General features: G+C 43.8%; 2 protein-coding genes and 1 non-coding gene across 10 annotated transcripts; 1 reads left to right on the forward strand and 2 right to left on the reverse strand.

The window, feature by feature from the left end:
• Positions 1-19,791: 19,791 nt before the first annotated feature.
• On the reverse strand, positions 19,792-19,893 carry trnar-ucu. Its single transcript has 2 exons — positions 19,857-19,893; positions 19,792-19,827 (listed from the first exon to the last, which is right to left on the reverse strand). It is a non-coding gene; the product is annotated as a tRNA-Arg (tRNA).
• Positions 19,894-21,343: 1,450 nt separating this feature from the next.
• LOC118208728 (transcription factor EB-like) lies at positions 21,344-49,771 on the forward strand. Of its 3 annotated transcripts, none has more exons than XM_035383656.1 (9): positions 21,344-21,595; positions 36,783-37,056; positions 41,478-41,768; positions 43,017-43,109; positions 46,035-46,152; positions 46,417-46,473; positions 48,325-48,400; positions 48,527-48,674; positions 49,178-49,771. In XM_035383656.1, the coding sequence occupies exons 2-9, from the start codon at positions 36,853-36,855 to the stop codon at positions 49,673-49,675; spliced, it is 1,485 nt and encodes a 494-aa protein (XP_035239547.1). In that variant the 5' UTR covers positions 21,344-21,595; positions 36,783-36,852; the 3' UTR covers positions 49,676-49,771. The 3 variants fall into 3 exon arrangements, with proteins under 3 accessions (XP_035239547.1, XP_035239549.1, XP_035239548.1); XM_035383658.1 differs by having other exon boundaries at positions 46,423-46,473; positions 49,178-49,770; XM_035383657.1 differs by lacking the exon at positions 21,344-21,595 and adding an exon at positions 30,673-30,967.
• Positions 49,772-53,198: 3,427 nt separating this feature from the next.
• foxp4 (forkhead box P4) lies at positions 53,199-121,695 on the reverse strand. Of its 6 annotated transcripts, none has more exons than XM_035383212.1 (18): positions 121,637-121,695; positions 121,067-121,171; positions 97,740-97,917; positions 86,129-86,203; positions 81,930-82,028; positions 78,934-79,011; positions 75,173-75,287; positions 69,983-70,184; positions 69,223-69,327; positions 64,487-64,574; positions 63,760-63,843; positions 63,233-63,434; positions 62,862-62,938; positions 62,519-62,620; positions 61,117-61,238; positions 60,297-60,360; positions 59,300-59,475; positions 59,030-59,177 (listed from the first exon to the last, which is right to left on the reverse strand). In XM_035383212.1, the coding sequence occupies exons 3-18, from the start codon at positions 97,905-97,907 to the stop codon at positions 59,030-59,032; spliced, it is 1,905 nt and encodes a 634-aa protein (XP_035239103.1). In that variant the 5' UTR covers positions 97,908-97,917; positions 121,067-121,171; positions 121,637-121,695. The 6 variants fall into 6 exon arrangements, with proteins under 6 accessions (XP_035239102.1, XP_035239103.1, XP_035239101.1 ...); XM_035383210.1 differs by lacking the exon at positions 121,637-121,695 and adding an exon at positions 121,363-121,620; XM_035383213.1 differs by lacking the exon at positions 121,637-121,695 and adding an exon at positions 121,542-121,589.
• Positions 121,696-142,321: the final 20,626 nt, after the last annotated feature.

Below are 142,321 nucleotides of genomic sequence, written 5' to 3' on the forward strand. Positions count from 1 at the left end.
TGCTCAGACAGAGATAGAGTGTATGTGTGTGTGTGTGTGAGAGAGAGAAATTGTAACACATTTTGTAACATTACAACCAAGATTAAAAAAGAGCCATCATCCACTTCCAAAAAATCTAATCTCTCATGTGAATGCATATTTCCAGATTTAAAAAAGAAATAAAGATCAAAGCGTGGTTTATCTTTGCATCTGCTCCCTGAGGCAATAGTTAAGCATGAAGCCATGCACAAATGATTGCCCTGATTCCGGCACGCACTTTCAAGGGAAGCAAACACAGTGGGTCGGCCTACTGTGTCTCACCACTAACAACACAGCATTCTCTGTGCTGATGTTACACATGCTATCACCCAGAAAGCAAAGACTACAATATAGATTATATTATTTCAGTCCTTTGGGTAGTTTTCTCTGTCAGTTGCAGAGAAACAGAACTCAGGGAATGTGACCAATGCACAATGATGTCAGTGATTTTCCTGCTGCAGTTTTCAGGGAAATTACCTGTTGGGAGAGATGAGATCCACCTCTCCTCCAATACCATCCACCATCACTGTAACACCAACCATCTCCACAGTAATATCGCCCACCTCTACTGTCAAATCATCAATTTCTACTGTAATGCAATCCATCTCTACTCTAATACTATACACCTCTACTGCAATACCATCCACTTCTACTCCAGTACCATCTACTTCTGCTGTAATACTGTCCACCTTTGTAATACCATCAAGTTGTACTATAATACCACCTACTGTACCTCCACTGTAATACTATCCACCTAGACTGTAATACCATCAACCTCTTCTGTAATACCATCTACCTCTACTGTAATACCACCACCCCCCCCCCCCCCAATTTAGCACCATCTAACCTCTACTCTAGCCTCATGCCCCTCTATTCCAGCACCGTCTGAAGACAGGAGGAATGTTAGATGCAGCCCTGCCGTTGGAGGAGATCGTTCCGGTAGAAAGCGGCTAGGCGTGGTAAAAGTCTCCCAGTAAGCAGGTCAGACCTTTCAGGAGGTCATTAAAAAATACATCTGGAGGCTAAACGCACCTCCTCGGGAGCGCTGGGGCGGGGCTGTGGAGCGATGTGGAGCTGGAGCTGCAGCGTGCGGGGGAACCGCTGTGGAGGAGCGCGTTCCGCACCCGAGAGACCTGTCCTGAATGGTCGGCTCGTGCTTCGCTTTTGGGCGGATTCCCCGGCCCCTGGGCAGTTGGCCGTGCGGGTCACGTGGGTGGCGGGGGGGGCATGCATCGCAGTGCTGGACGGCCCCCCAGGATGCCAGCGGAACGTAGCAACTGCACTCACCCTTCTGCATACCAATCACGGCTATCGGTTGCCTCGGCAACAGAGCTCCTCTCAGATGTAGTGAGCAGCCTAGCTGATCCATTTTCTTCTCTTTTTTTATCACATTCCTTTTCTCTTTTAAACATATGCACGCCTTTCTTTGCTTCTATGCTTCTACTTATCCTGTCATTTTTCCTTCTCTCCTTTCCTCTCCTCACTACCTTGCCTCCTAGACCTTTCCTTTCTCTTTTCACTCACTTCCTTTCCTCTCTCCTCCTCTGTCCTCTCCATTCAGGTTTGTCCTTTCCCGTCGATCCTTTTTCATTCTCTTTCCTTTGTTCCCTTCCCTTCTCTTCTCCTGCAGGATCAAAGCATCATGGCGGTTCAATCACTACCACATACACTATTAGCCACATTTTACATGCAGAAAATAAATGAGATGCCTTACAACGAAATCCTGTTAGAATAAATTAGATTGCACTGGCTATGAAACCAGTGATAAAAGCATACTGTAGGTTGAGGTTACTCCACATAATGTAATCACATTGGGGCGCCAGTGTAGTATAATGGGTAAGGAGCTGGTCTTGTAACCTAAAGGTCGCATGTTCAACTCCCAGGTTGGACACGGTCGTTGTACCCTTGAGCAAGGTACGTAACCTACTTAGCTTCAGTGTATATCTAGAAGTATAAATGGATGCAATGGAAACACTAGGTTGTGTAAGTCGCTCATAAGAGTGTCTACTAAATACCTATAATGTAATGTAATACATACTCATTTTAATCATTGACTGACATATACCTGCTCTGCCGGTGTTGTGTGTTCTGATTGTATGGTGCTGATGACTGTTTTGTCGAATGCCCCATCTGGCCAGACACCAGTGCTTAGCGCCATTCTCACCTGCGCTCTCATAACAGATTATTGAGTGTCGATGATGAGGCCCGTGGTTCCTTTCCTATTACATCAGCAGTATGAATTCAATATCAATCCTCTCAGCTACTACAGCAGGCCCATGAAATATTAATGCCCAGGATTCATCTGCAAATATGCGTGGGCGCATACACACACACACACGGTTGCTCGCTCGCATGCACGCACACACACACGCATACACGCACGCACACAAGCAAGCATGCACACACGCGTGCACACACACACACATAGGCAAAGCTTTCAAAGATCCAATCGTTTTGGAACCAAGAATAGAATATAATGTCCTCTGCTGGTGACACATATCATTGAACAACAACCCTGCCCTCCAGTGTAAGTAAACTACAAATTCTAAATCTATCTATCTGCAATTTAAACTACATATTCAGAATGAACTGCAAAAATTGCAGGTAAGAAATCCTCAGATTTGAGACTTTAGTCATATGTCTGTCTTATGCAAGTCATAAAGCTTGTCATATGTAACTAATCATGATAGCATATTAGTTTGTGACAAATGTCACAATGTACTGTAGGCTTTGATAGTTTTGAATTCAATTTTGAGTGTAGCGCAATGTATATAATCAAATATTGTTTAGAACGTACACAAGTGAAGATCAAAATATAATCACACGATCCCTGATGTAAAATATAATCACACGATCCAGCCTCCCTTCCCCATCGACATGCCAAGGGCCCCATCAGTCCCCAGAAATAACACAAACTTTGGTACATCACGTACAAGTGAGTAATGCGCAAATTCCACCCTCAGCCTTGCTGCCACCAGCCCCCTCAGAACATCACCTGCCTCCAGAGACCCCGTCCCCAGCCTCTTATGCTTCCTGCTGAGCCAAGTAGCCAGCTTGGCCTGCCCAAAAATAAAACTTCTCGGACACCCTGTACCTTGGCCCACCTATACACACCTGTCAAGAAAACTGAGTTCCCTGCCCTGCACAGCAACCTCTCAGCATTAAACCACATAAATGAAATCATCATAAAAAATAACATGACAAATCTTACTATCACAGCACAACAAAGATAGCACGTCACTGAAAAGGAGATGTTCAGGAAGCTGAAGGAAAAAACATTAATACTGAAATGGTATCCCCAGTTACAATTTTTTTTTATTGTACCAAAGTCAGAGTAGCTGATTTGTTGAAAAAAATTAAATCAATAAAGGACCAACATTTTTAAATCACAAAAAATCAAAATGTTAAAGAAATGTTGATCTAACACCAACCAGAAAACCTTTCATTCTCAAATTCTATGCGTTCTTCATCTCTTGTGATAATGTCATATATGTTCCGTCTTCCAAAAGTCCCACAGTGCCATGCTGCCCTGTGAGTTAGGTGGACAGTGGAAATATTGCATAGGTTTAAATGTCCTGAACAGCGGGAACGCCCAAAACCCTGTCATTGCTCCACCATGTGCACAGAAAACCCAGTTCCCTGCTTGCAACAGCCTGCCGACTGAGCCCTAGCATGAATCCGCCATTATTAACCAGCTGCCCTCTGAGGCCATGCTACATATACATGTGAGGCATATTTATTCATAGACTTGCTAATCGGTGGGCTCGGCTGTCATGTGACTAATGCGATGCGTCCTTCGGCTGTTCCTTTAGAAAAAGGTCGTATCTATCGGAATGATTGATTGACTGACTGGTAGACAGAGGCCATCACGTCGCTGTGCTAACTGCTGAATGCATGGCCCCTTCGTTATTGAAAAGGGCACCTGCCCGAAGATGAGAAATACGGAACAGAGGATGGCGAGGCAAAGCTGAATTTAGTCAGCCTCAGACGAGCTGCTTTTGACTCGAGAATCAGAGCTGCCAGCCAAAGGGTTACATTCTATTCCAGTTGCAGCACGAAATTCCAGAATAATTCATGTTGGACTTTTTTGTCATGACTCAAATTCTTTTTGAAATATGTAATTCCGTGCTACCAATGATCTAACCCTTTGATTGGCAGCTTGAGGCTAGTCAGAGGATATAATGCAAATTGATTGATTGAAAAATACAACAGCTGCATTTCTTTCTGCCATCTCGTTGATGGAATTACATTAATGGCATCAAAGTTAATGCATAGAAAATGACTTGTGTTGCGCAAAGAAAAATATCATTGTATTAATAAATGCCGACTTATTTTGTAGTACACAAACATGAGGACAAAAAACAGCATCATCCTGCATGACATCATTAATTAAACATTAGCCGCATTTAAACAGAGGCTGGTTATTGCTTTACATTCAATTAGGCAGCTTTCCAATGTTAATGGATCTGTGAGTATAATGCGGTTTCATAACTGCATGGCATGTGTGTTTCACTGCAAGAGCCCCTTTATCATTTGTATTGCTATTGTAACCTTGTGCATACGCTATAAAAATATAAAAAATAATAATAGATTTATAAAGTGCCTTTCATTAATCTCAGAGCATTTTTGACCCAAAGTTTCTCCACACATTGGCAGAGAGCATTTGATTGGTCAAAGTATAGTGCAATGAATAATGTACAATACAATTAACTTCATTCAGTGGAAATGTGGCAGACAGCTGACAGGGCGAAGCATGTTTCAGCAACAAACCCTCCCTCATCCCTCCGGTCCGCCTCACACGCCTACGATCACATAATCACTCCGTCACTCTCTCTTTCATTTCATTAATGAAATATGACTGTGATATTGCCATGTGAAACTACACAAGCTGCACAGCCAGAGCTTAAAGTGGGGGGGGGGGGGTGTTGGGGGGGCACGTCGCAAAGAAGCGGAAGAGTCAGCCGGGATGGCAGTGTCCCTGTCCAGCGCCCTCGTGGCCTCACACAACCATGAAATGGAGTGTTAAAATGCTTTCAGACATTACTTATTTAACGTTGCTTCACATGGTTTCATGTAATTACCCGAAGTGATCCAAGCGCTTTTACCGAGTGAGGAGGGAAGCTCTTGCCCAAAGGCATTAAATAAAGGCAGTGTTTTTTTTCTTAGGTGGTTGCAGCAATGCGCTACCAAATGCACAGATATACTGGTGTGCATTAATAAACACTCTGACTTCAGTGTGGGGTGTCACTATGTGTCACACAGTGTCCCCTCGTGCCTTATCAAAGCAAGATTTCCTTCAACAAAATGCATGTGCAGTGAGGAAGAGGGAAAAGAAAGCCACCCTTATACCCAAAATGCAATTACTGTGTGGTAGAGGAACTGCATTGCACCAAAATCCAGAGAGGGAAAGAGAGAGGGAGGGTGGGAGAGAGAGAGAGAGAGTGAGAGACAGAGATAGAGATGGACAAGCAGAGAGACAGAGATGGAGACAGAGTGATATTTTGATTAACACGGACAATCCTGTGATCTATCCCTTGTCATTTGACACATTTGTTCTTCGCAATTCAGCCGTTCTTTTTTTTTTTTTTCCAGGACTACGCATTAGACACCATAAGTTGATTTGCATGGATTTGTGTCGACATTACTCATGCACTCTTAAAAGTTGGCGCGCTAAACGAATGTGTGCGACACAAATACAGCGAAAAGCTGACCAGGACAAGGCTGGGATAAGAAACGGATTACAAAGATGTGCCGTATGCCAACAGGACAGAAGCAAGAGATTACTGACAGCAGCATTAATAATGCTGACCGTGCCGGTAGGGTCCAGGGCAGTTTGCGACATGAAACGTTTTGATGGTTAAAAGGGAGATGGGTCTGCTGGATGCTGAGGGATAACTGTCTGCGACTGTGAGCAGAAAAACAGGGAGAATGGGAGGGGGCCGAGACTGCATCAGGCAGCGAACGGGCCAGGTTCCTGAACGCCAGTTGGCATCATCACAGTCAGCTGGTTGCCTTTTCTTCCAGTCATCTAAAGCCAAGTGTTTTTTTTTTTCTTCCAGTGGGTGCCTAACACTGTGTTACATTACATTAACGGTACATTAAGTTAGCTTAGATTGCATTATATTAGACTGCATTGACTTACATTGCAATCTGTCAACTTTGCTAATAATGCATTACGCATATCCTCCCACCTGCTTTGGCCTAGAGGAGGGAGGGGTGGGTGCACGTCACAAGCGTGTCCCTCCCGAATAGATAGAGAACATTGTTGACATAGTGCAGGCCTGCAAGGGAGTACTGGAAGGACTGGTCCCTCCCTCTCACTTTCACTTTCTGACAGGTAATGAATATATTATTTACCTGGCTTCTTCTCTGTCATACTGCAACTCTTGAAGGGTTCACGGGGGGGGGGGGGGGTTCAAATAAATATTTCTTTGTTCCTGCAATTCTCCCCAGTGTAATTAAGTAATCGATTGCCAGCTTCTCTCAGCAGACTTGATGCAGAAATAGTCAAAATGATTGTGTATGTTTGGTATAATTGTGAAGTGCATTGTGGGAAAGCCAGCATGTGCACTGGACCCTGCCAAACTGGAGACAACCATTGACCACCCAAGCAAGTAGCACAAAAGACAAATAGGTGAAGTAACTGGCTATGACCACATGGAGACAACATAGCCTATTGAACTCATCAGCTATCTGCATGTGGGTGTATGTGTGTGTGCAGGCATGCATGTGTGTGTGTATGTGTGTGTGTGTGTGCGCGTGTGTGCATGCATGTGTGTGTGTGTTTAATCTCTGTTTATGACACTTCTCTTGTGACATCCAACACATGTTAAAATGAATATTGTGAGGACTGGGTGATATTGCCAAGCCTGTAATTGCATTGCTTCCCTCACTAAGAGAATCAGGGGTGTTGGGTGAGATATTGAATGCTCCCATTACTGCAACTTACAGAGCACGGCAAATAACACTGTCCCAGTACAACACAGTTTCAATTACCTGGCTTATAAGGTTTCACTCCGTGCCGCCAGTACGGCTTCATTTCAGTAATTACAATTCGCAAACAATTCAGGTTTCAGCAAAAGCCAGTCGTGTTCCTGGTATACATATAAGCACAGTCACCTGCAATCACCCAGATACCAGCATGTGAGGTTTTCCTCCACAGCACCAGAGTTACATTTCCCCCCCCGCTGATAAAATCTGGTTTCGAATGAACACCGTGTCACAACAGCAGAGGAAAGCAATCTATGAGCCTCGCTCAGCCCGTTGTTCAGAAAGATCTGGAACAGGAGGCTATTTTATGGGCTCCTTTTCTAAGATTGTCGGCAATCTGGTTTTTGATAACAGATGTCACGGCATAATTTTCTTCTATATTGGCAGCGGCACTCTCTCCTCACCTCCGCCTGCATTAGAAATCAGCTCACAGATTGAGATGGCAGCCTCTGCCTCGAACAATTTACAATTACAATTTATAACTTGTAGCTGTACTATAGTCAAACATATGTCAGGAGTGAGACCAGGAGGAGTAAGAGAGAGAGTGTGGCAGGAATTACATTTAGGAAGAGAAGGTGAAAAGAGTGATACTGTTGGGGGAGATGTGTGCAGTGTGATTTTATGAGGTGGTGTGTGCAGTGTGATTTTATGAGGAGGAGTGTGCAGTGTGATTTTATGAGGTGGTGTGTGCAGTGTTATTTTAAGAGGACGTGTGTGCAGTGTGGTTTTATGAGGAGGTGTGTGCAGTGTGATTTTAAGAGGACGTGTGTGCTGTGTGATTTTATGAGGTGGTGTGTGCAGTGTGGTTTTATGAGGAGGCGTGTGCAGTGTGATTTTATGAGGTGGTGTGTACAGTGTTATTTTATGAGGAGGTGTGTGCAGTGTGAGTTTTATGAGGAGGCGTGTGCAGTGTGATTTTTATGAGGAGGCGTGTGCAGTGTGGTTTTATGAGGAGGCGTGTGCATTGTGATTTTTATGAGGAGGTGTGTGCAGTGTGGTTTTATGAGGAGGTGTGTGCAGCGTGGTTTTATGAGGAGGTGTGTGCAGTGTTATTTTAAGAGGACGTGTGTGCTGTGTGATTTTATGAGGAGGCGTGTGCAGTGTGGTTTTATGAGGAGGTGTGTGCAGTGTGGTTTTATGAGGAGGCGTGTGCATTGTGATTTTTATGAGGAGGTGTGTGCAGTGTGGTTTTATGAGGAGGTGTGTGCAGCGTGGTTTTATGAGGAGGTGTGTGCAGTGTGGTTTTATGAGGAGGTGTGTGCAGTGTTATTTTAAGAGGACGTGTGTGCTGTGTGATTTTATGAGGAGGCGTGTGCAGTGTGGTTTTATGAGGAGGTGTGTGCAGTGTGGTTTTATGAGGAGGTGTGTGCAGTGTGATTTTATGAGGTGGTGTGTACAGTGTGATTTTTATGAGGAGGTGTGTGCAGTGTGATTTTATGAGGAGGTGTGTGCAGTGTGGTTTTTATGAGGAGGTGTGTGCAGTGTGGTTTTATGAGGAGGTGTGTGCAGTGTGATTTTTATGAGGAGGTGTGTACAGTGTGATTTTTATGAGGAGGCGTGTGCAGTGTGGTTTTATGAGGAGGTGAGTGCAGTGTGGTTTTATGTGGAGGTGTGTGCAGTGTGGTTTTATGAGGAGGTGTGTGCAGTGTGGTTTTATGAGGAGGTGTGTGCAGTGTGGTTTTATGTGGTGGAGTGGAGTGAAAATGTAGGAGGAGGTGTGAACAGTATCCTCTCCTGGTTTGTATGCATGAATTTTCAGGACTATGAGGAAGAAGAGAGAATGACTTCTGAACCCAAAAATAAAGCAATCTTGGCATACGCCAGTCTCCTCATTTTGTTGAGATTGCTGCAAATGTCAAATTGTTACTTTATTTTAACATAAATGGGTGGAGGCAGGGCGCTAACCATCACAGGGCACACATAAAGCATTCAGTCACACACTCATACATAGGGGCGATGTAGGCTCTCCAATGTACCCAACCTGCATGTCTTTGGACTGTGGGAGAAAAGCGGAGTCCACAATACAAATGTTCTTTTCCTTCAGTCATTTGTTGCCCCTGTTTTATTTAAAAGTGACAGTATCACACTTCCAACAGTAACAAGGCAACATAAAACACGTTAAATCTTTCAATAACCTATTGTACTAAATGGAGATTCCATAAATCTATCAGGACAGCAGTGATAATAGTTAGTTCACATTTAATTAGCAAAGCCAAGAGAAGAGTAAGTGGATCTGTACTGCACTCCGCATCTCAATTTCATATTTTCTTTCAAGGAGATGAAGAGCTAAATGGGACTGCATGCAAGTATTATTCTTCTTATATTTATAAGAGAGAGAGAGAGAGAGAGACCAAAAGTGGCTTCAGTGTTGGGTCTTAAGTGCCGACCTTTTGTCTGCATTCCTCGAAAAGTAGCAAATTCTTCCTCGGTTCACTGACTTGGCTCTCTGTGTCGCAGTTGCAATGACGATAAAAAAACAATGGACAAAATACCCAAGTGCAGCATCAACACTCCAGCTTGTCTAAAAACCTCATTCCTGTCACATTAGCTAGCTACCTATTATTTGACTAGCAATGATGCAAAATTGCTAATAACTAATAACTACAGTAGCAACTGAAGAAAACGTACCTAGAAAACTTGCTGCCACAAGTAAATTCACAACTCTGGTCTGCAGGGCTTTCAAAAACAGTTTGAGCGACTTTGACTAGGTCACTAAACGTACCCCAAATCCAAACGTTAAAATCTGTCATGCTGTCGTGTTTATTTTGTTTGTTTTGGTCTGGGTATCCTTGCATTGTAGGATGTTTTTGTGTTTCTATGTATGTGAGCGACGGTATACCTGTATGTGTGTGTGTGTGTGTGTGTGTGTGTGTGTGAGTGATAGAGGCTGAGTGTCTTTCATGAGTGTCCATCTGTTACAGTGTGTGTTTCTGTGTTTGACATTGTGTCTGTGTACAGTAAGTGTACACATGTGCTAGATGCGTGTAGACCTGTGTGCATGAGATCATGTGTACACTAATTGTGATTTTTCAGTAAATACAATGCAAATAGTAATTACTGAAATGCACATATGTGCAATCACGTATATGAGTGTGCGTATGAGTATGTGCATGCACTTGTGTGCATATGAGAGCGTGTGCATGCACCCATCTGTGTATGAGTGTGTGTGCATGCATGTGTACATGAGAGTGTGTGAGCATGCATACGTGTGCATATGAGAGTGTGCACGCACGCATATGCATATATGCGTATGTGTGTGTGTGTGTGCATGCACGCAGACTTGTGGATTTTTTGCTAATATGCTAATAAACAACGGTCTGCCCCTGACTGCCAGGCTCACTGATGCTGGTATCAGCCAGAGCAACCTGCTTCAGCAGCTAGGTGACCTTGCGCCGGCCGCGTCATCCCTGATCCACGTTAATCTGAGCCGCAGCCCTGATCTCCGCCCTCCGGGAGCACCGGGACCCACTTATCCCTCTGTAGCCCTCGCACAAACACGACCGCAAACAATGGTGGGATTACTGTCCCCTTCGGACGGTCAGGGACGGCACTTACACAACACCCACTCCCCTGGGGATCCCTCCCACCCCCCCCTCCTCCAGCACAAGGGGGGCCAGCTTTTTCTCATCTCAAATATCGACGTCCTCCACCGCTGAACATGCGGCGCGGGAGCGCGAGTCACGGCCTTATCGAAGGAGAGACGCGTGGAGCGCGATGCGAACAAATGTCAGAAAAAACCTTTGGCCTTTTGGAGGAATTAACCAACCTATTTGCTGAATAAAGCCTACAAGCGGAATCTGGGTGACTGGTGCACTCACATTACTGTACATTTGAATCAGACAGTTGGACGGCAACCCAAATATGAATCTGTCACACAGTTTATTTCCAGTCTCAAATGCCTTCCTCTCTAAATTGAGTGTCTAATGCCTTCCAAGCACAAATAGCCAATTTAGGTCGTAAAAATGGCTGCTCAAAACATGGGGAAAAGGGGGGTGGGGGACTAAAATAAAAAAGTAAGGCTGTGTATGCAATTGTGTCTATTATTAATACACCATAACAAATACATTACTATTAATAACCCATTAGTAATGCTATTGCTAATGCACTAATATTAATACACTTGAGACTTTTACTGAGACAGTGAATGCACGGTATAAATGCAGAACAGTTACAAATGCATTATGATGCTGATGCCATAGTGATGGGGGAGTAAATATTTTTCATCAGTTACTGGGCAGAGCATGGTGCTCACTTTCCAACAGCAGAATTTATCAATCATCATCTCTTCCAGAACAACCAAAGCACTCATTTTATGCTTGACTTGGTTGATACAGAATCCACTTATCTCAGTAGTTAAAAAAAAAAAGAAACAAAAAAATTAAAGAGTAAAAATATCGAATAATGTCTGATCTGATTGTGAACGATTGTTACCTTTGTTTACTTGGTATTACATCATTTTAATTATAATTACGCAATGTGCTGCTCACTTTACTTAATTTTTATGATTACAAAAGAGACTTTTTTTCTTTTCTGCTATAATTATTAGGCAGTTAATTTAAATGATTATACTGAAGCGCAGAATGAGAAAGGACAGTCACCTTCGTAAATGCAATTAACCATAAAGGAGTCAGCTGCAGGTAGTTGATCCTTATTTTAAAATGCCAAACCAATCACATAAAGGAATCAACAATATTTGTTTCCCCCATTATAATGTCAAAGCCCCAAATGATGTAATTAGGCTCTCTATGCACTGTTCTATTTATCCCAAAGCACCTTCATAACATGTAGTCATATAGCTATTAAATCTATTCAATATAGAGGACAAGGTTGACATATTTATGAGATCAACACTCGTAATTAAATATATTCTCTGAAATGACCTTGGGGAGCTATGTGGCCGACCTTTCCTTTTCTATTACGGGTGTTCTTCTATGCCTTTAAGCAGCACCTCTCTGCCCTACAGACACGTCTTTGTGTTCACGTGGTATCCAGTATTATCACTAGTGATGTTCTGGAGTAAGACAGTGATGGGGAGGATCATCTGTCTGCCTGTACTCCATATGTCTTCTTTCAAAGTCATTTGCCAGGATCACAGGAAGTGTTAAACCGTGCAGAAAAGGGACTGCCACTGGGGTACAGGTGGTGATTTTTGATTGGAGCTGGAAATAATTAACTGTCTTAATAGAAGCGTCCCCATTTTCTCAGGTAAAAAAACATTAATAAAATCAAAAACGAGTTGATTTGTTGTACCAAGCTGCCTGCATGACTCAAGTATACAGACCTATAGTCATAAAATAGTTCAGGCCTTAATTCTGTACATTTTTCCACAGAGATATACAAAACAAAGCTGTCCTCCTCTAGTGCATGTGGGATTTCGCTGATAATAAAAAATCTTGTCTTCTCAAGATGAGAGTCATGGTCACAAGAACTTAAACCACAATAGAAAATTATTCCCTAAGCCTCGAATTGGGTCTGAAGGTGCCCATTAGTGATTTCTCACTCTTAAAAGCATAAGGTTTACAGATGCCATGGCAGTACCATTTGCACAGCGTGCCAAACCAATTAAAGAACTGTAGCACAGATTCTCTGGGGATGCGCTCAGAATGTGTCTCTATGCTGCAAAAATGTATTTTCTTCTTTTCTGAAGATTTTCAGAATTTTTTAATAATGGTTTGGGGGAGAATCTTGATGTACAAAAGAAGTCCTAGACAAAACAGGAAATTATGTATGAGCGGAAAAGAAAAAAAGTAATATTATGTTTTGTAGCATATATGAGCTGTTTTTTTTTTGGGGGGGGGGGGGGTTGCCACCCTTTGTTTTCCAGAAATCCTGTTACACTCCAGAGTATTTGGAATCTAGACTGTAATTGATTGCCTTTCGGGTCCCTGTTGCATTCAAAGTCAACACCACACTGTACCCCCTCCCCCTCCCCCCTCCCAGGTTGCCCACTCCATCACCTTGACTGGACTGCCACCTCCACTGCACTTCCACCATAAATAGTGAAATCACTTCCTGCAATTCACTGAGAAGTCGGCAAACATCAAAGCACAAAACTGCCCTCTGCTGTTTCAAATGTCAAACTACATGCCCATCTGCACCTGATATGTCCCATAAACGTGGACAGAATAGCTGCAATGTTTCCAGTGAGGAGAGACTAAAATTAATCAGACACAATGTGAACAGTTTTAACTGCAGCTCAAGTGTTGCTCAGTGTGTGCAGGTAGGCAAATGCTGTCCTCACCATGCGTACCAGGTTCAAAGGTCAAAACATATTAATGATCACCCATTAGCTGAGGCAGTTTATACAGGTTTGAAATATTATCTGTTTGTATAAAAGCACATTAATTTAATGAAGAGTAATGAATCCAATGTTGGCTACATCTGTGAAACCTTTTTCCCAAGTTGGAAATCAAAACCCAACAACATTTTGGTAACACAACCCCACCGCCGAAGAAGAGGAGGCTGGGATAGAGTACAACACGGGGACTTCTAAAATAGCCCTGATATCTAAGAACCGGCAGCTGTTGTGTTGCGAGCGGCTAAACTGATGGTGGTAAAAACCCAGTCGACCTTTCTTCTGACACGCCTATCATCCCATTGAAACCTGCCGCAGGTCGCCATGGGACTCTGTCACCTTTCCAAGTCTCTGTGTGGATTACTTTTCCTGTCTGGGCAGAGCAGGTCTCTCCAAGCCCAGAGGTCACATTATCCAGGCGAGGTGGTCTCTATCTCTCAGCTACAATGCCTGTCCTTTACTGGCACCCCCCACTGGTGGAATAAAACCTTTGCGGAGGGGTCAGGACCGCAGAATTGTTGGCCATCTTCCAACAATGACAAAATCAACCGTAGCAGATTTGGGTGCCCTATCTCCAGCCCCCAGCACCCCCGCCTTACTAATTTAGGTTATGTTATTTTATGGCTTAATGCTTTTATTCTTTGGTATGGTTACAGATGTAATCCATATGTTAACAGTATTCTTATTTTGGTTCTTGGTAAGCATAGTTAACCGGCATCAGTGCTTTAGGGATGTTCCATATACACTTGCTGGTCAAGGACTGGTGTTAGCAAGGTCTAGCAAAATGAATGCAACATAATGGGTGTGGTGTATTACAATGCAATGGATGTAATATAAAGCAACATAATGCAATGTTATGGAATGAATGTAATATTGTGTATGTAATGTGCTATAAAATCATCCAATGAATATACTGCAATGTAATGTAATATGCGCAGTGTGAAGGATGGAATGTAATGCAATGCTCTTGAACAACTCCTGTGATTCTTGGCTGCTCTGGAAAGCAAATTCTATTCAGTTCATCCTACTCCTCGCATCAAGGAAGGTCACCAGAGCTGCTCTATGTGCCAGATATAGCACAGGAAGGAAGGCTAAGAGAGAGAAAGGCTGCTTCTGTTCTTCATTTTTATTCCAGACAGGCACGGAGGCAGAGCGGGACCGCATTGTTTTCCTGTATCTGTTTAAACATGAATCTCAATTAGACAAAAAAAAGAAGAAAAAAAATTCAAGGGCATCACAAGAATCACCACTGTTAAAAACAAAAAGGGCGTTTCGTGTTTGGATGCTGCTTCCATAGGCCATAAATCAGGCACATTTCTACAGCACCTGTCTCTGAAAAGCCAAGAAGAGAATAAATGGCACTAAGCAAGAGAGGAAAGTGATGAAGTTAGAGAATTATTCAGCTCATCATGCAGGGCTGGCACCCAGTAAAAGGTGAGGAGGCAGAGAGGAGCGTGGAGACCTTGGAGAAGAGGAGCAGAGGGCTAAACCTCAGAGCTGGAGCAGTGCTAAAGCATATTGCCAGCTCAAACACGTCACAGACTGTGGGCTCCCCAGGCAAAAGAGAATCCGGTCTACTCCGCATGATTTGTTATTGTGTTGCTCCTGTTACCCAACACAGACCTAGAGAGGATGTTCAAGGTAATAAACAAAGAGCTAGAACACCCCCCCCCACACACACACTCCCTGATCCTCAATCCCTACCATCATTTCCCACACTGCCCTCCTCCCTCCCCCAGTTATGAGAAACTTATATTTAACCAGGAGGGTCAACGAAGAATTCAATTCTCTTTTGCAATGACGACCTGGGGAATCAATGCGAGAGGGGAATGCAAGGAATTGTGTAACCAATCCAACGTAGGGGGACGATTGTGTAGCCAGATGTAGAGAACCAGTTTCATGGAAATCTGGCCAGGGTACTCAATAGTCTTTCGAAAAGTGCCACGGGATCTTTTATTACCACACTGAGTCAGAACCTTGGTTAAACATCTCAAGTGTGATGTTGTTTGCCAGTAAGGAGAGACAGCATCAGCCGCCCCTGCCCCAGGCCCGCTCTTCACTGAAGTCCGCTCTCTCAGATTTGATTGCAGGCTGTGGGTTGCTTTGCCTCACTGAGAGTCCCCAGGAGCTCCCTGTATGTGTGCTCTTTAGGCAAAAGCAGCTGCAGAGTGAGTCACTCAGGCTGTGCCATAAACACTTCATTACTATTGATTGTGTACTGCATCTTCTGCTGCAGCCCTAATTATATAAAATAAATAAATGCTGTGATAGGAATTATTCTGTTTGGCCATGTGTTACATAAGCAGCTGGGATTTTTTAAAATCCATTTCCTCTGCTATGACAGGGTGCTCCTCTAATGGGGTTTGACCTTGGTCACTATTGAGAGCAGCTGGTAATCGGACGGTTGGGTGAATAGGTCCTGCACCCTGTGCCCCCTCCCATCCCCTTCCCAGGCTATTAATCTTGCTTATTCCAGTAGAAAGGTTTGCGAGTGCATGTGAGCAGGTGTAGCTATGAACCAGTCAAAGGGTGTGGCTAGCAGAAGGTTAGTGTACGTAGCCAAGAGCAGGAGCTCATCCCAGTCGCTTATTCTATTCGTCCTCGTCTCCTCGGTTCTTGCCTGACCCAGAAATCAATCGACGTCTGGCGTCCTGAAGTACGTTCCAACCCGTTAAATGCCCCTTGAAGCAGCTAGGAGTGAGGAGGTAGGAAGCTTCAACAAGGAAACGCGAGTGAATCCTTAGCAGAAGTATTTTTTGGAACGCGTGACATACAGATGATTGACCTGTGGATCCACCTCTCCCCATCTGCCACGTCTGTAATTAACGGGCCTTCAAACTGACGCTTCACTGACAAAGAACATTCCATTTGCCTATTACGCATTTCCTCGTTTCCTTCATTCTCGAGTCCATTCCTTGCTTGCTTTCCTTGTGTCCTTCGATGGGTGGAGCTATGAGCTAAGAAAGGACACAAGGAAAGTAATCAAGGGGGCAAAAATGAGCAATTGAAATGAGCCCCTAGTTTGGTGATCTGGAGATGACCCCACCCCTCCCCCGCCTTCAGGAATACCAAGAGCCCAGTCACCCAGAGACAGAGCCGGGGCAATGGGCTATTAAATACACAACACTTTTTTTCTTTTACGAATACAATACATTGCATCTTAGATCAGAGGTGACTCCAGATTCCAGTCTGCTAGGTGTTGGTGTGTGTGATATAAGTCCCTGCACCTTGTTTCCAAGGCCTAAACTGGCAGCTCACTGAAAGGGTACAGAAAAAACCTGCAGTCACTACAGCCCTCCAGGATTTGAGTATAACAACCCTGTCCTAGACTGTTTGTTCTTCCTCAAATCTGGAATGTCCCATTGTATTTTTAGAAGCATCTCATCACACTACAACATCCTCCATCAATCCCTCAGGGTGCAGGCCAGTAGTACACACACCCCTCCGAAGCAAGCCGCTGGCTATGGCTTCTTTTCACTCCACAGTCCACCAGCTGAGATGTGTACTCATGTTTTGATGTGCTGGCATAAAAGTAATTTTAAAAAATGTAATTAAAATAATATTTTAATCCACCCCTCATAGAACAGCATGTTGAATGCTTGCTGGTAATACACACAGTCTAAAATCTAGGTTCTAAAAGAGCTTGGCTTCTGATTCTTAACAAAACATAACACATTCTGGGCAAGCCTGGCATGCTTTTCTTTTCCTAATGACTAGTGCTGTCCCCCCCTCCTCCTCCCACTCCCCCACTATCCTGCTACCGTATACAGAAAGAGCGGAGAAGTGAGGACAAAAAAAAATCAAGAATCCAACAGCACCATCCTGTGGCCATAAGTATTAAAGGCCAACGATGACCAGATCTGATCCACCTTGCGTAGCATTTGTAGTGATTAACGGTAGGTAAAGTCCAGTCATCGCCATCACTTCAGAGGGTTGGACTGCACTGTTTATGGCCTGTCTGTGTTTGGGACAGTGGCCATAAAAGCTGAATGGTGGGACTGGGAAATCCACCATGCTAGGATGCCCTTTGGCAAGCAGAGAAATTAATACACTGCAGTGCTGGATGGTCACCCTGCAGAGCATCCTCTACTCAAAGCTGCCTGCTATGGGCATCCTGTGTGAGTATCTTATTTAATTTATTTACTCAGCAAGCAGGCACACCTTATTGTTTATTATTATTATTGTTATTATTATTATTATTATTATTATTATTATTATTATTAGTATTACTACTTTACGCTTACAGACGTATCCACAGAAAATCATACCCTGGGTTTTAGATGAAAACATATTTTTGATATTTTCATTATAGCTGAATATTTACTGACATCATACGGTAAGGTACCTACCTCTCCCATGCAACAGCAGCGCCCAGCCAGGAACATGACGCTCCACAAACCCAGCTCCCGATGCTCTAACCCAGTGGTTCTCAACCTCAGTCCTGGGGAGCTCCTCTGTACACCGTTTTCATTCTGACCACAATTGCAATCCCAGAATTTTAACAAAAACACGAAAAGCACGTAATTGTTTCTTAATTAGGTGCTTTTCGTGTCTATCAGTGATTTTTTACCTTCTTAAGCCCCATTATGTCAGAAATACATATGCAAGCTATGAAGAATAAAAGTCCCATATTCACGTTGTGCTATATTGCAAACAATTACATAAAGACAGGTAAAACTGATCATATTAAAGACTGAGGTGACTCGATGGCCTTCTAATTGGTGAAAGTGTGGACACCTGGACACTAAAACAAAGCATTTGGTAGATAATGAAGAACTCAAAGACACAGCAAATGATAACGAGTCAGACCTGCATTGTGTTAATAAGTTTAAGGTAAAAGAAAATAGAAGGAACTTAAACACGTGTGCAATGACCTAATTAGAAGCTTATTGATTCGTCACAGCATTAACTTTGATGAGTTAAGAAAACTGCTACCTCTTTTTATGTATTTGCTTAGCGCAATAAGCACAAAATGAACATGGGACATTTATTCTTTATGGCATGCATAGCTATTCTGACACAATGTATCTTAAGAGGGTAAATAATCCCTCTAAACATGAAAAGCCCCTAATTAAGAAAAAATAACAGCTTGTTAAAATTCTGGGATTGCAGATGTGGTTGGAACGAAAACAAGCATACACAGGGTTGCCCCAGGACCCAGGAGGTGGAGAGCCACTGCTCTGCCACTTTTAAAACTTAAAGAAAACATTTAGTCCATACTGAAATTAGCTGAGTTGAGTTGACACTGAGTTACTTCATACAGGGGAGGATATTCTACAACATAAATTTAGGTTAAGTGTTTTGCTTAAACCTTTATTTCTTAAACCTTTGAACTAAAGTCACATTCCCCTTGCACACCGGTGCCTTTCACCTCCCAGTCAGCCAAAGTGCGATGGAGGAGCTGCTAAAATCAAAAGTTATATCACAGGAGCCCATGGCTCACAAGCTTTTATTTTCTGGTTGCAAGCCATGACCGTTCCGTCTCAGTTCAACCCTTCACACACAGATGATCATGACTGCAGCAGTGAAGCAGATAGATTAGACTCTACTGTCCACTTCCGTAGAGGACATACTTTCAAGACATAAATATCAATACATAATTCAGTACAGTACATCTTTAAGAGACCAATTCCATTTTTAGCCTTAACTAGCCACCTTACTGTGTGGGAAGCGGTCATAAGGTGTCTCTAAGGAAACCTCCTCTTTCTAGCCTACATCCTGACCTACCTGGTGTTCTTGAAGAGAAATTGCATGCAAACCTTCTACCTGATGACTGTTTCCATGGTCAACACGCTGGTCATCGTTCCCATCGTGGTGTTGGAGCTGACCTTCAGGTACCACATGAAGGAGCCTTACTGGAACCACAAGCCTTGGTGCACCTTAGAGGACATCTTCAACTACGGCACCTTCAGCACCTCCATCTGTCTGGTGGTGGCACTGACGGCCGAGCATTTTGTGGCCTCTCGCTGTGCCCTGTGGGTCATCCCTTCCATCTCTCCTTCCATATTGAACTATGCTTGCATTTTAGTCATCTAAAAATTAATTTTCCTAGAAATTACGATAAGGCAAAAAAAATAAATAAATAAATAAATAAATAAATAAATAAATAAATAAATAAAATTTAAAAAAATATATATATATATATATATACACACACACAGTAAAATAGGAGCGGTAGCATAAGTGATATTTTGATTTTTTTTAAAATAATGCACATGGTCTTACGTAAGCCAAACAAATAGCAGATGTTAACGTTTTAAAACTGCATTTTTAAAAGGTTATGAAGTGTAGTAAATTAATATATCAGAATACAGCAAAGTTACAGGACAATGTGAATATCATGTTTGATTCAGTTCTGTCATTTAGAATTGCATTACTTCTTGCTAATACGTTATACTTTTCTAGTGGATAGTCACAGAAGCAATTGGGGTGAGATGTCTCGCTCAGGGATAACGACACAGTTCTGTGCATTCAGTGTCATAAAATCGCGACTCTGGTGGGACTCGAAACCACAACCTTTGAATCACTACTCCTCACTACACTTGTGTTTAACTAGAAGTCCAATGCGCTATCCATTGCGCCACAGAGCCTGCAGACTTTGCCTCCACAGTGTGACATGTTGTGGGCACCAAGAATAATGCCAGCTGAGATTGCAATGAGGCAGGCGCACATTAAAGCAATTGGAAACGCATTTCACCAATAAGGTTAGACATTGCGTAGTTTGTGTTGCAAATTTCATAGCCAAAATTCAAAAAGAAATTATTAATATAAAATGTAGGATTTAAGATGCCAAATATTTATAAATCAGGAAAGTCTGTAACGCCTTCGGTGGATACTTATGCAATACGATTACGACTTATGCAAACTTAAGTAGGCTATTGTTGGACTACATAGACAACATGAGGTCCGTAGATATACAGTCACTACTTTAGATTTTTTATTATTTTTTAAATATCTCTAACGCGTTGTAACTAACGCAAGCTTTGATCGCTTACAGTACGATGCATAATATTATATAGTTAGCCTTAGTAATATATCTTATTATTTTATGTTAGTTGAAGCTATAGATGGTAGGCGTAGGCTACTGCAGTACACGTATCGGAGTTATCTCGCTTGTTTGTTTGTCCTAACTCGTTTTCATACAGTCAGTTGTTTCTCTGCCGGTGTTAATAATTCCATGATGGAAGGATGAAATCTCCGCCGAAATTTGAAAGAAATGCGCCTCTCTAACAGAGAGCTTGTCAGTCAGTCCTGGAACAGTGATTGGTTTATTTTCTTGTAAAATTCTACACTGGTGCTGATTGGTACCATTCTAGGTAGTGATACAGCCTGTGATTGGATGCAGGATTCCAATTCATGTCCGAAATACGAGCTAAAACTGACCGTACCAAGGATATCTTGTAGTCGGTAGCGGGAAATGATTTGATTTCACTACGAACAGTCACGGAGACTCACGGCTGCCTTGCCGTGGGGCGAGTACGCTCTCTGGCTGCGAGCGAACAGTGCCAATGACACTATTATTTACAGATGCGTGGCGAAAACGTAAATAGTAAGCATTTGCTTTCAAAGTGTTAAAACGGTTATAAGTTCCAATAAATGTCACAAAAATACAGTAGTTTTAGGCTAATGTTTCAAATTCAAATCAGAAATAATATTCAAACAGATTAAAAAGTTACAAATGTGGTAGTTTAATGTGAACCTAATAGTGAACTGAATTTGAATAACTAAAGTACAATGTTATGGCTAATTATAATTGAGCGGATTAATATGAGATTTAGCATCGTGAACACATTTTTTATTGGTTCTTGGAGTTGTGTATTTAATGTTCTATTCAAATAAAGCTTTACCTCATGGTATATGAAATGCACCGATGGTAACGCGTGTAGCTACTCCAGAGCCGTAGATAGGCGATATCTACGGCTCTTGTGTACTCTGCTAGAAAAATACGTTTCCCACAATGCCTCGTTCAATACTGTCATTGGTGGCTGGGTTGTCACAAGTCGATACAGGTGACTGGAGTAGCCTACTGCAAGCGGTAGCCTACTGTAATTAATATCGCGGAGCTCCCTGAAGTACACAAATAGCTACTCGAGCGCGGCTTCGTTTTGAAGAATCCGTGTGGTTGATTAATTGAGTTAAGCGGGGAGCGGAGAGTTCGGTTAGTTCCACAGGTGGATATTAATCGGGAGATTTGCACAGGGATACATTATTACTCTGCCTGATAACTGCAACAAAAATTGAAATTCCCTTAACTTGATCTCGGCTCTACACTCTGACTCTGACCTTCAGCGGGTAGGTGTTCTCAAAGTGAACTAGCCTACTAGCTGAGTGCTCTCCACGGGGGTTTGGGCTGTCCAGGTTTATCTGGCTAATTAGATTATTCTAGGTCTCCGGCGAAATTTCTCTTGTAAATAAGAAGCTGTTGGAGTATATGATTAAACTTTTCTTCTTGTTGGGTCAGTGTTAGTTCACTGCTGCAAGCTAGCTTATATGAGCTCTTACTGTAATAACGTATTGACACCTCTGAGCAAAGTGTGTTAGGGGAGCGGAGGCGAAAGATTGACACTTGATATAGCCTAGCCTACATTTCTTTTTTTGTTTATCGCGGTATTGTATCTTTCTGTATGCTCAGCCGATGACATGAATAGACCTACTGAGTAGGCTATAAGACTATCATTGTGGGATTTCTGTTGCCCGGAAGAAAAGCACACTTTGAGACAAATTCTAATTAATGCAATGTTACTGTGGCAAAATGTGCTTTGTACATGTTCCTGATAATTAAGTCATATAATGTAATGTAATGTAAAGTCAGGAGTAAAGATAGTTTTTTGTGTATTTTCTTCAACGCTACGTAGGCTACTGCATTATACGAGCTTCCGTTCATTGCTTACATTACTTGCAGTATCGAGTGGTTCTGTACAGACAAGTTCCTGCTCACCGTACTAATGCCACCTTCTAGAAACTCACAGAAGACGGACCTCTTACCAAATGGGCAGATCTCTTACATTCACAGTGGGCTATACTCTATTTACATCACTTAAATATAACCCCTCGAATTATTTTTAACATGGGCGGAGTTGGTTTCACGTCCCCGCTGATCTGAATGATTGTATTTACTTGGAAAGCCTATGCTACCTATAGTCGGCCTGTTCTGTACGAAAGCAACAGGCGTTGGAAATGAAGCGTTGTACTACCTTACCTGCAGTCTGTTGGCTTGCGGAGTCATCGGGAGTTCTGTGGCACGTGAACTTGTGCTCCCTGGCAGCATAATAATAATAATAATAATAATAATAATACATCTGTATCTGTTTAGCATTGCTGCAGCAAAATAAATAAGAATCAAAATAAAGGCAAGAGAGTTAAAGCAAGACAAGAACTGACAAGGTCAAACAGAAACGAGATAAGAACAGGTCGATTAAAGTATTTAATTTTTTTTTTTTTTTTTGAAACAGGGCACAGAAGTAGCTGTTTTGAACTCTTTTGGAAGGCTGTTTAGGTGTTTATCATGATGTGATATGTATTTCATTTCACTAAAGCCTTTTCAGGCAGGAGCTGGTTGCAGTATCTGTTGTCCTGTGCATGGAATGTTTCATAGGCAGAGAACAGGACTCAAGTATCTATTAGTTTAATATGGCCGAGTGATATGTCCAAATTGCTGGCCCTAGGAAAGGCTGTGCTTCTTAGAGATACAAAGATAGGCTATTATGTACTCTGATTTGACATGCACCTCCTCCTCCTTCCCTCTAATGAGGCCTATAACAAGGTCCAGCTTGGGGAAAAGTTGAATGGTAAAGGTTACCGGAATGTCTATTTTAAAGAAAAACTGCCATTTTAGGATTCAGAACCTAACCAGTATCCAGTACACGTATCTTTGTTGAAACTTTAAAGAATCAGAATCACTTTGCCGTCAACTTTTTTGAAATTGGTTAGGTACGTGCTGGCTCCATTTGATATAGCCTAGTGTCTGTATTTGTTATAGTAGCTTGTATTTACCCAGAGGTTTAGTGCTTATCTGGAAAATGTGAAATGGATTTCAAGGAAACTGCTGAATATTTTGCAGATAACAACTGTTGGTGACTTTTAAGCTCTTGACCTTAAGCATGTTTGAAATATTGTATGTACGCATTAGATTTGATGTAGGTAGGAGACAGACCTTTTCTTGGTTATGATTATACCAATTTTTATACATTTAATGTGTTCATTTTTTTATATGCTTGAAATTGTGCTTCAACTTAAATTGTTGAAAACGAGGTAGAATCCAAGGTTCTAACTTCTGTATTTAGTCATTTTGTCCACAACAGGTTTCCTTTTTGGAACGTGCACAAAGCTTTCAGTCGTCATAAATCCAGATTGTTGTTTGTGTTATTAAACTTTTTGTCATTAAAATGACATATTATTCATTTGTATAGTCTAAGTGGTCACCTTCAGCTAAGAAGCAATGTGTAGGTGTGAAATTGCCATTATGGGATCCATACAAAATATGTTTGCACTCTCTGTTTTCATTTAGAATTTTTTCTGTTTTCATTATTTCCTCAAAATGGTATCATTTACCGTAAATGTGAAGCCTGAACTGGTTCCAGTCACGTTGTGTGGGGTAATTACATGGCATTACATCACATTATATTACATCACATTGCAACATATTATGCTGGACACTCATGTCCATGGTGAATTGCATGCCTTATGGTTTAACCACAATCGTGGCAATCTTTGGTGAAAATACAACCACGGTAGACAGAGATGGACTCTGCACGCTGCTGTAGAGCTCCTATGGGATTCATTTTGCTTGCATTCTCTCCAGGGATAGCATGACCCCACTCTGCTATCTCTCCGATGGAATACCTGATGTGGCCAAAAACGGGCAGTGGGGAAGCTGATGTATTTATCGCGATGCTGCGGAATGAGGAATTGAGACACTTTCATTTGCACACCCTGGCAAGGGTCTTCTGTAAATACATTGTGCAGGAAACAGTGGTCTTTGTATTTGGCTAGATTAGTACAAGATGTGTGGCCACATTGTCTCTCAAATTTCTATAACAGTCTTATTCTTGTTGGCTGCCAGTCCTTATGTTGCGTGTCAGTGAAGCCAAGCTGGGCTGTCTTGTTTAATAACACACGGTAGTACAGTATCCTGTTTGTGCTGTGATGTGGCAAAGCCTTTAGGCAAGAGCACGCTCATTAGTTTAGGCAAACAAGACATTGTTTGGCTTTGCTTTTGTTGGGAAAAAAAATGACAAGGAGCTCCCAAAGTGGACAGATGTTTGGAGTCTCAGACTGACAGTGCATGTTTGTATTTGGGCATAGGCTGGTGTGAGCATAGCTGTCGAAATGGGGCCATTTGTGAAGCTTTTAAGCTGCACGTCTCCAGGAGATGAACTCGACCAGGAAAGCTTTCATCATCTGCTCACGGATTTGAGGAAAATTTACTCCACTGAAGAGATGAGTGAATCAGGTCCTGAATGACAGAACAGTAATTAGTGTTAGTGTGTGTGGTTAATGTTTAGTTAAAACAATTAGCCTACCGTTTTAATGGGGGTGTCCTCCCTTTAGTATTTCAAAGCACCAGAACATAATCAGTAACAAGGGTAACCTTATAAAAGAAACTTATTTTTTTCTAATTTTTTCCTTTTTTTATGTATTCATTTTTTAATCTGTATATTTGGCACCCAGCATGTGGCTGAGCTTATCCACTTGCCACGCCAGTTTGGAATGGCTAATCATCTACAGCCGCAGCCGCGCGTATCTGCTAACCCCACTGCAGGTTCAGGAGAGCGTCGACACCAACGGTTTTCCTCCAAAATACGTAGTGTCGCCGGATACGTTTTTTCACACTGCAGACTACAGCTAAACTCATATAGAGTGGAGTCAGAGGAAGACCTTTCATATGTCCCTTTTGCATGTAGTCCACGAGCACCAGGGGGGATTTGCTAGAAATCAGTAAACATGGACCGCTAACCGACTAAACCCTCCCATACCCTGGGCGATGCAATCGCCTATTGGGTGTCGCCCTATGGAGCTTCCGGCCAGTTGGTACTGGCACGGTCTGGATTCAGTCTGAAGCCATGACACTCATCCCTGCACCAACTGAATTAGCCAACCAGCAGCCCCTTAAAAAGAAATAATGTTTTATTTATTTATTTATTTTTCCATTTTCCACAATTTGTAGTGGCCGCCTCACCACTGCAACAGCACTCATGCAAGCACACGTGCAAACTGCAGCTAGTTAACATGGTCATCGCATCAGAGGGCTGTGCTTCTGTCAGAGCTGGGGCAGGCACGTTGATTCTACCCTTTCGGCCAGAGGAGGTTCTCCTGTGCGATAACGCTGGTACAAGTCCTTCAGACTGAAATGCTCGCGGTCTCCGCAGGGTTACATTACTTCAGAACGTGTGGTATTTTGCAGGGCTTCTGCCTGCACAAGGTGAGTGCGAGTGCACTGAATACCAGTGGTTTTGCAGGATGTACCACTTATCAGCCCCAGATAGGACTCATATGTGGGCAAGGCATGCTGCTGTTCCTTGGTCATGTGACAGGAGAAGGAGGAGTTTTTCTCGGCCTTCTAATCTTATATTGGTGTTGCAGACCTGCTCTTCCTTTTCCTGTAACCTGGCCTATTTCTTAGAAACAGATACACTACATTTCCAAAAGTATGTGGGCACCTGAACACCGCAGCCATATGTTCGTGTTGAACATCTTGTTCCAAAACCATGGGCATTAATGTGGATTTGGACTCCCCTTTGCTGCTGTAACAGCCGCCACTGTTCTGGGAAGGCTTTCCAGTAGATTTTGGAACATGGCTGTGGGGATTTGCTTCCATTCAGCCACAAGAGCATTAGCGAAGTTGGGCATTGATGTATGTTAGGCCTGGCTCACAGTCAGCTTTCCATTTCATCCAAAAGGTGTTTGATGGGGTAGAGGTCAGGGCTCTGTGCAGACCAGTCAAGTTCTTCCCCACCAAACTCAGAAAACCATTTATTTATGGACCTTGCTTTGTTCTCAGGGGCATTGTCATGCTGAGACAGGATAGGGCCTTCCCCAAACTGTTGTCACAAAGTTGGAAGTGATTTTTTAGAATGTCATTGTATGGTGTAGCATTAAGGTTTCCCTTCACGGGAACTAAGGGTCCTACCCAAACCATGAAAAATAGCCACAAACCATTGTTCCTCCTCCTCCAAACTTTACAGTTGGCACTATTCTGGCCAATACAGTCAGCACTATGCATTCCGCCAAACCCAAATTTGTCTGTCAGACTGCCAGATAGTGAAGTGTGATTCATCACTCCAGAGAACATGTTTCCACTGCTTCAGAGTCCAATGGTAGTGTGCTTTACACCACTCCAGCCAATGCTTGGCATTGGGTATTGTGCTCTTAGGCTTGTGTACGGCTGTTTGGCCATGGAAACCCATTTCATGAAGCTCTTGAGGAACAGTTGTGCTGACGTTGTCCTGACATTGTTTACAGAGGTAGTTCGGAACTCTGTAGTGAGTGTTGCAACCAAGAACAGATGATTTTTACACGCTACATGCTTTGGTGGTCCTGTTCTGTGAGCTTGTGTGGCCTACCGCTTCACAGCAGAGCTGTTGTTTATCGTATATGTTTCCACTTCTCAATAACAGTACTTAGCAGAAATTTGATGAACTGACTTGTTGAAAAGGTGGCATCCTATGACATGAAAGTCACTGAGCTGTTCTGTACGACCCATTCTACTACCAATGTTTGTCAATGGAGATTGCATGGCTGCATGCTTGGTTTTATGCACCTGTCAGCAATGGGTGTGGCTGAAATAGATGGGGTGTCCACACACTTTTGGAAATACAGTATTTGTATTTCGCTACACTTCTCTGACCTCACTTCTAGCAGAAGTGTAGAAGCATGTGTGATTGTGTGTCTGTGTAGATTTCTATGCATGTACTGTACTGTATGTGTGTATATGTGGTCCTGTGTGTGTGTGTGTGTGTGTGTGTATGAGTGTGTGTGCATGTATGTGGCTCTGTGCATGCGTGGTTATGCATTATGAGTATGTTCGGTTCTCTTAGCATGTGTATTTGTGTATGTAGTTTTCTATGTGCATCTGTATGGTTGTTTACATGGTTGTGTATGTGTGTTCCAGTGGTAGGGGCTGTGCTGTTGCCATTTTAATGTAGAGTACACAAATCAACTTCCTCTTTTGTTCTCAGCTCAGTGGCTTATTTGTAAAGCATTTCCTCTTTTGCAGGAAAGAGGCTGATACCTTTGTGTACTGATGGCTCAGGCAGCAGGCCTATTCTTTTAAAAACCCTACTGTGCCGGCCAGCTGAAACCTAACACACAATTCACCTTTAAACTGCCTGGCATGCGGGCACCATATATGGAATTCCAGTGCAGCATTGCACAGATGACCAGCAGCGGACAGTGGACACAGCCTTTTAGGCTGTGTGCCTTTCAGAATAGCTTGCATAATCTTAATGCATTGTGGGTAATGTAGTGTTTTGATTCTCTACTGTTGGTGACAGAGTTACTTCAGATATTGATTTATTTTCTTAGGCAGGAAGTCTGAAAGTCAAAATTTTAAAAATGAATATCTTGAACCATATGAATACATGATTAGTTCTGCCCCTTTACCACCGTACATACCCAATATGTATATGTATGCGTGTGTGCGTGCGGGCATGCGTGTGTGTGTGTGTGTGTGTGCGTGTGTACCCTAGTGTTGTTGTCATGGAACAGCAGGAATGTCACTTCAGGTGCATGCTCTGATGTGCGTTTCGAAGGCAGCAGCATTTTTCTGCTTGTCAGTGTAAAGCATCTTGAGAAAAGTCTTAAATCTCTGAGGTCACCCTGCGCTCAGCCCGGGGGCGCTTCGAGATCCCAGGAATGTGTACAGAATTTTGGCCGGGGCAAAGCCTCAGAGTGCGTTCAGAAGAGGCCGCCATTGGCCTGCACCCACCGGGCACAGTGTGCCCACGTGCCAGCCAGACCGTATTTTAAAACCTTAAACAGCCTCTTTCTGGTCCCAGAGCATGCTCTGATTAGGGGTGACTATCGGAGCACGGCCAGGAATGAAGAGCCTGGGTGGGTGTGGCCCATCAGCTACGGTGGTTTATCTTAGCCACACCCCCACCCCTAGCATTCTCACCTCCACCAATCGCAGTCAGGAATGCTGCCAAGCTTGTTCCCTTCTTAACTCTTCTATGCTACTGCACATTCTGAACATTGTTTTTTAAAACTTTTATTTAAAAGATATTTGTCTTTTTGGCAGAGGTGCTGTGTGTGTGTAAAAATAACGAACTGGTGAACGTCACAGACGTTGTATAAGCGCGGAAGACACACCCCGGTGAAATCAGTGCCAAGTATCACTGTGTACGAGCTTAGCTTCAGTGAACTGACTGCTTGCTTTGGAAAGCGAGATTTTCTGTAAAGTGCTCGTTTGAAGAAAAGAGTGTGACTCAACCTTGGTGTCCCCCTCCAGGGGGCACAGCGTGAGGCTAGAAGCTCCGCTGGGGCATTTTCCTGCTTTCCAAAGGCCTTTGTCCGGCTCTCCGGCAGCTTGGTTATGAAAGTGCCCACCTACAGGCGCTGAAACACTGAAGTGTAGTGAAAGGCCCTGATCAGAATGCAAATGCCGTTTCCTTCAACCCACAAGCTGTGGCCCAAAATATTACTGTGTTATTCTACAGCACTCTCTCACTGCAGCTGCAGCAGAGCACAAGCGATGTCATGGCCTCCTCTGATACTGGATGCCGTGTGTTTCTTCTGCATTTAGTCACCGTGTGACTGTTTATGGTTTCTGGAAAGTTTGAATTATTTTACCAGGTTTTTTGTTGTTGTTGTTGTTTTTTTTTCGCTTTTGCCTGTTCAGAGTGAAAGCTCACGTGCGTTCACGTTGTGTTAAATGTGTGATACGTACAGTGTAGCTGCTTTCAGAATGTCAGCACCAAACCTTTTTTTCAGCCCAGCTCGAAATCCTTGTACTTTCCGTCCGCGATCGTAGCTGTGGAGATAAACGCACAAACACGAAAGTCACGCAAGCTGGAGAGCAAACAGAAACGGCCGCGAGGTTCGCGGGTGACAGCAGCGTTAAGGGCTCCACTGCCGGGGAGCTTTATAATGGCTTCCCGCCGGCAAGCAAATATCAGAAGCAGTACCTCCAGCATCGCGGGTACATAAGCGCCTCTCGATGGCCTGTGAGACTGCAGAGATACAGAGAGACGTTACAGGCAGACATTATGTCCCCCAGAAACTAAAAGAAAAACACACGGTTATATCCCACTATCAGGGTTCCCACAGGGCCTTGGAATGTTTCAAAGTGCTTGATTTCGACTGTGGGAAATTCCATGGTTGTTGGTAGGCTTTCTTTCTTTCTAGGTTTTATTCAAAAAGCCAAACTCATGCCAAATACACATTCTGAGCATGAAAATTGTTTTTTTTTCCCATAGATTTACGTATCAGGAGCTTCCGGCTCCACCCTAACCCCTCCAGCTTTGGAGGAAGGACACATTTCAGCAGAGTTCACCTGGCGACACCAACCTAGTGGGTTGCTTGTTTGCTTTGTGCAAATCATGCTGACTCGTTTTAATTAATATGATCTCAGCTCTTTTCCTGTGTGTGCATTAGTAAAAAGGGAATGGAAGTCTTTTCCTTTTCAGTTGTCTTCTGCTTGTTTTCAGTATAGTGCCGGTCCCAGTGAAAAGCGGGTGGGTCAGAAACTTTTTGCTCACAAATAGTGATACAGTGTATGCCTCTCACAGACCTCAGAGAGAATGCCCCCGCACATGGATGCACACCCATGAATGTGTGCACTCACGCACACAGTGTGTCCTGTGTGCTCGTGTGTGTGTGTGCGCGTGTGCGTGTGTGCGTGTGTGTGTGTGTGTGTTGGGACATTTAAGAGAAATTTTGCTTTGGAGAGACAAAAAGGAGGACAAAGTGAGACAGAGAATTGTCTTGTAAGGTCATGATTTTGTCATGTACAGTAAAAAAAGGTATATTTTCATTTGAAGCAGCTATCGTCTCTGCGTCGGACTTTCCTCCTCTCATTGATTCCCGGCACACATCGCCCGCCTCCGCATCCTAATGAGGGGCAGGGGGCGTGCTTTAGGGGTGGAGGCGGACCCGACGCACTGAGGGCTCCTTGTCCTTGAGACGGAGGCGACGACCTTTGACCTCGTTTAGGAGAAGCGGAGGCTGCGCTGCGTCCCAGAAGCCACGGCGGAGCTGGGAAGCGGCGGTGACTCAGGCTTTCCCTGTGACTTTGTACGAGCCACACCCCCCCCCGCACGCAGCACGATCGCCACGGCAGCCGGCCGGGGAGGGGGTGGAGCCAGCGTAGGAGCGGAGGAGGGAGTGGTGCGCTGATAGGAGCACAGGTGGGGTGGGGACAGTTGAGAGGGAGTTGCCTCCAGCAGGACGCTGTACCGTGGTAAAGAGTCTGAGCTCCATGCTGGGTCCTCCTCATGCTGTCTGTTTTCTGCCCGGTCAGTACTAGGGAACGGGGACTAAGCTGGCTTTAATTCTCCTCGTCTGTTCGGTCCGTTGGATTGGTCCTGTAATTCCTGCGTAGGCCACATTGCTTTGGAGAGAATCTGGAGAAGCGTTATATGTGGTGTGGCCCTTACGCAGCTGGGTTCGTGGTCCAGGGGTTGTGGGTTTGATTCCTCAGCGTGACACAGCTTGTTGCACGTTCAGGTAAGGCAGTCAACCTTAACTGCTTCAGTAGCTACAGTGTCCTGCACTTGAGTAATGTATGTTAATGTAGGCTGGCGCATCAATCATCGAATGGTTTCTTTTTTTTTTTTAAATGGTGAAGTAGATTACATATCACGACACTGTCAATTACAGGATGTTATAATTATGCTGTGACTTCTTGCTCTTTTTCAGTGTTCATGTGGAAATTGTTATCTTGTTCTAACTGTTCGTGAGGGTGGAAATGAGGAAATGGGATTCTTGTTTTGTGAGATTTCAGCACTTTTATGTGTAATCACAGCGCACACATTTTTTTAAATAGAAAATGACGCATGCATGAAGTTTGGGGCCTGGTTCTGTGTTTTACTGCCATGAGCAGTGAACAGTTACATTTTTATTTTACAATAAAGGAATTGGAAGAATTTTGTTTCAATAATATCGCAGACTGTTTAAAGGTTAATACAGAGATTTGGTTGGTGAGCTGATGTTAGGCCTAAGATGTGAATTACGTGCTCTCAAATGAGGAACTTTGAATTCTGTTGTCATCTTAAGATGGTTGTGAAACCCCTAACTCCGCCTGTATGGCACCTCTTTTTTTGGAAGGGTCTGACTATCTGTCTCGGCTTTACCTGATGTGTTGTCAGACTTGAAATAAACTGTTGCACTGCAAGGCCGTGTTTAACCCATTTATAAAATGGACCGTTCATTATGCGTACGTGTGTGCAGGAAGTTGGCGTTACGAGAGTTGTATATATTTTAAAATTAGAACACCATGCCAGTGCCGAACAGTTCGATGAGTTAAAAATAGGTGCCTGATCCGTGTAGAATCAGGGTTTCCTTACCGCATTGCTACTGTTGCTACAACTAACACTGTTTTTACGTCTTTTACTCCTCCTACTCTACTTCTGCTAGTGCTGCTGTGATTGCTGTTCTTACTGCTATCTTAGTTACTATCACTGGTGTCATCACCAGTCTACAGTGATTGCTCATAAGGCCTCTGTTGAGTACGAAGCACAATGTCTCTTGTTTCAGCCAGTCTATGGCGACATGGTAGTGATGGTGATGATGACGATGATGATGATGACGATGATGATGATCTGATATGTTATTATATTCATTGGCCCAACATACAGAGCACAATGTTTTCCAACTAGAACTGATACAGTGACAATAAAGTTTTTAAAGTTTGAATTTAATCAGAAAAATGATGATGGTGATAATGGTGAGGTCTGACAATGAAGAAGAAGAATAAGATGGTGGCGGTGGTGATATCCTTGTGTTTTGTTTTGGGTTCAGTTTGGCATTTCTGCTGTGAGATGTAGAGGCCAGTGATCTGGCACATTCTTATCAGTGCTCTCACATAAATAGGCCTCACACCTCAGCCTTCCTTCCTCATGAGCCGTATAAATAAAGACCGGGCTGGACAGACATCAGCTGTGTCCCACGGTGGACCTCAGCTGTGTCCCACAGTGGACATCAGTCTGCTCACGGCTCACCGCTGACAGACGTTTCTAATTGCATTATTGACATTGAAAAAATGTTAGCGGAACTTGATCATCGACAGCAGGAGCAAAGGCTTGTCGCAAACGGCGTTCCCCTAGAACACACACGGCACCCTCAGACAGGGTATTATGTACGCCGTCTTGCATCTGACGCATCTAGGCTGTCAGCAACACTGAAGGTTATAGCGATACAGCCTGGGCGGATACACAGGGTAAGTTGCAGTTACACAGCAGAACTTTGGCAGCAGGAGAAGGAACATCCCTCAGGGGAGAGTTATCTGTGTAGACGAGCGGCCAGCCTCGGTCCCGCTCACTGAACGCACATTTCAGAGGAATATGGAGGTAATGGGATAGGGGGGCTGGGGGGGCTGGGGGGGGGGGGTGGATGGGTGCGGACTGGACGTCCCGTGGCAGGATCTCTGTGCCCCCCGCCCCCCCGCCCCCGCTGGTGCCCCAGCTTTAGGGCAGCGGCCGGCCAGGGCGCGTTAGATTGTAAATACGTGGCATGCCTGTGGTGTGAGACAGTGCGTCTGAAATACAGCGGCCGTTGGGGGGAAGGTCTGGTGTTGGCTGCAGGGGAGCGCAAGGTGTTAGGCCTGTGCTCTGACATGTCCGCACGCCCCCCGTGTGACACTTCTTTGTGGGGAATATTTTAACTTTTTATTTGTTGCTACTCATATAGTGCTTTCTCTGGGAAACATTCTTCCCTGAAAAAGAGGACGGATGCAAGAATAAAACAGGGATTTTTCATGAGAGGTTAAATTGTATATGCTACTTACAGACGCGTTTCCGCGTTCAGTGCATGCTCTCATCCAGTCATTACAGTTAAAATACAATCCATTCATACAGTTTCGCTAAACATTTTGCTGGAGTAATTCAAGTTAATATCAGCCTTGCATATCAGTAGCACGACAACTGGGAGTCAAACCCACAACCTTGGAGTTACAGGCCCATTTCTTTTACTGGTTATCATTTGTGAAGATTATGTTCCAGTTAAAGAAAGAATGTTAACATTCCTGAAATATTTGGACTGTTTGCCTGTTGAACAGGACCTTTTTTTGACAGTTGTGGGAGTGTGTTACATTAAAATCAGTAGTCATCCCACACAAAACACTTCCCTTTTCTAAATTCCTGTGAAGATCTCTCAGATCGTATTGACAGTGAAGAGCCAATTCCAGTTCCTCTCACACATGTGCTACGTCTTCCCGTAGTTCTGTCACAGGCAGGTCTGTAGTGCAATATCATTTTAGCCAATCAGAGTGGATCCTGAATCCTGTACCTTTCAGAGCATGCAATTTGCAGTTTACAGTTGAGTTATTTGGCAGATGCTTTTAGCCAAAGCAAACCTATAACATGTGGTAAGCACCACAGGAGCTGGAGAAAGGTAGACTTGGAGTCAGTCAGCGGTGGCATCAAGGTGCATGCTTCATGACCTGCATAATAAAGGGAGGGAGGGCTCCTTTTTTAGTAGAAACATGCTTTTTTTTTTCTCTGCTTGACAGATTGCGTTTCCTCAGGCGACGTTTTGCGCGTTAACCATTCATACGGCCGAGAATTTTCTGGATTGTTCACAAGGGCACCGAAGGACACAATAACAGGACCCACCCTAGGGCTGCACCCCGTGACCCCCCCCTCGCGACGTCCCAGTGCCACCGTTATGCCACGCTGCCGTGGCAACCGCGCCAGCGCGGCTGCCTTGCTGGCGGATTTGTTAAGGTTACCGGGAGCGAGGGGGCTGACTCTGATTCACTCAGCTCGCGAGCGAGGGAGTAACGGGAGGAAGCAGATGGATGTAAAATAGAGGAAGAATCATGACTCACGGTTTAGTAACCCTCCTAGTGTTTCTCTGTCTGTGGGGGAGGGTAGCGGTGTGGTTGTGTGATTGTGTATGTTCATCAGTAGCACAAGTCCCTTAAACACGGTATGAATCAGTCACATAACCACTGGCATGTGCTAACGCTGGGGGTTTAGTGCAGATAGACTGAAAATTCCCCAGACTAATTTCATGTGTTGCAGTATTTATACCATATACTGTCAGGCTAATGCTTTCTGTGTTGTCTGATTTAGAGTATCCCTGGGGAATTTGGGTGTCACAGGGGAAATGTGCTGTTAGTGGAACTTTGGGGTGTTGCCACAATTTTGGGGTGTTGTGCTGTTACTGCAGAGTATGAGTGTTCTTACTACTGTAGTTTTGGGGGAGTTGAAGTGCAATGGAGGGGCTGTTTTACTTCAGAGTAGGGGTGATACTGCAGTTAAGGTTAATGGGCAGTTGAACAGTCAGAGTAGCTCATAGTAGCTTTATCTCATGTGGTGTTTGCTTACCATGTAAGATACACTTTGTGTCTTATAAGTCACTTTGGCTAAAAGTGTATGCTAAATGACAAAGTTGTGAGTTTTAAATTGAGTAGGGGTGTTTTGGGGTGGTGTCGATATGCTCAGGACCGTGGAGGACAGACTGCTTCTGAAAGGGGAACAGAAAGTGAAAGGGCTATTTTAAACAACAGGATGTTACTCTGTAGAGCAGAGAGCTTTACCTACACTTACTATCTACTGCAGTGTGGTTGGACCAGACTCTTAGATTAGCTTAGATTCTTTAATGGGAATTCGGTATTCTAATCCACCTGAGGGAATGCTAAACACTTTGAGAACACACACACACACACACACACACACACACACACACACTATGTATGAAACTTTTTGAATAAAGTTTCTTTGTGACTGGTCATCATTTTGATATCAATAACGTTGTTCCTAGAAAGTTTTTAGGAATTAGTCATTTTAGATGTATATCAAGTGTGTCCTTTGACTATGTCACTTGTCTTGTGTTAAAAAAAAGTTTACACTGGGATTCTGAACAAAGACTTCGATACTATGGCTAGCTAATATGGCTGTTGATTGAAAAATAAATAATCTTTAAAATATTGTTAGGCTGACAGAAACATATTATCTTTGAACAAATGCGTGATATAGCCTACATAAATATTGTGCTATGTCAGCCCCATCTCAATGCACTAATACAGAGTTATCTGAAGCCAGGCATTTTCTCATAAACATGTTTGTCTTTGCTGAGATGAGACAGGTTTGGCCCTCTGAGCTCGAATGCCTGCTGCAGGGCGTTTTTCTCTCTGGCGCTTCCCACTGCTGACCACTAGGGGCAGCATGCATTGACAGAAACCTCTGAAACTCTGGACAGACTGTGATCCCTGCCATGTCTCTGAAAAAAAAATAGGCTATATAATTTAAAAACACACACTGAGTCTGCGGTAAACACAGAATACACTGACATACGTTTCGTTTCTACCATTTAACAGACCTACAGAACAAACGCAAGTACAAATACACACATACATACACATGCCTGCATATGCGCATACACACATGTGTATGTACTTAGGCACATAAATACATTCATTCTGTACATACATACACATACATAATGTGTACATACATATGTACATATACACATACACAGATACACATGCATGTGTACACATACGTAAATACATGTTTATGTACTCTGGCAGATACATGCATTCATACTGTATGCATACACATGTATGTATACATACATAAACACACATGCATGCATACATATGCTCGTGGAAATAAGTGCACATGTATTTGTTTCTGTTCTCTGCAGTCAGAAACAGACTGGTCTGCTTGCGGTTTCTGTTTTCGCAGTGTGTGTTTGTCACGGTCAGTTCTGAGGGTGTTTGTGTGTCTGTGCTGCATCTTACCTCCCAAAAAAGGGGAACCCCCTTCTGTGGGACTGTCCAGGGGGGAGGGATCACACGGGGAGGGGAGTAAGTTTGGTGGAAAAGGTCGCCCACGAGATGAAGCAGCACTCCACACATGACCCTCCAGTCAGTTCCTCAGTTTGACCGCGTAGCGTGAAGGATGTACCCTTAAAAAATACCCATATGCTCACATACATGAAAGGAACAACTGATGCAAAACACTGTGGTTTAGCACACACCCTGTGATGTTGACAAATATTTTTAAAAGACACAGACACACACACACACACACACACGCACAGGCCTCGATTCAACAGCATTAGCCGTAATTTAAAAAATAAAATAAATGTGAGTGTCTGTTTTTTTTTTTTCTTTCTACGCTGACACAGTTTTAGTTAACGTTGGTGATACGAATGTCTGCTGTATTTAATTGTCAGTAAGGCAAAGCTGAGTGATTTTAGGCCGTATGGGAGTTAGTGTAGGTATATGGTGCTGCATCTGAGAGACAAACCCCATAATGTATCAGGACCACTGTGACATATTCAACATGCTGAATGCTGTCCTCTCTCTCCTCAGTGAACTCCGCAGTCTGCTCAGGACCCGCCCCCGTGCCCCTCCCGGCCCCGCCCCGCCCCGCCCCCTCGCCATGGCCTCCCGGATTGGCCTGCGCCTGCAGCTCATGCGGGACCAGCAGCAGCAGGAGGAGCAGCGCGAGCGCCAGCAGCAGCAGCAGCAGCAGGCCGCCGCCCGCCAGTATGCCCAGCACCGCATGCCCGCCCCGCCCACGCCCGCCATCAACGCCCCCGCCCACTACCAGGCCCCCATGCAGGTCCCCGTGGAGGTGCTCAGGGTGAGTCAAGGGTGGGGCCCAGAGGAGTGGTTTGAGGGAGGAGTGGGTGTGGCTATGTTTAAAGAGGAGCCTTTGAAACCAGCAGGAAGAGATTCTGTAGACTAACCAGATGGTGATCTTTGTATGGTCAGTGTTGTGTCCAGGAAAACTTGTACACCAAGCGTGGCTGGATTGTTTATCTCATTACTACTCTGGATGTTCTCTGCTTGGGTACATCTCTTCATGGGCATTTCTTACATGTTGCACAGCACCAGAAACTCCTGGTGCCAACTGTCCTCCTCCAGTTCAGAGTAGGGAAGGACTTAAGGAGCTGACCATCTTGGTTACCATAGAGAATCGTGTTTGGAGCGGTTAGTATATGGGGAGGTACAATTCTCTGAAGTCTGACTTAGAGTGCAGCTCACACTTAATCTAATTATCATTGCGTAGGGGTTGGAGAGGGTTTTAGATGGGTTTTAACTGAGTGACTGGCTATCCTCATGACAACCTCAATCTCTGAAAACTCCCCAGCCTGGTTCAGGATTCGTCCCCTCTGTAGGCTTATGTCAGGCCACTGTGGTCTGCGGACCAGTGAAGAAGGGGTGGGGTTAGCTAACCCCCAGTGAAGCTGATTGGCTGAATATTACTCTGGTGTGGGCGGTGCCCTTGCACAGTTTGCACACAGGACAGCAGTCCTCTAGCACTGCAAGGAGAGTTTGGGCCTGCAGGGGCGCTGTTCTCCTGGGGTTCCTGTGGTCTGGTTCGAGCATCGAATGGCAGTCAATCGCAGACAGAGGCAGATGGTAGACATAAAAATGCAGTGGAGCAGCTCACAGGCGCCTCTGTCACAATGTGTGCTAAACAGAAACAGAGATAGCATCCATAGATCGTTAACAGTACTTATTTCCTCATGCAGGGAGATTTAGGTCGAGCTTTTTAAAAAAAATTGTGGCATGTCCAATTGTGTCCCTGATTTACAATATCCAGTAAACGCTTTAAAGCTGAATTCACTCAGCTGTCCCCACTGCCGATTCAGGAGAGTGAAGACATCCACAGTCCTCCTCCAAAACATGCGGTGTGGCCAGCCTGCTCCTGCTCACACAGTAGCCACCAGCCAAGCTCTCGCAGGGTGGAGTCGGAGGAGGACACTTCATGTGAGGCTTTGCCAAGGAGAGATCCCGCGCACCTGATCGGCCAGTGGGGGTCACCAGAGAGCGATGAACCACAGACACCCTAATCGACTGAACCCTTCCATCCGTGGGCGGTGCAATTGCCGATTGCACAGCACCAGCAGCCACACTGGCTGAAATTGGATTGGCTGCTCTGGGCCCTTGAGTTGGTCGCTTTCAATGAACTCACTGAAACACTGCACAGCTGTGCCTGAATGATTCGTTTCAGAGTAGTGTGCCAAAAGACTGCCTTGTTTGAATATGTAGATATGTAGACCATATTTATCTTTGCGTAGTTCCCTTTCAGTTTATGTAGAAAGGACATGAGACAGGAAGTGAAATGAATAATTATGAATAGTTACCCTTGCTGTAATGTTTAGCCTTTTGCTGACATTTTAGCAACCTTTCGGTGGTGTGTTTTCCCCCTTTTGGGTATTCGTGTTCTGTGTAAAAGGGTAGGGCTCGCAACTAAAGTTTGTTTTAGTTTTTATTAAGAACTTTTTTTCATCCTCTTGAAACACAGTGAGCACTGCGTGTTCGTATATGGCCTTTCTCGTGGCCATTACTAATATAAATCTTCTTAAAATTTATGAATTAATTATGCATTAATAAAATGTTTCATGATGGATGCTTATCAACAGTTAAAATTGCCCAAATAAACACAGTGCATTATAGTATAACCGCACATACACACGTATATAGAGTTGCACTGTGTGTTCTTGTTTGACCTCCTGTTCAGACTTTGGGCTCAGTGAAAAGAATGAGCCGACTTCATGTCAGTCATCCCAGTCGTCCCTCTCATATACCCAGAAATGTGGCACACAACACATCCTCTGACATCCTGAGAATTTTACTTTCCATGAAATAGCCCAGGTTTGACACACCCATAATTAGGCCTAGTTGGAGAGAACACTATAGTTTATTACGACTATATATATATATATATATATATATATATATATATATATATATATATGGTAGTTTTAATATTTAAATTGGTCAGGAACTGAAAGGTAATCTAAAATGAGAGCATGGCGATATATTTTATGATTCACACAATGACCCTTGAGATACAGTCATTACTTGACAAGTTGCGCTGATTAGTTTGCTCGCAAACACTGAAAGAAGCGTCTGAAATAGACATCTATGAACAAGTTTAGAAAGAAAAAGTCTTTGAACAGCTTCCAGTGTGGTAGTTGAAGCTCAAAAAGCTCACTCAAAAAACGGAAGTAGTAGGGGGTTTTTTGTATTTACGTCATCTGTTGACAGAGGAGCTGTGGTGATCGGCGGTCAGAGCAGCAAACAAAGTTGTTGAGTCACACCTTGCCCCTGTTGTTGTGACTGGTGCACTTTTGGATTGACTTTATACTCTAGTGGTATTCCCACGGAGGTCTTGTCCTTAGTGTGGCCTGTTGACAGTCATAGTGTCAATCAGGGAGGAAGGGTTCCAGTCAATAGGACCCCCCCCCCCCATCCCCCCACTGCACAACAGTATTTCTTTTTTCTTTTTTTTAGATGCACCTTTATAATTTGCTTACAGAACAGGTAAGACGTAAGGCAAGGAGTGTTTGCAAGTCTCCCTGCTCTCGCAGGCGCTGAGGCGTAAGGAGACACCGCTGATTTCTTTTTGGGGCCCTGTATGTTGATGAAAAGAACAGACGGCACCGACTCAAATCGCTTCAGGTAACCGGACGCCGCCTCGGAGGGCAGCGCTCTCCCCCTTTTTAACGAGGGCGATTGGTCATGTTACCGTGACGATGCCTCAAACTGCGTCTCATGGCGGGAGTCCCATGCACCCTCTCGCCCCGCCCAGAACATGCAGTAGTGTAACACAGCTCCTGAGCGATTTCGGTGCAGCCCGGCCTGGTTAGGGCCACAGCTCCTGGCTGGCCAGCTGCGTATCGAGGCATGGCTGCTTCAGTGCATTCTCCTGACCTCGCACGCTCCCATGGGAATCCAGGAAGGAGTCTCAAGGTCAAGAGTTTGGTTGGTTTTCATAGTGCTGCAGATTAGGACAGGGGAATTCATAGGTGTATAAAGGGATTTGAAACTGACATGTTGGGTTTTTTTGGGTTTATTTTTTTGGCTACCTGCTATAAAAGTGTGAGTGGGTTTTCCCCCTATTTTGCATCCATGCATTACACCAGTGCCTTAACAGGATTTCCAGCCAGCCTTGTGGGTGGCTTCTTTGCAGTCTGAGACACATTTTGCTCGCACTGTTGCAGGTGTACATGCATGCATATACACGCGTATGCATGTGCACATGCATGCATACAAAGGTACAGCATGTACACATTTCTGTGAAAGGGAGAAAATTAGTTACCAACTATTGTAGCACTGTGTTACTTTAGTTTTCAGGGACTGTAGTTTTTTTCCATAGCACTGTGGCAGGAAAAAACTCTACAGTATTGTTATCCCAGCTATCCCATTGCACTCTTGAGCAAGGTTCTTAATCCAAATGACTTCAGTATATATCCAGCTCTGTACATGGATACTGTGTTAAAATTAAAAAAAAAAAAGCTGTGTCAGTTGCTCTGGAAAAGAACACCTTCTTAATGTCTGTAATGTCATGTAAAACTGTTCATTATGAAATCAGATTGTGTGCATCACACGAGTATCACCATTTAAAAATTCATTTAATTTTTACAGCACAGTGTTTGAAATCATGCTTAAGTGTCTTTAACATTACCAGAACGTTTGATTGTGATTGCAAGAGACACTTCCTTCTTGAGTGACTGGTTAATCTTAAGTGATGGTGGATTGTTTCGTATTGTTTGCCAAAGTAACATGGACCTTACTGTTGTTAATCATTGCAGTGGTACGATGTGAGTGGTGCTATTGTATGTCTATGCGATGTGATTAGCATGTTGATGGACGGTCTGAGGTGAACTGGAGTGGAAACACTGAGCTCATTTTGATATGAGCTGATAAGAACATTTGATACTAAATGGCGTAAAACAGACTTATCTTCAGGAAGAAATCCTCGACTGCCTAGAGAGGGAAAATCCTAAATTCAACGTCCTCGGTGTCAAGCTTTTAGTAACCTATTTCTATATTAGCAAACACTGATGAGCTGATTTGAGCTGACCTTTTTTGTTTTCAGACAAATGATGTTTTCGAGCGAACGCGACGGTTCTTGTTAACGAGTAACCAAACACCCGGTAAAAAATTGAAACGGCCTCGCCGAATAGCTGACTCGCTAATGCTATTCTGCGTGCGTGGGCTCCTCCACAGACGGAGCGGTGAAACTGACGGCCTGTCTCCTCTCCGCAGGTGCAGACCCACCTGGAGAATCCCACGGACTACCACATCCGCCAGTCGCAGCGGCAGCAGCTGAAGCAGTTCCTCTCCACCACCTACGCCACCAAGCAGGCCGTGCACGCCGTGACGGGGACTCAGCCGTCCCCGCCCCCGCCCCCGCTCGTCCAGCCCGCCTCCGCCCCCGGCCCCGCCCTCATGCCCTCCCCGTGCATGCGCACCGAGCAGCTCATCACCTCAGCGGGCAACAGCGCCCCCAACAGCCCCATGGCCATGCTGAACATCTGCTCCAGCCAGGAGAAGGAGGTAGTGACCGGCGGTACTGGCCAGCGTCTGGGTCACCTCGGGCCTTTATCACCAGGAAGGAAGCGCTAGTGTCCGTCTCTCCTCTCCCTTCCTTATCTGAGTAGATACTGGCAAGCAGTAGCACACCTCTTAGCATTTCCTTTTCTTCCCCGATAGCGTCCCCTTTGAAAGTCACTGATGGAGGTATTCCCGAGGGCAAACGCACACACAGTGCTGTAAGGAAGTGGAGGGCCCTTCTCTGACAAAAGAAGAGCACCTCAGCATGTCCCTTCCTGTTCTGGAGGCCAGGAGGGTCTTATTGCTCAGCACTTTCACCGGAGCCATTGTTAGGACAGGAAGTGACCTCACCTGACACACACATTTACACGTGTGTGTATATGTGGCTCTGATTGAAATAGGGGAAAGTAAATCTAGTTATTTTATTGCCTCCCTCTGTTTTAAGTTACACTAGGGCTTGAAACTGAAGTTTCACAGTTCTTTAGCAAATTTAGAGCTAAGTGAAGCACAAGGTTGGATGCGTCCATCTGACCAAGACTGGGATTAATTGATGAATGACTCCCTAGTTAATTAAAAATAATTTAATATTTAATCATTTCATATCTGCAGTGAGCAGCCTGAGATGGCCTTGAAAGACAGTGGAGACCGTCCAGAGTGTTAACTCCACTGCCATCACAGTTTAACTGCGCAATTACTGCACGTGGGGTGTAATTATGGTTTTAGGAGTTACTGTGCACCCAGTCATCTTTTAAGAGCCCTTTTTAAATGCTGCAGACTTTGATCCTCTGAATTGCTACACCCGCGGCCAGGAGCCCCCCCCCCCCCCCCCATCCCCACACACCGCTCTCTCTCTCTCTCTCTCTCTCTCTCGCTGTGGCTCTTTCTCTCTCTACCTCTCCCTCTCCAGTCTGAAGTTAGCGTGGCGGTCTGTGGACACGGCAGGCTGCTCTGCTGAGAGTCTGACCTTCGCAGGCAGAGTAGCCATAGCAGAGATCAGAAAGAATGAGTGTGAACATTGCACATAGAGTCAGAGGGCTGTATCCAGGCCCAATCGTAGCGGAGTGTGTTTTTGCTCGCTGTGAAGTAAGGGTTGATTCAGCAAGCACCATGTCAGGTTTTTGATGACTATGATGTGATTACACATTGATCTTTGCTCTTATGAACACCCATCCTGTTGCATACTGTGAGATCTGCCTTCTTGCTGCAGAGTTCTGAACAATACTCATTTTCTTCATTTTTTTTTGGTGACAGATGGATGATGTCATCGATGACATCATCAGCCTGCAGTCCAGTTATGATGACATCTCTGCGTATATTGACCCTGTGGTTCATATGCCAAACACAGTAAGTGCCATTCCCCGCTGCACCCCTCTTAGAGCCGGCTGTCCGGCAGGATTGTGCCAGATTTAGGGGGGCAATGAATGAATGAATGAATGAATTAATGAATGAGGCAGACTGGCAAAGGTATCTGTCTCATTATGCGAAAATTCCTGCTGTTGTGTAAGTGTACGTGTTGTGTTGAGTTTAAAATGTCCAAGTTAGTCCTTTGGCACATGCTTTTAGCCAAAGTGACTTGTGAAAGTGAATTTAACATGGTAACCATAGAGATAGGCAAAGTCTCAGGCGTGTAAGTGTCACCATTTTAAGGTGCATGTCACCCACAAAACAAAGAGATCAGTTTCAGAAACTGCATTTTTTGATGTCTGTTGTTCTTCTCTGAGGTCTCTGATCACTGAATAATTATTTGTGGCTGTACTGTAAGTGCTACAGACTTTTCCCCTGCACTTGGCATTTTGCACTTCTGCAAAAGTAGCTGTAAACATATTGAACTCATGACACTGAGATCAGAAGTAGGTGTGGGATGATCTCTGCTGATCTGTGCTCAGTTGAAACAGACAAACAGCTTGATTTTCTCTAGACACTCGGTGAGAAAGGCTGTGTTTAGTATCTGAGCGTTTTCAAAACAGCGTAACATCACCAGAAAACACTGTTCCTCACGGGGATGTTTACGCCAAGAAACCAGCGTGCGAGAGCCGAGAGGGCCGAACTTCAGCTTTTCTGCCGCTGGGTTATTGCACGGGACTTCTCAAAATTAACAATTAAACTGCAGCCAGTTAGAGTTAAACTTGTTTACTAGACATTTTTGAAGGGGGTGGGGTGTATGCGAGGGGGTGGGGTGTGTGTGTGGGGGGGGGAGGAGGAAAACAGGCTGAAAGTCCAGTGGGAGGAAAGTTCAGTGGATGGGGAGACCTAGGAGAGGCCTGGGTTTTAGGAGCAGCGGGGGGGGGGGGGGGGGGGAGTCAGTCTCTTTGGTGGGATATGATGACGCTGGAGGTGTGCAGCGATAGCCACAAGCGATCAGACTGCCCGCACAGGATGAAAGACGCAGGGAAAAAGTACGCCATCGTGGAGCTGGTCAACGGGGAGCCGTTTCAGCTGGTAAGAAGTCTGAAACATACTTATATTTGCTGGAGATGAAAAAAAAGATGAAAATGGAGATGAGATGAAAAAAAAAAAAAAACGTAAGACCTGCTTTTGTACTTTGAGCAGAAGGATCGATCCTGAGACTTGGATCACTAAGAGACCATCTTTGAGTACAGTTTAGGGCGTGTGATGTTTGGTTCGGCATGTTGTGGCTTATCAGCAGCACAGAAAGGCTATTTTGTGGAGGCTTTTAGCTGCTCTGAGCTGTCCTGACCTGGCTCCTCAGTGTGTGCTCTGATCATTTCTTTAGCCCCTTGGTTGTGTTTAATTACACAACAGTGAGTAACTCATAGATCAAAGGCTTTGATTGATTCCTGCCATCGATCAGCCCTGTGGGCATTGTCCTGTGTCCAGTTTATATATCTCCCCTCTGTCCCCTTGGCTGCCTCGTTGCTCGTGAAGATAACAGTATGAATGGAACAGACATCATTAGGAAGGGGCCTCTAGCAGAGAGCAGTTTAATCCTTCCTGCCCTCCTTTAAATGCACTCAGAGGTAGGAATTAACATTGATGAACTCAAAGCAAAGCAAAAAGCAAAAAATACCAGACGTTTACCCATAACCCTTTTCACTTCATGCAGAAGATGTGATTTTATTTTAAATTGATGACATCCCGCTCTCATTTTTGTTATCTCACTGTTTGCTCTTGGCAGTTATTGTCACTTAAAATTGAGCAAAGCTCTGTAAGGATTTAATTCAATCCAGACGTCTTCGATTGCGCATTGAAGGATTCGAGTAGATGACAACCCAGGAATCTGAACAATGCGTCTCGTGAGAAAGTCTAGGTCTTCATTTAATAAACTTCAGCACTGAGTCACTCAGTACAGTAGCTCACCTCACTGTCCTGCAGAGCTCCCATAGTTTTGCTTTGTCAGGATGGCACAGTCTGCTCGTAAAAAACCCTGAACTCGCTGACGACTCCTTTAATGCGCATATATCAGCAGATTTTTCAGGTCTTATTGACATCACAAACAAGTGTCTCATTTAACCCTAGTCCTTTGATGTTGCATTAACAGAATGGAACATTCCGGCTCGTCTTTCAGAAATTCTGCCCTGGAGCAGGAGAGAAATGTACTTTGGGAGTTTTATTTCCCAAAAAAAACAAAATGTAATTTATCCACAGGCGGTGAGGTTTTTGAACTTTGCCGCACGACATGAAACACTCCACCGGGCATGCGAGCAGTACATTCTTATGACAGGAGAAATGAATTCACTTTTTATTTTTTTCTTGTGTGATTTTAGCTTTAAATAGTGAGTAAACGTTTTATACGATGCATTTCTTTTCGGTGCTGCGGTAGCATTTAGTTTAAAGTCATTAAGAAATAGTTTGACTCGTTTTCCTCCCCCTGGGTCTCGCCGGTAGCTGCTCAGTAGTCAGAACGATAAAGTATTTGTGGTGAGATAGGCAAGCTTATCTTTTCAGGCTCATTAGAAGCTCGAAAGGTCTTTGCACGGTGACATTGACACAGTGAAATACGCCAGGATACGGCAGGGATAAGACCAGAGATAAGAGATCCTCCGATAGTCAATGATTTCTTCTGTACAAGTCCACCCAAACGCAGTCGGAAGGCTATAAGCACTTCTGCTTATCTGTGGGTTATCTGAAGGCTATCGGCACCTTACAGCTCTCCACTAAAGATACGCACCCACTGCGCGTTGAGCCGCTGCTGTTTACCAGTTTTACGCAGAATACCGGAATCAGAGGCGTCATATTCCAGTTTGGATGTAGGGAAATAACTTGTGAATCTGTATATATTCCGGGGGATTTTTTTGTCTTTCCTCTCAGTTGCCCCTGTCCAGCAGTCACATGGATGTGTACACGGGACCCGGGATGTCTGGCCCAGCCATCGCCATGACCAGCAACTCCTGCCCCGCCAACCTGGCCGTCAAGAAGGAGCTATCGGGTAAGAGCCCGTCACTACCCATCACTACCAGAGATGGTACACTACTGTAATACATACATGCACACGCGTATATAAGTGCACTCACGCACACACACACACACACACACTCTCTCACACACTCTCTCCCTCACCCTCACACACACGCACACACACATCAGAGCCTGACATTGAGAAAAGCAGATCATTTATTACCGTACTGAAGTAGGAGGTGTGAAGTCAGGCCGCTCAGACCATGGTTGCCGACTCCATTTTGTTTTTGCCAAGATGCAGAAGCACGTGCCATGGCTAAGGAACGACAGAAGAAGGATAACCACAACCTGAGTGAGTGTGTTTGCCGTCTCCCACCTGAGCAGAAACCCCCAGTCTGCGTGAGCGCGGTCATTTTAAAACCACAACCGGGGAGATTATGTTTACGGTCTTTCCACACCCCGTTTACAGAGTATTTGTCTGGCAGGGGTACCGCCATTTGCCCACATGCCACCGTGGTGAAGTAGCCGAGTGTACTACACTCTTCTGGGTCACAGATCTGGAAGGTTCTGTTGTGTTGGCATCCTGTGCTGATTGGCAGAGGGAGACGGGGTTTATGTTTGTCCCATGCTCCCAGCTGGCACGGGCAATAAAATAGCGATGTGGCACTGGTGCCGTCACTTTCCTCATAATAACCAGAGAGGAGCTCTCCACCAATCAAGTAACTAACTAACAGAAGAAAGTCAGTGATAATTGGTAGATACCTTCTGGCTAGAATGCACCAGAACCTTCGAGAACTTCCACTTATTAACTTACACTGACAGATATGGGGAACTTCACACACCTTTTCCCCAAAATCTACATTAACTACTAATTGAAAAGAGACCAAATCCCAGACACATTGACAATATGTTCTGTGTACCCTCTCTCCCCTGCCCCTAGTTGAGTATTAGTGCTGATATGAGCAATGTGGAAGGGGATTCTGCATGTCCATCCATACAACTCTTAAACCAGGAAGTGTTTGGGCCTTGATGGGGTTTCTGGACTGCTGAGACTGATAGCTAGTTTTCAGATAGGGTTTTGGTTTTGGCTATACTGAAACTGATGGCTGATTTCAGAGGGATTTGGCTATACTGAAACTGATGGCTGATTTCAGAGGGTTTTCGCTATACTGAACCTGATGGCTGATTTCAGAGGGTTTGGGCTATACTGAAACTGATGGCTGATTTCAGGGGGTTTGGCCATGCGGAGACTGGTGGCTGGTTTCAGGGGGTTTTGGCCGTGCGGAGACTGGTGGCTGGTTTCAGGGGGTTTGCCCGTGCAGAGACTGGTGGCTGGTTTCAGGGGGTTTTGCCCGTGCAGAGACTGGTGGCTGGTTTCAGGGGGTTTTACCCGTGCAGAGACTGGTGGCTGGTTTCAGGGGGTTTTACCCGTGCAGAGACTGGTGGCTGGTTTCAGGGGGTTTTGCCCGTGCAGAGACTGGTGGCTGGTTTCAGGGGGTTTTGCCCGTGCAGAGACTGGTGGCTGGTTTCAGGGGGTTTTACCCGTGCAGAGACTGGTGGCTGGTTTCAGGGGGTTTTGCCCGTGCAGAGACTGGTGGCTGGTTTCAGGGGGTTTTGCCCGTGCAGAGACTGGTGGCTGGTTTCAGGGGGTTTTACCCGTGCAGAGACTGGTGGCTGGTTTCAGGGGGTTTTACCCGTGCAGAGACTGGTGGCTGGTTCAGAGGGTTTTACCCGTGCAGAGACTGGTGGCTGGTTTCTGGAAAGACGTTATGCTCACGAGGGGTCCCATGGTTTGTGGTGGCCCCATGTGCTGTTTTGTGGTTTAGGAACAGGCACTTCCGCTCTCTCTGCTGACTAATCACTCCTTCTTTCCATGACAGTAACATTACATTAAGCTTTAAATCTGAATCACTTCTAGCTAACAATGTCCAGCTACATATTGTGTTAAATAACATTGACATTTATGAAGTTTGTTGGGCTCCATTTTTTTATTTGGTGATGGTGTTTTATTTCATGTGTCACTTACTGCTGCTCATAAATTATCAATAATAATACACTTCATCTCCAACGTGTGTTCTTGAGGTATTTTATGTTTTGGGAACTAGTATAGCTTGTTGCTATTGCTAATTGCCTTGGCTGAGTAATTATCTTTTGATTATTTATTAACAGTATTCTGTCATTTGCTTTATATCCTTTTTTTCAGTTGAGAGAAGAAGGAGGTTCAACATCAACGACCGCATTAAGGAGCTCGGAACCATGATCCCAAAAACAAATGACCTGTAAGTCTGAGTGTGCGGGGGCCTCTTTGAAGGTCCTAATCTTGGTCAGAACGACCGCGGCTGAGGTGAAGTGTGAAATTGTGACAGGACGTCAACCATTCCGCCTCCCTGGCTCTGTGTCCACAGGGACTCGCGCTGGAACAAAGGCACCATCCTGAAGGCCTCCGTCGACTACATCAAGCGCATGCAGAGGGACATGCAGAGGACTAAGGAGGTGGAGAACAACTTCAAGAGGATGGAGATGACCAACAAGCAGCTGTGGCTGAGGATCCAGGTACTGGCCCTGTCTTACCACATCCACACTGGCAGGGGGCGCCTGCTCCATGAACCTGTTGTTCAGGTTCCAAAACACATGCATTTATTCTACACTGAACCTTCTGAGGTGCAGGTATGTGTGACTGACATGACAGGCACTGTTCCAAAACTAGAGTATCGAATGTGAATATGAGTGAGTGAGTGAGTGTTTTCCACAGATGCATACTTTGGAGGACAGATATCATAGCATGCAGTGATGCATACTTTATCCATACATTTCTCCCAGAAATCCTTATTGCGTTAAAAAATGTTCTGGATAAATGTTGTTTTTTTCAAGTATTTTGGCCTCTATTCAAACATCATTTGACAAAATTTTACTTGCAAGCAAACACAAGCACTTTCACTTTTTCTGCACAAACTCAGTTTGACGAGTTGGTCTGAACTTGTTGAGCTTGACTGTTGAACTTGACTCACTGCGTGTGGGGGAGCAGACTTTCTGAGTGGCGTTTGTGCTGGTCGCAGGAGCTGGAAATGCAGGCTCGCGTGCACGGCTTCTCCTGCAGCTCCCCGTCCGGACTCAACAGCGACTTCCTGGGGTCCCTGGTGAAGCAGGAGACCAGCCCCGAGGAGGTGCCCCAGGCGCAGAGACAGCTGCCCCCGCTGCCCCCTCACAGCCACGCCGCCCAGGCCCACAGCCACGCCCAGCCCCACCCGCACGGCCACGCCCAGCAGCCCCAGCCTCTGCAGTACCCGGCGGTGGGCAGCTCGCAGCATTTTGACTTTGGGCAGAGCATGGACGCGTGCGAGGGCCTGCCGGGGTACGGGGACCCCCTGTCCCAGCTGGCCGACCTGTCCGGCCTGGTGGGGCCGGAGAGGAGGGAGGATCTCAGCTTCCTGCTGATGGAGGAGGCGCTGTCTCCCCTGGGGGGAGGCGACCCCCTCCTCTCCACCATGTCCCCCGACCCCTCCGTGGACAGCAGGCGCAGCAGCGATAGCTTCGAGGATTGTGACGGGCTGTAACCCGCGTCTCACACACACACGCACGCAAGGACACATACACACACACACACACATACACATACACATACACATACACACATGCAAGGATACAGACACAGACACACGCAAGGACACGGACACACACACACGCACATGCACATACACACACGCAAGGACACAGACACACACATGCACACACACACAGATATATATATATATACACGCACACGCATGCACACATGCAAATGCACAGATAAAGAAACACACACACGCACGCACGCTTGCACTCATATACATGCACACACTCATGCTCATTTTTACTGGCACTCACACACAGGCCTTGTACATCTCCTCAGTGCCTTACTTAGTGATTGGAATCCCTGTATGTAGCAGCACACACAAACACCTCTAAAGAAAACTCCAAATGAGGGCTCACACACGGTGATATACTCTCTCCTACTCACTGGTTTATTTTACAGAAACCTCCAATGATCCTCTTTCCTTCCCAGAATGCTTGGCTGCTCTCCAAAGCCTCTGCTCTAAACAAGCGGCATCTCTCCCACCTGAACAAACATCACTCCACCATTACAGACTGGCCCTCATCAGATGGCCCTGGTCTTTCTTGTGAATCTCTCTCCTGTACTGAACAGATTACACACACACACACACACACACACATACTCTTAGACCTCCCAGTCCTACACTCCCTGATTTCAGCAATTGTAATGTCTGTTTAACTAAAAAAGAGAACTGATAGGGTGCCAGAAAGCTAAGGATATATCGAATGCAGATGAGGAACTGCCCCTCACCTTCTGGTAACTTCAATAAAGAGAGAAGTTCTAGCACAGCTGTGCTTTTTAATGTAAAAACAGATTATGTGTGCCAGTGAAAAAAGGATTTTTAAGTGAATGCACCAGGTATATTAATTTGAGTGCAAAACCCCTCTTAGGAACAAAGTGGTTTCCATAGCTTTCCGAAATAAAAAGCCACTAAATATGTTCATTTATGTCAATTTTCCAATGGGTGGGTCAAAGCAACCAGGCCAGGTTGCTTTAAAAAGTTTCCTCACGGGTAATGTAAATATTCATTTTGATTTTAGCAGGCGGAAGTTCTGAAAAGGGATTGATAAACAGGACAGGTCTTGGAAGTTGACCTGTCACAAAACATGTTTTTACACGGGTGTGGCCGCTGGTGTAGCTGTGTGTACAGTACAGCCCGTTAGCATGCCATGGTGCCGACACAGTACAGCCCGTTAGCATGCTGTGGTCCCGACACAGCACAGCCCGTTAGCATGCTGTGGTCCCGACACAGTACAGCCCATTAGCATGGTGTGGTGCTGACACAGTACAGCCCGTTAGCATGCTGTGGTGCCGACACATTACAGCCCGTTAGCATGCCTCTGGTGCCAAAACTGCGACCAGCTAGTCACGGCCACGGGAGAGTGAGGTTTCACGAACCCCGTAATCTGTGGAACTAAAATGAGCTGGCGGACACTGGCTGGTTTGAACTAATCAAAGGATTTTGCTCTCAAAATGCAAAGGTTCAAATCAGCGAGTCACTGATCGCTCCACCCACGCTTATTTCATGTAGCCGCCTCCTCCCAGCGCTAGCCACGGTCAGCGTAGAGCGAACGGTTAAACCTGGATCAGATTCAAACTCACTCAGTGCTCATTATATGCAACCCTGAGCAGGCTGTTTGACACTGTACACACCTGCATCTGGGGTAGCTTTTTAAAATTTTTAATATTTTTTTAACTTGTGAGAGCACTGTTGGTTGTAATTCAAAACTGAACCAGTCTCAAGGTATGTCATTTTTTGATCATCCTGTGTGTCATATTTGCATATTGTTTTCTTTAGTCTAGCCTCTGGACAGTTTATATATGTATATATAAACATAACTTTGTCGTTTCTCCCAAAGCACTGGAAATCCATGTTATTTTATTGATATTATAGTATGAATGTTTTATGAAGGTTTATTTGTGTCGGTATAACATTAAGCCACTTAAATGTATTTATTTGGCATTTTTATTCCAAAAGTGATTTTTGTTTGCAATTTAGTGCCAATTAGAAATTATTTACACCACTTGCCCAAGTTAAGGCAGTGAAGAGCCATGCTATATATAATTTTATTTTGTGTAAAAAAAAAAATCTTAGCAGGTGTTTATAACAATTTAAATAATGTATTTTTATCATTTTATTTTTAAGATGCATCTGTTCATTGAGATGCAAAAAAATAAATGATTGTTTTATTTCACTCCATTTTACTTGCATTTTGTGAATAGAAATGTACCTGATGTACACTGTAGTACAAGGTGTAGTGAAAATTATAATGGTCTGATCCCATACTTCACACTTCACAGAAGAAAACATTTACAGGTCAAAAGGAGTGAGCCCCTGGACCATAAAAAAGTACATACACATACAGATACGCGTATATAACATGGTACCACAACTCCCTTCGGTTTCAATATCTTCATTGCAACAGTAATCAGACACCAATCCTTTGTCAGAGCCAATTTCTCTTTACATATTCAGCATTTCTTGTATTTAAAAAAAAATGCATGAGTTGGCAGCACCCCCTGGTGTGTGAAAAGGGTACAGCGGCTTGACATCAGTTTTGCCTAGGGGAGTCCTTGGGCCCATTTCCAGAACTTTGAGCTTGAGAATTTAATATGACCACCCACTGCCACTCAGTTGTTAAAACGTTGGATGCTGATATCTGACGTGGTGTAGAAAATAGAACCAGCTGTCAAAACAGAGCAGCGTTACTTCAGTGTTTCTTTTAAACGCGATGCAACACAAGCCAGCCTGTTATATGATAGTAAATTCCTCTGTGTAATGAAGTCCACGGTTTGTACATGACATTTAATCGCATTAATGATCACCCTCTCCAGAGTTATCTGCACCTGTTGGGTGCCTTTCAGCGTGCTGGGTGCTGATGGCCGGCGTCAGGCTCTGTACCTGTGGCTGGTTCTCTTGACCTGTAATGGACTGAACCTGGAAGTACAAGCAGAGTACTCAGTCTGGGTGGACTGCATCACTTAGAGGTCTTCCATTAGCTGTAGCTCTGAGTGTTGGCGACACCATGGCCCCAGTGCCTCATAAGAAGCAAGCATCCACAGCTGATTGTTATTATATAAAGGTACTAGTGACATTACCTTAACACAAAAATAAAAATACATAATTATATTGGTCTTGTTAAACTGAATTTCTGCAGATGAACTTAAAACCAGACAAGCAACTCTCAAAAATGTAATTAGATTATTCCCTGTGAAGGGCACAAAGGGAGAGCTGGCATGAAGGCAGACATACGGGGAATGTGCTGACCACACTGGGCTCCTATGTGAACTGGCACTCTGGTCGAGCAGAACAATCAGGAATATGTTCAGCGTTACAAGCAAATGAATCCTGATGCCGTTTAAGTTTGTGGAGACGCCAAAAAGCACACATGGTCGCCTCCTGTGAATTTTTCGTCCTTTTGGAGACTTTTGGTTCAGTCTTAATGGAAAGGTAATTTAGAGGTATCTAAAACACAATCAATGTAAATGCTCAATTTCATCTTTTTTATTTACTTTAAATTCATACATTCAGTAGAGAGTAAAAAAAAACATATCAAAATAGACCTAGCTACTGCAAGGTAAGTATACAAGCAGGCATGTTAGCTAAATCAAAGATCAAGGAACTTTTATTTATATTTTTTAAGGTAATACACTTAAAAAATGTCCTCATCGTCCCAGACGTGTTATGAAACAAACAAACAAGACAATATGTAACCTGTAGCACGTTATGGTACATACATACACTTATGCTTAGGTAATAAGGTGTAGGAAAACAGAGTTCAAAGTATACAATATCTAAAGGCCCATGAAAAAAAAACAAAAAAAAACTCTTTTAAAATGAAAGTTTTTAGAGTCAGACCAAGCGCTAACATACATCAAAGAAATGAAAAGAAGGAGTTGATTCCTAAAATAATAATGATCTAGTTAAACAATCAAAAGATGTCAGTTAACATCTAAACAACTTTGTCAACAGTTGCGGCCTGCAACGCGATTGAAGGTTGCTGTGGAAACGGAGTGACTCTAATTAAGCTACTTGCGTTGTTCACCTGCGCAAGGCCAGCAGATGCAGAAGTTCCTCTCATGCCAGGGTCGCCAGGTTCGCGGTTCACACGCCAGATTGGGCTACTAGCTGCGGGTCGGAGAAGTATGCTACGTGTACAGGTCGCGGTTTTTCTGTGGGATATCATTTAGCAATGAAACCCTCCATCCCCCTCTTTTTTCTAGACCTGGCAACCCTGTCTCACGCAGACAGTCAACCTTTCTGAAGTTGAACTTGACCATGTTCCATCAGATCAAAAAGCGATCCGTGAACCACCAAACGACTATACCACTTATCCAAAGCTAATATCACCCCAACAAAAAATCTTCTTACTTACACTTCAATACCTCGAGGTGTGAGATGGTCATTAAAGCATTTGTCCAGTATTGTACGGATTTAAAAAGCAAACATTATTCGTTGAGTCGATAGTTACATTCAGCGCATTTTCGTTTGCAACGCCATAAAAAATAAAATAATAAACTGACTATCTTACCTATTTTTCCATTAATAGTGTGGTGGTAAGTTTGGGGAGAGTCAAAGAGCCGGACGAGGGAACTGTACATCACCACCCAACGTCCTGATACAACGCCCCCCGTAGTCACCGAGACAGTATGACAGGCCACCAAACGACTGTTTGTCCACTGCAATCCCGGACACCATGACGACTGTCCGCGACCTTTAATTCTGTTCTGAGGAATTCCCAGTCTTCTACTTTCTTTACTTGTCTCAAATTGGCACTATTTACCCTGCAGAGAGGGCTTTATGCCAAAAGCCAGAGGGCAGGCAGTATCCTGCAAATACAGTACAGCCCGTATTTACACAGTGACACAGTCCTTGTTGTTTTGGGTACTGTACTCCAGGAAATAGGATTTGAAATTAAACAATGTGAAGTTTATGTGCACACTGACAACTTTAATTTGTGGGTATTTACATTGGGCGAACCATGTAGGTATTGCATCACTTCTATACAGTCCCACCATTTTATGGGAACAAAAAGGCATAGGACAAATTAAAATAATCTTAAATAAAGTTGTCATATTAAGTACTTGGTTGCAAATCCTTTGCATTCAATGACTGCCCAACGTAGACATCACAAGATTTTGCATATCTTCTATGGTGATGCTTTGCCAGGCCTGTACTGTACCCATCTTCAGTTCCTTTCTGTTTCAGGCGCTTTTTGCCTTCGGTCTTGTCTTCAACAAGTGAAACACAGGTTCAAATGGATTTGGGTGATTGACTTGGCCCATCAAGAACATTCAATTGTCCCTGTAAAACTCCTTGGTTTCCTTAGCAGTATGTCTGGGGTCACTGTCTTGCTGCAAGGTGAAGCACTGTCCAATGAGGCATTTGGTGTGTGTGAGCTTTAGTTTCTATACACTTTGGTATGTGCTTTGGATCTTGAGCAGTTCTTTTCTTTCTCCACACTTTCCTCTTTCCATCACTTTGATACAGGTTAATACTGAACTGATGTGTCCACTGGACTTTGTTCCAGAACTATGCTCCAGTTTTATCTATGCATTTTTTTTTAGCAAACTCTACCCTAATTGTTCTTGAGGCTTACAAGTGGTTTGTATCTTGTGGTGAACCCTCTGTGGTTATGCTGGAGTAGTCTTCTCTGTATGGTAGTCTTTGACACATCTACGCCTACATCCTGGAGTGTTTTTGATATGTTCAACAACTGAAAAGGGGGTTTTCCTTCACGACTGAAAGTATTCTTTAGTCATTCATTACAGTGGTCTTCCATGGTCTACCAGGTCATTTGCTTTTACTGAGCTCACCAGGACTTGCTTGATTTATAACATTGTATCAGACCATTGATTTTGACACAACCAATCTTTTTATTTATTCAGATTTTCCAACCGCAGATGGCCTGCTTTATTGGAATTGACACTTTTGTTCCTCAGGTTGAGAGACAACGGTAAGAAACTCCAAATGCAAACGCCACACTTGGAATCAACTCGAGACATTTGTTAGCTTTCTTATGCACAGAGTGATGCAATGACACATAGCTGGTCAAGATCCAGCTAAGCAGCCACTTGTCCAATTACTTGCGGCCCCCTAAAATGGGATAATTATTTATAAAAGGGGCTGAATTCCTACAAGGTTCACCCGATATGGATGTAAACACCCTCAAATTAAAGATGACAGACTGCACTTTAACCACATATTGACAGTTTCATATCTATTGACCGGTCAGAGCCAAAACAATATAAACTGTGTCACTTTACGGACTGCACTGTATGTTTTTAAAAAATATGTTGCGCACAAGTGTTTCACGTTTTTTTTTTTACAGCGCTTGGTCATATTCAGAGGTAGTCTATTTTGCAGTGTGTGTTTATTGTGAGCATAGAAATGATCTGAGATTCAAGTGGTGTGAGAGCATCTGGCTCACTACAGGCCTAATGCAAAAGTGAGTTGTATTATGGTTATGTATTATGACTTGAAACTTGAAGTTCTTATTTTTCTCTGAACTGTTTGCCAAGATTTATGTCGATGTTTAGGTCGTCATCCATTTCCAGCATATTTTGGCTATCCAAAGTTCTAAAGCTATGACATTTAGGCCTACGATTAACATCTCACCATTTCTCAGTTTCGTCATGTAGTAAGAAACAATCTGCTTTAAACTCACAGAAGTACAAAACATTGATTATCTTTTTAGCACTGAATTATTATAAGATGATTCCTTAAGGTGAATCTTAGATAGACATTCAAAGTAAAAACCTCCCCGTCACCAGACATCTGCGGTCACTGATGGGAGAATGAGGGTTCGTGAAATTGGGCGGAGCTCTCAAACGCTTTCAGCGACTCATTTCAGCCAATCATTCTAGTTTTCTGCGCAGAAGTTTTTCTGTCATGTTCTCAAGTGCTTTGAAAGGGTAAAAAATAAAATAAAATAAAATAAAAATAAAAAAACCTATTTTGGAGGACAAGGCTGTAGACCTCAGATGTCACGCCTAGATTTAAGTGCTTTCTGTCATTTTCAGGAGCTGAAGGTTTTAATACTGACTACCTGCTTGGCCCTGTTACCCTGCTTGTTTTGCATTACTCTCAATCTAAGCAACCAGTATTTTGGCAACCATAAATATTCTCTTCTGCATTTTATATACTTTGGAATGATCTATACTGTATGCAATGGAAAAGTAAATCATAATACAGTATATATATAAAAACAATAACAAAACAGCAACAAAAAATGTGATCATTTTAACAGTTTTCCACTTTTAGAGAAAATTGGACAGAACCAAAGGCTTTTGGTTTACCTTGTGTTTCTTTGGTAACTTTTAACCTTTTAAAACTGGAAAATCTAAAATGAGAAAATTAAAGAAAGAAAAAACAAAAAAAAAATGTAATTTGGTATGACACTGCAGAAAGAAAGGTATGCTTTATGCATACTGTGTAAAGAAATCTAGACCATGTGTGTGTTGTACACTGTACAACTCGCATATGGTGAATTACAAACGACTTCACCAGCGGTACATGGTACACCGCCTCTGATTTGATACGGTAAGAAAGACCTGGCGTATCGGTTAACCCACAAACAAAATCCCACAAAAATCCCCTTTAATTTCCATACACTTAACAAAACTCCAGCTAGTCTGTGTGGAGTGGACCACAGCGATGTCCTTAAAGCTTCAAGGATGCTTCTTTGAATCACAGCTGATGTTAAAAAAAACAAATACAAAAATAGAAGAATAATAAAAAGCTGGGGTATCACTGCGAGGTCTGCAGTTGGCAGAAGTGATTACCTTTAGCTGGTCGCAGTGGCCAAGCTTAGAGATCACAGACCACAGGCTGAAATTACAGCAGCACCCTACCACTACCGTTTCTCTCCTTTGCGTCACTGCTGTGTTAGCGTATCATTTTGGCATCTATTTATTGTGCTGCACTCTTGACCAAGTCTCATGTGTAACAGAGATTCTATATTTTATGGGGATTTCCTGGTTAAATAAAAATTAAATAAAACAAAACTGCAATCACCAAAGTCTGGAATGGCTGAGAAAAAGCAGTTGGCATAAACCTAAATGGTTTTAAAAAGAAAATTGGTGGTGACACTTTGTGCCGCAGCTAAGCTCATCCATGCTCAACCTAGAAGGAAAAAAAAAATACTAACAAATGAAGAAAAAATGAAAATTCAATTTAAAAGCACAGTTTGGTGATCGCCCACAGTGGTTGCTTCAGTGAAAACTTGGCATTGGCTCCAGCTTTAATGGACAGAGCCTGAACTAAGACAAGAAAAATTCTTCAGTTATGTCATGCTTTGGATGAAGATGAACTGCAAAAAAATTTCATTCTCAGGTCTGTTAATGAAACAAAAACAGATTCCATGAAATGGATAATGATTTTAATTCTGGCAGGAGCAAGATACTGTCCAATCAGATGAGTTTTTGCAGCAGATAAAAAAAGCAGTTTAAGGTTTGTTAATCTTCAAAAGTGAGCCGTTTCCCAATCCAGGAATATAAAAATTAGACCATCCTGTTCACCAGATCCAGAAAAGGGAAAGAGGACCAAACCCAAAATTTAAAAAGAAGAGGAACTCCTGAAGACTGTCTTGGTGCTGTCTCAGGGATCCTTTGTTCATTTTAGCCTCCCCGCATCATTTTTACAGCTCGCACTTCTTCCCAATAAGAAAAAAAAAAAAGTATAAATTCATATAAATGCCAGGAATAACACTTTTTCTTCTTGTTTTCCAATGTTCCTCTGTTTCTTACTTGAGCACATTTTGAGGTAATTCCGAAAAAGTCCTTCCTGACGCTTCCTTTCGGCCCCAACGCAAAAAACCGTGTCTGTGGGAAAGATGACTCGGAGAAGGGTTTCCAAAATGCACACGTTTCCCAGCGCATCTTCACACCGGCACGACCAGCAAACACTTCTGAACAAAACATCTCAGAGGCTTCCCGGGCGAGAGGGCGACGCGCTCACATGGACAAGTGTCCGTCCGTTAGGATCCACAGGGTGCGGTCTTCCCAGGTGACTGGTTAACATCATCAGATAAACCGTGGGAATCCCTCACACTGGTATACCTTTCACGTACACAAAAGCGGTTCTCTCTAAAACGAAAGGACGTTGCATCGGTATTCTGGAGTGTTGCGAGCGTAACTGCGCTTTGACAGTTTGGCATAAAAAGGAGTGAGGGCTTCGCTTGTTTCTGGGTCAGTTTTTTTGATTTTGGTTTTTGTCTTTATTTATTTTTTTGCATGTTTCTTGGTTTTTGTTACCTTCCTTTATGCTGAGAGGAAACAGGGTGTTCCACAGAAAATTCTCCCTGGCCCCTTGTCTCTAATCTGCCTCCTCCGTCAGAGGCTCGTCCTCTTGCTCTTCCTCATCTCCAGGCAACAGCAGGTTCTGAGAAATGGTTGCCGTGAGCGACGCAGGCCTCATCCCCTCCATGATCTCAGTGGCATCTTCCTTCACTGCACCCTGCCACCTGGAAGAGGGGTCATGGAGAGGTCAGATGTCAGGGGTCAGTTATCCAGACAGAGTGAATGCTGGCAGGGGGCTACAGTGTAACCTATACAAGTTCAACTTCAAAATACAGAAGTGAGTTACCCAAGAGGCTGGGGGGAGGGGCTAGTGCTACAGCTGCTGCCGTTACTATGGAGCTGCTCCACAGTACTGGTGACATCATCTTGCCCCATGTACAGCGCGCTGAGGGCAGGCTGGGACGAGGCCTGCAGCAGGGTAGGGCTGTGCAGGAGGGAAAGGCTATTCTCCATCAGGGCAGCCTGGAAACACACACGCACACACACACACAGACATACGTACGCACGCACCCACACACACACACACACACACGCACACACACAGACATACGTACGCACGCACCCACACACACACACACACACACACGCACACACACAGACATACGTACGCACGCACCCACACACACACACACACACACGCACACACACACAACAAGGTTAAATACCTACAGGCTCCTGTGTGTGAGTAAAGGATCTGCCTGTCCACCTGTGCTAGCATTTCTGTGAGTCATACAGTTTCTTTGTTTTTCCACTAGGTGTCACTGTTTTCATACGGTAGTTTTCTTCATTCCAAGCTGAGTCATAGATATTCTGCTGACTAAATAACAGCTTTACTTCAAAAGGTTGATACCCAGTGCAATAAACAATGCAGTAAACAAAGGAAAGAATTGCAAAAGTCGTACCATCAGCATTGCACAGAAAAATTAGAGAAATTTGCACACAAAGTGTGACTGATTAAAGAAAAATGGACTAGGTGGTTTAAACATCCCCTTGCCTTCATATGAAGAAATGATGATGGATGATGATAAAATGGATGAAAAATAAATATTTCCTATTTTTTTGGCTATGCTACTTTACAATGTTTACTGAAATGTATACAGTGAGCCAGTTTGATAGATTGTACTTTATTTGCTAAAAATAATCTGTGTGTGTTCACTGTTCACTCAAAGGGGTCCAAGGCCAAAATCGGTTTGACTCCACCTTGAGTCATCTGACAGGCAGCCTGGGGTCAGGCAATACCCAAAAAGAGTGACACGACACCCATAAGCCATGGCGGCACTCACCTTGTAACTGGCACTGGGCGATCCAAAACCTAGTCCAGACATCACGTTCTTCACCAGTGGGCTTCTGGGAAATGGCAAAGGAGACAAAAGGCAAAGCACAGACTGAGTACAGAAAAAACACAGTACAGCAAAATCTGAGGACAGCACAGACTCAGTACAGCATGGACTGAGTACAGCATAGACTCAATACAGCACAGACTCAGTACAGCATGAACTGAGGACAGCATGGACCGAGTACAGCACAGACTGCGTACAGCAAAGATTGAGTACACCACAGTCCGAGTACAGAGCAGACTGAGTACAGCGCAGCATCAGTACAGCACACAGAAAAGCCCCACTTGAAGTCTGCCTCAGGCCTCAGAGTCCTGTGTGAAGGCCTGAGAGTATCTGGGATACCTGCACCTGACTGTATGAAAGTCAGCACAGCTTTTACAGACTGGTGCCAGCAAGATCGTCACCACACAAGAGACACTGAACCGGCTCCTTCTTTCATCCTCAATCAGAGAGAGACACACAGGCAGCCTAACCAGCCTTTACAGGCCGGGTCACCACTGGAGCTCATGGAGTATCACATGGGCTGCAGTCCCCACATCTAACCCAGAAATCGCAGACCCCTTCAGGGCATCCAAAAAGCACTGATCTCATAGGAGAGAGGCTGAAGCTGCTTGGTCTTAATGCAGACACGCTCACTGAAATCTCCCAGTCTATTTTCTCTCAGCAGAAACTGAGAGCGCCAGGATCACGTGTGGACACTCAGACACTCAGATATTAAACAGGTGGGGAACATGGTTCGTTTGGCAGAACCGGGCGTGGTACCGACCCGGACATCTTTGGCGGTCTCCGTTTCTGGTACTCAGTCTCGTCCACGGTCCACACGGCTCCCTTCACGTTCTCCACCCTCACGAAGCACTTGTGCAGACTCAGGTTATGGCGAACAGCATTCTGCATGGAAAAGAGGGGAAAAGCTTTGCTTTTAATGCTTTTTTTCCCTGAATTAGGTTTAAAGCACTTTCCAAACAAAAGAACAATTACTGAAAACACGAAGGTCAAAAGAACAAAAATTACTAGGCACAAATAAAATAAAATTTAAAAAAATGCATGGATGCCAGTTGCGATGTACTCTTAAAATATCAAGAGTTGTTTAAATGTAGGCCAGTGTGATACAAAAACATTATTGAATATTCAGTATGTATTTATCTGGCAATAAAATGCAACACCCCATCCTGGCCATATTCCCTTTTGGAGTTCCACTAATCAGCTACTATCTGGAGCAGCGGCCCCAGTGGGAGTTTGGCACTATTAATATCTGTGCTTGTTGTTTTTTATGGCCATTCTCACTTTCAATTTCTATTTATTTATTCTTAAACTCCTGTGAATTGTATTCACACATGTATTTTTTGTTTGTTTGTTTGTTTGGGTTTGTATTCCAGGATGGAAAGGTGCTTATATTGTGCTTATTACGCTGCTGTTGTCTGATGAGGCCAACCTTTTTTGGAATACATTCCCCCCCCCCTTGGAGGGACGCAACTCCATTTCACAAATTAGCGTGACCCCCAATTTCGTGACGACACCTTGCGATTCTCACACGTATCTCCAACCGTGATGAATGACTCATTCCCTCAGTTTAAACATTAGCAGTGATTTAGTGGGGTTTGGCACTGCGCGGAGAAACAAAACGCTTCAGTCACTAAAGGAGAGGGTGGGGGAAGGAAGGGGTGGGAGGGATGCAAGAATATTCTCAAAGAAGGAAACTCAGATTTGCACATTGCTGCAAACAATGTTTTAAGTGCCGATTAGAGCAGGATAAATCCACTAGCGCGTTATTTATAGTTAGCGCTGTGTTGCTAATGAGAAAAAGGCTCCTGGTAAAGCAACACTGTTCAGAGCTGCCAACAGCCTTAACAGTGCCTACCTATCCCCCCCTCCTGCACTAGGATACGGATCACTCAGTCATGAGTCAGGCTGCATGGGCGTGTTCAGTAAGTGTGCATGAGCGTGTTCAGTCGGTGTGCATGGGTGTGTTCAGTCGGTGTGTATGGGCATGTTCAGTCAGTGTGTATAGGGGTGCTTAGTCAGTGTGTATGGATATGTGTTCAGTCAGTCTGTATGGGCGTGTTCAGTCAGTGCGTGTGGGTGCGTTTAGTCAGTGTGGCGATTCTTTGGTGTTCACAGCTGATGCCAGTCTCCGTCACATGATCAGCTGAGCCGGAGAGAAATCCCACCTTCCACGTGGCCGTGTTCCTTCTGAAGTACGCAAACATCTTTGTGAACCAGATGTAGATCTCGTTCAGAGTCAACTGCCGATCTGGCGCCTCCAGTATAGCCTGAATAAATAGAGGGAGAGCGTGGGTAACTCAGGCTACACCTTCAGAGATGAGGTTGTGATGCCAAGCATACATTCAATGTGAGACAAATCACTGAACTGTTCCCAGCCAACAGCAGGCTTTCCTTGGTTGGTGCTTCGGAAGGCCTAATGCACCGAGAGAGCCAATCAAAATGAAGCAATCTGGCCCCATCCACACCAGACAGCGGAGACGTAAAACAGGAGGAATTCGGGTGCCTTACGTGTCGAATAAGCGAAGCGTACGTGAAGGGGGGTCTGACATCTGCGTTTTTGTAGAATTCCCAATTCTGAGCCAGCTCTGCAATGGGAAGCATGCGCACCAGTTAAAATGACATCACCTGTTCACCTGCAGCTAACACACGGCTGCACGTCAGAGAAGGCACTCTGCTTCTGCCAGAAGTGTCCATGCAGACTGCACAGCGAGCTACTAAAAGACCAGCTCAAGCCCATTCCACATGTACACTCTAAGCAGATTCTCTCATCATGCATTGTGAATGCTTCACTAAAAACATTCATTTGAATTTCAAAAAAGTTTCAACAGCAACACCACAGTCCAGTATGTGTGTGTGTGTGTGGGGGGGGGGCAGCCTACCTGAGGCAATGGGGGTGCACAGCTTGTCGTTGCTGCGGCGGCGAACGGGGCCCATGCCCTGTAGGCCAGTGGAGCTGATGACGGACGGCCCTTGGCGCAGCGGGGTGATGGGCGTGGCCGCTGAGGTGGGTGGGTGGGGCAATCCCTCTGGAATCATCTGGCTGTCCCGCTTCAACAAGGAGGCACTGGTGCCCATATTCACCTGGGGAGGGGAGATCACGTTCAGCTAATGACCATCACAAAGGGACCAAGGACACATAAGACATGACCTTACAAAGGAACCAAGGACACATACGACATGACATCACAAAGGGACAAGGGACACATCAATGATGACATCACAAAGGTACTACGATCATGCCAGCCACAATGTAACCTGGTTATAGTAGGCCTATTCTATGGGCCAAGCGTTACGGACTCAGCTAGGCAAGTAGTGGGATACTGTACAGTAAAATCTTCAAACTTATTCTCCATCGGCAGTTTTGTAAAGGAGCTGGTTTAAGTGGTGTGCTGGCGCAGGCACTCACGGGCTGTTTAAAATGCTTTGGTTCCGATGGGCGCATGTGCAGGTGCGCCATCATGGCCTGCAGACGCTCACTCTCCTTAGACAGCTGGAAGGGGAACACGGAAATGTGACTCAGTGACATCATTGTCCAGCAGTCCCATAAGTACGCTTGTACAAATAGTACCATATGTAAAACAATAAAATGTCAGACCATACACAATAATAATTCATCATTTCTTAAGCAAAATCGCTTTGTGCGTGCACGTGTGTATCTGTGTGCGTGTGCATATCTGTGCATGTACATATCAGTGTGCATGTGCATATCTGTGTGCGTGTGCATATCTGTGCATGTACATATCAGTGTGCACGTGTGTATCTGTGTGCGTGTGCATATCTGTGCATGTACATATCAGTGTGCATGTGTGTATCTGTGTGCGTGTGCATATCTGTGCATGTACATATCAGTGTGCATGTGCATATCTGTGTGCGTGTGCATATCTGTGCATGTACATATCGGTGTGCATGTGTATCTGTGTGTGTCTGCATGTGTGTACCAGTCTGTGTGTGTGCGTGTGAATGCGTATCTGTGTGTGTATCTGTGTGCGCGCGCGTGTGTGTGTGCGTGTGTGTATCAGTCTGTGTGTGTGTGCATGTGAATGCATACCTGTGTGTGTATCTGTGTGCGTGTGTGTGTGCGCGCGTGTGTGTGTATCTGTGAGCGCGTGCAGGAGCTGTTGGGGAATGAGCACCTGGATCTCCAGCTGCTGCACGACCTGCATCTGCACCCGACACTGAGCCGTGCTGCGGTCATCCAGGACGTGGTCTCTGTTCAGATGCCTGCGGAGGGAACAGGGGATGAGGTTTCACACCGACCCAGGGCTCCCCTGACCCTCTTTAGCTATTCCTCCTCTCTTTTCGGATTTCCTTTTGGGATAATCGTGTTACAGGTACAGCTGTGTGAAACCAACTGTTGACTTGTTCAGCTAACGTTACACTTATTTACAATAAACAGGCCTCTGTGCCTTATTGCTGACATGACATTTCCGTATGTCTGAGACTAGCGCTGCTGTTCCCCACTTATGTCGCTTTGGATAAGTCTGTCTGCAAGGTGAATGTAATGTAATGCAATGCATTTCCAATGCAATAACATTGAGCTAAACAGAAACATTCATTTGAAACAATCATTGGTATTGGTATTTCCATAAATACTGCACTGCACAAGAGGCACAGAAACAAGCGGAAATGCAGTTTTTTATTTATTTTCTGATGACAGAAGGTTCCGTTAAAAGACTTAATGTAGTAGTTATTCAGCTGAACAGAAAGGTATAAAGACATAAGGTAAGTCAATATGTGGCCTGCTCTCAGCCCTCTGGATTACTGTAGATCCAGAGGGCTGTAGTAAGGAGTTTTATAAATGTATTTTCTGAAAACATTTAAAATTATAATCTGTACAGACTATTCTGTACACAAGCTGTGAAGTTCATCACAGTAAAAATCCAGTGCAAATGTCAATCAATATGCAATAAATGACAGTGATTTTAGTGAATAGCAAACAGAATGTTCAATCTTTTTTTTAGCCAGTCACTTCCTGTAGTGATTAATATTGTAAGAACTCACATACCGAGGTTCACATACTCTGGTCTACAATGTTTTTCTTACCCCGAATGAAGCCAGAAACTTCCCTAATGGAAAACCTGCCACCTGAGAAACTGAGTGATACTAATGAGTGATGTAATGAAATGGTGTTGGAGGATGTGAGGTAATAAAATGATGGCAGGTGATGTGGTCTGATGTAATGTACCGTAACGGAATTCTGTAATGACTCTGGATCCAGAGGTTGAACATGCCACCCGTTCACATTCCTGTGGCTTTGAATCTGGCTTCTTCCCTGGCATAGAATCAACATCTTTCCTGCCCTGCTGACATCACCAAGCCCAAACCCTGTCCTGACAGCCACGCCCACAGCCCAAGCCACACCCGAATGACATCGTCAAGCTTAAACCCAGCCCTGGTGATATCACCCAACCAAACAATGCCTTGATGACATCACCAGGTTCAAACCGCACCCTAGTGGCAGGGGACACTTCCATCCCATTAAACAATACATTTAGACAAAAACTGAGCAAGGGACACTCACATTAACCTTAAACAACAAATTTTGACCAAAAAAAGGTGAGGAGAGAATACTGCTTAATCAGCTACTTTTATCTATAAACTACGTACTGAGATCCAATCAAAACCGGCAGACCCAGCAGGCCTCCAGGACCGGGGGCTGGGGACCCCAATAGACCCTGAGGCTCTCCAGGGCCGAGGCTGGGAACCCCAGCAGACCCAGCTGGCCTTCAGGACTGGGGCTGGGGACCCCAGCAGACCCTGAGGCTCTCCAGGACCGAGGCTGGGGACCCCAGCAGACCCAGCTGGCCTTCAGGACTGGGGCTGGGGACCCCAGCAGACCCTGAGGCTCTCCAGGACCGGCACTGGGGACCACAAGTATTCCAAACCATAAAGTAGATTTATAATAATGCATCTATCTAGTAGGCTCATTCTAATAATGCATAATCTATTGGTTAATTTATTGGGCAAATTACACAAATCTTCATTAAAACCCGAATGCCACGTCATTAGATGTGGCTCCAGCGCATTCATTTCCTATCTTAAATAAAATTGCAGCTTGTTTCAAAAAAGTATTTTTTATTGTGAATTACAACTGAAAAAAGTTGAGTTGAGCAGTAAGAACAGCTTTTATGCCGCATGCTTTTAAAAGCCCATTTGTCCATAACAAGAAAAACAAACATCCCCATAAATGCGCTTTTAAAAGCCAATTCTTCAGAACGAGAAAAAGAGTTACAATTATTACCTATAAATAACATAAACAATGAAAAAGCCTGTTTGTTCAGAGAGAAAAGCCAATTAACATCAATACTGATCTAAATAAATTATGAAAAACACTGATAAATGGTGAGGCAATCAATTGTTTGGACTTGCTAAAACGTAGTAATAGGATTACTAATAAAAAAGGATTACTGTGTTCTGGCAGGCGTGAAGAATGTAAGAAAAAAGTGATTTCACGACTAAAAGAATCTTAGTTGGACAAGAGTGTTCTGGCTAAACAATCAACTGAACGACTAAACGAAGTCAGCTCTAAAACGCACACAAGCCACATCTTTCATCAGCAAGTTTCACTTGCCAGAAATTAGTCCTAAAGGTGAGACTTAATAGGTAGGATTAATTGGAAATCTGCCTGGTTTCTTATTTTCTTGCCGTTTTGGTCTTGGTTAGGGAGGTTAATAATCATGGTGGCAGGGTCTCTCTTAGCTTCTGCCCCAACTCCATCTTCAGTGGTTTATGTGTATGAGAGTTAGGGACCTGTGCTTGTAATTCAGAGGCTGCAGATTGACACCCCACGTGGGGCACTACCATTGTACTCTTACGCACAGTACTTGCATCTGAATTGCTGCATTTAAATATCCAGATGTACCAATGGATAGTGTACAGAAATTGTCATTCTGGATAAAAGGAACATCTGTGAAATGAATTCATTAATTGTGTGTTCTTGTCAAAGAGTCTTGGTTAAAAAAAATTGTTTGCAAGAAGCTAGCGTGTAGGAGTGGATCAGGGATGAGATGGGGAGGCAGGCTGGTGGGGGGGTAACACAGCAGGGGTGAAGAAGGGGGGGGGGGGGCATGTGACCCATTGGCCGCTCCTCATACTGGTCGCTTCATTGCTCCACTCTCAGCTCTAATTACTCTAACACACAGAGACAAGGGTGTGTTTACATCTCCCAACCACTCTGATCCTGCCACCTATTATCTGCACCGGTTCCCACAGTCCCTGTAGCCTCTAAACTGGCGAAACATCAAAGAAAGAGAGATTTACAGAGAGAGCGAGAGAGACACAGAGAGAGAGAGAGAGAGAGACAGAGAGAGAGAGAGAGAGAGAGACAGAGAGAGAGAGAGAGAGAGAGAGAGAGAGAGAGAGAGAGAGAGAGAGAGAGAGAGAGAGAGAGAGAGACAGAGAGACAGAGAGAGAGAGAGAGAGAGAGAGAGAGAGGAGAGAGAGAGAGAGAGAGCGAGAGAGCGAGAGAGAGAGAGAGAGAGAGAGAGAGAGAGAGAGAGAGAGAGAGAGAGAGACAGAGAGAGAGAGAGAGACAGAGAGACAGAGAGAGAGAGAGAGAGAGAGAGAGAGAGAGAGAGAGAGAGAGAGAGAGAGAGAGAGAGAGAGAGAGAGAGAGAGAGAGAGAGAGAGAGAGAGAGAGAGAGAGACAGAGAGAGAGAGAGTGAGACAGAGAGAGAGAGAGAGAGAGAGAGAGAGAGAGAGAGAGAGAGAGGAAAAACGCTGCTGACAGAAAGAGGCACAGCTGATACAGGCCGAGTTTGCTCGCTCTTGAGTCTTTTGTTCCGTCTGATCAATGCGGCTGGACATTAGCTAATGAGAAACCAAGAAGGCTATCAGGGTTACCCTGTGAGGTAGAGGAGAGGGCAGCTGTTGGGTTGGAGAGATCATCTGTCTCTAGTGGCAGTTACAGACAAGACAAAGAAACACAGAGCATGCTGGGAATTTTACTCTCTCAAATGTTTAATGATGTCCCCTCAAAAACCTTCCATATCACAATGAGAAACATAATGTTGCTAATGTGATTTATATCTTATGCTGTTCACCTGTGGTACAGTACAGTATGAGAAGCAACACCTGATGTGGGTTTACTGCTAGGGCTGGACATTTTATCATTTTCACTACACAATGACAAGCTGATATGTCCTAGCGATTATTTAAGTTTTCCTTTTTTTGGTCCGGCTTTACCTCACACAGAACACCGGGACAAGTAAAGTAAATAAGCACCCAATAGCTATTTGTCTCCTTTTCAATAATTATCAAGCATTAGTAGACTGTTAGGCAACAGACATCATTAGTTAACCATTTTATTTAGCTATTCTGGGAACGGAAGACATAAAAATAGTTGAAACAAAATTATGTTTCAAAAACAAAACAAAAATTATGACCTGAGATTGCAAAACATGCATTTCTTAGTTAACTATTTGAAGTTACCTATTTCTTAGTGAATTAAAATGAATTTAACTATTTCTTAGTTGGTGAAGTTGTTACAAGAAGTGGGAGGGGTAGTGAAGAGGGTTGGTACAGGAAGTGGGAAGGGCAGAGGAAGGAGCTGGTGCAGGAAGTGGGAGGGGGGGCAGATGTGGGAAGTGGGAGCAGCAATGAGGTGACTATAGGGTTAATATAAGAGGGTAAGGACAGGCTGTGTCCACAAACAGGTGCCAAACGGCAAGTACATTAGCCATCCATTAAAACGAGCCATTTGTTTCAGTTTGGCACCAATTCATGAGTATGTCCTAACGCTGATTTACAAACACTGGAACAGGAACTGGGAAGGGTGGGAGAAGGAGGAGGCTGATATAGGAACAGGGAGGAAACAATGGTGGGGTTCGTACAGGAAGCGGCAGGGGCAGGTGCTGCCCAGAATACTCACTTGATGAACTGTCCCAGATCTTCACAGAGAGCTTCACACCCAGGCCATCTGCACTCGCCATGTCCGTACAGAGGGCTAGATCCAGTCTGCTCCTCATGGGGAGGGCTTGGGGGGGGATGGGACAGGAGGAGCTTATCATCATCAACGTCATCACAACCATCATCAACCGACCAACTAACCAACAAACATCCAGTTGCTGCTCAAACAATCTGGACATGCTACATTGCTGTGAAAGAGCCTCCCTCCTAAACCCCTCCCCTAAATACCGAATTCCCCCTTTATCCCTCTGGCCCCGCCTTCCACAGGCTCCAGCTTCCACAGACCAACATAATCCGCTCCAAACTTGCTGCAGGCATATATGGTCAATTTGCCAAGATCCGACTGTAAATTTTCAAGATGATCTACACGAGCTGTTTGCTCAGCTCTGTACAGAGTAGAAAGGAGAAGTTAATGTTTTCCACCCGCACAACCGTACGAAATGAGCCTTCTTCTGAATCCAAAATAAACTGTCAATAAAAATGACAAACAAACAAGGGGAAACAAATCCTGACAAATTGTATTACACACTCCATTCAGGAGAGCAATAAGACAACTGCACAGATCGATATTTTATTCTGGTTATTTTCTTAAGCGTCTTTTAAAATGTAACGTCAAGTCATCTCACTAAATTGGACAAAGTGGGGAAAAAACAGAAACAATTTAAGCAAACAGGAATAATTCGAATTTCTCTCTCCCTTTGCCCATCCCTCCCTCCACTGACCTATCTCTCTTATGGGTGTGCACAGCACTGTGTCCATTTGGCAATGCATGATGGGATGCGTGCAGGGAGGCCTTGGAGGAGTATGAGGTAGAGTTGGAGCTGTTGGCGGTCAGGTCCAGGCCTTCGTGCTTCACCACATCTTCGGCACTCTGCACAGAGACCACATCCTTCCACAGCTTCTGCAAGTCAGCTGGACTAACAGCTATGGAGACAGACAGACAGACAGACAGACAGTAACAGGGCTGTCAAGATGAGCCTGAATAGCCTGTTTTCGTCAACAGAAGTTATTATGCTTTTATAACATGAGGAGAACCAGTGAGAATCCTCAGAGAATTAAATAAAGCAGTTTTTAAAGCAGGTATCTTCAAATGACTGATGTACAGATAGGTGGTTGTAACAGTTGCCTTGTTGTAGCTAAAACCCTGCAGGCAGCCTCTAGGACACAGTTAAGGAGGGAACAAAGACTTAATTCCCCTCATATAATTTATCACCATCTTTAAAAAAAGGCTTTCATCTAAAGGAAGATAGTCCCAGAAACTGTAATCATGTGTGTCTGGGAGGTTTGAGTTATGCTTTGCAGGTTTCCTGGAGAATGTGTGTGTGTGTGTGTGTGTTGTGTGAGTCTGTGTCTGTGTCCACGTGTCTGTGTGTAAATGTGTGTACGCTTGTGTGAATGTGTGTACACTTGTGTGTGTGTGTGCGTGAGTCTGTGTGTCAGTGTCTGTGCGTCCACACGTCTGTCTGTGTGTACATGTGTGTGCGTGTGTGTGTGTGTGTGTGTGTGTGTGTGTGTGTGTGTGTGTGTGTGGTTTATCTGCTGTAGGATTAGTGTTTGAGAGAGGAAACCCACTTCCTGACATCACCGCCCTGAACCCTGTACCAGCTGGAATCCCACATCCTGTCAGGAGATAACCAGCCCCACCCTCATGCTGACATCACAATGGCAAAAAGCCACAAAACGCAGACGGTTAGGGTTACCACTCAAAGAAGGAGGAAGACATGGATCTTAAGTAGGAGGAGGCTAATGTTTCATTTCAAATGACTTTCATCCTTAAAACGATTTATCCTAATCCCCAGCATATATTTAGAGCATTACTCTCTTTAAACAGTGGGTTATGCAAGTGTGTGTGTGTGTGTGTGTGTGTGTGTATGCGTATGTGTGTTCGCAAATGCACATGTGTTTGCTTGCGTGTGTATGTGTACACATATATGTGTGCATGTACACATGTGTGTACATGTGCGAGTGCGTGCACATGCAGGCATGAGGCATGAGTGTGTGTGTGCGTGTGCATGTGCGCGTGTGTGTGGCCCTGGGAGGAGGGAAAGAAGACTGCCTCAGGGCTGGGACAAGCTGTTCCAGTGAAGGTGTGGTGTGCTGTACTGTTATCGCCCAGCTGTGAATGAATAGCTACACAAATATTGTGTCTGCTGTGCCCACATTCCCACCCTTGACACTGTCCAAACAACAGCGGACCCTTCGGAGGATGTGCCCGCGAAACTTCCGCCACCTCACTGCCAGAGCCCGTAGCCATGGTGACACAGCACCAGGAGCGAGGAACGTTAAAGGGGGGCGGCTCATCAGGGCATCATTCCACAAAATGAACATATACACGCGTCGTGGAGCCTGTATTCAGTGAGTAAAGTTATTTTCAAATGTGTTCAAATGCCAATGTCAAATACCAATGTCTTTTTTTAACTTAAAATTAATTTCACCAACTAGAGAGAGAAAAATGGGAGAGGGGAAGAGACAAAAGGAATAGGACAGAGGGTGAAAGATTTGGAGAAAAACAGTAGAGGAAAGCGATGAAGACCACAGAGAGACAGAGACAGACAGACAGACAGAGAGAGAGTGTGAGAGAGAGAGAGAGAGAGAGACCAAGATAGTCAGACAGAGACAGTAAGAGAGAGAGATAGAAAACGAGAGAGAGTGAGCGAGAGAGAGAGAGAGAGAGATGTATGTGTGAAAGTCTGAAGTCTGGCCTTTATCTCCTGTAGGATTTGGCTCAGTGCCCAGACTGTCCAGTTTCACACACTCCCTCTAAGCACCCACAGCATAGTCACGCCCTTCTTTGACACCTGTCTGTGATTGGCTGAATCCCTGCCCTGTGTCTGTGCTCTGTAACATACTGTACCCACAGTTTTTTTTTTGTTAAATAAAACATATATTTTTTTAAATGCCAACATTCCAACAGGAGTGGGTGGGGATTAAGCTGGCCAGGATTCCTTGAGTTACTGCTGCATTAGTTCCTCTAAAAAGCACCAGTTGTCATCAGTGAACGAGGCAGCCTTCCACCAACTGTGGCCTCTGCTGCAGTCTTATCAGTGCAGCAGGGTGTAAAACAGTCATTGGCTCATGGGTGGACACATCGTATTAGTGGACACCTTAGCTGCAGCACTCCTGGTGTCCAGGAGGAATTAGCGCAACTCGACACAGTCTCCGATTTCAATTTCCACTTAAGAGGGGAACAACTGCTATTAAATTCGCATATTTTATAGAATGGCACAAAGATGAGAAAAACAGTAAGCCCCTCCAGACTTAATCTGGATAGGCTTGACCTCCCAGAGGAATGTGTATGGTCCAGTGGCCCGTCACAATGGGACACTTCTCTCAAAGAGAACCGCGGGGGAATTCCACCGCACGGGAGACACAGAGGGACTGTAAGAGCCACGCTGCCCGGCCTTCCACTGGCCCCTCCGAAAACAACACAACCAGAGCCAACCAGACGCCAGCGAAACCCTTTACAGCTGTCAGAAACGGCGAGGGGGGGGGGGGGGGGGCAACACACATTCCTTTCAAAGATGCCCCTGCTCTGGTCTCTCTCCCTCATAGGTCTCCCGACTCCCACACTAATTTAATTCACACACACACACACACACACACGCACACACACACACATATTTCAGCTCATGCGTGCAGCAAAAACAAACAGCCAACCTAACTAAAGAATGCTGGAGTACGGAAATCAAAGGAGGATCTTTAGCTTCCCGGCAGATGCAATAGTATGACAGCTTGGCAGTAATTATTCCTGTCTATGTTTAGGTTATGAAAATTTCTGCAGATGTTTATGCCAGCTAAAGCAGGTGGTTCCTGATCCTTTCCTTATTAGTTCAAGAAAATCTGGTTGCGGAACACGTGTTTGTTTTTATGAAAGGATGCAAATTGCAGACTGATGTTCTTATAAAGGCATGCAACGTAAACACTAAACTGAGTTTATCTGTACACTTATTTATATTAAAAATATGTATGGCTGGCACACCTTTTAGCACCTCAGAGGACACACTGCCTCCCAGGTACATACATGATATTTAGAAAGTTATATCCTCTTAAAGAACAGTGTCTGCAGATTGATTCGATATCTTATCCACTGATCCGATATCGTAACTGCATAATACACATTATACATTTTATTTATTAGGTGTGTCAGATTAGCATTTCAACGGCACTTACAAGTGACCTGAATTGACAATTACTTTAAATATGCAATAATAATTAATAAAACATTTCCCATTTGTATCTACGTTTTGTTAGTAAATTTGGCACCCAACATGGAGCTGAACATGCCCATGTTCCCACCCTGATTTGGAATGCAGTTCTACTCTGAACCACGTGGTGTTCCCAGCTGCTTCTTTTCACACCGCAACACTACACCCAAGCTCACAGAGTGGAGTCAGAGGAAGACCTTTCATATGCAGCTTTAACATGCAGTCTGCGGGTCCCCGATCAACCACTGCGGGTTGCTAAAGAGAGACAAAACGCAGACTCTGTACCGACCGAACACTCCTGTACCCCGGGCGACGCAATCTGCGATTACACGTTGCCCTATGGAGCTACCTGCCACAGTCAGCACTGGCACGGTCTGAAAATGACCCAACACCCTGGGGCTCATCCTTGCACCATCCGTGCATCAGTGTCTTATATGAATGAGTCACCCAGCAGCCCTACATTTTCCATTTCATGCCCAAGTGTGATACAGATGTGTTTGGGCCAAACATCAAAATGAGAAATTTCAAAAGGTTTGTTTCTTGTGAAATGTGCACACTTTCTTGCAGGTGTTTTACCCAGAAATACCTGGATAGGTGAGAAGAGGGATAGTTAATAGTTAATAGGGAAAGGTGATAGAAGTAACTAGCAAACATGTTAGTTTCCGTAGTCCTGTGCTACTTTTTCTTAGGGCACTGTGTCAAGTGTAACACATTCAAAAAAGTGAGCACAATTCACAAAAAACCCAAGCATACTGTGAAAATGACAAAAACAAAAAACCCAGTTTAACCCAAAAGGGTCTACGTCACACTTGAGAACGATACTGGTTTGCATTTAAAAGCTGATTGAACATGTTGAATATAAACAGGCCCATTGGTATTTTCTAGGTCAACAGATGTCAAGAGCAGCAGTTGAGCCAGGTCTGTCCATGTTAGGATGTGTCTCCCCCCCACCCACCCCCCACTCACTCACTTGACTCCTCCCTCATCCCCTGGAACAGCTCCAAGCACGTGGAGTGTATTTTACCCATTACCCCAACGGCTGCCTTCTGCAGAAACCAACAATCAAGCGTCCCTTTTATCTTTTTATGGCCTGATTATGTTAACGACCTTCACATGTGGGCAGGCGTACGAGCCTGCGGTTTGGTCCCGGGGGGGGTGTTTAACGACCCCGCGCGATTAGATTATGAGCACAGCTGATTGCCCATTTTGGGATGGAGCCACAGGACTGCAATTACTGGTATTAAAAACGGCGTGCCCTCACACCGATTGCGAGGGCCAATTTGCAGGAAGGCAGAACCCATGCAAAGCCAACTTGGGGGTGGGGGGTGGGGGGGTGGGGGGTGGGGGGTGGGGGGGGGTGGGGGGTGGGCGGGGCCATGCTCCGTTAGGGTCGCCATGGCTGCATATACTGAACTGCTACACCACCCACAATGCAGTGCTGAAGGATCTCCCCTACAGCAAACGTGTCAGAGCAATACACCAAGTGCACACATACGCACACACAAACACACACACACACACACACACACACACACACACACACACACACACACACACACACACACACACACACACACACACACACACACACACACACACACACACACACACACACACACACACACACACAAAAAAAAACACTGCTCAGTTAAGAGAGTGCAGGACCTTCTGGATAGATACAGAGGGAATGAACAAATGTGTGCTTACCTTGTTGCAGGTTGTGCAGCCCCAGACTCTGCTGTCTGTGCAGGTTGAGAAAGTGCTGCTGCTGCATCTGGATCAGCTGTTGCTGGAATGCCAGAGGAGAGCTAGCTCCCAACTGCTGGAGAGAGAAAGAGATGGGTAAAGAGAGGGAGAGGAACACAGAGAGGGAGAGAGGAGAGAGAGATGGAGAAGGAGAAGGAGAGGGAGAGAGACAGAGAGAGAATAATATCCTGTATTTCCATATCTGGATGAGTGACACAGACACCATACAACAGATCCAGTGAGATAGTTTGACATTCGCTGGGTCCATGTTACATCCACCTCCATCTCTAGCACCACCACCCTCCAGCCCATCTGAATAAACAAGCCCTCAACCAGGAAACCTCTGTGTGCCATACCAGCAAACAGCAGACATTACACTACATTACAGCAATAACACTCGCTTTACATCTTTTACATACAGTCTATTTACACAGCTGGATATTTTACTGAAACAATTCAGCTACAGTACCTTACCCAAGTATAGAACAGCAGCACCCAAGCTGGGAATCAAACTCACAACCTTTCAGTCAAGCCCAGTTCCCTAACCATTACACTACACTTCCTCTGCAAAGGTCGGGGCTGATGTCACCAGCTCCGTACGCTGGAACAGTCACGGGGAGCACCTTGCTTGTTTTTCTTCGTTGCCATGACGACCCAGGAAGCACGGCATCGTAAATTAAAGCGCGCTGAACCCGCAGCGTTACAAACACACAGGTGCCCCCTCTAATTACGCTCGCTCCAGAAGAAAGCACGGCCCAGAGCGACAAGCCAGGGACGGCCAGTGCCCCAGCTCCGAAATTCAGCACAGCCCAACGCGGCCGCACCTTTGGCACAGAACTCCCTTCCCTCGCCGTGTCTACGGCACCGATTCGGACCAGGTGGCCCCGCGTTGTTTGTTTGTTTGTTTGTTTGTTTGGTCGCGGTCACTCGAGCACGGCTGCCGCTGCGCTGGTTCTGGCTCACGACCGAGCGAACTCTTCCTGACCCCTGCCTGCAGACGCTCGGTTCCTTTGTCTGCTCCCTTGTTTTTCCACTTCAAAAAGATGTGGGCTGGACACAGCTGGTCTGTTTAGAGAGAGACGCGCTAATATCACCCCTCCTGACGGAACGGGAAAGGGCTGGTGCGTCCGGGGAAGCTTCAGAGGCGTTCAAAAAACCAGAGGACAGGAGGAGTAAAACAATACCAGTAAAAAATGACAGAAGCTTCAGAAGTTCAGCTCCTCACAGAAGATCTGCCACAAAAAAATTGTGACAGAAGTCATTGCTAACAACCCTGATGCTTACTCTCGCTGAGGGAGATCACAGCGCCAGACCAAAACATGAAATTTAAGGTGAGAAAATTCATCCAAGGGCAAGTTTAAAGCAGTTAGCAACTTTTTAATGGTCCTTTGTTGTGGGTAACGTGCTAATTAACCACCTACTGTAATAAAACACTATGCATGTTGTTTCATAGACACTACTTCCCTTCCAGATGAGTTCCCATTGCTCATTAAGACTCGTTTCTGTCCAAAGTTCAACTTTAAGTGGTCAGTTATATTCTTGTTTTCTAATGAATGAATGGTGAATTAAAAGAAGCCAGTTAGCAAGTGTCACCGAAAAATTCAGCTGGATATAGGTGAGGTAGTTCAGACAAGGCGCACACTCCATTAACACTTCTAGTCTTACGGGGCTCTCTGTACATCTGGTTTAAAATCGTGCTGCTTCATTAAAGTGAAAAACCGAGACGTGAACAGAAGTGCCAAAGACAAGAAGGAGGGGGGGGGAATAAAGGGGCGGGTAACAGTGGGTAACCTAGGGAACGTGATACCACGCCCACCTCCTCACAGGGTTTGGGTGGGGGGGCGGGGCCGGTACCAGCCACAAGGCAGCTGCTGATAAAATCAGGGAGTGTCCTTTTGACAGACGGTCTCCCGGGTGAGTTTTCACGTGCAGGGTTTTACTGCTCTGTGCTCCTGGTGTCCTGTTCTATGAGTTACGGCCCTTATCTGCAGGACGGGGGTTCACAGACAGGGAAAGAAACAGAGAAGAGATGTGCCCCCCCCCCCCCCCCCCCCCCCCTTCCCCCCACTCGCCCCAAAGCTTGCGCAAAACACCCAGAAAGTGAGAGGCTAACTCAAAATGGGGGGGCAGAGAACACAAGCTGAGATCCCTCATTTATCAAAATCGAATAGAATTATCAAAGAAAGGGAAAACAAAAACGTAGGAAATACAATCATTATCTGTGATTCCATAAACGGGGAGTCACATTTAAGTCATGCACATTAAGAAAATTTGTGAATAAACAAATGAATAAATAAATAAATAAATACCACAGAGTACAGTGAGTGCACCTCACAGACTACATGAACTCAATGACTCAAAAGCTCACTGCTCAAATGTTTGACATAAGGGAGTCAGGATGTGGCCAACATTACTTACAATGAGTGTATTTAAACAACGAGTGTACTCAAACATTTTTACAAGCGTGCTCCAAGGTGGCAGTACATTACAGTACAAGTACAGAACACTACTGCAGGACATGAAAAATAATCAGCCAGCTCTGCTTCACACACAGCCGCTGCAGAGGGAGAAACAAGCACAGATTTCTGTTCCGCTGTAATTTGTCCTGGTAGCTGCAGTAGTTCTCTGCTGAGGACCAAATTTTTAAAAAAGATCCATGTGCTCTTGGCACAGCTCAGCAATATCTTATTCCACTTCTGTCCACTCTGCCTGTATCTGTGTGTTCAGGTCCTGTTACTACAGTGCTTTCATTCTGCTGAGTCACTGCCAGGCTAAGGCCGGGGGGGGCACTGCTGCTCTGGCCGTCGGCTGTCCCTTTCATCAGCCGGGCTCCAGAAACCCGACGCCGAAAGGAGATTTCGAGACCCAACAGAACAGGACTTCAGGTTCACGCAGGAGGTGCTCCCCAAGAGCAGTCCACGCGGCTCGTAGTCACCCGACGCGCCTAGAGATCTACGGCGTTAAGTCAACACGCCATCCAGCGCACGCCATCCAGCGCACGCGTCGTTTTCAATGCCGCTAACCAGTAACTCACTCGCGAAATCGTGGCGAGCCTATAACTTATCAGAGCTGCATCGGGCGTGAAGCACTTCTGCGTGTGCTTGGCCTGTTTTTTTTTTTCAAATACAGCCAGGAAATGTGCGGAACAAACAGTCCTGTGCGTGGAGTCGCGGCTGCGGAAGGGATAACAGCCTGGCCCCAATGTAACACGGCCCTTCCAGAGTTTAAACTGTTTGTCCTATTCCTCCTTAAATGTCATCGCTCAGCAGTAATGTACCTGCACCAATATTTAACCACACAAAAATATCTTCAGCTCACAAGACCCAGAGTAAAGTCACTACATGTTTTTAAGTGCATATTTGCTCCATTAGTCACGGGACTGCTAATCCGTGTTTTAGAAGGGCAGGGATTTGCCGAGGTGGAAGAGGTCGTTTGTAACACCCTTCTGACTTTCATAGGGGTAGACTGCCTTTTTAAATTGGACACGGACCTTTACTGTTCTGTGGCAGTGCATTTTTGAGCAGTGAACGATGGCGGGGGGTGGGGGGAGGGGGCTACTTGATGAAAGATGTACATTTTAAATCAACAGCACAACATAAACCAAAATGTTCTTTCGGTTCAGAGCAAGACCACTCTCAGTTAAAAAAGTGAGTCTGTGTGTGTGTGTGTGTGTGTGTGTGCGTGCATATGCGTGTGTGTGTGTGTGTGTGTGTATAAGTCACCTCTTTTGTCGGCTTTCCTCCCTGAGATAAGAGTTGAAGGTGGAGTTGTTCCTGCTGTTTCTTATAGTATTCCTGCACCTAGAGAGAGAAAAAGAAAGCGAGCCAGAAATACAGAGACAGTGAGACAGAGAGAGATAAAAAGAAGGAGAAACAGAAATATAGACAGTGCGAGACGGAGAGGAAGAGAGAGAGGGAGGGAGAGAGACCACAAACCATTTGACCGACAGCCATAGAAAACACGAAGCCCTTCGTTAAAAAAGTCTCTAAAGAGCAAGTTGAAAGCAATTTATTTGCAGAGCCGAAAAAGCCAGAGCAACATGGCCAAGCAACACAGCTTTGAATCTCAGTGCTGTCCAATCACCTGCCAAGAAAACACCAAAAACAGTGTTTTCTATTGGTTACTGCAGAAAATGCACTGAGGTGTAAAACCCACAGAGACACATAGGCCTAAATCTACAGCACACCAGAGGACACTCTCCTATTTAAAGGCAGAAAAATACAGGTCAGAGCAAACAAAAGCTGTTTTCAGCGTACTTAGAAAAAATTATAAATAAATATATATTCTAAAATCTACTAAAACTGACCTGCTTATAAACCATTTGCTGGGTGAGGCAGCCACGATCTGTCATGTGACGACTGTTCTGGACCAATAAAAACACTTTGCTCACCACAAAAAAGCCTACTGACTGGTCCACATCAATGAATGAATGACAGCACATTACACATCCTTTCCTTAAGCACTTCATGAAGACTAACCTACCTACACTCAAATTAGCAACAACATGGACTACACCAGGGGAGCCCAAACTTATCCGGTGTGGGGGCAGGTCTTTGTTTTAGCCAAGCACTACCAAAACGTGATTCAACGAATTAACTACATAGTCTTTAATCAAGACCATGATGAGCAGAATCAGGTGTCCTAGTACTGGGCTAGAACAAAAACTGTGCCCACACCGACACTTTTTTAATAAGATCGGACACGTCAGGACTAGACAGTTCATGTCAAAACTATATCACATGTTCAGGTAGTTGTGTATAAGTGCCTGTGTGCATGTGTGTATGTGTATATGCATGTCCATGTTTCTTTTTAAAAAAATTATTTTTACTTTGTCATTTTAGCCGGTAATTAAAGGCAAATATCACATAAGGCCAGCAGATGATGAATTCTGCACCATGTCACATCCAACACGGCCTTTGATAGCCGTGCATTCATGAAGTGCTGAGCTTCAGTTATGACAGAGGAAGTCTTTGAATGTGACAAGCCTTCCAACAAACATAACAGGGAAGGAGGAAACCAGGATTAAGTAACACATTCTGTACTGGTGTGCATGAACCTGCTGTCACAGTATTGAACGGTCAGTTCACTGTAGTGGAGAGCGGGGTCAGTGTATTGGCACTAACACTAATTAATTAATGACGCCAGGAAGAAATGGTCACGAAGAAGAGAGGAGAAAATCTCAAAGATCAGCGAAACATAATTTATCCGTTTGCAGTCTGTGCATATGGCAAGTTTTATGAAATTAGGGAAAGTTTCAGGTATGGGAATGCATCCAATATTATGTGATGAATATATAGAGAAATAGGGAAACTGCAGAACCACTGCAAACTGTCTAACTGCTTTCTTAAGGGGAATCAGCCACCTCTTTAAGCTTGAGCTTTAAAATTATGATTTTGGTAAAGATTGTAAAAGTTTGTTGGCACACACGTTGATATGGCCTATGTGCCAAAACATTCTTGTTTGTCCATCCAAGAAAATCTCTTTCAAAACATATCTTTAAGGCCTCAGTAGTTCTTTTTGGCAAGCGTCCTTTCTTTTTGCCGAATAGGGTCCAAGTTGAGTAACTTCAAATTCTGCTGTTTACATGAAAGTTTCGGTGAATTTATCGCCAAAATGCTTTCTGTGTTGAACTGGTTTCAGAATATGGCTTTTTTTTTAAATGGAGAATAAAAATATGAAAACGCAGCTCCTGTTGAGTTAAGGTTGACCCCAAGATCACATCAACCATTCAGACGCCCTCCACACCACACATCGGCCAAACCGCAGGAGCACAGGCAGGCACGGTCTTCACGGCCAGGCAAGGGTTTGCTTATTTTCCTTTCAGAATCCTCTCATTCATCCAGGAAGTCCCATTAAGATTGCAATCTTCCATTTCTGTGTGTGACCAGGCCAAGGAGGAAGAGCGCACTGATAAAAAACATAATATGAGGCGGATGCCAGACAAAGAGGCTATTCTCTCAGCGACAGCAATGACGACAAAAACAAAAAAAAGAGCAGGCGGAGTCAAGAAGGGGTGTCCAGCGTAGCGCTTTCTACATGGCACACGCCCAGGTCTCTGATGACTGCACAAAGCATGTGTCTCCATGTCTTATGTAACTGCTGGATGGGCAGTTAATCTTTTCCTCCAGCAGATTCAGCCGTAGGCCTTACCCCGCCTCTGGAGTGAGGGGTGGGTGGGGGGGGAGGGGTGTGACTGCGGCGGCTTATCAGTCCGGGATCGGTGAGCAGGAGGAGAAGGGGAACACACGTGTGTGTACATTTGTGTTTGTATCTTCTAAATTCTTACTATGATTAAATTGCACGCGTCCGTTTGAACTGCCGTTAAACATGACATTCATGTGGGTCAGAGGTACTGTGGTTATGAAATCGGTCATACGACCTCAAGGGTTGCCGGCTCCATGTTTAGACAGGAAAATGTTACATCACATTCATTTATCTGACAGTCTTATCTACAGAAAGTTAAAAAGTGGATAATACCAATGTTACTCACGTGAATACAAAAGCACAATATCACCAAAAATGGCCATTCATAATCAATAAGTTAGCCGAACACACCAAAAAAACAATTAAGCTAAAAGTTCTGCGTCCGTTTTCAGGTCAGTATGCAAATAACTGACATGCAATGGCTGAGTTGCTGCCATGGAAACACAGGTGAGATTTGGCCTTGCTGACAGATGGAAGATATGGGGAATGCTGGTTTCAGGGGGGGGCAGATTACCTGCTGTAGCATGAGGGCCTGCAGCTGTGGGGGGGCCAGAATCTGCTGCAGCTGAGGCACCATCAACTGGTGGGTCATCATTGCCATGGAGACAGGGACCTGGGTGGGGTGGGGTGGGGAGAACACACAGGGAGAGAGAACACACAAGGGTGTGAGAGACTTAACATACACACACACAAACACACAGCGATGGATAGGGTACTTACACAAACACACCAAGGGCACATATTGCATGTAGTGAGAGACAAGTACACTAAGAAATACACAGAGACCTATAGGTCTGTGTCATTATTAAAAGTAGCAGTATTAATACATTCATATTATCTAAAATATTTAACTAAATATTTTCACACGTACCATGACTATTCATGAAAGTAATGTAATAATTATTCAGCTTAATAATAATATGAATATAAATAATAATACGCACAGTACTGCAGTAACAGAATAAGAGACAGATGATTGGAGGGGAAAGCCTAGAATCTCGCGCTTGCATCACAGAGATGTGAAAGGAACACCAGCGATTAGCGGCTCCGCAGTTAGCACAGTAATAACACCTTTCACTTCCTCTCCGGACTGTGGGGCCATGGGCGTGCTGAACGCCGCCCTGTTGAAGTTAGGTGCCATTAATTGCCCGTATATTCTGATATCACAAAGGGCGACCGGGTGAATACCCTGAGCGAGGCACGCGCCTGGGAGCGGGGTTCGGGAAAAGGCTCGTGAAAAACAGCAGGGGCCCCAATTTTGGGTGCTGAGAAAAGTGCCCGCACGACCTACAAATAACATTTTTGTTCCTCTCTGTCTAGTGGCATAAATGAATTTTCCTCCTTTCATTTATATGTGAATAACCATAAACAAAATGGAAGGGTGTTTAAAATCACAGAACAATTTGAAGCAAAGATCCTGTTTGAAGCAAAAAGCCTATTTTTAAACGCACTGAAGGATTTCACCCCGAATGAGTGCTTCCGACTCATTAGACTATTTTACCCTCAATAAGGAGGACAGAAACTGGCAATTACATAACTCAAATACAATTATACAAGAAACCTCAACTAACAGTCCACAGACACGCACACATCGTTTATACACAGGTAATACATTTTGATACGAAATTCATATTTTTATGTTCAAAGGGAGAGCTAAACTAACCAGCATCGTGCAGCCCTGGCTGCAGTTCTGCATCCAGAACATTCCACAGGAGGCTCAAGGCAGCACAAGCAGGATAACACACTAAACATTTGTGAAACGCTGGAGCCAGGTTATAGGCATTCCCCGAGTGCATAAATATTGTAACGTACCCTGGCTCCAGACAAGGGGTTAGAGCTGGAGCCAGGCTCTGAGATAAAGGGGGAGCCCTGCTCGTCTCCGGTCGCGTAAACAAAGCTCAGACAGCCGCCCCGAGGCTCACGCTCGCCGCACCGCCCGACGCAACCTTCGCAACGAGCCCGACATCCTGTCAGAGCCGCGTCTCCACCGGGCTCACGGAAACCGAAAATGAAGAGACAAAGCTCGGCCTCGTCTTGGCTTGGGGTTCCCCGACGCGCCCGAGCCCGTTTCCGTTCGGGCGCTTTTCGACTCGCCGCCCCTCGCGTCGACGCCGCGCAGACGGTAGCCGGGGCGGCGCGCGGCGGGCGGACACGTGCGCAAAAATGTGGAAACGGTTAGCGGGCGCGCCGGCGCTCCCCGGTCTCGGGGTGAGAGTCAGGGCGGTCAAGCGAAGTTTTGTAAACGCCAGACCGCAGTCGGGAAAGCACGCCGCAGACACTGCGGATGAACAGGCGGCATCGAGCCCGCAGCGAACACACAACGCGCCTTTCATCTGTGTGGTGAACACACAGCCCCGCGCTCTGCGAATCCTACGGGCGCGCTTTCCAGAGCTCTGTTCTGTATTACTCCGAGTTCCTGATCTGGTGCCGTAGTGGAATGGCGTTTAAGGGAAAAGAGGCATCTGCCGCTGGCTTATTTTCTCTGAGCACTGAGGCTTGTCCAGCTTGCTGCCAGAGAACTGCTTCCTGACAAAGGCCAGACAAATGAAATAGTCCTGTAAAGAGAGTGGCCTTGGTAGCAGGTTCAAGTGGAAAAACCCCTCATGACAACCGAAAACTCCGCATCACTGATCGTGAGTGAAAATGACAACACAATTCCCCTAAAACACAACAGAGATTATTCTATAAAAAAAATATAAAAAGCCATTATCAAACCAACCCAACGCTGTCATACATTCTGTAGATGCATCACTAAAAGGATTAAGTTTGTTACTTCACGGGACTAGCACAAACACACATCGTGCGGGTATCTAAATTCGGGTTAAAGTTCCCTTTTTTTATTCCAGTGTGCCTTTTCTTGAAGTGAAGAAGGGAAAAAACAAAGGACTCAGTTTCAGTCAGATCTTGAACTGACTCTAGGAAAATTATGAACACGAGTCATTTGGGATACAAACAAGACAATGGACAGGAAAGTGACACGGCGATGAATGTGTTTATTTCTCACACGCAGCACCATTCAAGGAAAAATCACAGAAGCTAAATCACAAAAACAAGCGGCACAAGTAGGCAGAGGTGGAAGCCAGGAATCCTGTCAATATAAATTTTTGTATGTGAGAGTATTTATGAGAACATTTATATTTAGATAATACCCTGCATATGTGCTCAAAAAGAGAAATTGGGGGACCAATGGAAATCTGTGCAGGAAAAAAAATATTATAGGACTTTCCCATAAACAGAGAGGGAAAAAGGTTATTTTGAACAAGGGAGCCCCTTCTTGAAAACCTGGCTCTTGAGGTGGGGCCGGTTTTCATAAGTGGACACAACCCTTCGCCCAGAAGAGGACCTTATTTATATGAAAGGCAGAGGGACTGGCTAGACTGACCACTGACCCTCATGTGTGGGCTGTGGGCTGCGGAATGGGGTGCTGCCCAGAACCTGTGCCCCTGTCTCTATTCGTGAAACTGGGGGTACAGGCTCAAACACTGCGCCCCTCTCTCCGTTTGTGAAACTGGGGGGTAAGGACCCAAACACAGTGCCCCCTCTCTGTCTGCAAAGGTGCTTTCATCTAAATAAAAGTTGCTGGTTCTGTTGTTACTGCTGCTGTGGGATATCACCATTTCAAATTGTACCAGATTAAGTGTTCCATCAGCGTGTGTGTGCGTGTGTGTGCGTGTGTGTGCGTGCAAGCGAGTGAGTGAGTGAGACAGTGAGAGAGAGAGATGGGGGAAGAAATAAAGAGAGAGAGAGAGAGAGAGCATGTGTGTGTGTGTGTGTGTGTGTGTGTGTGTGTGTGTGTATCCAGCAGGGTTCTCTCCTTGGGTGGTTTCTCTATTCTCCTTACCAGTCCAGTTCAGACTGGCTTTGGCAAATCACAACTGGTTTAAAAATAAATCTGAACCAGCTCACACACTATTAAAGCATAGACCGTTGAAATTGAAGAATTGTAAGACCCTTTAATATAAAAAACACAATTCTTGTCTACAGTGTGTGCTTAAGTAACAATATTACTTAAAAAAAGTTCAAGTGTGTGCGTGCATGTGTGTACGTACATAAGTAAGGGTGCATGTGTCTGTGTGGACATTTACATTCAATAATAAAACTTGCAAATATGTAATTAAGGGTTCAAACTTGTAACCCCATTGCCTAGGCGAAATGAGGAGCCCAGCTGAGCCTGTGTTCATCTGTGTTGTGCTCACGGTAACGCTCAATAAACAACAAGCCATGATATTGCTTTGTCTGCACGGTATACCTACAGGTAGCCTAAAAATGAAGTTCAGGTGTGGGTAACGCTCTCCACGTAGCCTGTAGGCAATGCATTCAAAATGGAGGAGCCAAGAAAAACTGTAAGAAGAACACCCTTCATATTACAGGTTCTATGCCTTTGGAGACAAAATAATAACCAAGGAGGATGTCGCTTACACATTATATATTTAGGCAACGTTTTATTGAAATTTTGACGGTGAAAAATTAGAACAGATTCAAACGAATTTCTCTTATTTGAGACTAGTTTGAACTCAATTGATAGCCCTAGTGTGCATTTGTACAACTATTGAAAGTTGACTAACTGTGCATACATGTGCATTTGTACAAGTACGCATACACATGTGCATGAATGTACAGTATGCATGTATATATGTATACGCATGCACGTATGTATGCGTTGCATGAGTGTATACATGTACGTATGTTTGTTTTGGGTGCAGATATCCTCACCTTCACTTCATTGCTGCTGGGAGAGCTGAGTCCAGTGGCTTGCTGGAGGAGAAAATGGCGTGCAGCCTGAAGGGCCTAGAGGACAGGAAACAGAGCCACTGTGAGTGAGGTCTGGAAACAGAGCCACTTTGACACTGGAAACAGGGCCACTGCAAGCAAGGCCTGGACAGTGGAAAAGCACTTCTATCACGACGCTCACTTCAGCAGCAGCGTGAAGAACGGCTCCACTTCATAAGCTATGCAGCGTGAAAGCCTCCATTCAGACAGGCGGAGTTAAAACAGCACTCCCTAATGGACCCCTCCCTGCGCACCTCCTCCCACCGGTAGCAGCCGGCCGCACCCCGCACATGCCCTAAATCGAGAAACCATCCCTCCCTTCCTCCATTCTACCCCAGGTCACCCCTCCCTGGGACACACGGCCGGTTCACTGGTTCCCCCGAGCAGCTCACAGCGCCACTGTTCAGCTGCAGCGTTCAGTCCGCCTCAGACACGGGGGAACGTCTTCCCGTACAGCGCTAAACGCTCGCCACACAGTTATAGCACCGCCTTCGTCTCAACACACGAGCTTCCACCAGGCGAATCTTCAAAAACAAGAACGCTGGGACACGATAAATCAAAGGCAGAAGCAGGCGAGGAGGTGTGCAGGAGGGGTGCGGAGGGGTGCGGGGGGGCGGCATCAGGATGCACATTTGTTTCCTCACGTTTGGAGCAGCAGCAGGTTACCGCATCACTAAGTAAATACTGATTTATGAAAAGAAGAGAGGCCCTTTGAAAAGAACTGCCACAAACAATAAATCAGTCACCGGTCCAAAAAACCGAATCCTTTCACAGCAAGCAACTGGGTGCATGAATTACACAGAGCACAGAATCCACCACACACAAACATAAGCCATAAATCTCTGTGTAAACTCTGGACATAATAGAGCACGGTAGAGACAGAGTGTTCTATATATTCTAGCATGACAATATTAGAGGAATGAATAGAAAAGAAGGCCGTGTACCATACAATTGTCCTGCAGGCAAAATTACACAGAGAAAGTAGAATTACGGCATTTTATTTGAGGAAACACGTTTCCTAAGTGAAATGTAACCAAAATAAATAACCCAGGCATTCCATTTCAGTTTATTTATGTGCACGTGTACACATTTAATCATGGCAGATTTCAGAGACTGCATGCCTGGACTATGAATTAGGGAAAGGGTGGAGTTCCACTGAAATTGTGAGGTCACCCTAACCCCCCCCCACCCCCCACCCCCCACCCCCCCTCTAATTTGACAGTGGTCCTGGGCTGTTCTCAGGAGAAAGCAGAAGCCCTGGTGTGAGGAAAACTGTCTACCTCACCATCGCTGGCCGATTCCTGTGAATTTGGAGATGTGTTGCAAGAAAGCACATATTAAAATAAAATTTAGCACGATCCAGCTTTCACAGAGTCTTGCTCTGGGCCTCAGCCCTGCCTCGGGCCTGCGTCGGGCCTGCGCCGGCGCTCCGTCGGCTGCTGCCCTCGCGGCTCGCCGTGCCCATCGCCAGCCGACGGCCGCACCACACACGGAGAGCACGCACGTGGCGCCAATTACCCGTCACGCGCTTCCAGCCGCGTCTGCCACGGCCGGGCCTGGCAGCTACGCGAGGCCGGGCCCATACAAACCACCGCACTCATTACCGGAATTTCTAAATTACACGTATGGCTTCCTGAATAAATGCGAACGCTGGCTACAGCAGGGGCCCCTCTGACCATACTTAGTCACGGTCTCTCTGTCCTCTGACCCACGCCAGCAATAACATGCCGTTTTAAGAAACTGCAGAACGTTTAGCACCGAACAACTGTGCAGAGAGTCAAACGGAATGCTGTCAAGTGGCTCACCCTGCTAAGGCAGATTTTTACAGCGTGTGACAAGCCCAACGACCTGCTGGAGAGTTCTGACAGTGCTCAGCACCCCAACAGCCCATTGGCCACCCAGGAGGTTCACCCAGGAGGGTTTAGATTGGCTGGTCTGTCCCAGCCTCATCACACTCTGGCCAACCAGAAGTCCTTCTGCACCAGCTGCACTGCAGAACATTGCTTGTGCAAAAAAAAAATCTAAAGAAATTAATGTTAAGATTAAGAATGGCATTTTCTCAGAGCCAATCAAAAGACTTCTCATCCCTCAGGGCAAAGAGGGAAGATGTTATGCCACCTTTCAGTGGATGAATAAATTTAATAAAGCCATTCCAAAATACAACCATAAAATGTTCAGATTATATGACCAGATTTTTATTTTTTTTAATTATATAAACATAATAGCAATAAAAGCCTATTTATACATTCGCAATGTGAAAGCGGGTGCAGTTCTATGAAGGTTATTTTCTCTTTCTCTATGTGTGAAAGCGTTTCCAGACTTTCCAGAAGGTTCCGTTTGCTCAGTAAACACTGTGAAAGTCTGGAGGTGATCCTTGAACTTCCCACAGCCTTAAGTCAACATGAAAACCAGAGAGATGATGCACCAAGGTGTGCTAACCGGAAACCACGATGAATAATGCATTTACCTGCAACAACTACTCCCCAGCAGTGAGGTCACACCTTATGTCAACCGGAATGCTTTATAAATCTTCCACGTGAATGAATGAATTTCACTGTATAAATAAAAGCTGCTGCATTCCAATAGTGTGGATGGCATAGTCATTTCCCCCACTACCAGCTCCCACACAGTCACAAGCAAGGAGTTTATCAGCATTCTCAGTGCAACGTCTGAGATTTTGACGAGGACACATTACTCATCAGATCAATAATCACCAGCCACAGGAGACGCAGAGTCATTTGCAGCCATTTTAAGCCCATGGTGTTTAAAACGCTACACTCACTCCTGCTCCCCTGATGCCACTTCCATTAAACAACAAGGCTACGTTACTCTCTGAAGATAATAATGGCAAACACGAAGCCCAGGCACTGGCTTGCTAATTAGCACCATTTTTTAAAACAAAAACACCATTGTCCTTCTGTCTTGTGTGGTGTCCAGGGACAGCCCAGAGTGCCGCTAGCATGTGAGGACCCCAGTAATGGAGGGCTGAGAAGGGGTATTTAGGCAGGCGATGCACAGGCAGCAGCAGGTCACAGGCAGCACCACCATAAGGGAATATCAGGGAATGGGGGTAAGAAGCGGGGGGGGGGGGGGGGGGGGGGGGCAGGTGGGTGGGGTGGTAGGGTAGGAGGTAGGTGTGCAGGCAGATGGGCAGGTGGATGCAGGCAGACTGCCCCAGGCCTCTCTAAACACTAGCCAATCAGGCATGGGGCTGGGAGTTTTTGATAAGTTTTTTTTCAAAATAGAAATGACACCAGGCCACAGGAAATAAGCCCCTCCCCTACTCTCCACCCCACTCCTTGCCATTATCACACTCTCAGCAATAGCATAAAGTAACCCCTAGGAGGCGCTTCCTTTTTCAGTAGAACCCCCTGGGGGTAGGGGGGTGTTCCCACACATCCCAGGTCATCTGAGATGCTTTAAAAAGACCACCCCCATAGTGTACATCTCTTAACAAGGACAGACTACATTTCACTGAAACAGCTCAGTGAAGGTGGAGTGGTTCTTAACTGGGTATAAAATAAATACATTTTAAAAATTTGACGATGTCGAGTTTGCATAGGATTTTTTTCTTACACACGCAGTGTGTGGCAGTAATCTTATGTTAGGGACTCCTGTTCTCCAGGCAGCCCCTGACCTTTCCATTTTCACACAGAGACGTGCTCTTTCAACACATACCCATCTATCCAAATGAGCCAGCGGATGACTTGGCTTTTTACATGTACCTGTTGGCTTATACCTTCAGGACCCTTAACTCCGCAAGCATGCGGGCGGGCGGGCGGGCGGTGTGTCTCTAAACTCTGGAAACTACCCCTCCACGGAGGGGGTTGCAGGCTCACTTCTGCGGGCGACCGGGAGCGAACGCGGCAGTGGTTTCCGAGCCCGGCTCCAGAGGTGGCGGGCGCAGACAAACGCTCCTCTGTTGAGCGCGGAAACCCTGAGCGGCCTCCCTGCTAACAGACCGCAGCACGGGAGAGCAGCAGCTGTGTAAACTACCAGGAGCGGGCTCCTGCGTCTCCATTCACAAGACCGCACATGTGCACACATGTACGCGCACGCGCACACACACACACATACTGACACGCAGACATACACAGTCAGCAGAACCAGACACACACCCCCCCACACACACCCCTCACACACACACCCACACATACACACACACACACGCCGACACAGACATGCAGACATACAGTCAGCAGAGACAGACACACACACACATTGTCAGTACAGACACACACACAGACAGACATGCAGACACAGTCAGTACAGACACACAGACACAGACAGACACACACACAACGGATATCAAATTCAGTGTCAGGCCCTGCTTTTTATCACAGCACAGCTGGAGTCAGAGCAGACGCTTCATGCACGGCTCAGCAGACTGTCAGGCTCCCCATCGCCCCAGCAGGGTCTGTGCATGATGAGGCTGTACCCCACTCAAACCCTTCCATCAGTGAGCAACACTGCAGCCGCCTATGCACCGCCCAGCAGGGCCACCGGCCACAGGCAGCCCTGCCTGGATCTGATCTCACATCATGGGGCTTATCCGTGCGCTAGAACAGACTCTTAACAGGATGAACCACTCAGCAGTCCCACCAAACCCTTCTTATTGAAAATAACCACATGCAAAAAAAAAAAAAAAAAAAACACAGAATTCCATACCCACTGAACAAGACAACATGCAAGAGTATATACTTTTCAGCTTTCTGAAAGGAATACAGGGATGAAAGCCATGCATTTTATAATCCCCTATAAACATGACACAGGGAGGATTCCAGAATCATGAGTGAATGTGCGAAAAATAAATCTCTTAAATGGATTAGAATGTGGAGGCTCAGAGAGCACATGCAAAACGGGTTTTGTTCACCGCGGCCTCGACCTTGCGGACAGACGCTGTACATGTGAATTCAATTCGGGGAACAGCTAGCGAGACACACAATATGCTTTCAGTCTTTACAAGCTATTTATATCTTCTGTGAAAGTTATAAAAAAATAAAGATATAAAGAAAGTATGTGTGTCTGTGTTTTTTCCCATAAACAGAAAAATGTTTCAACTTTAATTTAGCCACTTGTGTTACACCCTCCGAGTGGGTTCATTTAATTGTGTTTTAAAAAGTCTAAATTGGCCTGTTGTATATCACGCAGGCATGTGTGAGAAAAAATAATAATAATAATACTTTTAATAATAACCACTCCTCTGCAAATGTTTGCTTTTCAAGTGGAATTCAGTTCCAAAGATCACAGGAGGGAGGGAGGAACACACCCCCCCCCCCCACCTTTAAAGGAGAAAGCAAGAAACAAGTGCATCAGGGAGGCAAAAGCATTGCCACGGCAACATCTGCGGGAGTTCACGGGGTCCTCCCAGCAGCCCCCTTTCTGCGGCCTGACCTTTCCGGCGTCCGCGGCGCGGCCGCGCGCGAGAAAAACGGCGGAATGCTTCCAGGCCTCGACACCGTTCAGCGGGCCGGCCGCGGCAGACTCACCGGACGCAGAAAAAGTTTCCTGCCGGCCCCGGCTCAGTCTGCCCCCGCCAATCTATAGAGAGAGATTTTCATAGACTCGGTGAACCCCGAGGGCTTCTCCCTCTGGCGGCTTCCAGCTTTCAGAGCTCAGACGCGAGCGCAGTAAAATACGTCTCCTGAAAACCGACAATGGCGGGAGGTGACCCAAAGACCTGCCCCCTCCACCCCGTAGCCCGGCCCCCCTCGCCTCTCCCACAATGGCCCCACTGTGCCTCGCCAAGGGCATGGGTACCAGAAAGTGGTCGCGACCTTCGCTTCACACGGGGACACGGCGCACACTGCAGGTTTACAACATCACACCGCCGGCTTTGCACAAAAGCCGCTTCACACTCTCACCGAGGCCAAAATGGGGCCAACTGCAAATCAACCTGCTGCAGAATGCATTCTGCTTTTGATCTTACTTTGAATTATATACATGTGCGTGTATTTATGCATGCATTCATGCATTAATGTGTGCATGTATTAGGGATGCAGTGGTCCATGTAAAAAAATAAAAACATTTTTTAAAACGTTCGGTTCCCCCCCCCTACGGTACAGTTCGCACGCATTCGGTTCAGGCCAGGTCAGTTCTCGCTTCAAAAATCCATTTTCGCCTAACTATGCTCGTTTGAAATAGACGCTAACAACTTTGTGCTTTTTTATTTGTGATGTAAAGGTTATATTGGCCATTACTATTTGACGACATACAGCACAGAAAATAAGGAATACAGAGATCAGTTAACTTGCGCTGCTTTCATTCAAATATAAAATCCAGCCAAACTTGCACTGGTGAAGCTGCGGCGAGAGCAGCTTTCAGTTGAAGCACCAGTCTGCTGGTCAGTTTGCGAAATGACAAGCGCATGAGAAAAACCAGAGTCAGTCAATCCACCAACGCGGTTTAGGGCTAAGCCTGCTGTTCGGGAGCATTATGGATTTAGTGTTAACAACGGTAGTGATGGGGGAAAGGTGGCGGACAAAACAACGTCTGTGTGCAAAAGTATCGCTTTGCAAGTTTGCCATACGGTACTGGCTACACATCAAACGTGATGGGCCACTTACCTAGACATCAGCCCAGCAGCCTCCATTAAAAGCACAAGAAACACAAGTGCTTTACATTTTCTGAGCAAACTACAGTGGCAACCATGTACTATTCATTTTAATGCGGTACAATACCACATTTAGATTTCAAGTGGAAACGTTAATATTTTTTTTAAAGGATTGATCATCTTTACTCTGTGATAAAAAATAATGAATTTTTTTTTTTTTGTATCGTTTACACAGACGCATGCATGTATGATTCCATGTCCTGTATGCAGTAGAGGTTCCAGTCTGGACGTCAGGGGGGAAAGCGGGCCTTTCATAAAGCACTTGCAGCTTAAGAGAGCGGAGCACAAAGCCAGAGCACAGAGCTACGGTCTACAGGGCAGCACTGCTCTCACCATCAAAGCAAGGCGCTCATCAAAAATCATAATCCACACAACACTCAGCCGGAGAGAACAAAACACCCCCATCCCGGCTAATTAGGGGATAAGCACAACTACTCCTCTCTCCGCTCGCTGCTCCAACAGTCAGCCAGACCCCCCCCCCCCCCCCCCCCGCCCCCCGGCCCAAAGGAAACCTGGACATGCAGGACTGGGACAAGAAATAGGGGCTGAAGTGGTGAGGGTCCCCCAATTAATTCCCTGGCTTTCCTGCCTGAATACATAAATAAATACAAAAAAACAGCTTGCCAAGTCAGATTCATACGTTTCTGGCCTCCCTCTGTCCCCTGCACATCCGTTCATCATTTCACCGCTTATTAAAGAATCTGTGGGGTGGTGTCTTTCCTCTTCTTTTCACAGAGGGGAAAAAAGGGAGGGGTGGGGGGTGTTGTAAAATTTGGCTGAAAGAAATATGACCAGCAGCAGCAGTGCCTCTCATCTTAAGACTTACTCGCTTTCAGCACAGTCGTGGTTTTTGTATTATTTTTCTCTCCATAATTGGGCGGTGTTCTAGCAGGGAAAGGTTGGCCAGTGCTATTGCGGTCTCTCTCGATCTGTACACACTCAAAACTAACTTTGAAATGTTCGACCCGAGGGGCAACCACTCCATTCACAGAACTGAAGAGAACTGTTCAAGAGAACTGAAAAAAACTCAGCTACATATATATTACCTCTGTGTGTGTGTGTGTGTGTGTGTGTGTGTGTGCGCGTGTGCATATGTGTGTGTGCGTGCATGTGTGCATGTGTGCGTGTGTGTGTGTGTGTGTGCGCGTGTGCTTGCCTGCATGTGTGTGTGTGTGTGTGTGTGCGTGTGCATGTGTGTGTGTGTGTGTGTGCATGTGTGCATGTGCGCGCGTGTGTGTGTGTGTGTGTGCGTGTGCTTGCCTGCGTGTGTGTGTGTGTGTGTGTGTGTGCGTGTGCTTGCCTGCGTGTGTGTGTGTGTGTGTGTGTGTGCGTGCGTGTGTGTATGTGCATATGTGTGTGTGCGTGTGTGTGTGTGTGTGTGCGTGTGCTTGCCTGCGTGTGTGTGTGTGCTTGTCTGTGCGTCTGTTGTATCTGCTCTCCGTTCCGTTTGCTGGGGTGTGAAGCAAACAAGGACATTCCACTGTGGGGCCCCAGTGCCCGTTCCTGACACGGATTACAGCTACTGTTTCTCCCCTTCTCCCTTCAGATCACACCTCACTCATGCAAGCAATCTCTCCCACTCTCTTTGTCTCCCCTACTCTCGCTTTCTGTCTGTCTGTTCTTCTGTTTGTTCTTCGGTCTCTTCCTCTCTCTCTCCCTGTCTCTCACTCGTTGCCTGCATCTCCCGATCTGTCATCTCTCCCTTTCTGTTTGCCTCTCTGTCCATATCTCTCCCTTTCTCTCTCTCATTCAGTTTCTCAAAAGCGCTTTATTATACCCTCAAAGCATATATTTTTGAAAACACAGCACACTTATTAGCAGACAAATAATAGCTAAATAACAACACATTTCTTTCACTCGTACTCCAACACTCACTTGTCTTTCTGATTTAGTGTAACACTCAGCACTGGCACCATCAAAATTAATTTTCAATACTCCTGCCCAGAACGACACAGGCTCAAATCCCACATAAGGCAATGCCCTTGTACCCTGGAGTCAAGCCTGTGTTTCTTCTGTGAATATTAAGTATGAATTCTGTAAAGTAAGCCACCCTCTGTGTAAGTGCAGAATCTGCACAGAAAACCTTCTCAAAAGCACATAAATTCATAGACGGTTATATAAACTGTGTAGCAAAAAGACGGCAAGTAGACTGCAGAGTAACAGGGCACCTATCTACATTTACATTTGACATTTAACAGACACTCTCCCAAAGTGACTTGCGGTAATTACGCTGATCTCATACGTACAGGAAAAACAACCATCTTGGATGGTTCAGTGAAATTGCCTGAATAACTGTTCATAAATTAGCGAGCCATATTTCCCAAAAATGCACAGCAGTTTCCTCTCTTAAGGCAAATGCACAGACAATGCAATCATCGGGTTTGGAGGGAAACTTTAAAAGTATAGATGCTGAAATGTGCTTAAACTCAGAAAAGATTCATTAGGCCCACTTCCTGCTTGGAAACTAAAATCTGACACAGAGAAACAAAGAACATAAATGGGGAAAATACTGTGGGACAATTTCCGACACTTACTGGCAAAGAGGCGCAGTTTCTCCTGTGGGCGGAGCCTAATTTATGATCTTAATGTTCTGGCAAGGTGTTTCCCACAGCTCTTTGACTGTGGGCAGTACTCTGTATCCCAGAGGTACATCAGCACATTAAAAAAAGCAAAAGAAAGTGGGATAAGGAAGCGGGGCATGCTGCACTTTGGGAGGGGGTGAGGATGTGTGGGGGGGGGGGGAGGCTGCAATCATTTGGAGGAGCAGGACTTTTGTTTTCCGTCAGCAGGTAGGTCTGATGCAGAGGGAAAGCTCTCCCCTAGAAGGACTTCCAGCAGATTTTAATTATTCGCTGAAGCAAGATAATTCCCAGTTTGGGTCAGCATGTAGAGCCAAGAAGGACAACAAGGACCTCTGTGTCCCAGCACCAGGGAACCCAGCCTTTCATAATTTAACTGAGGTAGGCCGCCCGTGTGACAGCACACAGGTGCAACAACATAACAACAGACAGGAGGGGCAGCACCAGGGGCAGAGGAGATGGGGTATTCTTTTACTGGGGGGGGGGGGGGGGGGGATTAGATCAGTTTCCATTCCAAAAATGAGAAAATGGCTTGCAGTTATACATATTTGCTAATGTTAGTAAAAACAAAGCAACAGTGAAAATAGAACAAAGATCACCCCAGAATCTCTATTCCAGCTAAACAGCAATACAGTGGGCCTTGTGCAGTACTGTATGTAGCTGTGCATCAGGGAAAGAATACTTTTTTTTTTTAAACGAACACTTGCTGAAATGCCCTTCTGCTTTCTGATTGATTCTACAGTTTTTATTATAATTTATATGCAATTTTTCTTAAACACTATTTGAAACACACCTTTTAAGAAAGGAATTCAGTGGTATGGCCTCAACTAGGGATAGAGGGAGTTAGATCGCATCCGCCATCTGAAAAGCAAACCTTCCTGGGCTGGTATGCACCGTGTGGTCTGCAAAAAACACGAATCTGAAAAGCGTGTCGTAAAATCACAAATCTTTAAAAATCAGGCCCCGCCTCAGCGACATCATCGGCTGACAGCGTAGGAACAGAGTAACCATCAGCCAGCTCCCCCTACAGGCATGGAGGACTGCGCGCACTTCGGCTGCAGTGCTCCTTGCAGGCCACAGATGGGACTGCAATGACTCGAAAGGCACAGCTGCTGATCCCTAGACTGGGGAGCAAAAACCTAAAGACGAAAAACAGGCCGAGCCCAGAACAAAGACATCTCCACAAAATGAGTTCAATGTCTGTTCACTTTCCCAGTGTCACACAAAACCAGAGGGTGTGGGGACAACTGGGAGAGCCACTGCCCTTCCCCCCTTCCCAAAAGAGAAAAGCGGAGCTCTGCTCCAAATCCCAGAAAAGTGACATCAGAGTGCAAACCAAGAGAGAGGGAGAGGGACAGAGAGAGAGAGAGAGGGAGGGAGAAGAGAAAAAACAGCACTGTCAGCCAACAGAATCCAGGAAAAGAGGAAATTCCATCTGAAACAGGATGGAAGAAAAGTGACTGCAGAGCAGCAGTCCAATTCAACCACACCGCACTGGGGTGCTTCCACTGTGTCAACCGAACAAGACCACACACCAGGGGGGTGTGCTTTTCCCAAACCTGACCGAACAGTCCCACGTACGGACGGTCCTTTCACTGCCCCAACAGAACTCACCCGCGTATACACTTCACTGTGCTGGAATTTAGCTCTTATCCAGAGCAACCTGAACTTGGGACTGACGTGCTGGAATTCTCTAGTGGAGGAAACTACAGCAGAAAGAGAGACAGCATCTGCCAGAAGTGCAGACTCGATTGACAACGTGTCAACTACCCTACTGAACATTAAAATAAGTAATAAAGACAAGAACAAAACTAGCAAAATGAGCTTTAAACTACAACACACAAACAAGAGCAAAGAACCACAGGCTCTGATAACAGAGAAATGAGCTGGATAGCCTCAGAAGATGGCCAGCGTCTATGCGGTTCAGACCACCATATGAAGCTAATTCCACCACTGAGGGCCCATAACACACAGCAGAGTCTTACTTGAATATAATTATTATCAGGCAACCTACTTCACTCCTCCAGTCACATGATCACACGATGTGTAAAAAGTGTGGAATGTGCTCTGCTATCCAGTCTTCTGATACTAGTGGCCCTGGTCTGTTTGAGTTTATCTGGTAAGTGAATGACCAGGTTTGAAGAAAATTTCCATCTGCCCAAATAATGTCGACGTGCTTCTGAGAAATGCTCCGTAATCCAACTGACAGTGAGGCTGAATGAGCGAATATTTCACAAGCATCACGAGTTGCAAAACATTATTGTGCAGATTCACAGCCCTGTCTCCAAACTGAGGGTCAGGGGTCAAAGGGAGTAGTCAGAGCCACGTCTGTGACAGGGGCTGAAGGAACACAATCGCTCACCTGCTGCTGCTGTAGCTGGAGCAGCTCCAGGGGGCCGGTCTCTCCATTGGCGTCGCTCTTGGACCCACCCTCGCCCACTCCACCGTCCGATTGGCTGCCCGGGCCGCCGACTCCGTTCTGATTGGAGGAGGCGGTTCGGACGGCCTCGTTCGCCGATTCCACCATCATCACGTATCACCTGGGAAAAGGAGACGGGCAGAAGGGAAGTGTTAGCACGCGCAGAACAGAGCAGCTGGGTTTTGCCTGCCTGCCTGCCACAGGGCCCGGAGGCCTTCTGCAGCTCTGTAAGGGTATTGGAATCGCTGATCTATAAAACATGTCAGTTTCCGCTGGCCCACACTGCCAGGCCCCGTCACGCAGGAAACGTTCCTTCCACGTTGCGTCAGCGTTTGGACCCCAACCGCCACGGGTGCGCTGTAAACACCAAACCACGCAATCCTCCATCTTGGAATACGCCTTGTGGCCAGAGCCCATTTTGGTGACCTCACTAAATACACCAGCACTGACGGGCCATGAACGCTAGTAAAAAAACTTGGAAACCAGACTGGGCTTCCAGAGTTAGGACTGGAGCTCCAATAATGAACCTGCAGAATTCATTATCCTCAGCCATAACATAATATCCATTTATACTGCCGAGCATCTGATACAAATCAGTTTAGGTACAAGCCCTTCTCTTAAGAAACTATACCTCACTGACTCCCCGTTTTATTTCATTTCAATTACATTTACATAGTGCTGTAACCTTGTTGTTTTTGTGGGATTTTTCTTTCTTTTCCCCCACCACTCTGGGAAGGTATTACGCACATATTGATTTTTATGATCCCACACATGTAAACTCAATTGTCACACTATTATGGCAAAGTTGCCGGGAAATTTTTTTTTATGTGCCTGATTCATAAACATGTCAAAAGGTTTGCACAAAATTAGCTATAACTCACCAACTGCCTGTCCAATCCTCATGAAACCTCTGCTTAATCTATCTTGCCTGTGTTCCGTAATGTCTATTTTTGCAACATGTGCTCAGAACCCTATAATTACTGCTTGCAGCTATATTTTATGATTATTTATTTATTATTATTATTATTTTGATGCAATAAATGAAATAATTTCATTTAATTCCATATCGTGGAGCGATGGGCATTCTCAAAGGGCTGAAGAGCAGTGGATGTGGGAACCGAACCCTGGACTTCCACGCAAACAAGGCAATGAATTTTCGCTTGGAAAAACAGTGTACTGGGGTCAAATAAAAAATTTGTGGGCAAGACACAAAAACCATTTCAAATATGCAAATTCTCAGCTCCCAATAACAAAAACAGAATAATAAAACAACTACATTTCTTCAGGGGTTCTTCAGTTAGGAGAGAAAAAAGAAAAGAAAAAAAACATTAAATCTTGTTTCAACAACCTTGGGTTGGGCAAGAGAAGGCATTCCACCACCAGTTGCCTTCTGGGTAATAAGGAAAACATTCTGTTGAACAAACAAAGCTGATGGCAGCTGAAATGCTGAGCGGGGCTGTTTCACTGATGGAATGTGACCAGACGCATACTCAGAGACAGGCCTTGATTCTTTTATTTCACCAACGGTGTGTCCATTATTTGCACTGGGTGGAAGGGCAAATGTTTGGTGCGCCGGGACGCTAACCACGGAAACAGCTGAGGGGCCCCTGGAGCCACGCGGCCGCCATTTCGGCTTCTGAACCGCAGCAGAAATGTCTGCACGTCCGCCGTTTGTTTGATCAGCTTCTTCATCTCCCCTCTGTTTCAGGCGGCGGGTGTTAAATGAGATTTGAATAACTTTATGTTTGTTTTAACACCGCCAATCCTGGGGGGGGGTGGTGGGAGGGGGGAAGGCTATGCTGCAGTTGATTCAATGTTGCACTCAAAAAGGTTGACGACATTCCATTCCCCAAAAGAAACTTTAAACGTTTTTTGCCTCTTAGTTTTCACTGTAGACCAGAATTTTCAACAATACAGCACAATTTTTTGGTTAAATATCACCTGTATTGACATACAGTGTTGAGTGTATTCTTTAGAAAGCCCACTGAGCAAAAATTATGACCACTCTTAGGGAAGCCTGCTAAAAGACATTTTTCCCTCAAACCTTTATTTAATGTAGGTTATCAAACAAACTCAGAGAACACACAACTTAGTGTCTAAACAAATAACACTTGTCAAAGTGTTAACAAAAATCAATGCCAGGGCCTATTTTACAACAGATTAGGACTGTCTTCAGCAATCAGAAAATCAAAAGGTGTAGAATACTCTGTAGACCGCACCTGATAATTATGTCTGCTTACCCAATATAGCGGACTGCATGCCTTAGCTTGCGCACAATTTCAAAAAAAAAAAAAAAATTTGCTTGACTACAAGAATTTTGGTTGGACAAGAGCGTTTCAACTAAACAATCCACAGAGCGACTAAAAATAGTCAGCCCTCTATGTCAGATACAGTACACACACACACGCACACACATATATATATATATATAACTTACTGTCTAAAGTAAACAGTGTCTACTTAACAGGACAAACAGTGTGTTGTGACAAGAGACAAATGCTCAGGGCTATCCCAATTTCAATGGGACCTCTGGTAACTAATACACGCACATGCACATGCACATGCACATGCACGTGCAAACATGCACACACACACGTATGCAGACACACACACATACTTTCCCCATTCAGTCCATCTCCTACCCTCACTGCACAGTGTAAATAGCGAAGGCAGAGGGGGCCTCCTGACTTTTGCCCCTTTACAAAGAGCTGAGAGACAGACTTCTGAGAGCAAACCAAACAAACAAATATCACATCAGGTCCCCAGCGAAAATAATGGCATTAGGTGCACGAATTCCTGATGATACAGAGTCATATCCAGTAAGAGGAGAGCGCCACAGCCAAGACATGAGGTCATGAACGCTGTCGGCCAATAAATGGAGACGGGAACTTTAATTATGCTGTGAAAACAGAAGCGGTCTGAGAAAGCCCTGTAATTGGTTCTGGCGGGTTGCCCGTTCCTTATTCTATCACTCTAACTCCCTCCAACTGACCTTTGACCTCAAGTAATAAAGGTGCGTGCATTCCACAGGGGCGTGGGGGTGGTTGGGGGGTGATATTCGGATCCAAGCATTGAGGCACTCAGCGTTTTGAGATTATAGCAAAAGCATGAAAAAAATGCAAAAATATGACCAAGCACACCTTAAGATTGAGGAAGTGGGCCAGTGCAGGATTTTGGGTAGGGTCAGGACACCCTTGACCCACACAAGCTCCACCTGGATCACATCCACATTACAGAGATAGCCTATGACAACTGATTAATAATGAGAACTTTCATAAAGTTTTTTTGGAAAAAATAAAGATTAGTTTTGTGGCATTACTGGGAAATCTATGACCATTACCATTTCTGGGCCAGGTGGTGTCTGTGTGGGTGTTTTTTTGTTTGTTTGTTTTTTTCTTTCTAAAAACCTTGTGACATTTTTTGAATCTGTAATCTAATGCCTGTGGTTTGGTTACCCAACTTCCTTCATTCTTATTTTATTTGCTATGGTAAATATGGAGCCTAGTCCAGCCAGACTAAGTTGGGTTCTTTCTGAGGCTGTCAGAGAACAGTCAGCCACATTGACCCTGTCGGCATTTACATGTGGTCAAGCCAAATGCAGGCTAGAGCGATGACATCATGCTAAAGCGAAATGATGACATCATGTTCAAGAGACAGACTCTGAGCAGTCAGTTACAAAGCTAGAATGACCCAATGCAAAGGCTCTGGCCTTTTCAGAGGCTTCCAAAAATACAAGAAACGCGAACAATAACCGCACTCTGCGAGGCACCAAAACGTGAACAGGGCAAAACGCACGAGAAATGCACTCTGAAATGAATTTCTGTTTGCTGTCATTTCTCGCTGTGGGGCACCAATAGCAAACAACATCAGCTTTACACAGCATCATTCAGTGCGAGAACAAAGCCAGCAAACAGCCCTCTGCAGGGTTCCAGGGGTGGCTGTTTGCATTTCCTCACTCGCACAAAATCTCCCATGGTCTTCCTGTCGAGCCTGTTCACCGTTGAATGTCAGCGGCAAAGCACCAGTTCTGATAAGATCAGTACAGAATGCACATATTTCTTGCAAAGAACACAGCGCTAGATTACTATGACAGTGTCATGTCAATCATGTCCCGAGACTCTGACAGAGGCAACGCCTCCGCAATTCATGCAACACCACCACAAATGGCAATACTATCAAGGGCTGGAAAGGAAGAACTGCACATCAGCCACAGGGGGAAAAAAAATTTATGTGTGCACATGTTTATGTATGTACATTCACATACGCCCGCACCCACGCACATGCACACACACAACACACATTCCTGAGGTATTAGATATCATCAGTACTTTTCCATCCATTTGCTCAAATAACTAAAAATGAACTTTGACTAAACAGGCTAATATCACTAAACAATAGCTCGACATATTGTTTTCACCGTAGCAGTCATGCAATCATAATGCAACATTATGCAATAACCAGCAAAGATAAGATTACCCTCTGTGTTTGCTCAGTCATGGACATTAACAGCCAACCTGGGCGTTATTTTCAGCCTAACACTTCCTGTAGAGCGGCACCCTCAGACATTTAAAGCCCCCTATCTGAAGCCCACACCCGCTCCTCCACACCCCTGCCCCCCCCCCCCATCCTCCCCCCAGCCCTCCCCACGGCCCTCCCCACGGCACTGCCATTGCACCCTTGAGCCAAGCTACTGACCTGTTTCAGTAAACATCCAGCTGTATAAATGGAAATGCGTGCACACTCTGGGTGAGAAAGTCTGTTAACCGCCTAAAAGGTAAACATTTGCTCCATGTTCGGCAGTTTCAGTTTTTTTGGAGCACCTGCCTCAGAGCGGAAAGCCCCAAACCTACTGCACCCCAGACTCAGCCGGACCCGATTGGACCCACAGGTGAGCTAAATTACCTGTAACCCAGCTCAGCGGGTGCTGCTCATCCCCTGCGCATTTGATAGACAGTCAGCGAGAGCGTGACTGCTCGCACAGCTGGGGATCTGCTCGGTCTAACTGACAGGTATTTCCACGGTAACTGAGATTTTCTGCATTTCTTTTTTTTTTTTTCAGCAACAGGTGGTGAGGCCTTGTGCACGGCTGAACTGGTGAATATCCAGACGAGACAGCTGCAACACTATCTTCTGTAAACACGGAAAGCCGAAGGACAACAAAACCCACATTGTGCATGTGCACAATGCATGTGATCCGTGCTCCCGATCAGCGCTGCAGACAAACCGCTCGGAGCCAACCGAAGAAAAGAACATTATGAGACCAATGAAATATGGAATATGAATAAAGCCAAAACCACTGAACTTCAGCTCAGTTTTATTTCTCTGCAGAAGGTCCATTTGAGACAAACACAGAATGCACATGAATCATCTTTAATACCCATCTAAAGCATTTCTTTATTGAGTTGCCAATTTTTCTTAAATAAAAACCCTATGGAACAACTTTGATTATTCAGGACTTCACCACTGCAAGTGACAAGCAATGCCTCAGTAATGCTGAATTTATGAGGACCTTTAATAAAAAAATGAGAAAAACATCTTGATAAAAGGTGTATACAGGGGCTGATGGGTGTTATGGTGCTGTTCGAGTGCGCGGACGGAGGGGTATCGAATCTGCGCTGTGCCAATGCCACAGCAACTAACAACCCCAGTCTGGATCTAGCATTGCCCTGGGATGGTTTGATTTCATTCGGCTGCAAGGACTGCATCTCTTTGCACACCAGTGACCACTAATGGTCGGTCAGGGGACCATAAGTTTGTCTGTTGACCTGTGCACACAGCGTCTTCCACAGACTCATGTCTGTTCGAACACAAATCACAAACTGTGTGATAAGAAGCAGTGGCTGAGATTGCATGCTTCAGAGGAGACCACCTTGCCATCTGCACTCTCCCAAATCAAAAATGGAGGCTGTGATGAGCTTTGCAGTCTGCCCATGATAAGGAACACCAAATAGGGGAGAAAAATGAGAAAAAAACATTTAAAAACAGGCAAAACTGGCAAGCCAAAATGAATGCGCAGCACACGTGTCACTACTGTCCCCTCAGTGCCAAATTCAAGTTTTTCAGCCTGCAGAAATATAAAATCAACTGTGCCAAGATTAGACACTTTGTCAGGCTGAAGCAATGTGTTAAACTCAGAAGCACGTCGCAAACAATGATCTCTCTGTGAGACTTCCCAGCACCAATGGGGAAACATTTAATACTAAATAACCCCCCTCCCCCCCACTCCACCTTACTCCTTTTAAGTCAGTTTTCCAGAAGGCAGCTTTGAAATGAGTGTGCTTTCATGCTTTCAGAACAAATAAATGCACAGGAGGACAAGTCAGGTCCAGATCGGGGGAGGGGGAAAAAGGCAGTCCTGAGCCGTGGATGCCTGAATTTACAGAGAAAGTGCGCATTAAATCAGCTGTACATGTGCACGTGTCTCCACTCGATGACCGGGGTCCACTGGAAGGTGGACAGAGAAACAACCAGGGATAAAAACACCACCAAAGTTCATTGGATTTCTGGATTTACAGCGTATCAAATCAAATCCTTCTCCAAATTTCTCACATGGTTTTAATATGTATTGTTTTTACATACACAAATTATTACCTTGACGTCGGCCTGTTTAGAAGGCGATGCATCATATAAGAAGGAAGTACACAAGACGTCGCCTGGGAATGTGGTTTATGGGGTAAGATGAATAATCACATTTTTCACGTTGTGAAATGTCTCAGGGGAATGATAAGACTCTCGTGTGGCCCACAAGAGCTCACACTTAGTCTGTACCATCGCTTTCACAGAGAAACCAGAGAAGAGTTCCACCAATCAGAGAGCGTGCTGGTAAGAAGAAACAACACAATCCCAATGGTGATTGGTGTAAAAAAATTTGCTACACCAGAGGAGGCTCATCACTGCTTCAAGGGACGATAGCCAGAAGGAACCCACCAATTACCATTGCAATGCTCTATTTATTACCAATATACTCCATGATTGGTGGAGAGCTCCTCTTTGGTTTCTATGCAAAAAAGTGTCAATTTGCCGTTTCCTGTTAAATTATCCCTGGAACACGAGCAGAGCTGCATTAGCCTCCTCCCTGCTGGAAGAGTGCGGTTTCATCACACCCATAATGGGTGGGGCTAAAATTAACTGTCAATCATTGCCTTGTCTGAAAGAAGATTTTTCTCTGTACCAGGAGATCATGAGGAGTATACTAGCCTAGCCTTTAAATGTCTGCAAGATACATGTCTGAAATTACAATGCCAAGAAAGACAGAGGGAGAGAGGGAAGAATTAAATGCATCCTGATCTGTATATTGTCCACCAAATAAAATGCATCATCATCATCATTTTCATTTTGTTTTTTATTGTTCTTTAGTAGTTTAAAGAAGTTGAGCCTGTAGCTCCAAGGATGGGTCCTTTAAGGGTTAAACAAGCCAAGGTTTCAGGTTTTGGTTGGCAGGTGTGTGGCCACTGAGTCACTTCACCAGAAAGCCCTCAGTACAATATACAGTCAAAAACATATGACTCTATGGTAAGCAGATGAATAACACAATGCAATATAATAGTAAACAGAAACAAGCATAATCTGTTAAGCCAGGAATTAAAGGAGAAAGAAACTCATAAAAAGAGCAATGAGAGCCTACCAGCTGCTCCTACTGAGAAGCCCCACAGAACCGACCCATTCGAGGGCTCACTTCTCAGTGAAGATTTGTCATTTCATAGTGTGTGTGGATCCGCCATAGCCACACCCAAAAAAAATAATAATAATAATCATAATCATAATCATAATTCCAATACCAGTCAGTACAAATTCTGTGAAGCATAGACAGCCCTGTGGAAATTTCTCAACTAACTGGCTGAGGCTATGTCGGGTGGGGGGGGGGGGGGGGGGGGGTGTGCGTTAATCACAGCTGCTTAGTGAATTTACAGCCTGAAGCATGATGGGTGAAGCAGTTTGTCCTGAAACAGGCAGGTATAAAAAGGTGCTGCTCCATTCAGGGAAGTCAGAGACGGGACAGGCCTGTACAGTATATTAAAAGTGGGTTTTTTTCTTTTTTGCTTCCCGGTGCAGAGAATCAGGCTTAACAAACCCCAAAATGTGTGGAGCTACCATGAGTCATCAGACATTCACTTTTATGAACAAAGAGATTCTTTTTTCCATTTTACTGGGGAGGCCAAACTGATCTGTCCATATGAGTCAGTGATCGCAAGCACGTCAAGCAAAAAGCTCTGCTCAAAACAGCCTTCACATTCACTTCTGCTAATATCCAACATTGAGGACCATCTTCTGACATTCACAAAAAAAGTGAACTTTTCCTCTTTTAGATGAAATTAAGTGTTGCTGAAAGCAAAAAAATCCACAACCAAGAATATTCACTGATCAGAAAACCGACCCAGTTCATGCTTTACACCAATGTATTCTACCAAGGTTCATGCTCTCGAAAAGCTGCAACAATGGACCACTTTGAAAGAAAAAAATAAACACTTCCATTTAATTAGAAGTCAAGGTTACGTACAAATACCCCATACACGTCACATAAAGATGAAAGTAATAAGCAGAATTATACATTCTTATTCTCACATTTCTGAATTCTTACTGGGGTCCTTTAATGTGGTTGCACTGTTCAGTGCATTTCCCCAAAAGCACAAAATCGAAGATGCAGTTTCACGGAACTCCAAATGACTCAGCACACAGACGGCTAAAGCTGTACAACTGAATCCAAATAAAAGGCTGAATGAGACAAGCCAGTCGGATCTGTTTCGCTTACAATATCCTGTCTGTGATTCAGTCTTCCTCTAAGCCCACAGGAAGACTGAATCACAATCAGAAAATAAGCCCTCAAAGAAGCCTTAAGTAATTCCATAAAAGACCTGGAGTAATCTTATGACATCTGTTTATCTGTCTGTCTATGTGTTTACATATTCATCTATTTATCTATCTTTCAACCATTGTACGACCCACAATGACACAGACTTTGGATCATTAACAGTTCCTTTCTTCATACTTTTCTCTTTCCATCACTTTGGTTCTGATTAATATTCATCTCATCAGTACAAAAGACTTTGTTCCGGAACCCTACAGTTTTTAACGTACTGTTCAGCAAACTCCAACCTGGCCATTCTGTTCCTGGGGCTTACCAGGGAGCCCTCTCAGGTTATGCTGGTGTAGTCTTTTCTTTATTAGAGAGTAATTTTGGATTACTTAATTTAATATTCGACATGCGTGCTCATGACTCAATCAACGAATCGACAAATTATTCACATCCCGACTCCAAAAGCAATCAAAAACCTAAAATCAAGGCTAGATACTGAAAACTACCTCTTTGGATAAAAGCGTCTGCCAAATAAATGTAATGTAATGTAAATGTAACTACCAGTGAAGCCATTTGTCCCTATCATTATGGTGCCCAGATAGGAGGGGGGGAATATGCATAAAAAGTGCTCTAATTTTCTACAGTGTGAAACCAAAGTGTATAAAAAATACCCACTGATAAAAGCAGAGAATCTGAACTTTAACTATAAATGAATTTAAATTAAAAATATAAAATTGGGGAGTACAGAGCCAAATCCAGAAAACGTATATCGGTCTTTGTCCCAAACATTACGGAGCTCACTGTATAAATGACTGCATGGTTCATAAATTCCACATCATGCGGTATTACATGCTTCACCTCCAATAGAATATTACAGAGGAGGCATGTAATGACTCATTATAAATGCTTTTTGAGATTGTAACATAATTCTCCTTCTGCTTCATCACTTCAGCAAGTCTTCACAAAGTAAATAAAAAAATGAATAAAAACAAAATAAAAGTAAGATATCGACAAGTAAAGTCGAACCTTGGAAGACTGTGAATCGGTAGGAATCAAACTTGAATCGAATCTGAATTTAACAGTTGAACAGATTTAATCTGTTCTTGCGATATTCAGGTACATCTCATGACGAGCTTCTGACTTCCAACTCCAATGTAGCTTGGGTCACCAGTCTCCTCTGATGACTAAAGAAAAGTGCACAATTTTTCCATTTCAGGTTGTTCATCTTTCTCAAGGGAAAAAAGTGGGCTTTACATTTCAGCTTTCGGAAAGTTTTGAGGACCAGGAACCTGCAAACCACCCCCTCGCTTTACATTTCCGGGATGCTTTGAATCTCACACTCAAGGCCTCAACATGACACAACTCAGCTTGTGTTCCTCTACTCTACTCCTGCACCACCCTCCAGCTCTATATATGCCCAGCTTTAAGACCGAGGGTTTTACATATTCAGTAAATACCATAGCGCGAAGACGGATGGCCAACACTCTTATACCGCGCCTTTCAGAATGGCACATGACGCGCGTGGTCCATAGCGCGCCGTTGCCCGGTTACAGACCGCGAGGCCCAGCGCTGACAGAGCGAGCGCCTCAGCTGGAAGCACTCCGCAGGAAACCGCACGACCCTCCCAACGTTTAAAAAGTTACGACGGAAAATTAACAGGAGGAGCGATGAGCACGGTCAGGAAAGGGAACAAGGTGTATCATTTATCCAGATCTTCTGCTCACCATTTGTGAAGTTTGGCACCACAGCAGCGAATATGGCCGGAAAGCAAAGGAACACCTCAGAGGTCCGTACATTTACTCTACTGCAGACATTCACAGACTGTTTCCCTTTCTCTCTCTCTCTGTGGTTTACAGTGGCAATGTGTGCAGCTGGAAACATCTGGAGGCATTTTATCTGTGTTTACATTTATACAGAAAGGCTGAAATAGCCCAAGTGCCAGAAGAGCACTGCACACACACACACACACACACACACACACACACACACACACACACTACGCACACACACACACACACACATACTACGCACACACACACACACTGACTACACTCAGACCCCCACACACACACACACAGTGCACTACACTCAGACCCCCACACACACACACATACATGCATGCACATACACAATAAGAGACAGATGGACAGACAAACACACACACACATACATGCACACGCACACAGAAAGAGACAGAGACAAATATACAGAACATACAGACTCTCACACACACACAGACACACAGACAGACTCTCTCTCACACACACAAAGACACACATACACACACAGACTCACACAAGCACAGACAGACACACACAGACAGAATCTCTCTCACACACACAAAGACACACATACACACAGACTCACACAAGCACAGACAGACACACACAGGCAAACAGAAAAGCAGACACACTTGCAAACACTTGACCAACAGTAACATTGCACTTTTCATCTACAACTGGTGACCATGTGGAATAGAAATCAGTGCCAATATTTGTCTCGAGAAGGCTGAGTGCTTGAAATCTGCTTTAAATATCGCCGTATTACCTTTCAATACGGGGGGTTAAAAGTGATGTGCTACAAAAAAAATCATGTGATACCAAGTGCTTTTCAACAAATAGTGCTGACTGCATTACATAAGCAATGTCAAATCTGCTTATTTTACCATAAAACTGTGCTGGGATTTACATAAAGGCCTCCCATTAGACAATAAAAAGGGGCTTAGATGTTATTTTCCAGGCACGCCACTGCTAACTTGAGCTTTCATGTGCTGTGCTGGAGTTTTATTTGGACACCGATGATTGATAGCAAACACTTTCCAGCTGGAGTGATGATTGGCCGCTGGCTGCAAAGGAAGAGTTATTATTGGCTCGTTGCAGAGGCACACGAATGCCGATAAACGAGCGCACTCCGCAACAAAAATATTTGCCTCGTTTCGTTAGAATACATTTCACGCCAAAGTTCCAATCACCGCAAAGCCAGGAGAGCGTGGAGGGAACGCGTTTCGGTTGTGACCGGCACTCTCATTTTGGGGGGGATTAGTAGACAAGTGGACATGTCGGTTTGAAGGTTCCAGAAAAACGAGGCGAATGTTCTTCACCTGGTTTCTGTCATGATTATTCCAAAATTTCCCCCTCAGCACAAACTGCATAAATGACAAAGGTAAACTAGCGAGGGCCGGTCATTTTTTCCAGCATGCCGAGTGCAGAGACACAACAGCGGACTCGGGTTTTGTTCAGGCTAATCGAATGGGACGCAAAAATGGCGCCGAACGCTGACATCATTCTGACCGTTTCCACCGCCAGGCAGAGAAGGGCCCCGTCTGGAACCTGACGCACACAAAGGCGCATGTTGTGTACCAGGCAATTACAGTGATTGAGCGCAATTTACCCATGTAAACCGATATGGCACCGTAAATAGGGGAGCGTTCGGGGGGGGGGGGGGGGGGGTGGGGGGGGGGCACTTCAAACGCGGGGACGAAAGCGGGGCGTGCGCGATCGCATTCCGAGAAGCCAATCAACTCTGAACTTTGCACCAGCAATCTTTTCTGACACTAGTGCACGCATGTCGGACATATGCATGCTGTTTTCTGCTTCTGTTTCCCAATGATAATGCATCCATTATTCCCATGAATTGCCCACAGAGCCACTTCTCCACAGTCTCAACATTCACACGTTTTGTCAGTCCGTCCCACCGCCCACGTTCACAACCTCAGGGTAATCTCTGGCCTTGCTCTCTGACATGTCAAAATGATTACTAATACTGCCCTTTTCATGCAAGATCGACGGATACAGATCCCACCCCCCACCCAAAAATTTCAATGCAGAAACTTTCATGCATGCTCCTGATGAATTAGTTCAGTATTCAATATGCTGCCACCGAAAGTCCTGACCAACTGACAGTAAGTTCATAACTCACCAGGTTCAGTCCTTTTTCAGGCCCTAAATTGTGAATGTCGTTGAAAGATAAAAACTATACAAACAGACTACTTTATCAGGGAGATCTGCTAAGAGAACAACTGAAAGAAATGTAATGGATAGATGATAAAAGAAACAGGGCGCTGATGCGGTCCCTGTTTCAAATGTCAACGGGATTACTCTAAATCTCCCGGGAGCTGCATTCTCTCGTGAGATGCCTTTCCCCTTTCAGACCATGTAGTAATGGAACGTGCAAGTCAGGAAAGTCACATAACTGGAGGCGGGTAGGTGTATGCAAGACCATTTTGTACCGTTCAAAAAACACCGCATGCATGTGAATTATTGGATAATTGGATGTCTGCTGTGTCTGATTATTTTCTGCATAAAGCACGAGTGGATGGGGTTAGACGTTACTGTTGCCACGTGCACGCATGCACACGCACACACACCTCTGGGATCTTCAAAGGAAACAACCTCATTTCACCGTCATTGGCAGGCACTCCCTCCATCCCGTCCACAAAATGACGTCAGCGGCTTACTTTAGCTGTCAGTAGGCACCGATTTACGAATGGGCAAGGGCAGGGCAAGCTGGCAGTCGCATATCGTATATCGGCATATTGGCAACACCTAAAACATTTTAGGCTGGTTTTGAACCTAAACTTTAGACGCAATGCATTTCCTGCTTCAAATGTCCAAAGTTACTTCCAGCGTTTAGAATCCTGCCCATGTGTTTATTTTAATTACTGTTTTGCTTAGATTTGATATATTTATTATTAAACATCCTGTATAAGTACAGCACTTGATCATGATTATGATATTTACTGAGCACACCTTTGATGTCCACAGCCACAAGAAATATCTGTTGAATATACAACATTTTTTATGCCAGCAGACCTCAATGTATGGCATCACTTCTGGGAATAAAATAAGATTCTTGAATCATCCCGGGATGTTTCCTCAGTGGCGTGTTTTGACATCGCCCGTCGGCCCAAATACTGACACACAAAAGCGCAGCGCCAAAGCAGCCACGCTGCAGACACGTCCACGAGAGACAGGAGAGAGAGAGAGAGAGAGAGAGATGTGTATGAACCAGTGCGTCAACTGAAATCAGGGTTTGAAACACAACGGCAATGTGCACCAAGGGTAAAGCCCCCGCCCTTCAGGAGGCCTGACAGCCATATGGGTTTTGTTTATTTTTGATTTCAAAAAAAATGGAGGGGAGAGAATTCTCTAAACCAGAAAGCGGCTGAAATACTGGGGATTTTGGGGGTGGGGAGGTACCACTGAAGCTCTTGATTTCAGGATAATGACATCCACTGTGTCTGAAGGTCTGTCTGCCCATCCATACACACCCCCCCCCCCCCCCCCCCCCCCCCCCCCCCCCCCCCCCCCCCGCCCTCTCCATCATGCAACAGCACCACCTCTGGGCAAACAGAATCCTGCAGTCTATCTGCACCAAACACACATGAAGTCTACCCATCCAACCAGCGGCTGTGCAAATCAGCCGTCGGACTGGAGAGAGAAGGAGGGGCTGACACCACAGAAATAAGAAAGGAGTGCATTGGCAGAACTGTCCAAAACTGGGAGAGGGTGTTTCAGTGATGGGATGTTTTTTAAGAATATCAACCACACAAAGAACTGCAAATACACTTAGGTCGAAAAAATAAAACTAAAAAGGGGATATTACCGAATATTACCATATTCTCCTGTCAGCTTAAGGCACATTCATACCTCTCCTGTCAGAAGATACAAATTTATACTCAGTGTGCACTAGAGTACAGGGATACATACAATCCAGAGGAACACAATAAGCCAACAGCCAGAATCATTTTCTCCAGTAGAAATTCAGAGAATGCGTTCAAAGCCCTCACACATTCACACACAAAAAAAAAAAACACGGACAGTACGGCTTATAATCGATTCCACATGCTTCATATCTGCGTGCTGCCAGTCTCACTCTTCCATTAAAATAAGCAGCACTGACTCCCAACCTCTCTTCGTCTGCCAAAAATTCCAATTAACACTTTCCCCATTCAGTAATTGGTTATCAAATTAGCTAATGAATAAAATTTAAAATACAGAGCCCGGGCACTGCTAGTCTAATTGCTCATAATTCGGGAATAAACGCCGTCGAATGAAACGCGATCATTTGTGTGATGTCGTTGCCGTTTTCAGAAAACCACCCCCTGACTCCACCGCGCTACGTTTGACTTTGTTCTTTATTAATTCATTTCAGTTTTTTCACTTTCCAGTCGCTAGGACAACATCCATTTCATGAAAGTGTGCACAAAATGATTGCTGGAAAGAAGGAGGTGTGCAGAGAGCTTTAAAACATTTAATCTAACAGGAATAAAACACAATTCAACAATCCATAAAAGTGCCTCAGCTTTCAAAAGCATGTACAACATTTTTATGCCTGAATCTATTCAATAATTAGCAGAGGAAGCCTTGTTTTAATGAAGTCATATCCATAAACAAACGAATAATAAAATTTATTTTAATTGCATGTTTTATAATCACCTCAATCGCTTGGACGTGCAATACAAATTTCTTCAGAACAAGAAAAGCACTGGAACAAAAAACAAAGTGCATCTTGTCCTTGAGATGTGCAGAAGCCCCTGTTTTTCCCTCTGTGGACAGTATAATCAGGTCTATCCTGTATCTCCTCTCCCTTCACACAGCCCCAGGTAAGACTGGAGTCACTAACGCTACTGCTGAAAGTGCAAATAGTCAATACATGAGGTGCCCCTTTCTCCAACCGTCATTAATATTAATTTACTCGGCAGCTCAAAAGCACGGCACAGTACAACAGTTTATCCGGCAATAAACCTATGCCTGAGAAAGCTTCTGCATACGAGTATCTAATCTAAGAGCGTGTGCTTGAGTACACATGGACAGAGAACACACAATGTTCATGAGAGAGTCTGCCTGTCTGTCTTTCTCTCTTTCCGCCTGTCTGGAGATGGCCCTACTCCTCATATCCCTGCAAAGGAGTTTTGAGGGACCTGGTTAAACTGTCCGATCATTCAATTTTACCATCAGTGTGAAAACTACATATGGACACTCACATTCAGAAGTTACAAGGACTAAGAGATCCTTGACATTCACTAAATCTGTGGCTGTTTTCTGTATGTTTAACTGCAGTCTGAAATAAAGAGGTTACTCGCTGGCAGTCTAGAGCACAAACTGATCAGATAAACAGCCATTAGCCGTTATCCAGTCTGTAAATAGATATATTAATATATATGCGGTTTTCATTTAGGTAAGTAATCAGATCCATCGGTTTAAATGATCGTTTTTTTTTTTTATGTTTAAGCACATTAAACAACAATCTCTAACATGGAACGGGACCCCACACCACTTGTTAACCATTAAGAACATTTACTTTGAGCAGATGCTCATCCAGACTCATGCACACATACAGGTTTAAGTAGCAAGGCAGTAATTACAGTGACAATGATTCACAAATGCAAACTGCATCCAAGTTTCCATATTCATCAAATGTGAGTAGAGACATTAACTTATGAAGGAAAATGGAACAAATTTCATTAGTATAACAAAACATTTAATCATGTTTGCTGTATTATTAAGCTTTGCTTGTGAGTTTGGTATAAAAATGATAAATTATAAATTTATAAATAAAAGTGGTTCAGATGACTATGACTAGGCATGATTTAGAGCATGACACTTTCACTGAATTTAATTTACGCTTGTGCATGCCTGTTGCCTCACCTCGGTCACAATCTTACCAACCACAATACCAATAAATTTGTTTTACACTAGTAACAGCTACTATCAATACAACTACAAATGTATTGTGCACACTTAAAAACAGGCTCAGTTTTTGAACTGAGATTCGAAAATAAGCAGTTTCCAAACACTGCAAGAGGCCTTCAAACCTCCTAAAATTGCAATCACGCCCACTTTCACCCCAGAAGTCAGAATCATCCAAGAGAACCGCAACATTTTCAGTTGTGAAATGGCATCACTCTTCAAACGCAGTACAAGTACGACAAGTACTCACAATCGGAAGATGAAGCAAGGCATGAAACATGGAATAACAAAACATGTTTATGTTACAATGTAGTGCCAAAACAAAACAAATAGGAATGTTGGCACTTGAATGGGATACATTCAGAGCACTCCAGTAAAAAAATATGGTTCAGGAGCTAAACCAGGTTTTCACTAAACACAAATAAAATGTCCAGTCAGAACCACAAATATAAACACCCAGTCGGTGTGCATTCAGATACACTGTGTGTACGTGTGTCCATCCACATTTGCATGTAACAATTGAGCATGCCTGTGTATGTATTACATGACCAACAGGTATTATCAAAAGTAAAACAAATTAATGGAGAGAAACTGATTTTTCTGAGAACTCTTTTTCCCCCCTAGTAAAATATGTTTTTGCCACCCCCTCTTTTTCCCCCACACAGTTAACACTTTTTTTGATTGGAGATTGAGGGCCTACTCTAAACCAGCGTGCCGCTGGTACCAGTTGTGTAATTAGAACCAATCGGTAAGCCATATGTCATTTTGCTCTGTTAACAGCTTCATGTCGCCACGGTGACAGAGGTAACACCCCAGCCCCTTTGCAGAAAAGCACTAACATAGTGAACATTAACACAGCCAACACAAGTGCAGGCTGGAGTGCTCAATTAGCTCCATAATTATTCTCCGCTCGTTACTAATGCAAATTAGATTGCACCACTTAACTTCACCAAGTCCCAAAAAATGGGTCTGTTAATTGAGGCCTTTGGAATGTAATTACTAGCTAATTAGCATATCAAAGCAATGGATTTGGACGTAACAATAAAAAGGGAACAAAAACCATCGAGTAATTTTTGGTAATGGGTTTTGCTAATTGAATATGCATGTGTGCACCACTTAAGAGATAAATTACCACTTCGACATGTGACTTTAAAAGGGGAGGAATGGCACAGCTATTTTATGCGAGATACTTTCACTTCAATTTATCCACGACCAAATGAAGTCCAGAAATAGTGCGACTGATTAAATACTAAAGAAAAACAATATATGCGAAAAGGCTGTCTTCATATTCATGGCCTTGTATATTATAATTATTATTATTATCATTGTAATAATAATAATAGTAATAATAATAATCAGATGCTCCAGCCACGGTTTATCTATCAAGACACAGATTAGATTCTTATACATGATTAATTTATACAGCTATATACTTTACTGAGGCAGTCCAGGTTAAGTATCTTGCTCAAGGTTACGACCAGCGTCCCAGCTGGGAATCAAACTCACAATCTTTGAATTACAAGCCCAGCTCCTTACGCCTTATAGTACGCTGTCACCCAAGAACAAACCAGCTGAAGGGTAAGCCAGTAAAATAAACCTGCCAGTAACACGGGTCTAGACTTGAGATTCGTGATTTTCAGCATGGAGGGAAATCGGTCCTGAAAGTAGAACTCTCAGCCCTCCCGCCCAAAATCTACCAGCGGACAAATGCGATTGTTACAGAATGCCTGAGGTTTTCTTTAATGTACATGGCACTGACATAATGCCTCCAACAACTAATGGAAAATCAGACCAGCCCTCCCCTACAGCAGGGGGCAGAGGTGTACAATAACCTGCTGTTGCAGATAGACCCGTAAGGCACTGTACAGTTGAAAAATAAATACATCAATGGGACCAGGCAGGTATTTATATACAATATTAAAAAATGTAAATTTAGAATGTAGTACCACACAAATGTCTTTCCATCGCACTGGTATGCTAATTCTTCGAGGTTGCAAAGATTATCGAAAATAATGTCCCCATGTTTTAAGTGCATCTTGTAAACATGGACTCAAATAGGTCGCCTTAAAATTATAAACCTTGCATTTAAATTTCCAAATTTAAAACTGCTAATAATACCCAGGCTCATAAAAGGAAAGAGAAATCCAAGCGGAAGACTTGAAGGGTTTTTCTGGCAGGAGGGGTGAGGGGGTGAGGGGCGGCGTGAGGAAATGTCTTTGTGGGTGAGGTCAGAGCGGCTGTGTTTTTGAAATCAGGCACGCTGCATCTGCCTGCACTGTCAGTCGCCCATCGAGGGAAATTAAGCACAATGCTTTCCAGACCGCAGACTTACAGCAGGCAACATGACGGCACGCTTACCGTAAACACAAAACCGCCATCTGCAATCCCGTTGGTACGAGACGCAGAAGGCGGGCTCTTGCTAGGATTCTGTAATGACTAAGTCAAACTTTGGAACAGGACAACAACAAAAAAGCCAATGGAGACCTCCGTTTTGCCATGCCGAATGAGGCCCGATTTTTCTAACTGACGTCTCTTTTCCAGTCAGTGTCGACTCACGTCTCCCGAATTAATGCTCGCTTTCTCTTCCAATCAACACAAACTTGGTCTTCTCATCAACGAATAGCTCACTCTCTCCCCCAGCTCATGCTATGTTGTTCTTCTGATCAATGGTGTTTCTTTCTGCCAATAGATACTAGCTTGTTCTGATGGTTAGATCTCTCTCTGCCAACTGACACTAGCTTGTTCTTTCTGCCAACAGATGCTAACAGATGCTAGCGCCCTCTCTCACTCTCTCTCTCTGCCAACGGATGATTGCTTGTCCTTCCGATCAATGTTAGATCTCTCTCGGACAGTGGATATTAACTTGTTCTGATCAATGCTGGCACACTCTCTGCCAACAAATGTCAGTTCGTTCTTCTGATCATTGCTAGCTTAGAATATGTTACGAAATATGAATATTTCATATTATTTGAAGGACTTTCATTTGATCAGGCAAATCAATTTTCAGGCATTGAATGCTTTTCTTTCCTCGAATGTGCAGCAAATTATTCCTTTAGGCAGAAATGACTTAAAGACTTAAAAGTTGCTCAAAGTCCTAAATGTTGAAAGTCTGGACACCAGGTCACTGAAACCAAACCATACATGCAAAATGACAAGCTCAAAGACAAACACTAGCAAACAGTCATGGCCAAACCTGTCCTTTGCTAAAGGCCAACATTCATTCAGAATTTGTCCTTAATTTACAAGAAATTGTAAGAGTTGGCTTAAGTCTTCCTTGCATGAGTATACGTGAGACAGAAATCACGTCTTTGGCAAACTTGGTGTTTGCAAACTGTGAATGAACATTTTTTACCTTACTCAGACAAGGTCTTCAAAAAGATCTGGAAGGGACTTTCCATAATATTCCACTATTCTGAAGTATATGCCCTCCCTTTACATTCTAAGGCTCAACGGGTTTCTTTAAGCCTCTAATAACATTTCACCAGTCCCATAGTAAGAGCTACATTCCCCCACCCACCCCACCTTGGCTAGCAGATTGCCAAAACTTGAAGAGACTTTGATCGGCAAGAGAAGACACAAGGGACCAGGCTGAGTCATATGAAGCAAGTAATTTCCCTTTCAGTGAAAATGTTAAATAAAGGAAAATACGTGTCATTCCTAGGAATGTTTACATTATGTCTCACTCTCATAACTTGTGTCATTATGAATGGGAGAAACTCTAATGAAAGGCATCCATTTCATCCTGCCAGTAGTTATTTCCTCCTCAGGTTGCACACACCTTTGCAAATAGTTCAAACCAACAATACGATTATATGTCATTCCTGAAGAATAATCGCACAATAGACACGTGTACAACTTCTGGAACATGACATTCCGGCACAAACTTTAGACGAGCAACATGGAAATGTTCAGAGCTCAGGATGAGGCGAGCCAAGGTGCAGTTTAAATCAGCGCGTTTTCAGCCTGTGGTGGGAGATTAGCAGTGACTCGGCTGTTCTGATCAGGCCACCTCGTGCTCATGCTAATGGGCGAAGGTGAGGAGTCACAGTCTGCATTGTTTTCAGAGGCTTTCAGAGACTCTACACTTTAGTCATTAAACAGCACACGGCCTGGGAGAATCCTGAGAGTAGGGCTGTCCACGCCCAGGGCCCTGGACCAAATCCGAACCTGGGCTGGCCCAACTTGGCCTCTCCCAACCTGGCCTCCAGTGACTGACTACAAAATCTCACTCCTCCAAGTACAAACCTGTTTACCCTAGCCTGTGTCTTTAAATGAGAAATTAGTTCTTCTCATTTGTCCTCCCTTGCTTGCTTCTTAAATAAATAAATTCCATACACACATAAGTCCAGAAATGCAGCTTCACAGTTAATTTAAAAAGAATTAATAGTCATATTTCATTCATGCTTTTTCCAATTCTCACACAGGCGCTGGATACACAAAATAAATGGTTCAAAATTAAAACTTCATTACCCATTTGCTCATCAACAAACTGAGTGATTTCAAAGCCTGTGGTTATTCTAAATATCATGGGATACAGAATTAGAAATGGAATTAGAAGGTGGTTTGTGAGAGCAGGAGGGTTTAGCCTGCAATATTTGTTATAATCTATATTTTGACATATGTATGCATTCTCCTTTTCAACAAAAACAACCTCTGTACTTAACCCACAGTGCACTTCAGGTCTTCCTTAAAAATATATATAAAACTAAACAAATTCCATTGACACTGGAGGGATGATGAATTGTTATTTTGGCTGCACGGTATGGCACAGTTGTTATCAAATTTATTTGCAAATTAATTTGCAATTTTTTTAAAAATTTAATATCATCTTCGATATCAACAAAAGTAACGATCACTCATTTCACTTCTTTGAGTTCTTACATAAATAAATACGTCGGCTTCTGAGACATTTATTTATAAATATGATCATTTAATTAGGTGATTTATTTTAAAACTTTAAAATAAAACATTTACTTCAACATTAAAAGCCCTATAATTCCAATTCAATCAAAATGTCATCACTTCCATGTCAGCTCCACCTTCACTTTTGACGAAGTGGCCAGAATTACACAATCAAATGAATCAGAAAACCATTATGCTTTAAACTTTGCAAACCACGCTGACTGCCACTTAACCTGTAAATGTAATATCTTAGAGAAACTTTTGTTAGCCAGGTCACAGGCAATATAGGATGATAATCAACAATTTTTCAGTTTTTTTTTTTTTTGTTTGTTTGTTTGTTTGTTGCTGTTAAGTGGAATGGTTAAAAAATATGGGCAATTTATGCAGACTTTGACAACCACCAACAAGTCAAAACTATTGAATGAAAAATAATTATGTACCAATGACATATTGAATGCAGTTAAAATGTTCTAAATAACTTTCTAAAATGTCAAAAGTTGCTAGTAGATTGAAGTGCTAAAGGATTTCATAAATATACACGACAAGCTATTAAGTAAAAAATAAACTACTGCCATTGTTTTAAAATGTATTATTGGACAACAAAACATTGCACGAATCCCCAAAAGACAAATTTGTCAAAAAACATTCTCTACATAGAACAAGTAATTATTCAATATAGTTTATAAATTAAAATGTATGTCATTTTCCACGATAAATATATTGTTTTAAAGTTATTTTATAATTTAACTGTTAACTATTAACTATTATGCTGTTGGGAACACACATGTATCTTTGTTTTACGTTTTGATTTACTAAGACTGTATTTTCAAACAAGTACATTTCCTTGAGTGGACACATGTAATGACATGTCAACATGCCAAGCTTCGTTAATTATTATTATTTATTTTTTTTAACTCCAGACGACCACCTGTACTTTCTTCTAAGAAGGAAAACTGGAATAAACGTCTGTTCGAAATAAATTCACAAATACAACTAATACAACGTATCTAATGTTAGTAGCCGATAAAATAAAACTGTTTAAATATACAGCGTCGACACCTTTAAACGATTAATCATCCTCTGCTCCTATAGAATAGTTGAAGATGCCTGTGTTTTTTTCCCGATTTTGGTTGATGTGGTCCAGTATTTTTGTTGCTGTCCATTACTGAAATAATACCTTCACAATAATACGAGAAATTCTACGCGATCCACGGTCGCTCGCTGCCTCGAAAAATGATCCATGGCTGATACTGAAGCGGCTTCGAGTAATATTCCTTATGTAACATATTCAAATTTTAAACGTTAAGTTAAAGAATTAAGGTGCCGAAGAAAAGTATGACTCGACACAAAAGTACAATAGCCACCATTTCGGTGATCAACTCGGCTACAGAATGACCACCCCGGTGTTCAACCCGACAATGGTTAACCAACAAACCATTTTAAGATGTAGCATAGTTATTTTGGCAACAAAGTTTCATCTAAGAAACGACAAACTAGCTTCAACGTCCCCACAGCGTTGTGCAACTTTTGGAACTGTACTCTGAGGGAAACGGTGTGCTCTAAACGTACGACGCGTTACAACTGCGGTAATTACAACGACAGTGTAGTTGCACATGTATCGGCATTATAATAAAATCACTTTCAATGGGAAATAGAAAACTTGCCTCATTTTGTTCAAAGCCTAAGACATAACGAAACAAACAGAAAGGCATCTTGTTAAAATGAGATACTTGACACATAACGAAACAAAACTCCATATTTCTGACAGGTCTGAAGCTCCGTCCCTCCAATCGAATCCACGTTCAAGTGAAGTTAAGAGCCATTGGATTGTCAGTCAAAATACAAAAGTACATGAAGGTGATTTGAGAATTAAGAAAATCAACCTGTTAGGAAATCCCGTAGAACTCTCAGCTTTCACTGTTGCAGCACCATGCGGATTCTTCACTTCCAGGTTCAGATGGGCTACAGCTTCCAGCAATCCCCAAAAACTATGCAAAAAAAAGTGATAGAAAATAAAAAAAGGGAACCTCTTTCTCGGATTTATATCGCGCAACCATTAGGCTACTTTTACTGAAAGATCGCCTTCAGCGAAGTTCTTTCTTTCCTATTATTTTAAAATAATATAGCTTCCCCTCTCTGCGAGTGATCCCTCCAGTCAGTGATAAGACGAAACAATTACCATGCACTAGCTCAAAGCGTGGTCAAACCGCTCTCGGAAGTTGGGAGAGGGAAAACCGCGCTGCCCAGTTGTTCAAGTCTGATCCGCAGTCTCCCCGTTTTGTATGAGCCCAACTTTCCTTTAACCCTTTAACATTAAACACAGAAGGCTTGCGGTATCCTACTCCCGGTCTTTCTTACTCGTGATTTTGTCATCTCGGACCCGTCCGTTCTTACAGAAATCAATGCTAAGCAACTGAGTTGTTTCAGGGGTAGAGAGAGAGTGTGTAGCCTACCGTATTTCGCCGAAAACAGGTGCGCATGACATTCCTACCCTCTGTTTAGCTGCTAGTCCTAGGGCAATATGTCGCGCGCAAGCCCGAATGGAGTGCAGCAAAGCGATGATCTTTAACCTCCCTTTGCATCAAGGGATGAATTTTGCCATTGTGTCTGCGAAAGTGGAACAGATGTTGTCGAAAAGACAGAGAAACCATTGAAACCGTTAACTACTCCAGTTGTCCACGAAATAACAAATACCCGCGATTTCATTGTTTGCTTGTTTTGCAATCTTACATTGTTTATCGATCCTTTAAGATTTTAATTCATGAACGACTCAAAATATTTCATTTTCATCTTTCAAAATATATTTATATAAGATTTTAGAGCATAGGCTACTTGAATGAAATCAGGGCAAGTTTGTCAAATATGGTCCGAGGGGTTTTGGAAAACACTGTGTAGCCTACTCTTTTGAAGTTCTCTGAAGTAATCTAATTCTTAAGAGAAATACTGACCATCTATGAAGTGCCGATCCCAACAGACCCCATTGGATTCTGGTGATAAATTAAGGGTACTCATTTCAAGAACTATTTCCTAGTTTAGTTTATAGTCACAATTAATACTTTAGCAGGTAGCCAATTTATAAACTGAGTTTTTAAGGAAAATGAGAATATCCGATTGCTTCGCACCGGACTATTCTAACTTGGTAGATGACCTACATAAATTATGTGTAAGCACCTTGATGGTGGTACTTATATGACTATAACTTTTGTATCTCTAGCTCTTGTGGTGTTTACTATGTGTAATGTACTTCAGCCAGCCACTTTGGTTTTAACGGTCTGCTAAAAAAAACTGCATTATTTTGTGTCAGTCATTTAATTACAATATATAACTTAGTCATTTAGCATTGCTATTGTTGTATAAATGTTATTGTATATATTGTAATTTTTTGTTTACGAGTGATTGTTGTACATTCCTTACTTATTGTTCGGTTGTCTGTTGCTGTTGGGTTGAGTTTTCCAGACAATGACAATAAAAAACAATAAAAGCCCAATTCATGATTGAGAAGTAAATGTCTAAAGATTTGTTTATTGCATTTTTTGTATGGAGACCTCAACTTTGATGCATTTGGCTGCCATTTGCTTCTACATTTGGGAAAAAATAAAACAACTTTTAGATCTACTCAGACTGGAAAAGGAAAACCCATTTTCAAGAGAATACCAATATAATTGCTTCACATGAGATGCATAATAAAATTTAATGACAAGGCTGTTAAGGCAATCTAGGTCAATTTTACACTGAAAAAATGATATAGCGCATTCACAGTATGTCAAGCCTTTTCTTCAACACTAGTCAAATATATTTAAATATGTTAACACCTCATACCCAGTCCTGCAGATTATTGATCTTAGAAGAAACACAACAAAATTTGTATGAGCATCAGTTTTCATTTGCAACATGCTTTGTTGCAAATTCTCGGGGATCTGCAGGAGTGTTTAGATATTTAACCAGAATCTAAAAATCCTTGGAAGTTAAATACTTCCAAGGGATACAAAATATACCTGTAACCTACCTATGCTATGACCTATCATTCGGCTGACAGAACTCAAGCTGATTTATGTATGAATTCAAATTTGTTCCTTGAGGTTATTTTTTTACTGTTAGCTGTGCCTGAACAAATATTTTCTCAAGTCTCTACTTAACTTTAATTTGTTACCCAGAAACAAAATTGTTGCCCTTTTCTGGATTCTTTTGAGTGCATATCATTTTGATAAATGATTAATGAGTACAAAATACAAATATTTGCATGTTTCCCATCACTGAGTAATTCTGAAAACTGTGTAACTGCCAGGTAGTCATTTTTCATCTCACACTGATCTCACAAGAAAGATACGCTGCTCGTCATACAAAAACAAGAAGGGGGAAATGGAAAAAGCTGTTGACCAGCGGCTTCACACATGATAGGTCTCATCCCCTTCTCACCGGGAGAGGGAATTACACAAACAGTGAGCAATGCACACGGCACAGAGCCCTGCTATGCTCTTTATTAGCACTGAAAATGACTGCTGGGCCTTGTGGACTACAAAAGACTAGTGGGCTTTGGCTCTGTACCGCATAATTTTAGATTTGTAATCAAACAATTTATATGTGGTTAGGTGCAGATTCTCAGCTTTTATTAAGGAGTATTTGATTATATTTTGGTTTTGCCGTGTAGAAATAACAGCACTTTTTATGCATAGGCTATTTGCGATTACTGAGCTCACCAGTGCTCTCTTTCTTCTTAATGATGTTCCAAACGGCAGATTTTTGTAAGCCTAAGTTTTGGCCTAGGTCTCTGATGGTTTTTGTTTTTTTTTTCAAATTTCTCAGCCTCATAATGAATTCCTTGATAGTCATTGGCACAACTCTGGTCCTTATGCTGACAAATGCCAATAACAGACTCTAAAGGCAATCAAAAGCTGGGAATCAAGACTAGACATCGAAAGCTCTCTTATGCTTGCACTAAAGAAGCATGTATATATGTATATGATTATTATCATTTTCTTAATGAATATACGTTATTGAATATTTTGAAAATATTTTCTTAAAATACAAAAATTCCAAACCACATTCAGGTTATGTTCCAATAAAAAGTATTTTTTTAGTTTCTTGGCACACACACACACACCCACACACACACACACACACAAAGCCGAGTTTTCTTGGAGCTGAGGGAAATTCTCAGAACAGACTGTTCTAGTTTCCACTGTTTATCTGTTTATTTGTTTGTTTGTTGGTTGGTTTGTTTATCTCCACAGAGAGGCGAGTGTGGGGGAGGGAGAGCTCCACTCAGATGTTGCTGTTGTCGCTGTCATCCTTGTTGTTGTTGTTGTTGTTGTTTTTGCCGTTGTTTTATTCATGAGCCCTGAGTAGCAGTAAACAGGCTGCGTCCTGTCCTTCTGTGCACCAACCAGCTACTGCTGCAGGCTTTAATGTCTCCCCTGACTTTACTTACAAGGTAACGAGTGTACACACACGCGTGCACACACGCGTGCACACACACACACACACACACAAACACATACAAACACTCATACACACACATACACACAAAAACACATATAAACACACACACACACATACTGTACACATATATATACGCATACAAACACACACAAAAATATGCATCGCAATGTAAACAATATTACTGTTGTCTTATATAATCCAGAATGAACAATGACAATTTAATTTATACTAGGCCTGTCCAATGCATCTGAATGCTGCACAATGCAGGGGCCAGGTTCTGGGCTTCAGTATATTTAAATTAATTAATCTGGCAGATACTGCATACCACTATCCAAAATGACTTATATGCCCATTTTGGCAAGCAACAAGGGGAATTAACAAGGTTAACATCAAAGACCAGAACAGAGTAGATTTTTAATACAACGGATATTTAGTCCAATGTGGATCAACCTCAATCATTACTCAAGTCAATTAAACAAAATATTAACCACAGGAAGAACACACAATGCTCTTTGTTCTGTTTGATATTACAATTAAACAGCACTTAAATAAACTATGTAAAGAAAGGAAGTTCTATAATTGCAACTGTGATTTTAAACTTGATTTCAAATGTCACAGTGAATAGGAACAGTTTGTGGTTGAAGCAAAAGATTCTCAAACCTGGCTCTGGCAGCCAGTAGTGCTGCTGCTTTTCATTCTTCCCCTCCAATCAGGGAATAGTTTAGACCTGGGTCAGCAGGTGAGGAAAATCACAGACCAATCAGTGGCATTAATCAATCAATTAACTACCAGGTAGAAAGGAAAAAAGTACTCCTGTTCTTAAGTGTCATATTTGAATGTCTTGGGTGTAAGGGATTAGGAGCTGTCTGAGAGCTGTCTGCAGCCAGTATTGTGTCTCCTTATGCTACACTGTCACACCCAGGGGCCATTTACACGAGAGGCCAAAAGTTCCCCATGACGTCAGTGTGTTTACGAAGAAACACGGCAGGCAAACAGACTGCTTGAACAGCACCATAAACACTGGCAATGAAACCACAAATAAGTAATTATGCAATCTTGTGCCAGCACAGTAAAAAATAAAAATAAAAAAATAACAAAGATGTTAGTGGCAGTGTGCGCTCAAGAGGAAATCTCTGAGTACAAACAAAAACACAGTAAATGCACGCAGACAGGGAGGTCTGGCTCTTGCGGGATCAGATACAGGAAGTAAAATAAAACCTTATGTTAAAGAAAATGCAGAGTGTTTGTGTTTGAAAGGAAAAACTAACAAACATTGTAAAACAAAAAAGCAGACAGAAGGAGGGGGGGGGTGGTGGCAGGTGATGGAGATGTGGGGGGGAGGCAGTGGGAGGGAAATCAAAAGCATGAGATTGATTCTCTGAGCCTCTGTTTACAGCAAGAGACAGTGGCTGTGCGAACAACACAAATTATACCGTCTGATTGGTGGGGTTTACTGGGAACGGCAGCCTGTTTTCATTACAGCATTATAAAAGCTGTGTCACGGACGCAGCCGCGGTTGATTAAAGGGTCGTAAATAACCTGACACCGAACCAGTTTTTTTTTTTCCCCCACGTCCTTCGGAAACATCACCGTCTTCTGTTTGTATTTCAGGGGCACCCCCATCCACCAATAACTCCTCTCTGATCTCACTCCATCACATCATAAGGGGTTAGAGGTGAAAGGTGAAAAGGCAACACCAGGTGAGTCCTCCTCGTGGGTCAATGGGGAATGTTTACAATAAAGATGAAACAGTTTGCCTCCCTCAGCCTGTGATTAAAGGAACTGGACAGGACCAGAGATCAGCCAGCTGTTTTATTGTCTGTAAAACACGGAGGCCTGGGCAAAGGGCAAAGGATGACCCAAAAGACTGCCAGATGTTTACTATACTCCCCTGCACACAATCCGTGGATGTTAACGTGTGAGGACGGCAGTTTCCACGCAACTCCTCACTTGCTCCTCACTCACTTCTCAGCCCTCCTCACTCCTCCTCACTCGCTTCATCTCCTGATCATTCCTCCCCACTCACTTCTCACTTCTGGCTGGGGGGTTGGGTTGGACTTGGGGAGGGACCTTTTTAAAAGCTGAATTTCTGTTGAGAGGGTATCTTGGGTGGGCGAGAAGGAAGGTGGGGGACGTGCACACCTGTACGCATGAACAGTGACTGCTTGGTGTGGAGGCAGAAGTAGACAGCACTGGCTGCAGGTTTGATTCCCAGGTAGGATACTGCCGCTGTACACTTGAACATGGTACTTAACCTAACTTGCTTGAGTAAAAAGCTGTATAAATGCTTACTGTGTAAAAATCTGTGTAAATTACTCTGGATAAAAGTGTCTGCTAAATGGCAGTAATGTAGTGGTGCCACACAGTACCAGCTTGTCTGTGTGTGCGTGTGTGTTAGTGCGAGAAAGGGAGAGAGAGAGAGGGAGAAAGAGAGAGAAGTGTACAGATGATTTGGCAAAAAGGCTAGGTAAAGGAGTCATTAATGCATGACCCATGAGCACTGTTATGGATAAAGGGTCAAACCCAGACAATCACAACGCCCAGAAACCAGATGACTCAGAGGCTCATTTCACCATGGCCAGGGAACTGTTCCATCAGCGGCAGCGTTTCCAGCCATTAACAAAGCAATCAGATAAAGAGAGGCCACAACACTCGGAATCTGCCGGCGATAAACCTGAATCACAAATACAGGACATCTTAACTTGAGAATAAATGCTTTTTTCCCCAAGGTAACTGCACATGCCATGTTCTTTAAAACTATAAGCTCCTTAAAACTGAATGTAAAACTGAAAGGAACAGTCAACACAAGCTCTTCTGTACTTTTTCTTAGGTGGTTTGGATTCTAGGAAAAACGCCTTTTGATATGCAATATATGCACATAGAAATTGAATTAACATTTTAAAAAGCGGGAAAAAATTTTAATATGAAAATTCATGATAATTTTCAATTTTCCACTTTAAAATTAATTCATGCCTTAAACATAAAGTAATCATTATTTTAGAAATTCTTATGGGCTGCAAAATAATCAGAAATATAATTCAATAAAACATTTTTGCACACACCTACATGTACTGTATGTCATTGAACTCGATAGAGAGTGAGAGGGAAAGGGAGGGTAGAATAGAATGGGAGAGAGGGGGAGATAGAGAGTGGAGGGGAGAGAGAAAAGAAAGACCGAAGACGGAAAACAGAAGAATGATTTTTTTTAAATGCGATGAGGATGAGAAACTGAAAAAGGGGAGAAAGTGTATGGTTTCAGGATAAAGCAAAGTTTATGTAATCTTCACCTCCTCCTCCCTCCCCCAGCCCCCCCCCCCCCCCCCCCCCCACCCCACCCCTTCCACCGACCCAGACACTGTGGGCAGATTTCCTCACAGCCAAGTTCAGGAGAAGTGCTAATGGGTGGCGTTTCAGTAACCACTCAAAGCTCAGGAAAGCACACCCATCTGTCTGCTGCTTGGAAAAGGCTGTAGAAAATTATTATAACTTACATAATAAAAAAAAGAAAAACAGTGACGACTCAAGCAGAACTTCACTTTGAAAATCACATTCAGACTCATGCTGTTCATAGGTGCCATCACACTAGGGCTATATGTATCAGTGGCAGTACCCGTTCTTTGCCCTGTTGCAGGGGAGTCGCAATCATCTGAAAACCACGCCCTTATGCAAAGTTAGGTTTTTTAATCGAATGTGGATCAGTCCAGGGGCGTCAATTGGGTAGCCTATGGCAGCTGTCACACCTCAGCAAACAGCTGCCATATTAGTGTACAGCTGCTGCAAGTGCAAGTTTGTGATTACCACGATACAAGTGATGCATGACAGTAACACTAGATTGGGGGCAACCCTGCAGAGGAGTAGTGTTAGAGTTAGTCAAGATGCAGCCTGAAGAGATGTGTCTTCGGACGTCGGTGGAAAACGGGCAGTGACTGAGCAGTTCATAGAGGAACGGGGAGTTTGTTCCGCCACTGGGGAGTTTTGGCGGAGATGCTTCTTGGTCGGGATGAGCAAGGACCTTTCACATGGATGGTAGGAAGGATAAGTTGCCCTGCTGCTGCAAAGCGGAGGGGTCAGGCTGGCGTGTAGGGCTGAAATATGTCCTGTAGGTAGGAGGGGGCAGTCCTGTTTGCTGCAGTGTAGGCCAGAGTCAGGACTTTGAATCTGACCCTGGTGGCAACTGGCAGCCAGTGGAATGACCTCAGCTGGGGTGTGCGTAATGGTCAAACCAGGAAAAAGGATGAGGGAAATGAGTGAGGAATGGGTAATGGAAGTGATACTGCAGACCGACAAGTACCTCCAGTCCCTATCTGCCTATCCAAAACTAACTCACCTGGGTAGTCTCCAAAGGCTGACCAGGTATGGGGCGGCATTAAACGTTGTGCATCAGAACACTTAATCTGCAGACTGAGACCAAGAGTCTGAGCAGCGTTCCCCCAACAGAGATTTAAAATTCCACCTCGGGTCACCTCCAAAAACATATGACAGTACATTAACAGCTAAAAACAAATCTGTCACCTGCCCTTCATACCTCCAGCAACTGGCAGGAGGTCTGTTTATTTTCATTAGTCCTTTTTTTCTATTGTAATAGCAAAATCTATTTATATTATGCTTCTAAACTTGCATTTCATACAGTATGTTTCGAATAAAGTCAGCATTTGACAAAAGTGAATTACCATTATTCTTCCTATTGCCCTTATGCATCCACAGATACAGCTGTGTTGCTATTATCTGTCAACCAGTGTCTCACATTTTCAGAGCCATATTGATTAAATGGTGTCTCTCTATGGAGATTTTAAAAAGAGCTCACAGCCCTAATTTCACCTTCCTTATGCTCTGCAGGCAGCCATTTTGTTTCTCTCAGAGAAGAAAGGGTGGGAGAGTTGTTAATTATCACCTAAAAGAGTGTGAGAGTGATTCATTTCAGCGCCAGATCTTTGTTGGGAGGTCAGAATAATGATATTTTCAGTTAACTCCTCCCAGTGTAGTTGCGCACAAACCTTGTGTCACGTTGCGAAAAAAACTAAAACATTCGTTCTCCCGATTCTTAAAAGGCAGAACTGTAGGTTTGTTTGGTTTTCCTTATAAGGTATCAGTCAGCCCCTGTCTCTGCATGCTGTGTTGTACAAAACAAGTATCGTTCCCCCGAAGGGCCTTCACCATTAAAGGGGAAAGAGGCATAAATCTGCGGTAACATTCAGAGAATTGGCTTTGGTGTTTCAAGTTGTCAGAAAAAGAAAAAAACAAACGGGGCAGGGCAGCTGTTTCATTGCAACATTGTCCCCTAATTCTTGGGGAAGCACAGGATCATATAGAGTGTGATTGTATGCTGTAGCATTAAGATTAGCCTTCACAGGAAATAAAGGGACTAGCCCAAAAAATGCAAAGCAGCCCCAGACCACGGGGTGTGCAGATACTTTTGGTCATATAGTGTATCTTTTATTTTTCCAACATATTCTTTCTTTTATTTGTGCAATAATCAACTTATGATAGAAACATTCACAAATGCAAAAAAAAAAAAAAAAAAAACATAAAATACTAAAAAATAAGGCTAAAATAATATACAGGTCAAGAAAAAGTCAGTCTACCAGCTGAAAGGAAGTTTTGGCATAAATATATTATCTGAAGGCATTAGAGAAATGGACACACAAGCATGTGCTCTTAGCATGTTATCCTGTTCACTCATATTATGACATCACAATGGGTGGCCTCAACCAAGTAAACAGGATTCCAAGGGCAGAGATGAAAGCAAGTTGCTCCAGAAAGTAAAACACTGTTGTGACCTCTTTTAGATTCAAACACAGTGCAGTAAAAAAAATTTAAAAAATAAAAACTGAAAAATGTTCCTTCAACTTCCTGCAACAAGTGTGTCTGTGGGCAAACGAAAGAGCTGTGAGAAACTAAGAAGTGATAGAGACAGGCCCCAACCCTATTAATTTTTTAAAAAAAGTTTTACTCCACAATTACCAACTCAACTGACAAATGATCAGAGCATGACGGCACAGGCTTCTTTATTTATTCAATTACATATTTAAATAATTCCATGCTGACATCACAGCAACATTAGTAGAGCATTGAATATGCAGCAATCACCAGATGGACTATGTAAAGTGTTTATAATGGGGCACTAGCACCTGTCCATCTTTCCCTTTTTTGGCTTCCCTATATTCCCTCAGGTGGTTTTGTTTCTACACAGCGAGTGTAAAAGAACAAAAATGCCCTGTCCATGAGATTAAGATTGGCAGAGTTGGTCCATGTGCTGGGAGATTTATTTATTATAATATAATAAAGGTAAAATAATTCAGTTTTTACTCTCTTCCTCCACTCTCTGGTACGCAAACACAAAAATGCACAAACATATGACCTCACTCAGCACTTTAAAGAAGAGCAAGAGACTATTCAGTGCTATCTCCCAGCCAGATCATTGCATTAAGACCAGAACATAATGATAAAACTGTCTGATGATGTGCACAGGCCAGTCAGTCCATCTACACCGGTCATTTAGCTTCCAGTCTACAGAACATCTAGCACTGTGTCAGTCCTGTTTCTTGAGCTTGTAGTATGTTCTTGGGAGTTGCAGAGTTCTTGGTTGCCCTTTATCTATAGGTTGTTTTTGAAACTTGATGAGGTACAGGCTGATCTTTTTCTATAGGCTGTTCTTGAAACTTGAGATCTTGGTTGATTTTGTTCTGTAGGTTGTTCTTGAAACGTCATGAGGAATAGAATGATCTGATTTTACAGTTTGTTCTTGTGGATTATTTGAGAGACAGTTAGAGCCGCAGATAGTTAGAGCTGCAGACATTAACTGCAGTATAGAAGAGCAGTGTTATTACATTTCCTCTGGTCCCATCACACATATGGAACATAAAAGCATTGTTTCACAGACCTGGTCTTGAACACCCCACACATCTCTGCTTCTTCTATGATGTCTAGTGAGCTTTACCATGCATAGTGTGAAATGTACCATTTCCACTATGCACTCTCATTCTGCTCACAGAACCAAACTTAAAAGAATTGCTGTAATCCAATTTATTCAGGACTTTTGAAAATGTTAAGAGGGGGCACAAGATCTTTAAAAGGATAAGCACATTTGTGGGGGGGGGGGGGGGGGGGATAGGTTTTAACAGACTGAATATACTTGTACCCCTTTCTAAAATACTAGCTCCTCCCTTTGTTCTTAACCCGTTTACGTAAGTTTAGTGTGAAAGCCACAAAGGTGATGGTTGATGCAATATGTGTGTGTGTGTGTATGTGTGTGTGTGTGTGTATGTGTGTAAGTGTGTGATTCAGTAAAGTTCTGAAAGTGAAATCAAAGGAAATCCCCTGTCGCATGGTCTTTACAGAAACTGGCAGGCTTGATATTGCAACAGAACAAAGCGAAACAAAAACAAAGACACAATGTTAGCGGTAAGCTATTGTCTCTGTCTGGCAGATCTAAGTATCAGCCTCCAGCATTCTGAAGGCAAGATTGGCAGCCGTGTGTAATACAGCTTACTCCTCAGTGAGATCCATCCTAGCTGTGCGCTGATTAAAGTAGAGTACCGCCCAAATAATGCCCATTACGCCAATACACCGTCATGGAAAGAATACCCAATCATATATCATAACTGCCCTCCAAGAAAAAATAGACAGGATCAATACATACGTCAAGCATTGCAAGAACGCTAGTTAAACCAATGCAATGCACTCCAAGAAAGACTGTCCCATGACATTGACCTTTACTTTCTTAACTCCAAGAACAGACTAAAACACAAGCCTGATCTATACCTCCTCAGCGCTCCTCAAAGTGATCGTGCTGGCCTGAAGTTCTCTAAGTCTAAACGTCAGGTTGCATCTGGGCCTTTCTGTGCACTGCTAAACCCTGATTAGCGTTAATGCTGAAATCAAAGGGAAAGTAATACACTGGAATGTGGCATAGACAGAAGCCACCTGATCACAGGATTCTGCTCCCTCCCATCGCCTCCATGCCAGAACTCTTGGTCTTTTCCCTGCCTCTTTCTACCCAATCACCAACTGCAAGCAGGTTTTTACCATGGCCATCCATCCAGAACTATCACCCACTCACTCTTCTCTAGGTTCATTACAAATTTTTTGATTCAGTATTAACCCATTTTTAACTGTTCTAGACAAATGTACCAGATCTCCAGCATCTAGGTTCTGAGTCTGTCATGTTTCCATTAAGCTAAACTGCACACCAAGACTACACCAATGACAAGACTGAAGCATTTCTGCTGAAAACCTTACTGTGCTATACTCAATCCATACATGAAGGTCAACCCACATGTTGGTGAGAAATCACATTTTTTTTAATGTACATACGCAGTAGCGTCAAAAATGGTTGAAATAATGAAGTGATAGATAAAATATGTGGCATACGAAGAACAAGGGAGAGAGAATGAGAGACAGGGGTTGGTTTAAAATAAGGTTGTTGAAACAACAAACAGTCCTTTCCAAAATGTCCACAGATCTGTCAGGCTGTATATGCAGGCGAGGTAAAGCGATATTCAGTTTGTTTGTGTTGAGAAATTTCTCAGAGACTCACTGACACTGAGTGATCCCTCAGTGGATGGAGACCGGCCTGGCTGTGTATGGTTAATTAAAGCCATACTACGGCTCTTTATTCTGATAGCTACTAGTGTTGAATGCCACATGTGCATGTGTGGGCTAGTGTTGAATACTGTTTACAGTACATGCACATGCACAGTTGTGTTAAATATATATGTGTATGTGTGCAATAGTGTTGAATATATGCGTGGATGTTTGTGCAAGTGTTGAATGCACACGTGCACGCGTGCATTTGTGTTGATTGCATATATGCGTGCGTTTATTCATGTTGAACGCATATGTGCATGTGTGCACTTCTGTTGAATGCATGTGTATGTGTGTACTTGTGCTGAAAGTATATGTGCATGACATGTGTGTACATAGGGAGACTAGCAAGTAAAATGGGTAAATTAACTCTTAAAAAGAGGAGCCATCTTGCATTGGCACTTAAAAAAATGAATCCATTGAATTAATAATAATCGTAATCATAAAAATAACATTGATATTAGTCATCCATAGCCTTGTGAAATCCTCCTTTTTGGCCATTCCTGAGTTTTCTGCAGTTCCTCACTGCTGTCCTGGGGCTGCATTATGGGTCAGCACTTTGTTTGGACGGTTTATTTTGAAAAGAGGCTCCCCCCACGAATAATGTGAAACCAATTTGACTTTGAGTGGTCATATCCCAGCTGAATTTCCCCTCTATTGTTGACTGTGGGCTACAGTAAAGACGTTTAACCAACACAAATGGTCAACGGCCAATGGACTGGGAGATCTTACCCACAGTATGCATGCAAATAACAATAATAATAATAAAGGCGAGGTGTTTAGTAACAAAATTACATGCTGTTTAAAATATCTGGCACCACGTATGATAGATGAATGTTTTTTGGGTTTTTTTTTTTTGTTATTCTGGAGGAAAGACAGTGTTGGCTCTCTGTGTTTACACTGGGCAAAGATCTTTGCGTTCTTCAGGGGCTGAGAGCAACTTCAGAAAGTTAAATAAACTGAGGTAAAATGAGCCTCTCAGTGCATCTGAGAGCTGTTAGAGGACATGAGGTTACCTTCTGGGGATTCCAGGAGGCAGGGCTGGCAACTGGCATAAACACTTGATGCAGTCGTTTAGGGCCACAATGATCCCAGGGCCACAAAAATGGGTCTAATTTATGTTGTAGCACTTGGGGCCACAAAACTGTATTGTTTAGGGCCACCAAACCCTTGGGCCAGCTCTGTTAGGCGGCTTATCCTAACCAAGAAAATGAGTTGCAGTGTGTGGATGTGCCCTACAATCTGGTATGGAGTCCAGACTGTGCTAGTGAATATTGTGGCTACAACAGTGCAGTCTAATTTTATCAGTATGGTACGGTGGTATGGACCAAGACATTTGCTTTGCAATGTTCAGAAATTCAGAAGAAAGCAGGAACATTAAATCTAACTATACTGCCACCGTGTGCTGCCTCTCTCTCTCTCTCTCTCTCTCTCTCTCTCTGCAGTGGGGAAATGCATTGGCTGGTACTCAATCAAAACACTACACAGAAGCATGACCATTTTTATTCACAAACACAGCTTGGCCAGTTAGTTGCTGTAATTTCTGAATGGTTCACAATGTGTTTGTGAAGACAGCAATGTAATTATTATAATTGTTAGCAAAATTGTAGGACAGATGTTGCCTGAATCCCAGCCATTGACTTTTGTCAATATGCTAACAAATGTATCAACTATTGGCTTCCTTCAGAAAAATTAAGACAATTTTGATTGTGATCATTCCTGGAGCCATCAATTTGAACTGGTATAAGCGGCACCATCATAGCTGGTTTATAGTTTTTTCTGGGGGAGGAAATTTTAGTAGTTTTATGACAGACTGTTGACAGGAAAGCTGCACACACCCTCCGATCAGTCCTGCCAAGAGAGGAGGGAGGGCAGATGTAGGTGAAATGGCAAGGTTCTTAGATAGAAAGCCATGTTATATGGTGGTACAAAATGGGCTCTAATGTATGAAAGTATAAAGTATAAAAAATACCAAACTTCTGTACATAATCAAATTTGGAAAATAACCAATCACACACATTGTTCAGTGTAAAACTTACCGATAAAGTACTTTTAACCCCATGGCTTGTTTGTAAATCCGCCTGGACATAGCTAAAATAAAAATGTGCATTTTTGGTGGCATTGTCATCATTTAAATCAGGATTGGTCCAGCATTGTGCCTATGTCTCCGTTGTGTGTCTAAGCCCACCAGGAACACCAACAAGCATCTGTATCCACTCAATAAATAATTATGTTTTAGGTGAGAAAAAAATGTCCACTGTATTTGAGCTTCTGTCACGTTTTTTCAGAAATATTTAGAGTAATTCTGACTCTTGAGAAACAAAGGGTTACCTTTCAGAAGAGACCAGAATTATGTCAGTATTCATAAAGGTTCAAGAATAGTAGCCATTTTATTGTGGGCATGTCACTTTCTGGCTTGTGTTAAAAAAAAAATGTAAAAACATTTTCCTCCAAATTTGTCCTTACTATATCTTTCAATGTTAAAAACAGTTGAAGCATAAAGGACAGATGTTAAAAAAGGATCTTCAGTTATGCCAGATGTCATATCTACAGGGACAACGACCCCTCATAATAACTCTAACCTCAAGCACTCAGTACAAAGAGGACAACAAGCAAGAGACAGATGGATCTGAGTTAGGGGAAGAGATAAAAAAAATCTCGTAAAAAGACAGGGACAGGTGACAGGACACTTGAAATTTGTCTTTTTAATGTATGTCACATTCCAGCAGCATGCTGTGGTGAGCACTTAAACTCTTAAAAATCTCCGAAGATATGGGACCAGGTGCTGCCGTTTGCAGCTCACGAGGCGATGAGACCCAGACAAGGTCAGAGGTCAGGGTTCACAAGAACGGCAGCTGCGGCTAAAAGCTGTGTCACGTTTCTCCCCCAATCACATCTCTCCGTTTAGTTTATGAAACCTTCTGGTGTACAGCGCTGAGACTGGGAACTTTATACTTTATGCTGCAGGAGAGATGGTCATAATTCCTACTGTTTGGAAGATTCCTCTGTGTTTTATGTTATAACGTTTGCAGCAGGATATATGGCAGTTTAGGATTTCACCAGTTCTGCTTAGTTCTCCGGGTTCTCATGACCTCCACCTAATTTCACATGTTTTATCCTTTAAAATTATTATGTATATATATATATATATATATATATATATATAGTGTGTGTGTTTGTGTGTGTGTGTATAATGTTATGTTAATTTATAAAGCAGTGATATCATGCTTAAAAGGTGCGATGCATGCCTTATAAGGCTTTATGAAGATACACTCCCACAGCAGTGACCACGTGTTATGGTAAAGCTCTTTTTGTCCAATATACTCTTCTTTCTATGGCAGAATAATTCTTGCCATTATAAATCCTCATATACAGCACACACTTTACTTATAAAAATAATAATGTTTAAAAGAGTTCAGCAATCTGATATTTGCATTTCATGGCTGTCAAGATGAAAATGGTCCGTTAGTCATAAAGGCTTTTCTTTGTCTTGGTCTTTAAAAACATATTATCAATGTTTACTGTTCCTGACTGCCAGACTTAGCTGGACCTATTGGCGCACCCGGATGGATAGGGAACAGGGCTTATAGCTCTGAGGTTGCAGGTTCAATCCCTAGGTACGACACTAACACTTACCCTTTAACAAGGCACTTAACCTGAGTTCCTTCAGTAATTGTCCAGCTGTATAAATTGCTTTTATGTAAAGGGTGTAATTTGCTTGAGCCTACAATTCAAATGCCAACAATGCAAATGTAATACTTTTGATGATTACAATATTTAAAAAAAAAAAAAAAAAGACAGGAAAGAATTATCATCATTTAAATGGGGGCGACATGGCTCAGGAGGTAAGAGCGGTTGTCTGGCAGTCGGAGGGTTGCCGGTTCGATCCCCTGCCCTGGGCGTGTCAAAGTGTCCCTGAGCAAGACACCTAACCCCTAATTGCTCCCAAGGAGCTGACTGGTACCTTGCATGGCAGCCTTTCACTGTTGGTGTGTGAGTGTGTGTGTGAATGGGTGAATGAGAGGCATCAATTGTAAAGCGCTTTGGATAAAAAGCGCTATATAAATGCAGTCCATTTACCAAATGAAAACTTGATAAAATTTTGTATCCATGGTTTCCTCCCATTCACATACCTCATGCGCCATCTTGGGGTAGCAGATGGAAAATACTCTCAGACAAGCCATTTAATGAGATCTGGACTGGCCAGGTGATTACAAATTTTAAAAATAAAATAAAATCTTACATAATTTTGTCACAGCTACATCACACTTTCTTTGATATAGTTAATGGAACAGGCTTCATAAAAGATTTGCAGCAAATTGTATAAAAATGGGTTGTAAATGCAGCATAGTCTGTTTATACGTTTTGCACAGTAGTAAATTATTATCCTTAAAATTAATGGCACCAGCATTTACAAAAACAAAGTTCAGCTACCAAATTGCAGCTTCAGTATAAAAGAGATCACTTAAATAGCATTTACTGCGACACACCCTCTTTGAAACATTTTGTTTGGCATTCAACAGGTCTCTCTTGTAAGACATTCTGTATCTCAATTGGATTTGATTTTCTAGTTTAATAAAGGTGAAATAAAATAAACACAATTTCAGTTGTAGGCATCTCAGACTGGATTTGCACTTTGTGGTAGTTAAAAAATACCTTGTGGTTATATAGCCAACTTCAAAGCAATGTGTTGGTTTCTTCAAATAAAAAAGTTTAACTTTTATTTGACCATATTTTAATGGGAAAATTCTGTTTGGAATCCTGGTGAAAGTCAGAGATTCTTGGAATTCTGTAACATTGGAACGCAAAACAAAAGTATACATTACAGCTGTCTGTGAGGAACCGCCCTACATTTGTGGTGGCTTTAAATAACTTAAATAAAAACATTCACAACAATTTGTTTCCCACATTGATATTATTCACTCTGTCAATTTCTTCTTTTTTTCTTTTTTTTTTGTGTTTGTATGAGATCTATTTTCCAAATGGCCATGCCCTGCGGCTTCCAAAATGATGCCATTATTATAAAATAGCCACAAGAGGGCAGTATTGTCATGCTGCTCAACATTGCTGAAATTGTTTCTCAATGTGTGCTGTGATTTTATTCAGGTGTACACTCCATTGGTTCATGAATCTAGCAAACAGATCAAACCATTTTTTATCTTCCAGTCATTTTTCACACATCCATCCATAAAGAGAATACTAGCTAAAATCAACAGATTATTGGACTTTAAATTGTTCTTATCTTTAACATTTAATGGCCAGAGTAAGTACAAAGGCTTGGTCACAGAACGCTCCTATACCTCAGACAGCATGGACAAGAAAGTTTGTATCCATTTTTAGATTTAAACCCAACTTCAGCTCTCAGTTATTTGATTAATGTAATTTATGTGATCTCACATTGATCCTGCATTTCTGTATAATCTCATTGAGGGCAACTAAGGACTGTTCCTAGGCCCCAATGTGAAATGTCTTACTGTGTTATAATTTATGACTAAAACAGTGTTAGAGTCCAGCTAATTATTTAATTGAGCCTAAGGTAAGACAAACCGGCCATACAAAAGAAGTTTTTGCCTTTCGCATTCCTTCATTTTAACTTCCTGAATGCTTACATTATCCTTTATGAATATTCATCAAGAAGCATCTCCAAGGACACATCAGTGCCCACATCCAGGTCTCACCCTTCATAAATATACTGGGCATTAAATTTAAATGTTTCAGCTTCTATGACAGTGAGATTGGGCTTTAAACTTTAAAGGCACACTATTCAGGATCTTTCGGCCTTGCTGTGGTCCTGTGTTTACAGCAAAAGAAGTCTACTCCTCCCGTCTTCAGCACCGCTCAGTCACCCTGACTACCCAACTTTGGTAATCTAGCTACCGAACATAGCTAGCCAGATAGCTAGAGGTAACATTACTTACAGGTCCAACAGAAACCATACCAACTCCATATTGCTTTTCATGCTCTTTGTGAACTTCAGCTGTCTCCATCGAGGGAAAAGCAATTACAAGGTTAACTGGTTTGTGAACTAACCCTGTCGGCTTATCGTTTCACTTTACAGTATTTGTGTTTGTTTACCTCTGCTATTGTAGTAGCAGTAGCTAGCTAACAGCAAACATTCCACTGCAATCTGATCCCAAACCACAGGCACACTCACCCCTCCCCACACAGAAAAGAGTGCCACGCCCAGAAATTGTAGAATAACAAATCAAGGTGTACGAATTCGGTCAAAGTACACAGACAGAGATTGCCAATACATCATAAATATGTCTTAACATGGTTATTTTTAACATTTCAAGGTAAAATTCCTGCATAGTATGCCTTTAAGGTATAAGACCACAGATATGTGATTACAGTGTTCTTAACTTAACATTCTAAAGCTGATGTAACAATAACTATCGGTAATTGAAAGCAATGTTCTAGAACACTGCTTGAGAATGTTGATACAAACCTACTCTTCAAAGGGTTAGAAATACAGAGCAGGCCTTCTAATCCAGTGGTTCTCAAACTGGGGTCTGTGGTCCCCCTGGGAGTCTGTGGCACATAGCTAGGAGGTCCATGAAAAACTATAGGCTGCATTGTTCTGATTTTTAAAAAATGTATTAAATATATATAATGTACTCTACATTTAATAAAATCATATAATCATTTATTATGATCATATATTTTTTAATACATTTCTCTTAATTTGTGTTTGTCTTTGCACATAGCCTATACAGGTGTATGAGAAATAGGCCTAATATGAAATTATTTGTTTGATACGTATGTGAGGAGGCCCTTGAAAATTTTTCCTCCCATAAAAGAGGTCCTTGGTGGAAAAAAGTTTGAGGACCCCTGCCCTAATCTATTGAATCTGTGTTTTAGCATCACCTGAAAGATTTCATCTCTTGCATCACAGTGTCCCCATCACTGCATAGATTGGATTCAGTATCTTACACAATGAGCTCTTCACTGCATTGGTTTTCCAGAGGGTGGAATGTCTCCAGCTGGCCCACCAGCACCATATCCAACAATCTGGTTTCCCAACAGATCTCTCATCATAGTACTTACCAAGTTCAGCCCCATTAATATTTAGCCAGCAGGTAGGACAGGACCATGGGGTATTGTGGCTGTTGGCAAGGTAATGGAGATATTCTAATGGAGGAAGAATAGTTTATTCTAATGGAGGAATACTTTACAAAGGTACCACAAGTAAAAAATTCCAGACATTCAAAGTAGAAAAAGTCTGTATTGCAGAAAACCTGCCCCAACGCAGCTGGAGCAATCATTCTGTTATATTATATAGTATAACATGCTCTGTTATTATTTTATTATTCTGCGTGTGACTCAGTTACGGTTGCCTGCATACTGCAACCCTTGCTTTAACTTATTTCAGATGGATTTATGATGTGCCAGACCCAAAAGCTCTTAGACTCGAACCCATACGGAGTATATTACATTATTCAGTCTCGGGCTAATGGGATTTGGGTAATTAACAATTTCCTCCCTAAATGAAAATGTTGCACTTAGGTACCACTTAATACATGTACATTATACTTTATATATATGTTTATATATATAAAGTACATCTATTCAGAAGCAACTGCGCAGAATGTTTATAGCCAAGGTGTCTATAATGGCTTTTGATGAACTCCTTTTTCATACAACATGAAATACATAATGCTTGCATGAATTAACTCATGAATAATAGTCATGAATAAAAGGCAATATCGGTGAGATGAAGTGCTGAGGTTGGTCAGACCATCCTTCTTACAGCCAGAGGTAGGATCACATTTACAGATTATTGCCAGAATCTTTGTCTCAGAGTTACTTGATACAATCAGTCACTTAAAATAACCAATCTATGACAAAATCTATTTTTATTTAGTAGAGGGCCATCACAAAGCAGATTATGATTGGAATTTAAATTCAATGTAGGCATAATAGGGAAAATTTGTGTAATTATTTTTTTTAAAAGGATGCACTCAAATTGCAGTCTTTTGGGTAGAAACAGAGGTGCATAGGTCAAACAAATTCAGCAACCACATTTAGGAAAGATCAAAGCTTCTTTTCAGGTACTGTTAACATGTACTTATCTCCTTATACATTTTAAATACAAATGTTTTACCCTCTCCTTTGAGCCCCATGTAATTAGTATATTGGTCACTAGCCTTGTTTCCATCTAAGAGAAGCCCTTACAGCAGCGATGGAAAAGTGAAGTGTCATAATACTAAAAATGGGTGGAGCTATAATATGCTCTCAATGACTCATTGATTTGAACCAATCATTTTTATCCCCTGTGGAAAGCAGGGCCATGTCTAAATCAGTGCACTCATCTACTATTGAGTATAGCTCCATGCAAGTTGCATTCAACTTGTCTACTCAATACTAGGCAAATACGCTGATTTGGACACGGCCCAAAAATTTTTGATTGGTGATTGACAGCTCATTTCAGGTCATCAGTCAACTCAGATGATATGGTTTCTTTATAGGACATTGTATACATTTAGCGGACGGTCTTATCCAGAGTGACTTATGCAGCTTGCATTATTTATTTATTTAACATACAATCCATTTATTAAACTGGATATTTACTCAAGCAAATCAGGTTCAGTGCATTGCTTGAAAGCACAATGGCAGTGCTCCAACATGGAATCAAAGCCTCAACCTTGGAATTGCAAACCTGGTTTCCTAATTATGTTAGGCTTTCCTCCGGGCCTATGTTGGTTTAAAGTGAAATTCTCAGCGTTAAATCAACTCTAACTCTGTTTATAAGAATCCTAAAGTACCAACATGTATTCTATCTGAGTTTATTTTACACTGGACATTTTGATGCATTGTATGTGGTGAAAACAAATATCAGCAGGCTCTTTGGCTCTCCAGGACCAGAGATGGGGACCCCTTGCATTATGGGGTTCAATAATTCTTAGTTTCCAGAATGTACCCACTCAGATCCTATGCAGGGACTGTGCTCTCTGGCCATTCCCCATGGCAACAGTCACCAAAAACCCTCCTGTATGGGCACAGCCAAGCATTTTAGAGTGGTCCAGATGTCCCTTTATGCCCCTGAAAAAGAGAGGGGAACTGACATCATGAGAATCAAACAGGGTACAATTAGCTCAGCTGTAAATCAATGCTGC

The sequence above is a fragment of the Anguilla anguilla genome, chromosome 11, assembly GCF_013347855.1.
Source record: "Anguilla anguilla isolate fAngAng1 chromosome 11, fAngAng1.pri, whole genome shotgun sequence".
NCBI classification, from domain to species: Eukaryota; Metazoa; Chordata; class Actinopteri; order Anguilliformes; family Anguillidae; genus Anguilla; species Anguilla anguilla.

What these genes read in the sequence shown, in the direction of transcription:
- LOC118208728 (XM_035383656.1), top strand. Translation starts at nt 36,853, where the DNA reads ATGGCCTCCCGGATTGGCCTGCGCCTGCAGCTCATGCGGGACCAGCAG. An exon ending in GCTCCAGCCAGGAGAAGGAG is followed by an intron (nt 41,769 to 43,016) that starts GTAGTGACCGGC and finishes TTTTGGTGACAG; the next exon opens with ATGGATGATGTCATCGATGA. An exon ending in CGTCAAGAAGGAGCTATCGG is followed by an intron (nt 46,153 to 46,416) that starts GTAAGAGCCCGT and finishes GTTTTTGCCAAG; the next exon opens with ATGCAGAAGCACGTGCCATG.
- foxp4 (XM_035383211.1), bottom strand. Translation starts at nt 97,907, where the DNA reads ATGATGGTGGAATCGGCGAACGAGGCCGTCCGAACCGCCTCCTCCAAT. An exon ending in CAAAGCATTTTAAACAGCCC is followed by an intron (nt 63,435 to 63,759) that starts GTGAGTGCCTGC and finishes TCCCCTCCCCAG; the next exon opens with GTGAATATGGGCACCAGTGC. An exon ending in CCCTCCCCCCAGCCTCTTGG is followed by an intron (nt 59,178 to 59,299) that starts GTAACTCACTTC and finishes CCCCTCTTCCAG; the next exon opens with GTGGCAGGGTGCAGTGAAGG.